The 121,684-nt window shown below is 44.4% G+C and overlaps 5 protein-coding genes and 1 pseudogene across 6 annotated transcripts in view; 4 read left to right on the top strand and 2 right to left on the bottom strand.

The window, feature by feature from the left end:
- dnah5l (dynein, axonemal, heavy chain 5 like) overlaps positions 1-4,163 on the bottom strand; it is a gene marked incomplete at its 5' end in the record, with an annotated part of 93,279 nt that extends 89,116 nt beyond the window's left edge. Inside the window, 7 exons of the mRNA XM_084474872.1 lie at positions 1-88; positions 284-355; positions 1,049-1,123; positions 2,022-2,096; positions 3,504-3,692; positions 3,798-3,901; positions 4,052-4,163. The exon at positions 1-88 is cut by the window's left edge and continues 14 nt beyond it. Of these exons, the coding sequence (XP_084330998.1) occupies positions 1-88; positions 284-355; positions 1,049-1,123; positions 2,022-2,096; positions 3,504-3,692; positions 3,798-3,901; positions 4,052-4,163 (715 nt within the window). The remainder of the gene's footprint in view (positions 89-283; positions 356-1,048; positions 1,124-2,021; positions 2,097-3,503; positions 3,693-3,797; positions 3,902-4,051) is intronic.
- A 7,223-nt stretch (positions 4,164-11,386) lies between these two features.
- LOC311355145 lies at positions 11,387-13,342 on the top strand (annotated as a pseudogene). The gene is made up of 2 exons: positions 11,387-11,923; positions 13,188-13,342. The product of its transcript is annotated as an uncharacterized misc_RNA (transcript).
- Positions 13,343-18,074: 4,732 nt separating this feature from the next.
- On the top strand, positions 18,075-49,547 carry reck (reversion-inducing-cysteine-rich protein with kazal motifs). Its single transcript, XM_084474933.1, has 21 exons — positions 18,075-18,207; positions 27,683-27,741; positions 29,817-29,891; positions 32,093-32,129; positions 32,354-32,439; positions 32,572-32,619; positions 32,866-32,899; positions 33,014-33,211; positions 33,492-33,756; positions 33,934-34,107; positions 36,123-36,335; positions 37,841-37,977; positions 38,479-38,622; positions 38,727-38,927; positions 39,816-39,938; positions 40,372-40,543; positions 41,939-42,131; positions 42,886-43,096; positions 43,676-43,749; positions 45,390-45,545; positions 49,246-49,547. Exons 1-21 carry the CDS (start codon positions 18,117-18,119, stop codon positions 49,453-49,455), a joined length of 2,901 nt encoding a protein of 966 aa, XP_084331059.1. The 5' UTR covers positions 18,075-18,116; the 3' UTR covers positions 49,456-49,547.
- A 5,449-nt stretch (positions 49,548-54,996) lies between these two features.
- tgfbr1b (transforming growth factor, beta receptor 1 b) lies at positions 54,997-87,084 on the top strand. The gene is made up of 9 exons (XM_084475553.1): positions 54,997-55,151; positions 69,225-69,473; positions 70,816-71,073; positions 71,517-71,747; positions 73,536-73,703; positions 74,757-74,913; positions 77,056-77,180; positions 77,344-77,474; positions 79,342-87,084. Exons 1-9 carry the CDS (start codon positions 55,082-55,084, stop codon positions 79,465-79,467), a joined length of 1,515 nt encoding a protein of 504 aa, XP_084331679.1. The 5' UTR covers positions 54,997-55,081; the 3' UTR covers positions 79,468-87,084.
- Positions 87,085-94,459: 7,375 nt separating this feature from the next.
- lancl2 (LanC lantibiotic synthetase component C-like 2 (bacterial)) lies at positions 94,460-105,242 on the top strand. Its single transcript, XM_084475388.1, has 9 exons — positions 94,460-94,633; positions 95,658-95,775; positions 95,916-96,123; positions 96,481-96,625; positions 96,836-96,982; positions 99,422-99,604; positions 99,825-100,001; positions 100,611-100,683; positions 103,668-105,242. Exons 1-9 carry the CDS (start codon positions 94,469-94,471, stop codon positions 103,742-103,744), a joined length of 1,293 nt encoding a protein of 430 aa, XP_084331514.1. The 5' UTR covers positions 94,460-94,468; the 3' UTR covers positions 103,745-105,242.
- A 1,546-nt stretch (positions 105,243-106,788) lies between these two features.
- Positions 106,789-117,528, bottom strand: vopp1b (VOPP1 WW domain binding protein b; the record flags this gene model as incomplete). The annotated part of the gene is made up of 5 exons (XM_084475714.1): positions 106,789-106,994; positions 111,152-111,285; positions 111,929-112,006; positions 113,614-113,672; positions 117,478-117,528. The coding sequence occupies 5 exons, from the start codon at positions 117,526-117,528 to the stop codon at positions 106,789-106,791; spliced, it is 528 nt and encodes a 175-aa protein (XP_084331840.1).
- Between the last annotated feature and the right edge of the window lie 4,156 nt (positions 117,529-121,684).

A 121,684-nucleotide genomic window follows, 5' to 3' on the forward strand; every position in this document is an offset into this window, starting at 1 on the left:
GAGCAGGTAGCATGACCTGGGACAGAAGCCTTTCTACACTCTGCAGCAAGCTGTCGTCACAGCAGTCCAGCTGGCCAAAGTTCACTTCCTGTACACACAGGAAGTACTCCATTAGCCTCAAACAAGGGAAACACGTAAAGAAGTAACACACAAATAGGGTGCACATGTATATGCCTGAAATTCAAGATGAAGGACTGGCTTACTGACTGGCTGACTGATTCACTGACTTACTGGCAATGTGACTGACTGACTGACTGAAAGGTTATGCTGGTTCTCTACTGACCTGTTGTACATTAGCAGTGGTGATTGCTTTGTCTGTCATCCTCAGAAAGAACAGACACTTTCCTAGCAAAGGCTGCAAGACAGACAGATAGACGGACAGAGAAGCAGACAGACAGACACGTGCAAATGATTGGAGGCATATGGTTTTATCCACATTGCAAATATCAGCAAATAACAAAGTGGTTGTGTTTGTGCCGTAACTTCAGCAACCCTGGACTCTCTCACACACCCACACACACACTTAGAAACAAACAAACATGCACACAATGACATCAATCATCAGCTTTTCTTCCATAGCAACGGAACAGCACACAGAGCCAGGGGTCTGATTGGTTGTCTTATGCAGACTTAGTGAAAGTAATAAAAGTCAGCATTGTTTCTGTTGTCACCCTGGGACTCTTCAGCAACGAATTCTTAACAATACCTGAACCTTTATTAGAAAAGTAATCCTTTATCAAACAAAGTTATTTCTAACCCGATGCATTCATTGTATGCATTAATTACATGACATGTCAGATATAAGCATGTTGTAGTTGACCCTCGATCTAACCATTGGGCGGACTTTTTGTCAGTTTCTTTAAAAACATAACTTTCAAAACATTCCCTCTGTGACCTTCTAATCCGTCAAGGGCTCTTCACTGGGAGTTAGCCAGTGTAACCATACTGGTGTAGTGATTACCTACACAGACAGATATCATTTGGGTTTCCCCACAGGACCCTGACCAACCCAAACGCAATATATATGGGTGGGTGCTGGTGACCTCACCTCAGAACTTCCTGTGGTCAGGAAGAGCTTTCTGAGTGCTGGACCACTGCTGTTAGCCTCCATATTGGATGAGGACTAGAGAGAGACAGAGACAGAAAAATCAGAGTGAGAGAGAGAGAGAATGAAAGGGAGAGAGGGAGAGAGGGAGAGAGAGAGAGAGAGAAACCTCCGGGTATAAGAGAAAGGAAGTTGGAAGTAGGAGAAAGAGATAACAAGATAAGGTTATTAGAGACATAAGTATGATACGGAAGTGATAAGGATAAGTTACATGTAGAGAGACATTTAACCAAATGTGAGAAAGAATTACAGAATAAAGCGAGAAAGCCAGGATAGACCAATTAATGCTCATTGACTGCATTTACATGGACATTAATACTCCGATATTAATCGTAATAAGGTCTTAATCAGAATATGACGCTGCCATGTAAACACCATTCTCCGATTGCCTTAATTAGATTAAGGTCATATTCGGAATAAGCATAATCTGAATAAGGTATGTGGAGTATTCCAATCATATTCTGATTATTGAGGCTCATTCTAGACATGTATACACCTTAATCGCATTATAACGTCCTTTCAGAATATTCGCAGCATTTTGCGACAAGCCGACAACTGAGTCACATTATGGCAACAAACTGACACACGCTTTTGCCTGTTTACACACGCACACACGCCACACATCCAAATTCTCACGGCAAAAAAAAAAAAGCCGAGAAGCGTTCGTTCCTTTCCAAACTCCCCGACGGTAGAGTGAGACAGCGGGAGAAACCTCAAGACCCCCCCGTCATCAGTCTATGCTGGGCTACATGTAAACGGGGAATATGAACAGAGTATTCTTTTAATAACTCATGTAAACACCTTAATCGCAATATTACCATAATCAGAATAATGTCCATAATCGGGTTAAGGTTGTCCATGTAAACGCAGTCAGTAAAGACGAGTAAGGCTAGAGAAGACACAAATATATTCAAACCTGTTTTGTGTCTTGATAGAAGAAAATAAGCCTTTTGGATCCATTGGCAGCAAAGAAGTCCTCTATCAGCCTGAACTAAGAGCCAGAGACAGAGTTTTAATGGCCGTAGAACCAACAACAGTTTTCATTAACATCCTATTTATGAATATTTGCTGGCTATTACCCACTATGTTTGGCTCATGCAACTATCTAACATGTTTCTACCTTTTCATCCAACTAACTAACTCATGTTTCTACCTCTTCATCCAACTAACTGACTCATGTTTCTACATTGTCATCCAATTAACTGACTCATGTTCTACCTCTTCATCCAACTAACTGACTCATGTTCTACCTCTTCATCCAACTAACTGACTCATGTTCTACCTCTTCATCCAACTAACTGACTCATGTTTCTACATTGTCATCCAACTAACTGACTCATGTTCTACCTCTTCATCCAACTAACTGACTCATGTTTCTACATTGTCATCAAACTAACTGACTCATGTTCTACCTCTTCATCCAACTAACTGACTCATGTTCTACCTCTTCATCCAACTAACTGACTCATGTTTCTACCTTTTCATCCAACTAACTGACTCATGTTCTACCTCTTCATCCAACTAACTGACTCATGTTCTACCTCTTCATCCAACTAACTGACTCATGTTTCTAGTACCTTTTCATCCCAACTAACTGACTTATGTTTTACCTTGTCATCCAACTAACTGACTCATGTTTCTACCTTTTCATCCAACTAACTGACTCATGTTTCTAGTACCTTTTCATCCAACTAACTGACTTATGTTTGACCTTGTCATCCAACTAACTGACTCATGTTTCTACCTTTTCATCCAACTAACTGACTCATGTTTTACCTCTTCATCCAACTAACTGACTCATGTTCTACCTCTTCATCCAACTAACTGACTCATGTTCTACCTCTTCATCCAACTAACTGACTCATGTTTCTACATTGTCATCCAATTAACTGACTCATGTTCTACCTCTTCATCCAACTAACTGACTCATGTTCTACCTCTTCATCCAACTAACTGACTCATGTTCTACCTCTTCATCCAACTAACTGACTCATGTTTCTACATTGTCATCCAACTAACTGACTCATGTTCTACCTCTTCATCCAACTAACTGACTCATGTTCTACCTCTTCATCCAACTAACTGACTCATGTTTCTACCTTTTCATCCAACTAACTGACTCATGTTCTACCTCTTCATCCAACTAACTGACTCATGTTCTACCTCTTCATCCAACTAACTGACTCATGTTTCTAGTACCTTTTCATCCCAACTAACTGACTTATGTTTTACCTTGTCATCCAACTAACTGACTCATGTTTCTACCTTTTCATCCAACTAACTGTCTCATGTTTCTAGTACCTTTTCATCCAACTAACTGACTTATGTTTGACCTTGTCATCCAACTAACTGACTCATGTTTCTACCTTTTCATCCAACTAACTGACTCATGTTTTACCTTATCATCTGAGATGAGAGCTTCCTCCACCTCGGGCTCTGCCAGGGGCCCGGAGTCAGCCAGCATGCTGATCAGGTACCTGTGACGACCGTCCAGTGCCGCCTTTCTCTCTTCCTTCAGGGCCCGGGCCTGTTTGGCCATCTCTCTCTTGGCCTCGTTGGACAGAACCATGGTTCGTTTACCGGACACCTGGGGTCAACCACCACCAAAACATCAGTCCACATCTGGACAGGGCATAAAAGAACTGTGCAAAACGTTGACACAAAAACCACAATGCAGTGCTCTGTCCCTTACCGAGGTGCCAGTGATGGAGGCGTTACCGGCAATTGGAGAGACCATGTGATTGGTGCTTGCTAGTTTTTGCCCTCCTACTCGCCGGTAGCTCTTAGCAATTGACTCTGTTTATGATGTATTTATGATACACAAAGACAGATTATAAAGATTATAAAAATATATTAATATACACAAATACAGACAGCTGCCAATCACAACCATAAACCGACCCCCGTGGGGTCTCTTCTCTGAAGGAACAGGGTCCTGGGTCTCACCTGCCTGGGGCTCTGTGGCAGGGGAAGAGCCAGGAGCCTCAGACCCAGCATCGGGGCCTTCTGCTGAGGGAGCGATGGGAACATGGTCCGCCTGAGATTGAGTGTCGTTCATCTTGAGGAGTGTGATACATATGAGAAGAGGGGAAGAGAGAGAGGGATTACGTATGTGTACGAATGAATGAATCTGCTTAATGATTGGTGTACTAAAGTGTAAAGTTAAATAACACTCTTACATCAAAACGATTGATACAAAAATTAACATCTAGAGCAGATCTAGACATTGTATGGCCCGCGATAAAAAAATATATAATAAAAAAGGAGAAATATCATTAATATAATATTAAAGAAAATAAAAAAATTTAACTTTTTTTTGGAACGCAAAGTTATTTCCTAATGATACATTTTATGTATTTATTTATAAAACATTTATTGTGAAAACTGTTTGTAATAAGTTAAATATCGGAAAAGGAGAATGGCTTTTATTGTGAAAACTGCTGCTGCGAGGGTGGTCGTGATGAGGAGCGTGTGCTTGTTTAGAAAGTGGCATTCAACTTTTTCAGTGACGAAATATAATAAGTCCATCCACTGTGGTGAACACCTTTCAGCTGTGCTGCGCATAGCCACATCAGGCATTACACCTGACTTCAGTGAGCTACTTGTTCAAGCCCATCAGAGACTTATGGGCTTGGACAAGTCCCACTGAGTATTGTTTTATATGTGTGGTTTGTAATGCCCAGTGTTGGGCAAGTTACTTAAAAAAAATTAGTTACTTCTCCCAAAAAGCTAAATGAGTTACTCAGTTACAAATTATCACCCCACCTCCTCCCCTCTTTGACGGAACTCCAAATACATGTGCATGGAAGCATGCAACGTTGAAAGATGTTTGAATTACTTGACACCGACGTGGAGAGGCACTTTGTCCAGGGCATAATGTGCATTTCACGATTAACACTCGTTATTTTTTAAAGAAGGCTATTTTTGGATTATTTGGGCTGGCATTTCCTGTTTCTCGTTGGCTCACTTGTGTGTCCGCGCTTTCGAATTTGTGTAAACACCCGCCCAACTCTGGTTTACCATGAAATTATAATCTACCTCAGCCAAAAAACTGCTTAAATTATAGTAACCTGCCGCATTTTTTGGAAGTAATGGTAACGGCGTTATAATGATGGAAAGAGTTATCAATTGGATTAGCCTACTCGTTAGGTCCTACTGAAAAAAGTAACCGTTGTTTATAAAGCCGTTATTCCCGCCTGACCTAGGCTACATTATCAAATGTGGATGCACTTCAATCACCTGTTCAAGCACTGCGCACTTAGTACAGATACAGACTTTAGGTTTAAATATATAAACACATCGTGAATGGAGTGAGTTCAAATTACAAATGCTTAATAAGAGTTACAGCAATATATTTTCTATAATCCAATCTAATGGTTAAGACAGAATCTCCTCGGCTCTCAAAGGCATGCGGTCTTATGCGGCCCCGATGAAAAATGACGTTGATCAACGGCCTCACGCTCGAGCACCAGCGTATTGAGACCAACTGAAATATAGGCCTACGAAGCGGGTATGAAATTACACTGTTATTCTGAACAAGTATGAATTACATCGAAAATCTGTTCAGATATATTTGAATATCAAAATGTGTTGATTTGTTTGTTACACGGTTAACGGTTAAAAATGGACCAAGTTACGAAGTCTGAAGTAGTCAGAGAATGGCGAACGGCTCCGCCGTCTTCCTATTGACTTCCATTTTAAAAGATAATATTTTAAAAGTAGGCTAATACATCTTTAAAAAATCTAATTTGAACATTTTAAAAGTCGAATGGAGTCTCCAGGTGAAAAATTTACAGTTGAGCTTAGTAATGACTAACCTGTGGTCCTGGGGTGTGTTGTGAGGAGCCCTGCAGTGAGTCTTCAGTCCAGTCCATAAACAGAACATCAATCTAACCTAGAGACGTTTATTACAACTCTCTGAATGTGCCGCACGCTCTCCTTCTCTCTCCTGCGCTCTCTGTGGACAAAGTTTGACCGTTGCCATGGTAGCACTTGTCGGCATTACGTGGTTGACCTGTGGTGAAGTAAGGACTTTGTTGTGTGTGTGTGTGTGTGTGTGTGTGTGTGTGTGTGTGTGTGTGTGTGTGTGTGTGTGTGTGTGTGTGTGTTTACACCGCAATTTCAGACAATAGTCTGTGAAGTTACCCCATTTAAATAAATATATAAATATAAATAAAGAGATGAATAGCAAGATGATCAAACCTATCATTATAGAACTGAACAACAACCCACTGTCGGGGCTGTGCTGTCAAGATTTGCTCTAACATAGCATTCCGTAACGGGGTAATCTGAATAATTACCTTTTCCCTTTTTTCACTGAGACAGTACAACATTCATTGTATCATACATTTCTCAACTTATGTATATAAAAACAGTAATATGAACAGTTACATTGCCAGCAGAATATCTCTCCCCCAATGGTCCTCTTCCTCCTGAATCATGTTTTCTGTCTATCTCTCCCTCTCTCCCCCCCATTCCCCTCTGTCTGCCTCTCTTTGTGACTCCCTCTTTGAACTGTCCCCTCTCACCTGTGGTCCCACCCACCCCCTATTTCCTTTCCTCCCTCTCTTCCTGTCTTCATCTTTCTCTTTCTCACTCGTTTCCCCACTACATTTCTCTCGTCCCTTCCATCTCTCCACCTCTCTTCCTCTCCATTTCTCTCTCCACTCTGTCTCTCCCAGCCTCAAATCTCGTTCTCTCTATCTCTCTTCCCATCTCCATGTCTCTTTCCATCTTGCTCTCTTCATCTCTCATATTCTATGTCTCTCCTCCCTTCTCCATCTGCCCCTCTATGTATTTCTCTCACTCCACGACTCCTCTCTCCATCTCTGTCTCATATGGGGTAGATCAGAGATTTTGGGATCCCAGGGGCCGGTCTAGGGGTGTTTCACCGTGGAGACAGTGACCTTCCCATTGGAACACACTTTGGACCCTATACGAAGGACACAGGACAGATGAAGAGGGAGCCCTGGAGTGTGGATACTCCTGGGAGGGTAGTGTGTTTGTGTATATTCATTTATTTTGATTAAGACTTATGTATGTCTAGTGTGTATTATATGTGCTTGTATGCACCTGGTCTGAGGTACAATAGTGGGATAACCAATCGGAACAGAAACAGGGTTTTGCGGTGAAATCAACTTATGACATTTATTTATAAAAGGTGCGGGATAAAGGGAGGGGGCAAAAGGCTCAAATCTCCACACACTCCTCCAGCCTCTCTTCTGTGGGTTTAAATGGCCTCTTGATTGCAGGGCTAACTCAGCACCCGTGCGTGGTAAGCTGAGACACCTGAGTGGGGTGGGGTCTCTAGACAGCTTCTAGGGTAGTACCTCCCATCCAACACCACACCCCTTGGCTGCCTTTGCCTGCCACCATGTGGCCATGTGGGGCACTGCTCACTGGCTGGGCCATCACAGTGCGTTAATTGAATGGCATAGAGTCTGAATAACTAATTTCTCCAGATCTACAAGAGCAGACTATTTATTTATTTATTTATCTGATTGTTTCTGATCCACAATATTTTCTGTGCTGCTATGACATGCATAAAATACACTATAAAGATGTGTTGACGTACCTGTGTGTTAGGTATGTCAATTGTGCTGCAATGAAGAAGAACAGAACCTAATAGCGTTTCAATACAAAGGCGGGTGTCACGACTCAGAACGAGAATCAAGCTCAGATCAGAATACCTTTGAGCATAGGCGTCAGTTACGCTGGGGACGAGTACCCACCAGTTTTCGTCAAGATTCATTTTGTACCCACCACTTAAAAAGACAAAAAACTTGAGTTTAATTATTATGGATTATTACACGGCTCTGCTCAATGCTGTGGAATGCGCTGTTGACTTGCATGGTCCTTGCCGACTTCCAGAGGTGAATTATTTTTCGATAATTGACCGTTGCATATAATGACCGCTGTCAAGGAAAGTGGCTCTGATTCACGTCTCTCGTATCACTCCGCAAGTAGTCCGGTAACTTATCAACCCCAGAGTATTTGGTTGCTAAGCAACGTCAATGTCTATGGCGGACTATTTCTCTGCTGATCAACACTACGAATGCTGGTAACAAATGAATTGTAAAAAGACATACCGTGTGAAGTTATTTTTTCGTTTTGGCAAGTAGCCGTGTAAAAATAACCCCGTAGCCTTCCCCCCCGTCAACAATTCTGCCCGCGGACCCTGTTATAATGTAATGTCCCCAATTAATGTAATGCAATTGGCCATGGGCGTCAGTTTGGTTTGAAATGTGCTGGGGACAGAGACACATTCGAAAGTGCATTTTCAGAAGTGCTGGGTACAATGAGGATGCAATCTTTTTTTTTCTCTTTAGTGCATGAAAATGAAATGAAAGGTTCTGAAAGACGGCATACCCATGTAGCTTACTAATGAATAGAAGGTATACAAAAAACTGATGTCTGACACGTTTTATGAAGAACGCGTTTCCAAAAAGCATTGGACAGGCTATGACCGGGAGCGTATCTATGTTCTCCGGTCGCGACTGTGTTTTTCGTAGGCAGAATCCGGAAAAAGTTCAGCCTCAAGTGCTAGGATTGGACAGGCAGCCTGTCAGGCAAACTCACACACTGACTCCTAACCCTAAACCTAACCCTAACCATAACCGTAACCATAACCGTAACCCTCACCCTAACCCTAACCTTCATGATTCTTCCGGATTCCACCTACGAAAAACACATTCGCTCCCGGGGAACATAGGGATGACCCACTATGTTGTGCTCCATGTACCCAATGTTGACAACGTGACATGACATGACTAAGCTGCCAACACAAACAAAGAGGAGCTAGGAAAGCAAATTAACTACGTGTTTAAATTGTGAAGGGGCAAACGTGTGGCTACACACAGCACTACAAATTTGCTTCGTGCGGACACCGCACAAAGCGAAGGTGTCTTGCCCTGAAGGGGCTTGTTCTAGATCAAGGGTGTCAAACTCAAACTGTACAGTGGGCCAAAATTGAAGTCTTGGACCAAGTCAACGTTAACGCACGTCTCGGCGCGGTAACTCTGGCGCGTCAACTCTGTAAGCCCATACCACCCCCATCCCCCCCCGGTCAACAACTCCGGCCCGCGACTTGGTCCAAGACTTCAATTTTGGCCCACTGTACAGTTTGAGTTTGACACCCCTGATCTAGAACAAGCCCCTTTAGGGCAAGACACCTTCGCTTCGTGCGGTGTCCGTTTCGCCCTGTCGGGGCTTATTTCCCCGATAATGACTGGTGTTCTATACATTATCCCTTACTTATTTTTGTATGAGTTGCCAGCCTGGCTTGGACAATGAATGAGGTATTAAAACCAATACTCTTTGGCTGGGATGTGTTTTTTTGCACACAAGTGGTCGGCTGTTTCAACTCTTGCAATTTATGTTAGCCATAGCCACCAAGTAGCCTAACTTATCCACGGTTTGCGTTCGTACAGTGTTGGGTATAGTGGAGATGACGATAGTGGAGTAATTAGTGGAATAATTGTGGTGGGGAGTGCATGAGTTTTGGTCAGAATGCCTGATGTAAAATGGATGGATGCGTGTTGTGAATTGAGAACAGCCAGCTCATGATGTGATACAGCTGTGCAACAAATATCTTTTGCTTTTTCGACATTTGTAGTGCTGTGTGTAGCCACACGTTTGCCCCTTCACAACTTAAACACGTAGTTAATTTGCTTTCCTAGCTCCTCTTTGTTTGTGTTGGCAGCTTAGTCATGTCATGTCACGTTGTCAACATTGGGTACATGGAGCACAACATAGTGGGTCATCCCTATGTTCCCCGGGTCCTATGTTCCCGGGGAGCGAATGTGTTTTTCGTAGGTGGAATCCGGAAGTTACGGTTATGGTTAGGGTTAGGTTTAGGGTTAGGAGTCAGTGTGTGAGTTTGCCTGACAGGCTGCCTGTCCAATCCTAGCGCTTGAGGCGGAACTTTTTCCGGATTCCGCCTACGAAAAACACAGTCGCGACTGGGGAACATAGATACGCTCCCGGTCACAGCCTGTCCAATGCTTTTTGGAAACGCGTTCTTCATAAAACATGTCAGACATCAGTTTTTTGTATACCTTTTATTCATTAGTAAGCTACATGGGTATGCCGTCTTTCAGAACCTTTCATTACTTGCACTAAAGAGAAAAAAAAAGATTGCATCCTCATTGTACCCAGCACTTCTGAAAATGCACTTTCGAATGCGTCTCTGTCCCCAGCACATTTCAAACCAAACTGACGCCCATGCCTTTGAGTGATTGAAATTTATTCACAGAACAGTCCAGCATGCAAAACAGAGTCCAGGTACAGGCAGGGTTCGTAGACACAGACAGACAGGCAGGCAGACAGGTACATGCAGATAATCCAAAGACGACAGGTTCAGAACCGGAACATAGTTTAGGCCTACTTCTAAATCTCTTAACTAACAGCTACAAGCTAGTCCCACTCACGTGGCAGTCAGGTAACGTATAGTACACGCTGTGCGTTCTGACAAAGTTTATTGAAAAAGGCAGGATTTAAATACTCAAACTAATTGACCCGAAATGAGAAACAGGTGAACAGAGAAAATGGCGGGAAAAAAACAAAAGTAGGCAGTAGCCCAAAAAAGGATATGGGCGTGACCCCGGGCACATGACTTAAACCATATGGCTAAAACAAATAAAGTCCAGAACTGTCAAACTCCAACAGGTAGGGGGAGACAAAAACAACAGTCCAAGCGGGAATCCTGACAGAGGGATTCTGTATCTCTCCTGCTTCATGACTTCAGGAGAAGAGCTCTTTGTCTGGTATGGGGACGAATACGCCAGACATCTGGGAATCGGATTCGATCAACTGTGGAACAACTAAAGGTCTACCTTTAAGTGTGTCTTTCTGTCATAAAACATACATGAATTAGAAATATGTTGTAGAGGGTTTGGTCTATATACTGCACTTCATTACCACATCTTTCTTCAATTCAAAGGATTTTGGACTTAAACATTTACATTGCCAAAGCAGTCAAGAAATTTGACAGGAAATAGTACAAACTTAAAGTGTTAACTTAAATGTAAATATAATATCCAAAAAATGACAACAGAAAAATATTCAGACTTAAAAAAAGTTCCAAATGTGAAATATAAAGTACCATGGAGGTTTAACAACAAACTATACAGATATACAAATACAGATATGCTTGATTAGGCTTATTAGGGTGTGTCCTAATCAAGCCCCAAAGTCAAAACAACCTGACTCTGGCCAGGTGAGAATGCTTAAACCAGCTATCAGCAACACACTCCAAAATAAAATATTTATGACTCTCTCTTTCTCCTAGGATGGAAATCCCAGCTGACACCAGCACAGGTATTACCCTGTCCTGAGTGTCCGTACTCCTACACGTCTCAGATCTTCCTCCACAAACACATGAAGATGAGTCATTTTGACCTGACTGCTGAGGAGCGGAGAAATCAAGGTGGAGCCTAGTCTCCTCCCATACGTTGCAGCCGCCTCTCAAGAACCAATCGGAGCCTCCCCGGGAACCGTCCAAAAGACAAGCCAGATCCAGCCAGACGCCACAGTTGTGTGCAGTGCAGAGCAACCTTTAGTCACTCTGATAGTCTGAAAATACACGAGCGCATCCACACAGGAGAGAAACCATACAACTGTCAACACTGTGGGAAAACATTTAGTAACTCTGGTAGTCTGAAGAAACACCAGCGCATCGAGAGAAACCATACAACTGTCAACACTGTGGGAAAACATTCAGTAACTCTGGTAGTCTGAAGAAACACCAGTGCATCCACACAGGAGGGAAACCATACAACTGTCAACACTGTGGGAAAACATTTAGTCGTCATCTGAAGAGTCACAAACAACTTCACAAAGAACAGTAAATCTCCACCCAAACATAAGGTCTAATCGAATCTGATCAAACATAGTTCTTCCTGTTATTTGTTAAAAGGGCATATTAACTGATTTTAACTATATTTATTTGTATTCATGACTGTAAGAGTGAACATTTTTACCCAAACAAATGTTGCTTGAAAAATAGTTTGAGAGAGAACATGCTGATGATATGTATTAACTGAATTAATTAGGACTGTTCATTGTTGTCAGTATTTGTAAGTATTGTAGATCTGACGTTATTGTTTTATTTATTATATTTGTATTTATTTATTTATTATGAAAATAAAAAGCCCAGTATTTGGATAATTATAAGATCTAAACATGAATTGATGGCCCAACACGGCCATAAATAATGACATGAGTGATTCCTGACTATATGTGTGCATAAAATGGCAAAGTCATTCTGCCCACTCCTTATGCCGCCTTCAAAACACTAATTTCCAGGAGTTTCAGAGGTTCAGACCTTAAAGGTCCCATGGCATGAAAATGTCACTTTATGAGGTTTTCTAACATTAATATGACTTCCCCTAGCCTGCCTATGGTCCCCCAGTGGCTAGAAATGATAATAATATCATAATATCCGGAGGCGCACACAGCTTTTGGCTGTGATAATATATATTATATTATATATGTATCTATATATAATGTGATATTATTTAGATAGCTCCAGGACTCCGCCGGAGCATCCGGAGTGTTCTAGAATATTTACAGAACACGGCAAAAAGCTGTGTGCGCCTCCAAATGATATTATGAATCCGGGCCATTGCGATACATCCACTGTAAACACTAGCGCATGGTACTGTGGCCGCAAGCTGCTCAGGGTCACACCCCCACCCTCCACCTTGACCCGCCTCTCTCCTCCTCATTAGCTTTTAAAGCTTCAGACACAGAAATGGCACGTTTGTGGAAAGCGTACATTTACATACACAGCTTAATCCGATTAAAGCCATAGTTTGACTATGCGCCTCAATTGGACAACTGCAATTGTCAGAGTATACATGACGGTGAGAAAATCGATTAATTGGCCGAAGCATATCATGCCCGGTACGATAGATGGCACTGTACCCATTTCAACTAGCAGTAATAGAGCCACCGGCTGACCTCTTTACGTCACCAGCAACACAAACTCAGGCATCATTCGAGAAAGATTTTCAGTAGACAGCTGTCAGTTCACTCCGGGTCCGGGTCATTTCTCCGACGCTCCATTGTTCCGACCTCTCAGTCATATGCCGACTCTGGCAGCAGAGCCAGCTCCTCCGGCTGGACTCCCGTTGCTCCGCTGGCGGAGCAGTGGGAGGAGTCCAGCCAGAGGAGTCCGCATGCGACCGAGAGGTCGGAACAATGGAGCGTCTGAGAAATGACCCGGACCCGGAGTGAACTGACAGCTGTCTCGCATTCGGCAACAATCCCTTTCTCCTCCATGTCGCGTTTTAATCTGGACTTCAGATATTCAAACAAAGTTACTTTCCCCCCAATTCCTTCTCCACCATGGGCGAGATAACCCTCACTACGAGTCTTTACTTGTTGTGGAAGTACCAGAGAGTCGGAGAACCCGACACAGTCTTTAAGATTCATAATATCATAGAATATCCCTGTCAGTCTGTGTGCTTCCACCTGCACTGAATGAATGCCATGCGCACTCCCGCGGCCGGGGATCCGCTTCTTATAGGTGGTCACTACATTGGCACGACACTGGCTTCCTCCATTTTCTGATCCACCTTTTTAAATATATCTCAGTTTCTCGTTTTCCGACGGCGACAACAACACGACTACTATCTCCTTCTACTTCCGGCTCACGGCCCTCGGAAAAGATCTCGAGCATGTGCAGAACGCAAACTCCGAAAAGATGCTGTGTACATGCAGGTAGAGACCAGACTATGAACAACTTATCTAGGAATGAGTCTTCAAGTACTGTATTAGGGGCCAACTACACCTATATATACGCATCCATAAAGTAGCATGCCATGGGACCTTTAAGCTCGGAGGAAAGTGCAATGAACACTCTGTTGGGTCAGAGATTTTGCTCTGAGTTTCATGCAGAAGTAAAGCTACCCGAGTCACAGTTCACGTCACAACACTGGCTGCCCATTTCGCTGTCATTACATTGATAGACTAAAGTGAAGCACTAAGAGGCAAACTATACATTATAGATTACAATTATAAACATCACCTGATAAATTCTCGCTCATGTTCAACCATTGCAAGCAGTTCTAATAACCACTAATAATAATGCCCCTGCGGGCATACATATTGTTGTTATGAACAGAGCTGCCAACTCTCACGGTGAGACGGTGTCAACATAGGGGGGGACCAAAGCTGCCAGGGGTTCTGGGGTCCCCCGTCCCCCCACCCCCAAGAAAAATGTAAAGATTTGAATACTCATTTCCTGCCATTTTAAAATATTAAACAATTCACTAACACATGGTATGAACTTTTTATTTTTTACAATAATGTCTAATAGTGTATTGTATTACATACATTGCATTTTTTCTAGTCATTAGTAAACTAATGACTAGAAAGAATGTTGATACACATGTGGAGGCCAATGGGAGACATTAGGATTAGACTGTTTGACTGTGATGTCATTGTATTTGGTCAAAATACTGCTAAGATCTTTTTTAGCACTTCAATTTGAACAGGAACTTGTGGGTAGGTGTGGTTATATGACCATGGTTCCACGTAATCATGTTAACAATATTCAAAACAAAACAACTGCACAGTACCCCAGACTAAGCTACGACGCCTTGCCGTGGCCACACCCAATCCCACCCTACTCTCCCTCCCTCACCCTGTGTGTGATGTAACAAATGAGACTTTCAGACTAAAATAGTGCTCCATGAACATATTCAAACTCATAACATTGATTTTAACTGGAAAAGTCAATATTCCTTTTCTCACTCACCTCCATGTCACCTGCTCTCCCTGCCCTGTTGGCATCATCATGCTCTCTCTCTTCACTCTGAACGCACCAGAGTGAACATGAAAGACATATAATCAGTAAACAAGTGGTGTTTCTTGCCATGATGTTCAGAAATGGCTTACTAACAATTTCTGATATGAATGGCAATGATTATTATATCAAGAAACATTGACTCATCTCTTCTACTACTGTATACTTCTATCATCTGACTGGTACTCATTTTCTCCCTGCTCTCAACTTTTTTTCTTTTCTGAGGCTGCCCAAAAAACTGACGAATGTCACTGCCACCCTTCCTCTTGCTCATGATGACACTCACTGTGAATGAAAGCTGACCCCTAACCCCAAAAAACAAAAACGTTTGTTTCCACGCCATGCAATTACTGACACGCTTTAGCAAAATATATTTATTTCCACAATTACAGTTCCAGCGCAAAATAACGTATTGACGTTAACGTTACATTTTCATGCAAGTCCTGGTTGAAGTGAAGCGTTATTACTGGTACGGTGTTACAATAATACGTGTCCCATCAACAACGGATCCTAACTTTACACAAAGCTAGCGAGTGCAATATGCTCAAAATCACAATCGACAGTGATATAGCCTACGTAACACTCATATTACATTCTAGTTTTCCACTTGTTAATACATTTGAAAGTAATGAAATACAGGGCTGCCAACTTTTTTTTTTGGGGGGGGGGGGGGGGCGATCTGGATTGTTGACGGGGGTGGGGGGGGGGGGGGAGAAAGTGGATGTGTGGCGTGTGAGCGTGTGTAAACTGGTAAAAACGTTCTGAGCATATTTGAATATTGGAGGGATGTGTCCCCCCAATATATATTATAATTACGGCCCTTACACACGCCACACATCCAATTTCTCACGGCAAAAAAAAAGCCCCCGTCCCGTCCCGTCAACAACCCCGATCGCCCGCAATCCAACACTCCACCCCCAACAATTACACCTGCGGACCCTGCTGTTGTAATGCATACCTTGCATTACAACATTCTACAGAATCTCACTCCAGCCAAAACCAAAAAGTTAGCAGCCCTGGTTATGAAGTCTAGTCTCATAAACAATCTGTTTTTCCGGTTTAGCCTATGAACTTCTGAGGGGCGTTTCTGAACACTCTTATTTCGGAAGAAGGGGGTTTACGTAAAGACACGTAAGAGCTTCCGAACCTCCGAGCGTTTTGAAGGCGGTATAATGTTTCCATGTCAAATGACGAGCCGAGACACCAGCAGAGGGCAGCTGAGACACACTACCACCGAGATCCAGCAGAGGGCAGCAGAGACACAGTACCACCGAGATCCAGCAGAGAGCAGCAGAGACCCAATACCACCGAAATCCAGCAGAGGGCAGCTGAGACACACTACCACCGAGATCCAGCAGAGGGCAGCAGAGACACAGTACCACCGAGATCCAGCAGAGAGCAGCAGAGACCCAATACCACCGAAATCCAGCAGAGGGCAGCAGAGACACACTACCACCGAGATCCAGCAGAGAGCAGCAGAGAAACAATACTATGCAATAGGAAGAACCGGGCCATTGTGACATGGGGACAATTGTAACACACTCAATTCCTTGAGGCAGAAGCAAAGCCAAGTCCACAGCGTCGACCAGCATCTCCTCAGCAGACCTTAGTGCAGACCACAGGCCGGAGCAGAGGTGTCTGGAAGAGAAGGTCCATGTCTACAACACAGAACTGAGTGCACTTCTCTCATCTTAAGATCTTATCATATTTTATAGGATTTATATTTAGTACATTGATACATGATGCATAATGATAGATAAAGTTAATTTCATTAATATTTGTCTTATAAACTTGAGCTGCAGGGTTGATGAAATCTGAATAAGTGAAGTCTACTAATTTTCTCACCCAATGCACGCAAACTGAAAAGATCCAGCCTAGTATTGTTATAACTATGTGATCTTTACATGTAGTGAGGGCCCAACATGGCCACAAACAAAAGCCTATAATTAGGAATTGTAAGTATAAAAGTATTTTTCCCAACTTCAAAGTCTGTGCGCATCCTCCTGTTATATTAAAGTGGTCTCATTAATCCTAATCACAATGTGTGGGGCCAGTGTTACACAAAAAAGATTGCTTTTGATTTAATGGAACAGCAATCTTTTCACTCCTACATGACTTTAAATTACCTGAATTTCAATACACAGTTAACTATCAGCTAACAGCACATTACCACTGCCTAGGGTTACATCACAATCGTGGTCCTTCATCTTTGTGATAAACCAGGAGTTCGGCCTTCATTTTAAATGTGCACCACCTTGAAGATGTTACATGAAGTTCTCTCACCGGGTTCCACAAAGAAAACAAGAACAAGAATGAGGTGCCCAGAACTGAATTTACTTTAAACAAAGATGTATTTATTTTTTAATTAATTTTTACTTTGATGAAGTTAAAGTGTTACAACCAACCCGTGTAACAATCATCAAGGGTCTGCCCTATGTTGATTGACAGTTGAGCTCCATATGGCGTTCATGTCCTCCCAGGCCCCGCTGCTCCTCTCTATTCATTCACGGTCAGAGCAGGATGGAGAACAGAGGACAACATCCTCTGTTCCTCAGAGCCTTTGTCTCCCCCTCACCCTAACACACATCTCCCCACTGTTTCACCGCCTGCTGCGGAACAACCAACCGGCTCAGACATCTCAGTGACAAGAGCACAACAGGCATAAGCATGGTATATATGTAAATATATATATATATATATATATATATATATTTACATATGTGTATGTGTATGTGTGTGTGTGTGTGTGTGTGTGTGTGTGTGTGTGTGTGTGTGTGTGTATGTATGTGTGTGTCAATATATATGTGTGTGTGTGTGGACTACACTGTCCTGGTAACATATACTATAATACAACAACATAATATAATAGAACAAGAAGAAAAATCAAGAAGAGAAGAATCAGAGTTCCCATAATTTCCAATTAGGACCGTCCTTGTTTTGCGCGCACACACACACACACACACACACACACACACACACACACACACACACGTGTGTGTGTGTGTGTGTGTGTGTGGGGTGTGTGTGTGTGTGTGTGTGTGTGTGTGTGTGTGTGTGTGTGTGTGTGTGTGTGTGTGTGTGTGTGTGTGTGTGTCCGGCCTCCTATAACGGAACAGGGAGTTGCCGTGCCGCTGCAGACGGAGTGAGGAGGTCGGTCCAGGGACCCATGGAACCAGTGATCCACACGTTTCCTCGTTCACGATGCGCTTTACGGATCCGTTAAGATGTTCGTGTTACCAGATCATCAGCTGTCTGTTCGCCTTCCACTTTTACGACTCCAGCTTCGCACAGGGTAAGTGTTGCTGGTGCGTTTTGTTGAAGCTCTCAATGAGAGCCTACTCGTGATATATGTTCCATTGAGCGAATCGTCAACCTTGACTTATTTTGTAAAAAACTATTCTTATTATAAAGGACTTGTAGCCCAGCGCCTCTCTATGACGCACCTCAGGACGCACGGAAACACTTCAAACCCTTTTCTATGACCGCATTTTATACAAGTCCACGTTTGGGTCATCACAGTCTACTTTTTCTTGGGTAAAGACTAAATGAACACCACTCGTAGCGGGGTTTGAACACTGTACACTCAGTAACTCATTCTCTAGTTTAGTTTTTAACCCTAACCCTGGTCTCTCTGTGGGTTGGCAGAAGGATGTTTTATACATGGAGGGTTCATATATATATATATATTTATTTATATATGAAGGGTATTCCTCACTGTCTCATTAGGCCTAACCTTTTGTTGCGCTCAACACTCAAATCAAACACGAGTGTCAACACAGCAGGCGAACACAAGGTTGGCTTTTTGTAGAACAACTGGCCTTGGCTTTGTTCTCCACTAGAGTTTTCCAGTCTTAACTCACGACTTGGACGTATTGAACAGAAGCGCGTCTGCTCCGCGTAACGCCGTGGAGAGGAGAGGCCATATGGAGCAGGACGTCCCGTTAACACGTTGAGGACTCATCTGTCTTAACTTATAAAGCCTGCTTAGAGGCCAGCTCTACTTTATTCTGTGTTACTGCTAAAATTCAAACAGCTCGGGTTGTTGTTCGGTAGAGGAAAAGTCATTCTCGTTTTGTAACATCTGGAGAAGACATCTGCCGAGGAGGCCCCTCCTCTTTATGGAGGATAACGGTCCGTCTATTTCTGACCAAACACAGGACCAAACGCAAAGGTCCAGCTTGTCTCGCCAGAGTTTGGCCAAAGCCTCCCCGTTCGGTGGTATTTCGTTTCCTTTAGTCGAGTGTGAGAACATCTGGAACCAATCTGAAGGTTCAAAGCGGTGGGGGAGGAGGAGACGTTTGGCCCCGTGGGTTCAGCTCTGCCCGGTCTGCCCATTCTGCCCAGTCTGCCCAGTCTTCCCAGTCCTTCCGTACTGCCATTGAGTTCCTCGTTTACGTTTTGCTTACCGTGGGAACGGATAGTTGTCGTGTTTCGGAGTCGTGTGACCATACATATAGGCCTACTGTATCGATACATCTGCCAAAGTAGGCTACTTTGGGTAAGCCACCCAAATGAATGTAATGTTAACACTAGGGTTATGATTAGGGGAAGTGGGTTAATCCTTACCCTAATAAATAAGAAGCCTTAGTTGACTTGATCACCATTAGTAAACGAATACTAGACCACATGTTAACTCTTACTTAACTGTTAATCAATGCTCATTCCTGCATTTACTTGTGTTACTGAATTACTTACCCCTTGTTATAAAATGTTAGTCCTACTAGTGGGGATTTAATTCCATTCAAATATAATATTGGACCTTATTGGACCTTATTTACTTTGAAACATGCTTTCCTGTCCTACCCTACACATAGGTTAGGTTGTGTGTCAGATGCTGGTGTTATCCCTTCCCATTTGAGCCTGGCCAAACGTTGTTTAACACCACATGAGCTAACCTGGACCACTCTTAAGCTGGAGGCCGAAGTGGCCCTCTCTTCGTCTTTTTCAAATCCATCCCTGGATATTCTGCTTATTTTCCTCACCTAGACCTATCATTTGGCTTCCGTTTCCCTAACAGTTGTCAAGTTATCATCGTGTGGAAACACAGGAAAGTCTTCTACTGGGACAAGTCCCACTAAGTAGGATCACAGTTTATAACGTTTACATTCAGGGCATTTAGCAGAAGTTTTTATCCAAAGCAACTTACAATAAGTACATTTATCATAAGAAAGTGAAACAATATATTGCTAGTAAGGAGGTTTATAGAACAAAGTGCATATATAACCGTTATAACTGTCCAAACTAAATAAATAGTAACTTGGTTATTCCAACAGCTAGTGAGCATAAGGGTCAGGGTTCAGGTCATCGCAGCGTCCGGTCTCCCTCTGCACGGGCTTCCACTGGAGACCAGGTTGCCGTGGCGACGGACCTCAACGCATACATGATGGCCTTGTATATGTTTCACAATACATTAGGTTACATTTAACACTGCAACAGTGAACAACGACAGCGTTACACATTTCACAACTCCTCTGATCCGCGTCCTCTTTTAACTGCTGCTGTGCTGACAATGGACCAGGACTAGAAGGAGGTTCTGTGGCGGCCCACCACAATGTGTCCAGTGTCTCGCTCCGTACTTACAGACGCTGCCTGTCTCCTCGCAGCCTTCAGCTGCACTTCAGCTGCACTTCAGCTGCTCTCCAGCCTCCCCCGCTGCCCCGGCCGCCATTTTGCATTGATTTTGAACACCTTTATTTATAAATTATACGTTTATAAATTTTGTAAAACATTACTAAACATCAACACCATTGGTAAATGATTACTAGACCGTTTGTTAATTTTGAATCAACGCTTATTACTGCATTAACCAATGGTAATTCATGGTTCATAGGGTTAGGGTTAGTGGGTTAGTGTTACCAGAATGTCTTCTTTAGAGTTATAGTGTTATTATTGAATTTGGTAACTTAACTCTCCTCAAAGAGAGCCTGGAGAGGATTAACATATTTATTTTGTTAGTGTGTTAGTGTTGTTAGCTAGTGTAATAGTGTAAGTCCTATTTTCGAAATCCTATTATTTATCTTTTTTTTTTTTCTTTTTCTTTTTTTTTTATGTTCTAAGGACATACAGACAATGATGTATGGAGCAGCCACTGATAAATGTATTCTTGTAGTCAATAATCAATATAAAACACTTATAAAGCACAATTTGCTTCATAGTCTTGAAAGCTTTTTTATGAGATTCTGTTTTATAGTATTGTAATATCAATTCTATAATTTGGCTGGCATATGGCTTATTGAATTACATTATTTCATTGTGTTCAAAGGGCCGCCCTGCTCTATGGCTTATGGCAGATCTGCACTGAATCAATGCACAGGATATGACCTTTGACCTCAGACATTAAACACTCTGAGTTAGCAGCAACACAGGAATGCAAGAAGAATCCTAGCATTCAAGAGAGCTCTTTACTATGAGTGTGTGTGTGTGTGTGTGTGTGTGTGTGTGTGTGTGTGTGTGTGTGTGTGTGTGTGTGTGTGTGTGTGTGTGTGTGTGTACGATTTTACAAACATGCAAAGTAATCCAGGGGTTGCCAATGGCTGTTGATATTTTACACACACACACACACACACACACACACACACACACACACACACACACACACACACACACACACACACACACACACACACACACACACACACGCCACTCTTAACTCATTCATCCACTTGCCTGCAAAAGAAGGCTAGCCACCTTCTCACTCACTGAATGAAAACAAATACTTTTCTTACCTGTGCTTTTGATGTGTGACCAGAAAATAAAGACATATTAGCTTAATGAATTTAATTTACTCACACTGATTTTATTAGGAATTAAAAGTGATTCAACTAAAACAAGGTCAGTTATAAGATGAACAGTACAGAATGTTATATTGCAATTCAGAGTTGGGGTCATTCAACGGTTAAATTTTAGTTTGCTTCCATTGTAGCTTTCAATTGCAGCACATAGAAGCAGGTTGGACTGTGGACTTGCTCACAGTTGTAAGTCTTGGGAGTCTTGCTTCCCCACAATCCCTGCCTGTCCTGGTGCCTCATTATCTGGTGTCTAGTAGATGTCTTCCACTTGATCTGCAGGCCTCAGTTCCTTCAGCCCATCAACAACCAGCAGCCTAGTGCAGTTTCTTGTAATAGATGTTTTGAAAAAGTCCAGCTATTGAAAGTTTCTTCAATGTGGCCGTGGTCTCATGCGGAGACATCAGGCCGACCCTCCAGAAAGCGGCGAGGCAGCAGAGCTTTCTGAGGGTCTCCCTGCAGGTCCACCGAGAGTCCAGAGTCGCAGGCTTGACGACTCGCTGACATGGAATTATGTCTCGCTCTGTTTGCACAAACGGTTTGTGGATCAGCCGAGTGGTTAATATTTCAACAGCTGCACAAAAATATTACATGCAAGCTTGACATTGAAATCTCATAATTGAAAAAAACAAAAAAACAAAAAACAACAATACAGTGACCTTTTAGGTTTTTGGGCATTCTCAAATGTGGTCCTATTAAAAGCCGACTGAATTTGGCTGTGCCATCATAAACACCACAGGGAGCTTTCCCTTTCAACTCTTTCTGCCGAGCTAGATTCCTCCCCTGTGTATCAACCCTCTTCCCCTGTTTAAAGGGGAAGCTACCTGTGGTGGACAGCTAATGCTAATGCAAAACAAAAGATGCTGGTTCAGTATCCTACTCTTTCCTTATTTTCAGAGTCTTATCACACACGCCTGCAGAGCACTTAACCCCACATCAGGGTTAGGGTTAAGATTAGGTGGACCACTAAACCCCACATCAGGGTTAGGGTTAGGCCTGTGGAGCACTCAACCTGCTGTACAGTACAGGAGCAGACTACATCAGGTATTTATCAAGAGCCTCCATTTCCACTGGTTTTCCCCAAGGGGACATCTAATAAACTAACTAACTTTCCCCGCTCCATGAAATCAAATGGATCCACTTCAGAGGTGTCTGGGTGGATGAACACGCAATTTAAGTGTGCATGGAACAACTGAGAACAACAGATGTGTTCTCCATCGTATCAGCAATAATGTGGACATGGCCTTCTGTCTTTTAAATGTAGAATCTTCATGTTGTTTTAAACATTGATAAGCATTCAAAGGTAGCTACTCCCCAACGTAAATACAGGTTCTGAAAGCTGATAATGTTGCTTTGATGATGTTGGTGGTGACATATTTATATCCACACACAGAGATGAGAAACATAACGATGGTCATCAAGTTCCAGACATGATTAACCAAAGTGGACGTTCCCTGGTTCAGAAAGTCAAATTCCAGCCATGCTTTTGATCCACAGTCACAGAGCCAAGCTGAGCTTTCAGGTTCTCCAAATCAGCAAAGCCAGATGGTTAAAGTGCTTTCACTTTGGGATGTCCTACCTCCGATGCATGTGAAGATGGTTGTGACCATCGTGTGGTTGTAAGGAGATGCCTGTGTGGGGGGAGGGTTTGTTCCCCCACTCCTTTTAGCATTAACACACACACACACACAAACATTAAAACAACAAACTCAGCAGCCTCATTGTGTTGTTGTAGCCCCCTGCAGTCGGGCCTGCGTTGCCTTGCTGTTATCTATCCTGTTAGAGAGAGAGAGAGAGAGAGAGAGAGAGAGAGAGAGAGAGAGAGAGAGAGAGAAATGGGTCTGGGTGAACCAAAAGACACACAGATATAACTCTGAAGGTACACAGCACATTCTATGTCAAATACATTAAGTTCAGTCAATAAACTGCATTAACCATTCACAACTTTATACAATCACAAAAAGGTACACAGACAAGACACATGTATCATACACTTTCTTTGAAAGTCTTATTATTGGGTTAGGTTTAGGGGGTCAATAGGTGACCTTTCTACACCATTGCACTAACTGATGGACTATCTCTTGGACTTGCTGGGATTGGAAGTGAGAAAAACAGTTGTATTTCCTCAAATATGAACAAATAAATGGACTGCTAACAATGCATGTTTGCATGTTGCTTAATTCATAACATTTACATTTACATTCAGGGCATTTAGCAGATACTTTTATCCAAAGTGACTTAATATAAAACCATTTGTCAGAAGAAATAGAGAAACAATATATTGATGTCTGTACAGTAAGGATGTTCATAGAACCAAGTGGCAAGTACTAACAATCGCTATATTAACCCATTCCCCATACATAACAAAGACAGCTAAGATAAGCAGTACACGATGCTAAGTACCATTTTTAAAGTTCATACATTAGGTGCCAGGACGTACAACATACAATAAGTGTGTGAGAGGGGTGTGGGGGGGATGTTCACTAATATAGTTAACACATTACATTACACTAGTATTATAACTTCATACAAGTAATAACGTAATACTAGTTATACTAGTAATAACTAGTAATAACGTTACAGAGTGTATTACATTACATTGGTCCAAGAAACACCCCATAATACGTGTTATTGATAGAATGACGTGTATTATCTCTCCATTGCTGCTTGCAGTGGCTTTTGCTTTTTATGGAGTGTACAGACAAGTACATAGAAGGTACAGAGAGCGCAATGTGTCTCTACCTGAGAGCAACAAACACTGCTCAGAGATGGAACCGTCATGGCAGAGGAATGAAGCTCTCAAATAAGTCACTTTAACGCTAACACACAAAGAGAAAGAATCTTTTGTAGGCTATTACAGATGGCTCATGTCATTATTCATCTCACCATGAACCGTGTGGTCCGCATTCCATTCCATGCTCACTCTCACCCTCAACCTGTACTGCCGAGTGTGTGTGTGTGTGTGTGTGTGTGTGTGTGTGTGTGTGTGTGTGTGTGTGTGTGTGTGTGTGTGTGGGCAGTAATGAGGCCAGTGCTTGTTAGTGGAGTACTAAGGGGGCCTTGCTCTGTACATGACTGAATGGCCCTCATCCTCCTCCCCCCTCAGATGCACACACACACACACACACACACACACAGCACACACACAGAGCACACACACACACACACACACACAGCACACACACGGAGCACACACACACACACACACACACACACACACACACACACACAGCACACACACACACACACACACACACACACACACACACACACACACACACACACACAGCACACACACACACACACACACACACACACACACACACACACACACACACACACACACACACACACACACAGCACACACACACACACACACACACCACACCCCTTCAATCCTGAGTCGTTAGCAGATAATGAGATGAACATTTATGTACCTTTTGACCCCTCTGGGATACGTTGTTATTTTACGTTTTCAGATCCTCCCTGTAACAGAGTTGTTGGAGGTTATGGTTAGGGTTATGGTTAGGGTTATGGTTAGGGTTAGGGTTATGGTTAGGGTTAGGGTTATGGTTATGGTTAGGGTTAGGGTTATGGTACCAAATGATAATCTGGAAAACAACTAGCTTGTGGGTCCTTCAGCTTCCCCTAAGTTGCTTATTGTGTCCTGAACAGGCTAGGGACCTTCAGTAGGCCTATCCCCCCAGTGCCCTACCATGGGTCACTAACCCTTACCCTAACCCTTACCCTAACCCTAACCCTAACCCTAACCCTAACTTTTTCATGGTATCGTGTTATACACTAATAGTAACTCAACGAACAGCAATGTCCTAATTTCTATCCCTGGAAAAAAAGTGATATGCTAAGGCTGCCTAGCTTATGACTACCAGCCACCTCCAACTTGTTAACATGTGTGAGTAGTGTGTTGCTTAATTAACCTGTCAACTCGTCAGCTCCCTATTGACTTATTCTTAGATATCAAGGATTTGTTTTTATCATAATTCTGGGATTCTACTTTAATATATAATGTTGTAGCGGTATCTCTCCATATCGTAATTCACTGTGTTTGGTGTATGGTGCGTGTGACCTTTATGGAAGGGGACGGGAGACCCACCTGTGGGTGCACGGCGGGGGTGCGACGCCTTGTTTAAGGAGCGCACCTCTGGCTGCGTGGGGACGTCTGTTTGAGGAAATAAATCCATTCCTATATATTTTCACCGGCAACAAAGTCTCCATCTTCGTTTATTGCACATACTCCTACAATCTACTCTTTATTCTATTCTGTTCTTTTTTTAAAAATATATATTTGTGCACACTGTTCCTCTAAGTCCCTCACACGTGCAGCAGATGTTCACATGAAACACACACAGAAATAGAAACACTAAATCAAGGCAATGTGCTGCACACATGCCAGCGGCCGGCCACTGCACAGAGAGTTAAAGACACATATTGTTATTGACTAAATCATCTGAAATTAAAGCTATTGATTATCAACTGTTCTACAACACTGTGGTATAACTTCACCTGAGCGGTGATTGATTCTGATTGGTAACGTGCCAAGAGTGGGCATTATTGAGTGGCTGCAGCATTATTATAGTATTATTATAAGCACAGCTGATATTATACGCATCGCTAAATCCATGAAAGGAAAAGGGGTTGGGTTTAGGAGAGGGTGGGGTTAGGGTGAGGAGAGGGTGGGAAGAGGGTGGGAAGAGGGTGGGAAGAGGGTGGGGTTAGGGTGGGGGCAGGGTGGGGTTAGGGTGGGGTTAGGGTGGGGTTGGGTTTAGGAGAGGATGGGGTTAGGGTGAGGAGAGGGTGGGGTTAGGGTGAGGAGAGGGTGGGGGCAGGGTGGGGTTAGGGTGAGGTTAGGGGGTTCCTAAGTGTGTGTGGGGATCTTCTTTGATGTGGCCTGAGGACGGCGTTATTCCCGTTCTCCTGGGGGGTGGGGGGGGGATTTTATGGCACGTTATTATTTCAGGGAATTGAGAGAGGAGGGAATGGGAAGCAGAGAGAGGGGAGCAGGACATGGGGGGGGGTCTACAGGAGAGACATATTAAGGAGGGTTCCACAAAGACCAATCAGATAGTAATACAAATACCCACAGCTGACGTCACAAAGTGCTGATAGAGAACACACATTTAAACACACCCCTCGCAAATGGACCAAAAATAAACTCAATGATTGTAAAAAAGAAAGTCTGAACAGATGTTTCTAGAGGTTCTTAAGTAAGAGGAAACAACACTGAACTCATGTATTGGCTTTCAGCATTAACTATGCACATCTAAACCTAGAAAACAAGTATTTATTATTGGCAATCCGTGAGGAAAACATCTACATGCTTTATCACAAGATTACACAACCAACAGTCTATTGAGCCACTGAGACGTGTTGTTCAATGTGCTCAAGATGGTCTGTGAAGCAGCTTACTGGAAGACTGGGCACCTCTGTTTGTTTGGCGCCACAATGTCAGCCACGATCTGTGTGTGAGTGTGTGTGTGTGTGTGTGTGTGTGTGTGTGTGTGTGTGTGTGTGTGTGTGTGTGTGTGTGTGTGTGTGTGTGTGTGTGTGCATGTGTGCGTGTGTGCGTGTATGTGTGTGTGTGTGTGTGTGTGTGTGTGTGTGTGTGTGTGTGTGTGTGTGTGTTGGTCTGACCTGCATCAAAGTTATTCACAAATAAATCATCTTCTCTATTGGATACATAGGGACGTTGATGTTTATCACATAGGTTCAATAATGGATCTAAAACTGACCATTTGTGCAGCCTTAGCATCAGAGTGAGGAGAACAGCTCTGCCAACAGAGACACAGTAGGCCATATGTGATGTTAAAGGGCCATTGCTAGGGTTAGCTAGGCTAATCCATATACCATAATAACTATACCATATGAGTATACCATAATAACTATATAGTGAATATAACATAATAACTATACCATAGTGAATATAACATAACCATACCATAATACTCTTGTCTGTCAATACAGATCCTTCGTGTTGCCAACACGCCCCTGAGCACTCTGTGTGTAGAGAAGCATGTGACCAGGTAAGAACACACACACACACACACACACACACACACACACACACACACACACACACACACACACACACACACACACACACAGTTGCAGTTGTTTAGAGATGTGTGTAACGTTTCTTTGGTAGTTTTTATTGATGGGCCAGAAACAGGTTCACTCTCCTCCGTCTGCCTCTTCCTCTGCTCACAGCCTCTCTCCTCCTCCTCTTCCTCTACTCACAGCCTCTCTCCTCCTCCTCTTCCTCTGCTCACAGCCTCCCTCCTCTTCCTCTGCTCACAGCCTCTCTCCTCCTCCTCTTCCTCTGCTCACAGCCTCTCTCCTCCTCCTCTTCCTCTGCTCACAGCCTCTCTCCTCCTCCTCTTCCTCTGCTCACAGCCTCTCTCCTCCTCCTCTTCCTCTGCTCACAGCCTCCCTCCTCCTCTTCCTTTCCTCCACTCTCATTAGTCACATTTCCATCAAAGAAAATGTGAATTTATGGGCGATTACATACACTAATGTTATGCAAATATTGAGAGTTTGTTCGTCAAGCTGAGCAGTAGGAGGCGCTAATCCTGAGGTGCCCTCCATCACACCATTGCAGAAGACCAGGGCTTAACTAGATGAATCAATTAATCACTAATTAACAAAAAGCTAGTCAAACCTAAATGATGAAACAAAATGGGTAACCCTTCCTTTTACAGTCCCCTAATTACTAGGTATTAACCCGGTAAACATATGGTAAATCATAGTATATTATTGGGTAATTACCACTTCCACACCATCATATAAAAACCGATTCAAACATCATGCCAGTCTATGCCATTAGTCTGTGGGTGTCATTTGTAGACGGAGTTGATGTAGCTCTTGTTCTCTTGTTAGCTCTTGTTTGTCTGATTTTTTCAGTGTTCAGTGCCTGTTTGTGAGAAATGCATTGTTTGAAAGTTAAGCCTTTGTTTTTGTTTCATTTTAATATGCCTTTCATCAACAGTGGTTTGGGGTTTTATAACTAAAATTAAAGTGCTTAACTACTGGTGAACAAATGATTAAAAAAGCATAACTACTGGTGAACGAAGGGAATAGTCTATTACAAATTATATGGTAAGAGCCTGGTAATACCATGGAAACAAACAAGGCTTCCTTTTGCAGTAGTTTCAGCTTTCTTACTGGGTAAATTGTCATGTTTTATTTAGTAACGTTGTAGAACATACATGGTACAAGTTCCAGTTAACTGCATGGACAATGGAATAATCTAATACAAAGGATATGGTAAGAACATGGTAATACCATGGAAACAAACAGCTTCGTACCCAGTATTTAAGAAGATGTACCATGACACTAGAGGAAAACTGTTCCTGTGGAGGTTGTAAGTATTGCTGTAATTTTTCAACTTAAATAAAAATAATTCCATAGTTTCTAAGGTAAATTGAATAAACCCTTTATAAATGGGTGTAGCTATGAACAATAACTATAGAAGAAAAAGTTATTTATTGGAAAGTACAATGTTCATTTCTAGATAGTACATAATTAAACTTGGGCTGTTAGCAACATAAACCTTGGATAACTACACTTGAATTGATGGGTAATAAACAAGGTGTTTCTAAGAACTGGTTGCCTATTTCCTAGGAAGTACGCAATTATATCTGAGTTATTACCAACCTAAAACAGTCACAACTGCACGGTACTTAGTTGAGTTGATGGGTAATAGTGGAGGTTTTTCTAAGTACTTCAGCTGTAGTTACTCTGTATTTACCTTCTTAATACAGTGGTAATTACCCAATAATATACTATGATTTACCATATACTTTTACTGGGTAAAAGGAAGGGTTACCACAAAATGCCCACTGGACACATACTACAGCTGTGTGCTCTGGGAAGATGTGTGGTCACAGATCTGTTTGCATACCAGCGGAAGTTGAAGTGACATTGAAGTCACTCTGTAAGTCTTCATTTATTCACATTTATTCTATGAATCTCTTTCCATGCACTTTGTAATAAGTTGTTATTCCCTTTAATCCATACACCAATGTTTCCTCCTCCCCAGGGTAGATATTTGATCCATCCCTTAATATTGTCTAACACCGAACCTTTCCCCGTCCCGCAGCTGGGGACCATAAAGAGCGAGTCCCGTCTGAAACACCTGCTCCTGAGGCTGCCCGGCTACTGCCCGGTGTCCATGGTGAGTTCTGAGACCCAAACCTCACCGCTTAAAGCAGCAACACATTGTGGACCACTGAGGGCCGAGTTACAAATGAAAAAATGGAGAGAGAAAGAAAGATATGGCGCTATATATGGGCTACATCCCCCATCGCTGCCCTGTGAGAGGACCCCCGTCTGTTGGCTCCTCCTACGCTACGCCCAACATCAGGTGGAGCCGGAGGCCTGGCTCCACCAGCCTCAGAGACATGAGGCTGGAGGCCTGGCTCCACCAGCCTCAGAGACATGAGGCTGGAGGCCTCCACCAGCCTCAGAGACATGAGGCTGGAGGCCTGGCTCCACCAGCCTCAGAGACATGAGGCTGGAGGCCTGGCTCCAGCAGCCTCAGAGACATGAGGCTGGAGGCCTGGCTCCACCAGCCTCAGAGACATGAGGCAGGAGGCCTGGCTCCACCAGCCTCAGAGACATGAGGCTGGAGGCCTGGCTCCACCAGCCTCAGAGACATGAGGCTGGAGGCCTGGCTCCACCAGCCTCAGAGACATGAGGCTGGAGGCCTCCACCAGCCTCAGAGACATGAGGCCTGGCTCCAGCAGCCTCAGAGACATGAGGCTGGAGGCCTGGCTCCACCAGCCTCAGAGACATGAGGCAGGAGGCCTGGCTCCACCAGCCTCAGAGACATGAGGCTGGAGGCCTGGCTCCACCAGCCTCAGAGACATGAGGCAGGAGGCCTCCAGCAGCCTCAGAGACATGAGGCTGGAGGCCTCCAGCAGCCTCAGAGACATGAGGCCTGGCTCCAGCTCCTCTCTCTGGGGTTGAAGAGGAGTGAACTGAGTGAACTTAGAGTCAATGGGCTGAGATTGTGACCCAGGCTGGACTAGCGTATTCATTTTTGTTTCAGAGCTGGAATTGTCATAGGTAACTTTTGCGGTACTATAGAGAGGACACAGTAAGCTAAGCTGGTGATTTGCTTTTTTCGCAACGGGGGAAGGGGGGTCAGAGGGCCAAGGTTTAAGAGTCACGGTTCGCTACTGGTAAACACACACACACACACACACACACACACACACACACACACACACACACACACACACACACACACACACACACAAACACACACACACACACACACACACACACACACACAAACACACACACACACACACACACACACACACACACACAGGTGGAGATGTGCTCTCTTCGACGGCCGAGGGTTTGCACTGTGGCTGTGGAACAGACTAGAACATATGTTTGGAAGTTGGCATGGGTTGAAAGTCTCGGCTAATCTAAAACATTATCCTCCCTGTTGTGTCCGGGCCTCTGTGCCTTCATCACAGACAACGTTAGGAACTTTGTGTAAAACTTTACTTTTCTTTGGTCGGCTCTGGATTTATTTTCTTCTCTTGCCAAGCCGTACAAACCTGCCTCCCGTACCCTGTGATGTATTAGACGTGGCTCTTGGGAGTTGATTTGTTCTTCTGAGTTGTTTCTCTGTGTGCGTCTGCATCTGCCTGTGTCTATCGCTCTGTCTGTATAAACCATGGGCTGTAGAACATATTGCTTCAAAGGATTTGGTTCTTTATGTTGGTTATTATTTCCCATCTATCCTCATTCACACAACAACATTTATTTTTTCCATGTATAAACCCAGATGATCAGGGCAAGTGGCTGTGGATGTTCATGTGACAACAACACGTTAACTTGCAAGTTCTTCAGATATCTGCTATATATCATGTAAGCAGTGTTCGCCGCCACACCCGACCTACGTGGCTCCTCCCACCCCTGGGACACGGTGGATGTTGACTAAACTCCTTTATTGCAGTGTGTAGAATGGTTAGAGTCAGAGCAGGTGTTCGTTGAGTGTGTGTGGTGATGGCTGGTTTAACCTGTGTGCATTGATTGGTCGATGGACCAAGGGTGTGCAGCCCCACCCAGCCCAGAGTCCAATCAGTCTGACTTGGGCCAGGTGAGGCTGCTTCAACAAACCAGCCCATACCTTATTACATCCATGAAGTAACATTGTTGCTTTTGAATCACTTTCATACGGTGATGAAGTACGCAAACAACACAAAGTGAACGCAACAATACAAATTAAATGGTGCTAAATCACAGCAAGCAGTTAGGAAGAATGGTTCAATTAGGGATGTTCATAGTGCATTCAATTGTCTTACCTCACTAAATATACTATTCACACTATTCTGTGTCTTCTGTGTTGTTTTATAGAATGAATTGTGGATCTGCGTCAACTCCACTCTTCCCGGTAAGCAGTCAGCAACAAAAAACAACAAAGCCGAAACAACAAAATGATGGCTTCAAAAACACAGCATCTTTTCTTATCAGTGGGAACAAAAGAGGGGTGATATATATGATCATAGATGGGTATCTTTGTTACGGGTCAACATGCTAGTGTTCCTCACATCCCCAGAACCCAGCGATGAGCTCTGACATCAGATGGTGACCGATGCTGTGTTTGTTTTGATCCAGGCGTGTCCAGGAGGTCTGATGGCTGGGTGGGCCTGGGCTGCTGTGAGCTGGCCATGTCAGTGGAGTGTCGCAGGGAATGCAAGCAGGTGACTCTTCAAGCCGTCCAGTTGTTCTTGTTGTTGAGAGGTCATGCTGTCATGCACAACCAACATAGATACTGTGTAGCTTCAGCTGTCCTCACCTGTAACGCCGTGTAACCTCTTTTTAAAATCCTGTAGGCCGCATCCAAAAATGACATAACAAAAATATGCAAGAAAGATGCAGAGGTAAGTCATATCTTTGTGTGAGACTCTCTCATACACACACACACACACACACACACACACACACACACACACACACACACACACATTTGTCTGTCTGTCTGTCTGTCTCCATATCCATTTGTCTCACCTTTATTTATTATTTTGTATTCCCTCTTTCTTCTCAGGCCTAAATACATATATTTGACTTTAGTGAGCGGAAATCTTAATTAATCATTCATCTTTTTTCCATGAATTGTGTTTCACCAGAAACCTCTTTACAGCTGCATCACAAAAAATGAAAGTAAGTTTTGACGTTTTGAGCTTTTCTTCAAGGATGGCGGAAGGATTGTGTGTGTGTGTGTCCAGGTTCCATTGGTCTAACTGGTGTGTGTGTGTGTGTGTGTGTGTCTCCCAGTGGGCTCCACGTGCTGCAGCTACGCGGGCCGCCACACCACCTGCAGGGAGTACTGCCAGGCCATCTTCCGGACGGACTCCTCGCCCACCGTGTCACAGATAAATGCCGTCAAAGACTACTGCCAGAGCCACAGTGCCCAGCTCATCGGCTGTGTGGGCAACTACACCAAGTCCTACCCCATCCGCAACCCCATCGACAGTAAGAACACGTCTCTACACTCCTGTTCCCACCAAGGCTGTTTCTCAGGCCGCAAACAGCCTTGTGGTCTGGCATAATTTATCCTGATTGTCCGGACCGATTTATCCTGCTTTTGTGTCCTGGTTCAGCCTGCTTGTGTGGCCTGGTTCAGCCTGCTTGTGCGGCCTGGTTCAGCCTGCTTGTGCGGCCTGGTTCAGCCTGCTTGTGTGGCCTGGTTCAGCCTACGTGCGGCCCGGTCCACCCTGCTTGCGGCCTGGTTCAGCAGCCTGTGTGTGTGCAGGCCTGTACTGCTGCGACCGGGCGGAGGACGCCCACTGCCAGGTGGCGTGCCGGCGGATCCTGCGGACCCTGAGCACGGAGCAGGAGATCATGGAGGGGCTGATCGAGCAGTGCCGCTCCCAGCCGCTGCCCCAGGACCCCATGTGGCAGTGCTTCCTGGGCAGCGCGCAGCCCCCTGCCAAGCCGGACGAGGAGCCCCTGCCCCCCGCCAAGATGGACCGGGCCAAGCTGCACTGCTGCTCCAAGGCCAACACCTCGCTCTGCAGGTACAGCTGGCCTCGCCTCAGCGACCGTTAGAGATGCCACTCCGTACGGCCGGTCACCTGGCACGGCGTCGAGGACACAGGAAGTCAGGGGAGCGCCTCTAATTGGCCCGGTCGGAGCTTTGTTTTAAATATTAACCTCCCCGCTGTCACTGGTATTTATTCTCGCTCTTCCTCCAGAGACATGTGCCAGAAGGTGAGCACCAACTGGGGCAGCCAGACGTGGCAGGAGTTCGACCAGCTCTGTGAGTACAACGTGGTGGAGACGCAGCTGATCGCCTGCCTGGCCGACGTCCGGGAGCCCTGCCAGCTGGGCTGCACCGGCCTCAGCTACTGCTCCAACTTCAACAACAGGTCAGGAGACACTAGTGCTAGAGAGAGAGAGAGAGAGAGAGAGAGAGAGAGAGAGAGAGAGAGAGAGAGAGAGAGAGAGAGAGAGAGAGAGAGAGAGAGAGAGAGAGAGAGAGAGAGAGAGAGAGAGAGAGAGAGAGAGAGAGAGATAGATAGATAGATAGATAGATAGATAGATAGATAGATAGATAGCTTATTTATCCCCGGGGGGAAATGAGTTCATCGTAGCAGCGGTACAATACAATCAGAAATACAAAAATACAATCACGAGGTAAGGGCAGATATTGATATTAAAAACAGTACAATACACAATATGCACACACTATACACACAATAAGATGCTTAGCAGTTCCAGGATAATATTAAATAATATTAAATACTGAGCAAAATGGAACTTAGTGGATTTATAAGGTGCAAGTTAAGGAGAGATAAGGTGCAGTTTTATTTACAGTGATAAGATTTTAATTTAAATGATTTGTGTGTATTGCGTGGGCGTTGCTGAGAAGCCTTGTACAGTCTAATGGCACCAGATAGGAATGATTTCCTGTGCCGTTCTTTAAGGCGGGTGTGCTGCTGAAGCTGCTCTTAGGCTTGTCCAGAGTTTCGTGGAGGGGGTGAGAGACATTGGTCATGATCACCAGCAGTTTTCCCAGCATCCTGTCCTCCGCCACCTCCTCCAGGGTGACAAGCTTAGAGCCAACAACAGACCCTGCCTTTTTAATAACTTTATTTAGTCTGTTTGCGTCCTTCGCTTTGATGCCCGCACCCCAGGACACCACAGCGAAGAAGATGGTGCTCGCAACAGCAGACTGGTAAAACATCTGGAGCATCCGGTTGCAGACATTAAAGGACCCAGGTCCCTGTACTCATCCTCCCTCCCGCTCTCTAAAGTGGTCACCACACAACGCTACGGTCAGCTGCTTTAGTTGGGGTTAGGGTTAGAGTGAGAGGGTAAGGGTTAGAGGGTTAGGGTTAGAGGGTTAGGGTTAGAGGGTTAGGGTTAGAGGGCGAGAGGGTTGGTCCATACAAACCAAAGTCATGGCTACAAAGGATAGCTAACCAGACGTACTATCATGTTCAATATAGAAACATGTTGGCTTAAGCTAATAACATCCACACAAACACACACATATATATATATGTGTGTGTGTATATACATGGCATATATATATATATATATATATATATATACATGGCATATATGGCATATATATACAGTATATACACAAACTGATACTTTGGCACTGTAAACAAAGCCGCCACTCATTCCCATATGCCAGTGAGCAGTGGAACAGTCTTTGCCGAACCTCCCGCCCCCTCGATTCAAACCTACCAATTAGGTGAGTCACTTGAGACAAACCCACCAATCAGACATCAAAGGCACATCCTTGTAGACTTGGAGGAATAACACACTTGGTGCTCAGCAGTTCTGCTACTCGCTTCTCTCTTCAGCCGAGGTGTTTTTATACTTTTCTAAGTTATGGAGAACAAACAAATGAATCAGATCAATCGGACTGGTGGTCCGGGAGTCTCCTGGTTCCACCTCAATATCTAACTAATATCATTCAAGTGGAAAAAGGTTTTAGTTTTGTTGTAGTAATTACTAAACTAAATAATCTCCTTGCTTCGAGACATGATTGCTACTTGTTTCCATAGATTTCTGTTTCTCTCTTCATGTCCTCATGTCACCGCTGAGCCACAAAGCCTCTGGTGCTGCTGCAAACTCATGCCAGAGGGGGCACCAGTGAGCTCAGGGACATTGAACCTCTTTAACCCATTGACCTACACTCATTATTATCATCTGAAATGTTTATATGGAATATAGCTTTGTGACTTCCCATCCAGATCCACGGAGCGATCCTGCTTTCCTTTGCTGCATTTTGTTATTGTGTGAATACAATCGATTATTACTATTTAAGATATTTGCTGATTATTTATGATTTTGATATTATATCTTTGTTGGTCTATTTATTTGAAACTTTGGTCCATCTTCTAATCAATTGCATCCATTTTTGTAGGCCAACTGAGCTGTTCCGCAGCTGCAGTGTCCAATCAGACCAGGGCGCTATGAGCGACATCAAGCTGTGGTCGAATGGGACGATCAAGATGCCCTTCATGAATATCCCGGTCCTGGACATCAGGAAGTGCCAGCCGGAGATGTGGACAGCGGTGGCGTGCGCTCTGCAGATCAAACCCTGCCATAGCAAGTCCCGGGGGAGTGTCATCTGCAAGTACGTCCTTATGTCCTCATGACGGCCTCATGTACGGTGTCACATGGCTTTGAATTAGAGCTGTTCTGATACCGGTATTGGAAATTCCTCCAATACTGCCTAAAATGCAGTATGGGGTATTGGCGAGGACGCAAGTCTATGCCACAATCAGATACCATCACATGACTAGCTCATTTCCTACACAGGCAAAGAACATCACAAACACGTGCAGTGTTATGCTACGTTCCTTAACGGTCGGAGGTGGAAAGTCGGAATGGGAAATGTGTCATCGCCGACCAATGTGCGTTCGAGCTACCGAGTCGGAAAAACATGGATGCTCCCGCTTAACTACAAGAATACAAATGTATTATTATATTTATAGATTATAAATGGAAATTATCTAGTTCTGAAAAAAAATCTTTTGTCGACAGTAAGTGAACCGACTATACATCGCTGTCACCCTTCAATAAGAACAAGTGCTATTAATAGTTACAATGCTAGATGCTGTATTGGTATATACTTTGAATGCTCTGATTGCTCAATCGTGACATTCTCAGTCCTCAGTCTGCCCAGTGCCTTGATTAGACTCTCAGCCTTTGAAACCTTGTTGCTAATATCTACACCCACCAAGGTCACTTTGCCTTCAACCACCCTAAACCTTTACAGCTCCCTAATAGTCAGCCCACACACAAACACACACACACACACACACACACACACACACACACACACACACACACACACACACACACACACACACACACACACAAACACACACATATACACACATACATACATACATACATACATACATACATACATACATATTTATATACACACATGTTTCTTGAATGAATATATATGAGAGACATTCCAGAGCACATCTCAGCGACGTCTATGATCTTTGTTTTGGGCCCCAGCCTGTGGACAAACATGCTCACATGTTTCACAGAGAGTACACAGTCTAGCGGCCGGCCATTGTGTTGGAGTGAAAGAGGGGATTACTGCTCCACACGCTAACTTCATAGCCCCCCCTCTCCCTCTCTCTCTTCCAGCACTACTTCTGTAAATAATGAGGTCATATGTTATCAGAGCCCACTATCAGTTTAAGGACAGAAACACATTGCCCCGAACACAATCAATTACACTGAGCTTGTTGTGTCATTACAATATCTGGCAAAACATTAAAAAAATGGAAAAAAATGATATCTAGAACAGATTTTAGCAACAGCATAACACCAGGTTCAATAAGTGTCGGGCCCTTCAAGCTGTTAATAGTGTGGAGTACATCTCAATATAGTGACGAGCAGCTCACATCATCATGCCCATCCTACATCTCCTCCTCCTGCATCTCCTCCTCCTGCATCTCATCCTCCTGCATCTCATCACCAGTACTCTGATGATGAAGGTCAGGGTTGGTCTCCCTATCTCACAACAGATGGTAATGGTGTAGACTACCACAGTGTGAGCTCCTTACTCTGTGTTTTGGTCCCAGAGCTGCAGAAGGTCCCGTCTTGTGTCCTCAGGTCGGACTGCGTGGACATCCTGACGCAGTGTGGAGACCTGAAGCGCTTCCACGAGGGCCAGACCCCCGAGAGGATCTGTGAGCTGCTGTCGCCCGTCGATGACCCGGAGCGCTGCATCCCTCTACACAGATACCTCAGTGAGTGAGTGAGTGAGTGAGTGAGTGAGTGAGTGGGTGAGTGAGTGAGTGAGTGAGTGAGTGAGTGAGTGAGTGAGTGAGTGAGTGAGTGAGTGAGTGAGTGAGTGAGTGGGTGGGTGGGTGGGTGAGTGAGTGAGTGAGTGAGTGAGTGAGTGGGTGGGTGAGTGAGTGAGTGAGTGAGTGAGTGAGTGAGTGAGTGAGTGAGTGAGTGAGTGAGTGAGTGAGTGAGTGAGTGAGTGAGTGAGTGAGTGAGTGAGTGGGTGGGTGAGTGAGTGAGTGAGTGAGTGAGTGAGTGAGTGAGTGAGTGAGTGAGTGAGTGAGTGAGTGAGTGAGTGAGTGAGTAATGCAGATTCACCTTTTCTCTTCTTAGTCTAGCCTATTCGTGATCCCTACTTTTACAAAACAAGCCCTGCATCAAGCACATGATTTCACAAAGTTATTGAAAGGTCAGATTGTATAGTTCATTAATCTGTGTGTCTCTCTCTCACTCACACACCCCAGACCCCAGCTCCTTAGCCAACAGCGCCAGTGCTGAGGTCATCCACCCGTGTAACCCCAACCCGTGCCCCAGCAACCACCTGTGTCAGGTCAACCGGAAGGGTTGCCATGATGACTTCAACTGCCAACCCTTCTTCTGCGTCCCAGGTATACCGCCCCCCCCCTCCCCCCCCCCCCAGTTAGAAGGGTCCTCCTCCGCACTAGGGCATCACGCCGTCCATTCCACTAAAGCTCTCTCTGTCCTCCCTCAGGCTGTAAACTGGGTGACGCCTCAGACTTCCTGGTCCCGATGGACACACGGCTGCAGGTGCCGGTCCTGAGCGGGGCGGCGGGCGGCCAAGCAGACTGCTTTGAGGTGTGCGTGTGCGGGGCCAGCGGCCGCCTGGAGGACTGCAGAGAGATGCCATGTGTGGACACCAGCAAGGCCTGCGTGGTGGGGGGGCAGAGGAAAAGTAGGCATGGCTTTTATATTTATATATTTTTAGGGTGAATAGATATAGAGGTTAGGTTAGGTTATTATTTTAGGAGATAAAGTAATTTCCTCAACCACTTCTTTGTAATTAACCCGTTTTATAGTAGTTGCCTTCCAGATTACTGACCCTAAACAACAGAATCCGCTGAAGTGTTCATCTCAGAGCTCTCTCCACCTCCTGGTGGACATTGACTGTAATAGCAGTCGCCGAATATCTTCCAGGATCAGAAAACATTGTTTTCCTCTCCACCTTTGCCCTCCCCTATCTATTACTTAGAATCTGGAAAGGTTTGCTTTGGGATTTCTTTTCTTTTGGACTTTTAAAATAAATCCCAGGGGTTAGGCAGAAAGGGAGGGTTGGGATTAATGCCATTAATTAGAGGCAGATGGGTGGTGTGTGTCACACACACACACACACACACACACACACACACACACACACACACACACACACACACACACACACACACCCATTGCTTTTCCTAGATGTTGAGTAATGAAGGAATGTAATGTGGGGGCATTTATGATTAGATTGGCTTCCTCCCCACTTAACTTCTTAAACATTGAGATTGAGTTCCGCTTCACCGTATGCTCACCATGCAACACATGGTGGGCGGGTCAGAATGACAAGATGGAGGGATTGAGTTATCTAAACATTAGTCTTGGTGCTTATGTTTGGTTATAGAACCAACACACAGAGCAGAACAACCACGTCTTTATGAGACATCTACAGATCTATTTGCAAGCAGATGTAAATATTAATTCTAATTTTATCAACTGGATAAAGTAAGCTTACTAATACGTTAGGATACAAACACCTTCAGCTCTACAGGGGGGCTCCTCTTACTGTGTTGTTGTGGTCCTCCAGGCCACGGGACCCCCTTCAGGGTGGACTGCCACCCCTGCTCCTGCTTTGCGGGGGAAACCATCTGCTCCACCCGACAGTGCTACAGCCCGGACAGCTCGGACCAGGAACGCCAGCGCTTCACTGGTGCGTGCGTGTGTGTGTGTGTGTGTGTGTGTGTGTGTGTGTGTGTGTGTGTGTGTGTGTGTGTGTGTTTGAAGTGGCATCCTCCAAATACAGGCACAATTTACTTATATTAAATCACATATACTGTCACTGTTAAATTATGTAAAATGCCACCTTATAGAGGAACTAGATGCTAGTCTCTACAGTGAACCACCTAGAGGCTGTTAGAGGAACTACAGGCTAGTCTCTAGTGAACTCCCTAGTGGCCGCTAGAGGAACTACATGCTAGTCTCTAAAGTAAACCACCTAGAGGCCCTCAGAGGAACCTCATGTTAGTCTCTAGTGAACCCCCTATAGACCATTAGAGGAACTACATGCTAGTCTCTAGTGAACCCCCTAGTCTGGCCGCCGCGTTGTGTAGATATTTGTTGTGATATGTAGCTGCTCGCTCCAGGTCTGCCATGCGGCTGTCCTGACCACTTTGTTCCGGTGTGCGCTACAAATGGCCGGACCTACCCCAGTGCCTGTGTGGCGCGCTGCATGGGCTTCAAGGACCACCAGTTTGTCTACGGCCACTGCCGTCTCACCGAGCCCTGCTCCTCCAAGCCCTGCCAGAGGAACCAGAGGTCAGTGGGACCCGTGTGAAGCTTATCAGAACACAAGAGGCACCTTTCGACCAGGGTAGAAGGGTGGGGCCCTGACCCTTCTACCAGGGTAGTAGAAGGGTCAGGGCCCCACATTTCTACCAGGGTTAAGGGCAAGCATGGCATTGCTAGCCCTTGAAAGGACCGTTTACAAACTAGAATTCAAGTAAATCTTTTATTCACTTAATTGAATGCAGACTATGAGGATATAACGTTGATGCTAATAATGCGTTTCTATGATGCATTTAATACTTCTCACACCAGTAGCTCCGCTGCACAAACACATTTAAACACACACAGATGCACATCATATGAGTATTAATCCTGAGAATGGGACTGAAATGTAGATATGGCTGTGTCTCCTATGACCGGTATTAGAGCTGTGTCATACAACTCGCGTGGCCTGCGCCTCGGACATGGGGCAGGGGACAAAGCGCAGCAAATTGTAATTGACAAGCTCTTGGAAAACACAGACATCTTGTGCATACAAGAAACATTTTTAGCAAAACAAGACCTAGATCAACTGAACACTGTTAATAATGACTTATATGGGGCAGGGGAGTCTACAACAAACAGACATGTACATAATGACAAAGCTTTTGTTATTTTAAATGTTTATACTCCATATGAATGTAACAAAAATGAGGATGAATATATTAACAGGCTTGGTTTTATAAGCTTGTTTATTTTGGATTTTGGATTTATTGTAGGTGACATAAATGCTGATATCTCCAACAAGAAATCCCTGTTTGGCCAACACACACAGTTTTGTGAAGACAGCAAGCTGGTTCTCTCCAGCAAAGCACTTTTGCCTGTAGATAGCTACACATATACAAGTGAAGCATGGCATACAACATTCTGGCTGGATCACTGTGTATGTACAGTTGATGCTCATGACTGTTTAGAGAAAATTTAGATAATATATGGGATGGCTACAACTGATCACATACCTGTCTCATTGATGTTAAATGTTGAGAGTCTACCTGAGTTGTCTGGCTATGATAATCATGAACCAATTGGGAAACTAGATTGGGAAAGGACGACAGAAAATGACACTCAGAATTCTGAGAAAAAAGTCTGAATACTGAGATTAAAGTCAGAATTCTGAGAATAAAGTCAGAATTCTGACTTTAATCTCAGTATTCAGACTTTTTTCTCAGAATTATGAGATTAAAGTCAGAATTCTAAATTAAAAGTCAGAATTTTGAGAATAAACTTTGTCTTATGTGTGGCCCTAATCCTCTTCCGTACACACACTTGTCAAGGCTTGCTGAAACTAAATCTTTAAAGACATCTTTAAAGAATGATAAATGAATAATGCTCTCATTGTCCTGCTTGTGACCAGCTGTCCCTAACCCTTGGTGTCCGTGTGTCAAGGTGTGTTCCAAAGCGTCGTGTCTGCCTGAGCGATGCCTCAGACTTCCCCTGTCGCCAGTACGAGTGTGTGATCCGCCCCGCGGGCTGTGACAGCCAGCTGGACCCCGTGTGCGACACGGATGGCATCGTCCACACAAACCTCTGCAAGCTCCACCAATCAGGGAAGGCCCTGGCATACATGGGCCAATGCCAGGTACTGAACAGAGCAGCCGGCTGTCTCTTTGTCACGTCATCAGTGTTTTAAAGGCATCAGGGTGAGGTAGTTCCTTGTTCCTTATGAACAAGGTACTAAAGTAAAAGGTGTGGTGACTGGAGCAGGAGAAATATACCCTGAGGTCTATAAGATGAGCTCTGGAAAACAAACACACTTGAAGATGGACGTTTTTAGATTGAAATGTGCAGTTAGTATATAAAGTGCAGAGATCAGGGCTGATTGTTAGAGACCTGGTTGTCTTCCATGTGTGGAGCCAGAGTCAGAGCTATGACTCTGTGTAGGCTTCCATTTTCTATGTTTTGCTGTGGTAATAAACAAGTAAACAGTCTTTCTCTGGAACAAATTAGGAGGATGTTGAAAAATTGACGCAATGTTGCAGACTCGGCAGACGGCTCCTTCCCCAAATGTCGGCTGAATTATTGCTTCACTTGTTGACGATCCGATTTGGTAGACTTGCAGAACAGGAGGAGCATTTACAACTACCAGCTCCTTGTTTAGTGACGCTATTGTCTCTCATTTAGAATCCGTGGCCAAAGTAAAACGGAGGATTTCTGATGGGCTTTTCACCCTGAAAAATCTGTTCATGGAGCCCAGGATTGTGCTTCTGGCAAAGTGGATGAATATAAGATTTCCTGTTTTGAGAGTAAATACTAGATTGTAAATCTGATGTGAGTGTGATTTGAGGTTGATTTGAAATATGTGTGTGTGTGTGCGTGTGTGTGTCTCTCTGCAGGAGGCCTGCAGGAAGCCGCAGCCTGTCTGTGGGCAGAACAGTGAGACCTACGCCACGGTGTGTGAGGCCTTCTCAGACCGTGTGGCTGTGGACTACGAGGGGCCCTGCCACGCTGTGGGGGCGGGGGCAGACTACGCCGTCGGCTCCGGCTGTGACCTGGTCGTATGTCCACCGCCGTCCAACCCGCTCTGCATCCCGGTCACACCGCCTGGTGGGTGCAAAGGTCACCTAGGATGCACAGCATGTACCACGTGGTGCATGCACTGTGTTCGTCTGGACACAGAGCATGCACCACGTGGTGCATGCACTGTGTTCGTCTCCACACAGAGCATGCACCACGTGGTGCATGCTCTGTGTTCGTCTGGACACAGAGCATGTACCATGTTGTGCATTCTCTGTGTGCAGCATTTTCCTCAGTGACACTGGGAACAGCGGGCAACTGAAACCTAATGTATAGTCTCCTTGCGTGACCTGCTCACGTGCTGCTGAGCTCCAATGCAGGGGGCCTTGCAGCGTTTTAACAGAGGCTTTAGAGTTTTATCGGCTGTAACGACCCCCTGGTCTCAAGGTTTAAGTTAAGATAAGATAAAACTTTATTTGGGTGTTGCAGCTAAATGAAACAAAGAATGAAATGAAGAATGAAACAACAAAGAAATACAGAAAATATAGTCAGAGTAGTAGAGTCAACATTATTGATGGTTTAGTTTGACATTAGTGATGGTATGTGCTTCATTATTGACCTGCTGGCCCCTGCTGGCCCCTCTTTGACCTGTCTGGACTGTGATTCCAGGAGCCTGCTGTCCTGTGTGCGCCAGCGTCCTGCAGGTCCTCTGGAACCAAGAGCAGATGAACGTTTTCGCCAAGGTACGGAGATCACATCCCCTCAGAACTCTGACTAATCATGTATTTATATTTACTTTTGTTTGCTAGTGTCTACATTGTTTATGTCTACCTGTACGAGAGTGTGAACACCTACCGAGTCAAATTCCATGTATGTGAACATACTTGGCCATTAAAGCTGATTCTGATTCTGATTCTGATTCTGATCACATCCCCCCAGAACTAGTGCATTCATGAGGCACATGAGGTACTTTACTTGAGGTACTTTATCTTTATTTGATTTTAGGACCTATTTAGATATTTGATACATATTGCACTCACACATCTCACACAACTAATTTTATTTTGGAGCTGATAAGTAAATTATATTTTAAAGCTTACCTGTGTAGTAAAGTTGTTCAAATATGTAAGTCTTTGCCACTAGGGGGGGGCGTAGACCCAAATGTGCAGACCCATCAAAACAAGAAGAGGGTAAACTAAATTACACTCTTATATCCAATACAAACACTCTTTGATTATTCACTGAACTGATAACTTATTCACACCAAACCAAACTAGATGTATTCAAGCTGTTAACATGCTTAACAGCCTCAGAGCCCAAACTAGCCCCTGCTTTACTACTAAAGAGCCCAAACTAAACCCTGCATTACAGCCTCAGAGCCCAAACTAGACCCTGAGATTCCCAAAGACTGGGGCACCAAATCAGAGATTCAAAATGCTTAAGTAAACCTCTGTCTCTCTGTCTCTGCCCTTCTTTCTCTCTCGCTCTGTCTGTTTCTCTGTCTGTCTCTCTTTGTCTGTCTGTCTATCTGTCTGTCTGTCTGTCTGTCTGTCTGTCTGTCTGTCTGTCTGTCTCTCTCTGTCTGTCTCTCTGTCTGTCTCTCTCTCTGTCTCTCTGAATGTCTCTCTGTCTGTCTCTCTCTCTCTGTCTGTCTATCTTTCTCTCTGTCTCCCTGTCTCTCTCTCTCTCTCTGTCTCCCTGTCTCTCTCTCTCTCTGTCTGTCTGTCTGTCTGTCTGTCTGTCTCTCTGTCTCTCTCTTTCTGTCTGTCTCTATTTCTGTCTGTCTGTCTGTCTGTCTGTCTGTCTCTCTCTCTGTCTCTCTGTCTGTCTCTGTCTGTCTCTGTCTCTCTCTGTCTCTCTCTCTGTCTCTCTGTCTCTCTCTCTGTCTCTCTCTGTCTCTCTGTCTCTCTCTGTCTCTCTCTGTCTCTCTGTCTCTCTCTGTCTCTCTCTGTCTCTCTGTCTCTGTCTCTCTGTCTCTCTCTGTCTCTCTGTCTCTCTCTGTCTCTCTCTGTCTCTCTGTGTCTCTCTGTCTCTCTCTGTCTCTCTGTCTCTGTCTCTCTGTCTCTCTCTGTCTCTCTGTCTCTCTCTGTCTCTCTCTGTCTCTCTGTCTCTCTCTGTCTCTCTGTCTCTGTCTCTCTCTGTCTCTCTCTGTCTCTCTGTCTCTGTCTCTCTGTCTCTCTCTGTCTCTCTGTCTCTCTCTGTCTCTCTCTGTCTCTCTCTGTCTCTCTCTCTGTCCGTCTGTCTGTCTCTCTGTCTCTCTGTCTCTCTGTGTCTGTATGTCTCTCTGTCCGTCTCTCTGTCTCTCTCTCTGTCTGTCTCTCTGTCTCTCTCTCTCTGTCTGTCTCTCTGTCTCTCTGTCTCTCTGTCTCTCTGTCCCCCCCAGTTGGACCGGGACCGGCCTGTGACGGTCCAGGACGTGCTGCAGATCCTGCGTCTGCACGTGTCCGTGCCGCAGTGCGACGTGTTCGGCTACCTGAGCATCGACCATGAGCTGGTGGTGGTCATCGCTCCTCTGGACCACCGGCCCACCCGGCTGCAGGTCAGGGAGACCCCCACACACACGCACATGCGCACATGCACACACCCACACACGCACACACACACAGGCACTTCAGGCCTGGTTCTACGGGTGCATGAGCATACATTGCACCCCCAATTCAATTGTGTGCACCCTCTATTGAAAAGGAGAGGAGGGAATGAAATAAATGATAAATATGATAACAATAATAAAATACTTATATTTTCCATTAAATAACATTGTTTGCTGCATTTATTTTGTTAAATTAAACCGATAAGAACGTTATTATTATTATGCCAGGTGCGTGTGACCTGCGCCGCGGCCGACGTTGTGTGCAAAATGTGCGCACCCATGTATATATATCTATGACACCTCACACATATCAACAATCTTTCTCATATCCAAAGCTTGGATATCAATAAGCTAATGCTGCAGCTGAAATGTTCTCCAAATCACAAAGACCTGATGTGATACCAGCTTTTAAGCACAGTAAATGTTATTGTCCCAACATGTCAGTAGAACTCAGTGTTGAGACTAACGCCGTTAGAATAAACGCGATTACGTAACGCCGTTACATTCCTCTGTAATTTGTAATCTAATTAATTACTTTATCCAGCGTTACTAACGCCGTTTCCGTTACTAACATGACTTGTGTTGCCGTTAGTCTGTTACTAAAATCGGGGCCCCAGCGCGATCATGGAAAAAAAAAAAAAAAGCCTGCAGCCAGCATGAGTTCTAGGCTATTGTTTTTTCTTTTCTTCCTTTCCTCCTCCTCACTTCATAAGCGGGCTGCAGAGTAGAGAGCACACTAGTACAACACGGTTTCGATAAATACCAAGGATAAGACAGGTCATGTTTTGCGGATATGGAACAAGGAAGTAACTGACTTGACGATGTATAGCTGCGTGACATCATTGACGAATCCTTGTAGGAGTTTATTTTACACACAAACCGACGTAGCTTCTGTGCGGCGCACACACACAACTTTCGACCGGTAAAACCAAAGTGATAGACAGAGAAGAAATGGCGAGTACAGAAGAGGAGGATAAAGTGGGAAAGTCGGCGTTTAGCAAGTGGAAATATAAACACTACTTCACCATCGTTGAGAGAAAGGGGAAGAACTTGTATTTGAAGTGCACGTTATGCTCGGGAGGAAAGCGTTTGTCCACATCGGCCGCGAGCAACTCAAATCTAATGAAGCATCTGACCACAAGTGATGTGTCAGTTTCAATAAATATTATGTTGATGAGCAATAAATTGAATTATTGAAGTTCATATCCCCCCCCCATGGCAAAGGATATTTGTTTAAGGTTAATTATCTCTCTATGCTGTTCTACTCTATGAAACTGGCGTGTGAAACATGCTTCTAAAAAGCCGAATTCTTTGACATATTACTTTGTTTTAGTAACGCAAAAATTACTTTTCCTAGTAATTAGTTACTTTTATAATAGAGTAATTGAGTTACTAACTCAATTACTTTTTTAAGAAGTAATTTGTAATTGTAATTAGTTACTTTTTCAAAGTAATTTGCCCATCACTGGTAGAACTACCCAGAAGTGCTTGTCTATCTACTGGTAGAAAGGCCTGTGTAAAAAGCAAAGTCTGAACTGAAGCTAACTCTCACCCTAACCCTGTACTGTATGTTTGGTCCTAACTCTCACCCTAACCCTGTACTGTATGTTTGGTCCTAACTCTAACCCTAACCCTGTACTGTATGTTTGGTCCTCTCACCCTAACCCTGTACTGTATGTTTGGTCCTAACTCTAACCCTAACTCTTACTCTGAACCTAACCAAGCACTGTCAGTGTGTGGTCCTGTGTCTTGGGCCTCGGATCAGATTAAAGAGTGGATACACATGTGTTCATTGACCTTCACTTCCTATTTTGTATCCGTTCCACTTTAATTCCTAACTTGGATTTGATCAACGTAAAGTTTTCATCGAGCCATCAGAACTTTACAGAATAAACATGAAGTCCTCCTCACCTATCAAGGTTGGAGCTGCTCCTGCAGCAGTGTCTATTATGCCTGCTGTATTCCATCCTGCTTGACGTTGTTGTGATTCAAAGACAGCCTAACATAATGTTAGGCTGCTTTTATAGATAAAGCAATCTTATGAAAAGAAAATGTTTTTGTAAGGAACAATAGTCTACACCTCACAATTTTCAAGGCTTGATATTTCCCACAGTCTTTCACCATAAACGACAATGAGTTGCATTAGTACAGTTGGCTGATGGCTAACTACACTCTACCTCTACTGTATATATAGGTTGATCTATACCTCTATAGGTAGATATCTATACCTCTATATGTAAGTAGACATCTATACCTCCACCATGTAACCAGACATCAAGACGTTAGATAACAGCCGCTTTTATTTTGACACGTTTGATGTTGTTGCAGACCAAGATGTGAATGTGAAGGTCTTTTTTTGGTATCACACTTTAGATTGTCAAGATGAATATGCACGCATTCTTAAGCCCTTGAGAAATGAACATTTACAGTATATAAATGTAAGTATTCATTCAACTGCGTTTAGGGTTACATTAATCTCAAATTCTTACCGGCAGCCATAAGAATGAATTTGTACATAAAATCTCAAAATTAATAATATTACAAAATAATAAAAAATAAAAGTTTTGTTAAGGTTAAACACACATCACATACTTTACAAAAATGTGTTTTACTGCTTCTCAATACATTCATTTGAAGGAAAATGTTACATATACAGGTAAAATCTATTAATTACAATTATTTAAATACTAAATGACTGGACTATGTTCACTCTGTTGAAAAGGCTTTTCATGAAGCCAAGTAGTGTCCCAACCCATTCCAGGGTCATATTCAACAGATTGAATATCACAACATGGCTCTAGGCAAAGATGTTTGTGATCGAGATTATGATGAGCTGGCAGCTTTTACATTCCCGGGTATAGGTAGGGTTAGGGTTAGGGTAATTTGGCTGTAAATGCCAAGTGTACTTTAGAGAACCAGTGGGTCCCACACAGAACTACCTGTCAACGTGATGGATGCTAAAGGACAGATGGTTCATCCAATCACCTGCCAAGTATCTGGTAAAGTGCCTGCCCTTTTATACAACTATATAACACTTTCCAAGGACAACTTCCAAAAGTTCTGTGAAACAAACTATCAGGGGCCCTCCGTCTCCTCCCTAACAGGTGTGTTAGGTGAGTTAGGTGGGTTAGGTGGGTCAGGTGGGTTAGGTGGGTTAGGTTTAGGCTCCACCATCCTGCATCCTATTCCACTTGGACATGATAAATCACCGGGGGACACTTTACCCCCAGCATGGTGATCTCCTCATATGCCCGTGGGCACAGGATTATCCTCCCTGTCTTCTGCCACAAATGTCAAGCTACTTTCTCCCTCTCTCTCTCTGTCATGTCCTCTGTCCTGTCCTCTCTCCTCTGTCCTCTGTCCTGTCCTGTCCTCTGTCAGACTGACATAACCTCAGCTGTGCCCCTCCAAGTGTGTTCCTGAGTAATATTGTTGTTGTTGCTGTTGGAAGTAACAATATCAATTTGGACAAATCCTGTCAAATCTGTTCTATTTTTTTTACTTTGTTTATCAGTGTATTTAAAACAGTTTTTATTGTGTGGAACTTTTGAGTCTCTTGAATCAACAGCAAGACGAAAGTACCCAAACAGAAAGAGAATACATAGAGTCTATCGTAACATGTCGTAACACTACTCTGTAACCCCAACAGGTGGAGGCCTGCAGCAAGGAGGCAGAGAAGATGGACTCGCTCATCAACTACGGCAGCCCCACACTGGTCTCCCACGTGCCACTCTCCTCCTTCCTGTCCTCTGAGACCAGGGTGCCTGTCCTTCCCCCGTCTGGAGCCACCTCCTGCTCCCCACCCTCACTGCTCAGCGTGTTGCTCCTCCTGGGACTCCTCCTGTCCAGCACCATGTGACCGTCCTCCTCCTCCTCCTCCTGTAGGCCATGTGACCCTCCTCCTCCTCCTCCTCCCGGGACATGTGACCGTCTCCCTCCTCCTCCTGGTCCTCCTCCTGTAGGCCATGTGACCCTCCTCCTCCTCCTCCTCCTCCTCCTCCTGGTCTTCCTGGAGGAGGAGGAGGAGGAGGAGGAGGAGGGTCACATGGCCTCCTCCTGGAGGCCATGTGACCCTTCTCCTGGTCCTCCTGGTCCTCCTGGTTCTCCTCCTGTAGGCCATGTGACCCTCCTCCTCCTCCTGGTCGTCCTGGTCCTCTTCCTGTAGGCCATGTGATCCTCCTCCTCCTCCTCTTCCTCCTCCTCCTCCTCCTCCTGGTCCTCTTCCTGTAGGCCATGTGATCCTCCTCCTCCGCCTCCTCTTCCTCCTCCTCCTCCTCCTCCTCCTGGTCCTCCTCCTGTAGGCTGTGTGATGGTCCTCCCCCCTCAGGGGTCTCGGCTCTGCTGGACCACTCAGCCTCCAGTGACGGAAACAGACTGAGAAGATCCAGGAGACTCGGTTTCCATGGCAACACGCTTCAGACAGACTACAACGTTGAACATTGAAGGAATAGCAACAGGATGAAGTATCACTATAAGGACATCCTCCAGAACGTCTGCAGTGCAACCTCAAGTTCCTTCTTATTTTGCTTTTATGGAGCAAGAAAAAATACCAAAACAACACCACAACCATCAGCTAGGCAGAGCTTCAACTCTCCCACTGATGTGGACTCGCTGGCATATTACACAGTCAAGTTTTATGATTAATAATATAGCTGTTATTGCTGTTATGAAGAAGGGAATGCAGGACAGTTTAATTTAGAAATAAAATGGTGTGTGTGTGTTTGGTTGTGTGTGTGTGTGTGTGTGTGTGTGTGTGTGTGTGTGTGTGTGTGTGTATGTGTATGTGTGTGTGTGTTACATGTTGGTTCTTGTCCTCCATTTACTATCATAACCATCCTTAATTCTCCTTGCATATGTGGTTGTTTTGCAAGAAACTTCCAAAATGCTGAATACAATCTTCCCAGGGAATTTGCACATACAGAGATAGAGCTCCCTGCGAACAGGGAGATGCTAGGAACAAATTGTTTATTTACGGTGTAGCAAAACAAATGTAACTACTTTTCATAAATGATATATTTGATTGTTTGAACTATATTGTCTAATGTACATATGTGTAACGGCCGGATGTCCTAACCTCTAACCTCATCAGTGTTATTGTCCCTGGTCCAGAGCCTCCAGAGTGAAGATGCCAGATAGCTCAAAGGAAACTCATGCTGGAGTCAACATTTGCAAGTTAAAAGCAGCCTTTAAAATCTGCGTAGAAGAGGCATTCTTTAAATTGCTAGTTTGCATTATTCCTTGCTTCAAGAGAGTTGTATTGTTGGCACGTCTGCACATTTGAAGTATAAGAAACAGCCGTTTAAACTTTGTATAAAAAGAGGATCCACAGCCATTCAATGACCAATGACAATCACTTAACCCCTCCCCATAGTGCAGAGGGGTCTCCAAAACAAATATATGAGTCATGAAAATGCAATACATTTCTACCTTTGTACTGGGTTTTTACAAATGTTTCTAATCGGTGTGTCTCTGAAATGGACAGCAAAAACAATCACCTAGTGGCCACGTTACTTTTTTGTTTATAATTAGTTCTTATTGATGATTATTCTGTATGCATGGCGACAGTTATGAAGTAATTTTATCCCAGAATGTATAATTGTTAATCATATCTGTATGTTCATGCCCGTCTTACCAACAGTATTACAGAGCTGCACAGTTCCCTAGCAGTCCAGCTATTATTGCTTTTTTTTATTTTTGTTGTTGACCTATGACCTATGACCTATGGTTTGTCCAGTATTGAAGCTGAGCTGGATTAATCCAGTTGTACTCCATACAGTGCCTGAGTGCTTTTCATAAAAAGTGAACTCTACTGAGAACCATCTTGCTTTAGTCAGTGAACCACCCAGGATGGGTTTGCTCTCGTTTTGGATTTCTAGCTATAAATCAGTCATGCGACCCAATGCAAATGTAGCACCAATATCGGCATTCAAGTCCATTCAGAAAAGAACAATGTTAGCAATATTGTACTTTACAGTGAAAGGTACAATCTGTAACCCAAATAAAAGAAAAAACAAATGTACTCAAGCGATGGAAATTTTCAATTGCAATGAAAAGAGGAAATTACATAAAGTATTCTTTATCGAGTCTTGTAAACAAAGAGAGAAGTTCCCCAGCATTTCATATTTTCGGAATATATCAGGTGTACAATATGATTTTATTGATAACATCATTATAAAAATCCTTCCCGATTAGCATTGACAGAGATAAAATGCCTTGTTTCCTGTCACAGAGATATTCTAATGGTTAAATCCTTCAGAAGTGGATTAAAAAGTGTATTTGACTGACTCGGGGTCGGATCTTTGAGAATACGCTTCACTTTATCATAGAGATCAATAAAATTAAACACGATGACCCACCCTGACAAACGAGGGATACAAGCCTCCGAGTGAGAGAAACACAGAAAGATAGTGGTGATATTTCCTATTGTGGATAGCAACGACCCATAACAAAGTATCTAGGTCTCCTTTGTCTCTCCAGAGTGACCCTGAGCTGGACGTTAGCATTGGTTAACCACACAACAAGAGACATTCCCAAAGTTAGAGCACAGAGCCGTTATATCATGTGGCCGGCCTTGGCACCGGTCATAATGATGAGCTTGGGCACATACGCTGATATGCATATAGGGTTAGTGTGTGTGTGTGTGTGTGTGTGTGTGTGTGTGTGTGAGAGAGTGTGTTTGCTAATTTCTGGAGGACATCTGTGTATATTCTGCTGCACACAATCAATAAACAGCAGAGCTCCATGCCCTGTGAACACATGAAGACTTTGATGATTATGGAGTGCAGGCATCGGCTGTGAGCTCCTTCCTCCAGGAGGTTCAGTCAAAGGCCTCCACTCAGAATGTTGATTGGAGTAGCTTCAGCAAGAGCCAACCAAGCTACAGCAGAGCTCAGCCAGACCACATCCCCTTTCTTTACCTTAGTCACCGTCTTTCTCACGCTGGAAATGCATGCCTCATTCGGAAAGAAAAAGAGAAAGAAAGAAAAAGGGGAAGTTTCCGTAAGCAGACATCTTCAGCCACAGGTCCAAGATCATGTTGAGAAGTGCTGGTGACGGACAGGTCTCACCTGTCCACCCTTATTTCCTTTCATTCCAACATGGCTCAATGAAATATGCCAAGATGTCAATCCACACAATTTTAGTAATGAGTAAAACAAATGTATGTAAAGAGAAACCATTAACAACCCCTATTTACTAAGAAACTGGTCACAGTTTGGTCAAAGCTAGGAAACTTAAAGAACATTACAGACAGCTTATTCTTCATCAATTCTACCAGTTTTTATCAACAGTTTGTCTGAATAATATAAATTACTGTATCAGCATAGCTTTTAAAAGTATGAAAAGATCCCTCTCTGTAGGAGGTCTGAGTCTGTATGAAGACATGAGGACTGGGTCCAGGGGGTTCAGGCCATGGAGGATATCTGGAGATCCAAAGAGGCGTTATGTTTGATGATTGTCCCTAAGACCTCTTTAATGATGTGACCGGCATTATATCTGTAACATATGTGCTTTGTCAAGTTACTAATGTGATGTGATGTGTGTGTGTGTGTGTGTGTGTGTGTGTGTGTGTGTGTGTGTGTGTGTGTGTGTGTGTGTGTGTGTGTGTGTGTGTGTGTGTGCCCGCATGATAAGGTCAGTATCTTGGACAAAGGACAGACAAAGGAAAACCGGAGACACAATCTGCAATATGTTTTTATTTGTGTATATATTGTTGTACATAAATCATTATCAGTTGTATTGACACATTATCGGTCAAATACAATTTAATACTTAGAGTAGGAGTGAAATAGACACTGTGTGTGTGTGTGTGTGTGTGTGTGTGTGTGTGTACATATGTGCTTTGTCAAGTTACTAATGTGATGTTCCATACAGGACAACTGTCTTTCTATCTTTCTTTACAAGCTTAGCAACAACCGTCCCTCCCTATCTGGAAACACCCCACAGAAACCACCAAGTTCCACAGCTGTTTCTCTGTACCAATGGAGCTCACACTGAAGGCCTGACACTACATGTGTGTGTGTGTGTGTGTGTGTGTGTGTGTGTGTGTGTGTGTGTGTGTGTGTGTGTGTGTGTGTGTGTGTGTGTGTGTGTGTGTGTGTGTGTGTGTGTGTGATATACAATAGTTGGGTAACCAATTGGAACAGTAACAGGCAGAAACAGGGTTTGCGGTGAAATCAACGAATTACATTTATTTATAAATGGTGCAGGGAAAAAGGGAGGGGGGTAAAAGGCGACTCAAATCACTGGGTCGACAGTTGACCCCAGGGTGCTCTGTCTGGCTCTCCTGGCTTGGGTGTGAGGAGAGACCGCCAGACCGGCCATTGTGCTGTGGTGGTTCCACCCAGTGGAACCAGGCTGTGGATCCCGCCAATTATCTTTTTGTTCTTTTAAGTAAGATACTTTATGTTTGATTAAAAGTGCCTTGTGGCTTAAGAACTAAGAGAATGGTGTGCTGATTGGAAGAAGGCGGTTCACTCCCCGGAGGCTGAACATGATGTTGAAGATCTGTATAATTATTTTATAACATGCTTGATGGGTGATTCATGATTAGACAGCACCATGCTAGCGGTGGACCTCTATATAATATAAATAAATATATATATATATAGAATTTATAATATATAATCTATCTGGAGGAGAGGGGGGGCAGAGGCCTGCAGCTCACTGAGTCTGCGCATGCGCATCAAATAACCTGAGGAAAAGATAGAGACAAAAATAATAGGCCATCATCAATCTCTGTCACACTCCCCAGGGGTTTGGAGGTCGGTGGGCTCACAGAGCTAGTGTGTGTGTGTGTGTGTGTGTGTGTGTGTGTGTGTGTGTGTGTGTGTGTGTGTGTGTGTGTGTGTGTGTGTGTGTGCCCGCATGATAAGGTCAGTATTTTGGAGAGACAAAGGAAAACCGGAGACACAATCTGCAATATGTGTTTATTTGTGTATATATTGTTGTACATAAATCATTATCAGTTGTATTGACACATGATCGGTCAAATACAATTTAATACTTAGAGTAGTAGTGAAATAGACACCGTGTGTGTGTGTGTGTGTGTGTGTGTGTGTGTGTGTGTGTGTGTGTGTGTGTGCGTGCGTGCGTGTGTGTGTGTCCCACCGTCCCACCGTATTCAACAGCCTGCATCGAACAGCAACACTTTGTTGACAGCAGTGCTGCGTCGTGCTGGGCGGGGCGTGGCGGCACTCTCAGCCAATCAGACGCCTCTCTCCCTCAGCTAGGCGGGGCGTGGCGGAGCTCTAAGCCAATCAGCCGCCTCTCCCCCTCAGACCCACACACGCGCACGCACACACAAACACACACGCGCGCACACACACACACACACACACACACACACACACACACACACACACACACACACACACACACACACACACACACACACACACACACACACACACACACACACACACACACAAGTTAAGAGCAGAGAAAGAGAAAGAAGCGGAGCTGCCAGGCGGTCTGGAGTCTCTACAATGGATGCCGTACCGTTTAATATCGCGTTCGTCGTCCTCCTCCTCGGGGCTTGGATCCAGGGAACCAACGGTGAGTGATCGGGACCACCACCCCGCCTCCCGGACCCGGGGCCGGGTCGGGCTAGGAGAGCCGCTCGCTCTTTGTTCGTCTGAAGGAGAGCCTAAGATGGCGCAGGTCGGAGAAAGGGCTTGCTGTGGGGAGGAACCATCGGGGTCCGAGTCCAGGGTCCAGGCTCCTCGGGGTACTTTGGGCTCCGGGTCCAGGGTCCGGGTCCAGGCTCCTGGCTCCTCGGGGTACTTTGGGCTCCGGGTCCTGGCTCCGGGTCCAGGCTCCTGGCTCCTCGGGTTACTTTGGGCTCCGGGTCGATTTACCTCCAATCGGCTCGGAGAAAACCCCCTCGAATGAGTCCGAGTCCCACCCTGTTGTGGAGTCTCTACAAAGTTGAGAGGATCCCTGGGCTGTTGTGGCTCTAGTCCGGGTCTGGTTGGTCTGTTTATGTGGCTCTAGTCCGGGTCTGTTTATGTGGCCCAAGTCCAGGTCTGGTGGGTCTCTTTATGTGGCTCTAGTCCGGGTCTGGTCTGTGGTTCAGGGGTCTGCTGAGTCGAGTCCTAACCCAACATAGTTTAGCTGCCCCGGGGTTAAGGTATTTCTTCCTGGATCTTCCGGCTTGGTGACCGTTATCTTTCTGCTCCACTTATTCACTCTTTCCACGACGCTCCAGAATACACAGTAACATCACTAAATAACTAGTAGTAGTATTAATGCTGTAAGGTGGAGGTCATCTCAGTTCACCTTTTCTTTATGGCAACAACAGGAAGCGGTGTTTCTGTTGAATACAATGCCAACTATTAAACCACCATGGTGGATATGACTAAATAGAATAAAGCCGGAGACGTGTCCTTATGGTTAGCCTCCTGGCTACCAGCTAGCTGAACAAACGTTGTGTTGACACACTGAAGCTTAGGGTTAGTGAGGTTAGGTTAGTAGGGGTAGTAGGGTGATGGTTAGCAGGGTCAGGGTAAGTGGGGTTAGGCTAAGCAGGAATAGTAGGGTTAGCAAGGGTAGGGTTAAAAGGGTCAGGATTAGTGGGGGTAGGGTTAGGGTTAGTAGGGGTACGGTTGTTAGGGTTAGCTGTAGAGTCACGGTTCTGCACACTGGAACGCTCAAGAAGCCTTTCATTAGCCTAGTGATGGTTAAAAAAACCATCAAAAGTTTCCAATTCTAAACGTGTTCAAGATAGCTCCTTCTTGGTGTGTGAGGACCAGTATATTCTGGTGGTATATCAGGACCACTTTTTTTTTTGCTGGTATACGAGGACCAGTATATTCTGCTGGTATATGCAGACCAGTTTACTCTGCTCTTATATGTGCAGGGTTCTGACTCAGAAGGATGATGGTTATGTTTCCACTTTGCTTGTGATTCAAGACACAATGTACTGTCATACACTGCTTTAAAATGTCGTTTTTGAAATGCATGTAGTTAGTTTTTATTACTCTTCAATATTTTAAATATCTTTTTTCTTCTGAGTCGCCATCAACTCCATAGTTCCCACTCAGCACTGCTGGTGGAGGTGTGCTGTGATGCTAATATCCAGTCTGGAGGTGTTGGGGAAGTCAGCCTTTAATGACTACAGCTAAACGTTGTTGTACTGCTGTAGGTTTCCATATTCTGTGTTCTGCACCCTTCCGTGACTCCTTCGTAGAGGCTGTGTTCACACACCACCAGGCCTCCGAGGCGACCACCTTCTGACCGTTGTACCTGAGCATTAAGTGCCATTTAAGTTCCACTCATCGTATTACCATATCCATAAAGGCTTCATTATTTCATAATAAATAATGAATAGCATTACGGCCAGCCATGTATTTAATGGCTTTGAGATGTGGTCGTACGGCCCTGGCTGTCAGTACTATACCGGAGACCTGGGAACCAGCAGCCAAGGAATGCAACAGGATCCTAAACGCTTGTCCCAGCCTAGGGAACCACAACTAATTGGACAGTTTGTAGCCATGGTGCAGGCTGTTGGATCTGGGATGCACATCAAAGAGGATGCATCACCATGTAGTGGTTAGTGTGGCCATGGTAAAATGGCTAACAATATACAAATTATTTGTAATGATTTTTTTGATTGGTTCTGTTTCAGACCTCACCCTTTAAATGACTATTACCTGATTCGCACAACTGTGTTTTTGGTTAGTTTGAAAGTGAGTGGATTCAACTATTGCAGTATGATTTAATTTTAATGTTATATATGTTTAAAGATACCTACTGTGACATGCATGTGGTAAACCATACTTCACCACTTTATTGCAAACTTGTACACCTATGCATGTTGAGGTATCGCATGATCAGCAGGTAGTGTGTAAACTGGAACTTAACTCAAACTTTATATTAAATGATTATTTATCAAGATTTGAACTTGGCATAAGATACTGAAATCGATCTCCTTGGTAGTCAAGTGGCCATACTAGGCTATGTATTTAATCCTGCACTATCCAGCTGTGAATAACAAGCCCAGGGTTGGTTGATGGTGTCACCATGTTTGGATGGGTACTGCTCTTAAGACTCATCATCTGGATTAATTTTGAACTAAAGTGATCCGGTGAAAACTTTAAAGGTTGTGATTATGTTTGAATAAAACGTACAGTGCATTTCTGTAGTGAGTACAAAGATTTTCCACATATGAGGACCATGTATCCAGATTGAGCCTCCTATGGTATTCACAATTGACATCAGAAGGCAGAAGCATTGACCCGCAGTGAGTAGTTTTAGTCCTATTTGTGCACTATGATGCATCAACGCAAAACCACACCCTGTCTAGTTGCGCTAACTTAAGCTAGGTTGTCAATCCTAAATGTCTTCAAAAAGACATTTAGGATTCCTATTACCCTCTACATCTCAATCAGCTCCTCCAACAGACCTGTCCGGACCCTTATAGCGTGATAATCGTCCTCCTGGAGCAGAGTGCCCCTCGTGGGTTGTACTCTGTACTACTGGTCTGAGAATGTTTCTGTATTATTAAAGGCTTTTTGTCTTTCCGGCCAGACCTGACTGTAAAGTGAAAACATATTATCTTCTGTCTGCCCTCAGCTCTAGATTTCCTTTTACCTGAAACCTTTTCATGGCCGGGGTGGAGGTAGCTCTGCGTGTTTTCCAGGCTTCTGCGTTTGCCTCTACATGGAACAAGATGTTTGTTTGCTTAATGGCTGAGACACTGCCGTCTGCTCAGGCCTTGAGACCCGCGTCACTTCTTCATTTCATGTTGCTATGTTAGACGAATGGCATCAATAAGGAGATGTTTCTTCCCCATCAATCTGTTCTGCTTCCTGATGTCATTCACACAGAAGCAGGAAGGCACAGCCCCATTCCACTGGTTTAAGTCAGTGCGTTTACATGACACTCAAGAAAGTCGAATAATTGGGTTAGTCCAACTATGATTGGATTACTAAGATGCATGTATACACCTTAGTCGAGCTAAAAATCAAATCGAATTGGGTTTCTCATAGTCAAATTAAGACCCTTAGATAATGCAATTCATAATCGAGTCGTTAAGCGTGCATGTACGGAGTCGAATTGGATTATGCCTTGAATTGCGTTCTGCGCATGCTCGAGATCTTTTCCTGGGGCCGTGAGCCGGAAGTAGAAGGAGACGATAGTCGCGTTGTTGTTGTCCTCGTCTGAAAACATTCATTCATTCATTCAAACATATTCATTCATTGCGCCGTGGCCGAACTGACGGGGGTATTCTCTGATATTATGAATCTTACAGACTGCGTCGGGTTCTCCGACTCTCTGGTACTTCCACAACAAGTAAAGACTCTGAGTGGGGTTTATCTCGCCCATGGTGAGAAGGAATTAGGGGAAAGGAACTTTGGCTTTGACTCTCTGAAGTCCAGATTGAAACGCGACATGGAGGAGAAAGCGATGTTTTCAGTAGACAGCTGTCAGTTCACTTCGGGACCATATAATTTCTCAGACGCTCCATTGTTCCGACCTTGTATGCGGACTCCTCCGCCGGCAGAGCCAGCTCCTTCGGCTGGAGTCGGCATACGATTGAGAGGTCCGAACAATGGAGTGTCGGAGAAATGATATGAACCCGAAGTGAACTGACAGCTGTCTACTGAAAACATCTTTCTCGAATGCGGCCTGAGTTTGTTGTTGCTGGTGACGTAAAGAGGTCAACCGGTGGCTCTATTACCACTAATTGAAATGGGTACAGCGCCACCTATCATACTGGGGAATGACACGCTTCGGCCAATGAATCGATTTACTCACCGCCATGTATACTCGGACAATTGCAGTTGTCCAATTGCGGAGCATAGTCGAACTATGGCTTTAATCAGATTAAGCTGTGCATGTAAACGTACTGATTGAGTTGATCAGACTCATATTGTTTAATGGAAAAGCCCCATCCTGAGCAGAACAACGCTGGCTTCAGAGGTAGCCTACCAGCTAGGTAACCTACCAGCTAGGTAACATACCACCTACCAGCTAGCTAGCCTACCAGCTAGGTAGCCTACCAGCTAGGTAACCTACCAGCTAGGTAACCTACCACCTACCAGCTAGGTAGCCTATCAGCTAGGTAACTGACCACCTAGGTAACTAACTAGCTAGGTAGTCTACCCACTAGGTTACCTACCAGCTATGTAGCCTACCACTAATCACTGCTGGGACCTCAAGTGATGCCAAATGGAGGAGCACACAATTATTTTTATTATTTTTGTGTGTTTCCATATCTCATCCAATGGAAGAAGGGGGTGGGGCCACCACTGGTCAGGCCCCCTGGGACGACCAGGGGCCCCTGTAGCCAACAAACACAGACGGGGACTAACATCTGGTGTGGACAAAGAGGAAGCCATGGTGGGGGGGAGGGGGCCATCCATCCATCCACCCACCAAGGGTTTCGGGTCAACTCAGTCCGGGTAGAACGAGTCTGAATGAGCCTTGTGAACAGAATCTCATTCTGAACCTGCACCGATATCCAGTAACTAGTTAGTGTGGACCTGCTTCTCTCTAGAACATGTTGGGTTCCTCTGTTAACACTCGAGGTTCAAGGCTGTGTTCTCAAACAGTATGATATAACAACGCTGAGTGGAGAGGCTCGGTCTCAGCTTGCTTCTCAGTGTTCACCGTGGATGCTACTTGTTATGATGCAGTTGTTTATATTATTGGGCCCTACTCTGTAGAAATGTGTGATTGATTTCACATTCATCAATATTTCGCCCAAACACGCATGCATCAATGTCAGCATCCTGGAGATCCTGGGCATCCTGGAGATCACGAAGGGTGACACGATGGACCATGTGGGTGGAGAAGCACTTGGTTTGGATGAGTTCTCCCCTTCAGCTGTGCAGCAATTCATCAAGGAGACTGTCACCAAGGCCATGCCCAGGTGGTGATGAGTTTGTGGTTGCCTAGGATACTGAAGCAATTAATTCAGCACACGTTCTTATGCGAGAGAAACGTCTGGTCTGGTGTGTCATCAGTCGCCTGCCATTCAGGGTCTGCGGTTGGTTGCTTGAGTTACTCGGCCCGGCAGGAAGTTTCATCCAGCCAATCGGCATCTTGTAGGCAGGACTTGAAAAAGAATGCTGATGGAATCCAGGTGGCCATAGCAACCAGAAAAATAGGGAACACAGAAACAGCCACGTCCCATGTGGAATTGTTATCCGGTGAGCGGTTGGTTAGGGGGTAACCAATAGGAGACTCGATCTCTGAGAACAGAAGAGCTGTTAAACTAAGTCTATATTCAGGAGATTAGAAGGCATTTCCAACAGGTTATGAAGTTAAATATTCCTTCAACACACAGCCGTGTTCTTGGCTATAGTTCCCTGGAGCCCCCTGTGCTTTCCATGCTGTGTCAATGGCTATATTTAGTAATATTAAGCAAATATAGATTTGTTAGTATTTGGAAAATAAGGTGTGTTGGGGGGGTGGTGTTTATATATCATTCTTATATATAAACATAGACAGGACGTGCAAGGCAGAACTTGGTAATTTGAGAGATGGCCTTTCATTGTACAAGACATCCTGGAGGAAAACAACAATTACGAGCTACAGATTATTAATTGAATCAATAAAGCACAATGGATGGATAAGCACAATAACAATATCAGGCAAACAAAAGGGCAATTATCCTTTGTGCTATTGTCTTGCAGCCCTATTATCAATGGTCTATAGTGATCATTAATGATCTATCATATTGTTGTGTTGGAGTATAAGATGCTGTTCAGCTTCACTGTCTGGATAAAGCACCTTCAAGCCATCTCAAGGTCAGGGTGCTTTTCTTATAAACAAATGGGATGGTGGGACTTATCTTTCTTTGCGTGACTGTGCTGTTGTTCATCTGCAAATCCATGCAAGTGTGTGTGTGTGTGTGTGTGTGTGTGTGTGTGTGTGTGTGTGTGTGTGTGTGTGTGTGTGTGTGTGTGTGTGTGTGTGTGTGTGTGTGTGTGTGTGTGTGTGTGTGTGTGTGTGTGTGTGTGTGTGTGTGTGTGTGTCACAATCTAAATGGCATTGATTTTGAAACGTGAAGCCAGATCCCTCCTGCCTCTCTTTGCAGTGTGTCAGTGGATTAGATTTTCATTAGCAGTGTCCCTGGGTGGTGGGCTGGGGGTCCGCTCTGAACCTCTCTATCCATTGGAAGCTCTCTTAGTATAAGACTTTAACAAAAGAGACCAGCACTATTTTAAAATCCAGAATCATTCAAATATGTGAATAGGATGTTTGAAGATGTTTATTTAATTTGTGTTCTTCGTGAACAATGACTCTTCAAACAATTGAATATAGTCAGATTGATATGAAATCAAAGGGTTGAGTACTGAGCTTCAGTTTTCTGAGATGATGAGTTTCCTCAGGTCCTCTCTGCCTTGATGACCATATGGGAACCCAAGGCAATACGTTGGTGGGGTTTGGTTGACGGCTCTATGGGAACCCAGGCCCATACGTTGGTGGGGTTTGGTTCTACACTACGCCTACTGCCATACTACTGAACACATGTTGCTGCTGCTCTAGGTCCTGTACATATGGAGATTGTTGATGCAGTAGATGAATAATTCCACATTGCAAAAAGAATGAGCAATGACGATAATAAACGATAATAAAATGACTAAACCGTAAATAAAGTTCCCAACAGTACATAAAGTAACTGAATTAATGTGGCTATCATTGTAAGTGCAAACAGAGGATCATGGGCATCAGGCCCATATATGTAGTCAGAAACAACTGGTTTAACGTTATGGTAGCCTACCAACTATGTTGGTTGATCTGCTGCTTTCAAAACATAATCTCAACGGCACTGCAGAGCGATGTTTCCTATTGGTGCTAGGGGCGACACTAGGGGGGACACACGTAAAATGTTCACCGCGGCGCTATGGCGCCGGTGTTTTCGGCTTAAGGGTTAGGGGAGAGTTTGTGGCTAAGGCTTAGGGTCGAGTGTGTGGCTAAGGGTCAGGGTAGAGATCAAAGTCAACATTTCTACCATACTTACAACTATTTCCAACAGCATATGTACTAAATGGGTAGGGTGACTAGACGTCCCGTTGTCCAGGGACAGTCCCCATTATGGTGGCCTGTCCCCAGCCGGACCCAGCTGGACCTGTCCCCAGCTGGACCTGTCCCCAGCTGGACCCAGCTGGACCTGTCCCCAGCTGGACCTGTCCCCAGCCGGACCCAGCTGGACCTGTCCCCCAACTGGACCTGTCCCCAGTGGCGTTAATGATTGTTACCGAATATCAGGATGGCAACGGAGACACCAGCATGGGTTAATATTCTGTCTGAGTTTTAGCTGTTGCTGTGTGCTTTTTTTTGTTTTGTTACTGGCATTTCAACATTTCTCCCCCAACATTAAATAAACCGTTACCCTCACATTAAATAAACCCTCGACCTCAGTCATGGCTGAAATATATATATCAACCTGTCAATCAGAGCATGATACACTGAGCAGTAAAGGAAGAAAAGTTATTGAACATCTTATTCTGCGGTGGTTCTGGGTGGTGGGCAGGAGATAGAAACGCTGAAAAGTAATCATATGAATAAATGGAAACAGGCTAGGATAAGTCCTATACAGCATACTGCTTATGGTATATAGCACCAGCTCTGTGGCACACGCAGCAAGAGGAGAGGGAACAATATTCAATGAGTCATGCAGAGTAAGGCTGGCTGGTGAGCACCAGTCAGGACACAGACTCACTCTGACTACTGAAGGACTCGGGCTCAGTCAGCTCTTCAGCTGACTTATTGCATTCTGCTTTATACATTTAGTCACTGCCAAAAGTAGTACAGCAAGCGGGCCGCAGAGGTGCAGCTAGTCGACCGTCTAGCGATGTAGTGTTGCACGGTGCACCGATACTTCAAAAGTACCGCGATTCGTGGAAATTAAAAATGTCACGATTCCTAAATTTATAAGTATCGATACTTTTAAGAATGACCGCGTTCCAGATTTGTTAGAGACGTATTTCATGTTGGTGTGTCCAAAGCATGATTCCAGCTCCTCCCTATGGATGTCTGTTTTTTTTTTCTCCTCACGCACGAACGCAACAAGCTGCTCTGAAATCTGGAAGTACTTTGCCTACCTTGCTGACAGTGAGGGCAAAGCTTCCAATACGGCAAGACCTGTTTGTCGGAAGTGCTTCAAACAATTGCAAACTAAAGGAGCCAACACGTCAAACCTGGCGAAACACTTGTCCAAGGTTGTACAAGGAGTTTTAAGACCGACAGGTTAGTATGTGAAAGATAACATTATTATGTTAACGTTCATGCCCTTAAATAAGTCAAACGAGTAGGCTTAGGCTTTGCTTTATTTTGTGACAAGTCACTATTTTGCACCACCGTATAGTTTGACGAGGCTATCTAGAGAAATGGAAGGCTAGCTTGGCATTGTCCTCATGGCTAGCTAACCAATATCAGAGACACTAGCTGCTATAGATAATTCAACATATCTGAAAACGCAATTTTTGTCAGATAACGTTAATAATTTGCAAGTTGCTAAAATGAAGCATACAGAACATCAGCTAAAATTATCTATAGGCTATATGATTATAATCAGAGCATGCATGTTTGTCAGTGATTTATTTACATTAGGCTAGCTCTTTAAAGAGCACCTAGACCTGTGCAAAGGAGATGTAGCACTAAACTCCGCCTTTTAAGAAGTGATGGGTTCTGGTTGCAAATATAAAGTTAACTATCAAAGAAATCAGACATTGAAGTACAGGAAACATTAGCCTATATTAATCCATATATCACAGCTTAAATAACATAACTATTTCCTATTATTAATTGTGGTTTTGGTTAAGTGAATGTTTTCACTTTAACCACTGCATTAGCAGGAAAAGTATCAAAATTGTAATTCTCAACTTGGTATCGAAGCGATAATTTTGGTAACGTGACAACACTATAGCGATGTGACTGAGCTTATAGTTCATAGAGTATCAAACATGCTATTTTGGGGTCGCTTTTGCAGCTGGAGTCAAGGGTGGGTGGAGCCAAGGGAGGATGGGGTAAAGGGGGGGTGACGGACCACACAACGTGGGGGGGAGGGTTAGAGTGAGGCGTGATGAATGAGGAGGTGGTGTTCTGCACTAACTGCTGACTGCTGAGCTCCACTCTATTGTCTCTGGTTAGCGCTGCAGTATGTGAACCACTCTGACGGATTAAGTACGATGCTGCTCTACAGGAATCACATCGGGTGGGGAGCAGCGTTCTGCAGAGCCTGTCAGCGAGTAGAGTTAGAGTCTGCTGTCATAGCGCTACGGTCATAGTGCTACGGTCATAGTGCTACAGTCATAGTGCTACAGTCATAGTGCTACAGTCATAGTGCTACGGTCATAGTGCTACGGTCATAGTGCTACGGTCATAGTGCTACAGCCATACTGCTACAGTCATAGTGCTACGGCCATACTGCTACGGTCATAGTGCTACGGTCATAGTGCTACAGCCATACTGCTATGGTCATAGTGCTACGGCCATACTGCTACGGTCATAGAGCTACGGTCATAGTGCTACGGTCATAGTGCTACGGTCATAGTGCTACGGTCATACTGCTACAGTCATAGTGCTACGGTCATAGTGCTACAGCCATACTGCTACAGCCATACTGCTACAGCCATAGTGCTACGGTCATAGTGCTACAGCCATACTGCTACGGTCATAGTGCTACAGTCATAGTGCTAGGGTCATAGCGCTACAGTCATAGTGATATCATGTGTCATAGCATGTGTGGGATGATATTTTGTTTATTGACCAACACATCCACACAGCTGCCTTCTTGACATGTCTCTCCTGCTCTTCTCCTGGCTGAAGGTCTAACCTAGCTGTTCCAGGGAGTTTAAATGAGTTAAAATGTATCAAAACAAAATGTCTTCTGTTCGAAGACACACACACACACACATACGCACTCGCATAGAAACCAGGTTGCTGCCCTGAATGGGACATGTCATGAATGTTAGGAATGTTATGGTGTTAATCTTTTTGGAATAAAGAAACTTGTGCTGGTTATAGGGCTGATCGGTTAATCAAATTCAAACGAAATGGTGATGTAATAGAACGCAATATATGTATTTTTTTGGTGATTTATTGCTGTTACTGACTGGAGATCAGTAAGATTCATATTTATTTTTCTTTTAAATTCAATGGTTAAATAATAATATATATATATCTATATATATCTATATATATATATCAATTCATGCATCAATTCATCTCAACACAGGCCTGGCCTGAATGAGAGAGCAGTTTATTTGTTGACTGCTTCCAATGTTGTGTTGGTCATACTATAGAATGTTTTATTGCTTGCTTGTTTAGTGAAGAATACAGAACATAAGGAACTTTAAAATAAAAATCACATACTAAATCGCAATCGCAATATTGGTAGAAGTAATCGCAATTTGATTATTTCCCAAAATCGTTCAGCCCTAGCCGGTTATCAGTGAAATGCTGTGTACTGTAAAGAGTGTGTTTACTCCCTACAACATGGACGGTACAGACAGGTGTTGGATATCTGAAGGAGGTACTCAGTTTGGTGTACAGATACTAGGAACGTTGGTGTCTGCCCACTGACTGAAGGAAGTATTCACTCAACAGAGCTGACCGACTAGTGTGTGTTTGCATGGTTTAGTTCTCAGGTCTTGGCTTTCAATAATGGAGAGACAAAATTAAAATCTTCTGGGGGCGGTCTAGCTGCCTACTGGACATGATGAAGAGACACACACAGTACGTTTACATGCACAGCTTAAGCCAAAGTTTGACTATTTAGACAACTGCAAGTCCGCATACGACCGAGAGGTCAGAACAATGAAGCATCGGAGAAATTATATTATGGACCCAAAGTGAACTGACAGCTGTCTACTGAAAACATCGCTTTCTCCTCCATGTTGCGTTTCAATCTGGACTTCAGAGAGTCAAAGCCAAAATTCCCTCGGGCCTAATCCAGTGAACAGAAGCTCATGCTGAAATCACCATGCCAGTAGGAGTGCTTTGTGTGGGATTAATATGTTGATTTATTTTGAATCTTGTGCTCCAGTATTTGCTGTCCATTCGGTGTGTGTCTGGGTCTCCTCCCTTCGTCCGAGGCCCAAAAGACCGTTCTGCATTGGATCTGTAAACATCCATGTCATTCACTAATGAAATGAATGCATCTGGCAAAAACAAACCACTATATTTTCAGTTGTAATAAATCACTTTTTCAACATCTTTTCAACAAGGCAGACTGTATCATGAGGTCCCTGGCGTTTCCAGTACCTAGTGCATTCATGTGTGTTCGGGGACAGAAACACTATACTCCACCTCGTGTTCATGTAAACTTGACGTGGAAGTATGAACACACAAAGCTACACCAAGTCTACTGTAAAGAGAACTGTGAATCCAAACTAAGGGAAATTGTTGTTTCAGGATCCCTGAGTGACAGGAGAGGACAGATTACAGACATGTGACTTCAGTCTAGACTCCACTGTAGTCATGCCAGCTCCATTTCCTTCTGCCTACGTTCTCTTCAAGGGACTGAAGCACTTACGCTATGAACACACCCCGAGTTACAGTTACTGTGTGTGTGTGTGTGTGTGTGTGTGTGTGTGTGTGCCCTACCCTGTTCTGCCTTCTTGCTTTGAGCCTGTGGTATGTCAACATCATGTAAACACAAACACTATTTTGTTCCAGGTACACAAAGATATCGCTAGACCGCTGTGTAGCTGTGTAGTGCCAGGCTCTGTTGTTGTGTTGATAGATACTCTCTCTGAATCGTGTGTTGTGCGTTCCTGAGTCTTTTCCTCTATGGCCTCTCGGCAGTCTCTTCTCTGCAGTGACTGTCTTGTGTTTTCGTGTTTTTTCTGTTTGTGCACTCCTGGTGTTGCTTTCCTTCTCTTCTGGAGATGGCAGCTATTTACAGACGCACTAAATCGTGCAGCCTTGTCCAGCTATTTATGAAACTCTTTTAAGGCCCTGACACACCAACCAGATCATCGGTCGTCGGACAGTCTGGTAAGCTCGGTGACCTGAGTCTGTTCGGTGTGTGCTGTGCGATCGGCCGTCATCAAATCCGTCGGTGATCTTTTCAAGCTGTCGGTGTTCTTTTCAGCCGGTTGAACATGTTGAATCGGACCAGACTGTCTGACGACCGATAATCTGGTTGGTGTGTCAGGGCCTTAAAGATGAATCCATAGGACAAAAGGTTCCTTTCATCAGTATGTGTTATGAGAAATTAAATAAATCAAATAAAAAGCCTCTCAAGCCTGTAATGAAGCTTGTGCACTCCTCCACTTCAGCTATCTGATCTTTATTTACAGCCTAGTGTGTAATGGAACACTTTTTAGTTTGAATGAGCTGCACACCTTCACGGGCGTCCTTTCCATCTGTACGGCATTAACGCTCTAGAGAACTGCTGCCTGTTGTCTGAGGAAACATGAATCAACAGCTCTGACCCCCAAGCGAGTGCAGGACAATAGTCATTATACTGTCAACAATGTTAAAGTATCACGTGCTATAGTGAAAACTAGTTCTTCAATCCAGATGTCTTCTGTTAAAAAGCCCAACAATAGGAGTAATATTATAGTGTGACGCATTTCATTTAGGTGCATTCTTTTCCAGTGTGTTGGTGTGTCACAGAGATCTCTTGCATTCTCTGTGCACAACTAGACCACTTCAGACAATTTTTACTTATTTTTGCATCTTTCTATTTTAACTTATCTTTATTTACTTTATCTTTTATTGTTTCTGCTATGTGGCTGTTGAGGAACCAAGCCTAATAATGTTACTCGTGTAATGTTACTTGTGTACTTGTACAATAAGATGTAATAAAAGTAATTCAGATTCTGATTCATGCTGTGTAGTCCATCTGTAGGGTTAGGAACACACATACATACATATGCTCCGGGATGAAGTGCTGAACGTATGAGGCTGAGGCTCTATCAATGGAAACATGTTGACTCATTGCTATTCCTCTCTGCATGTCAACGGACGGTTCACTGTCATTGAACCCTGAGTACATCACCACGGGGGTCAGACCTTACCTCCAACTAGCCAGGGGGCAATGTCTAAAGATTTGATGTTGATTGTCGATGGCTTAACAAATGTTTTATGTACACGCGTATGTTCTAAAGGGGATCACTGGGGTGCCCCGGTGGCTCACCAGGTAGAGTGTGTACCATGAAGGCACGGTCATTTGCTGCATGTCCTCCCCTCTAACTCCCATACCTTCCTGTCTTTCTCACTCTATCATAAAGCATAAAAACTCTAAAATAAATCTTAAAATAAATAAATAAAGGGGATTGTTGAAGCTCTCCCCAGGTTGTGAATGTGCTCTCTGAGTCAGCGTCTATACCTGGGCACCGGTGAATGAATCATCAGCAAACATGAATCAACAGCTCTGACCCCCCCAAGCGAGTGCAAGACAATCATTCCTGTCATTACACTGTCAACAATGTTGTATTGTTGTAAGAATGACGTACTATATTGAAAACTAGTTCTCAAATCCACGTCTTATGGTAAAAAGCCCCACAATACGACGATGATATTATAGTGACGCATTTCATGTGTATATTCTAAAGGGGATCACTGGAGTTCTGCCTGTGTTGTGAACCTGCCCTCTGAGTCGGTGTTGGTATACCTGGGCACCGTTGGACTAAAGCGTGGTTCCATGCCTCTGTCTCCCCTCAGCCCTGCAGTGCCACTGCGACCGCTGCACCGGCAACTCCAGCTGCACCACGGACGGTGTGTGCTTCGTGGCCGCCCGCAAGTCGGGCCGCAAGATGGTGATTGAGCGCAGCATGTGCGTCCCGCTGTACGAGCTGATCCCCCGCGACCGGCCCTTCATCTGCGCGGTTGCAGCCCGCGACGAGACTGGCATCTACCCCAAGTGCTGCAACAGCGACTACTGCAACACGGCCGACGCCAGCATCTTCCCTGGTAGGGTCTGTCTGTCTGTCTGTCTGTCTGTCTGTCTGTCTGTCTGTCTGTCTGTCTGTCTGTCTGTCTGTCTGTCTGTCTGTGATTGGCATAATCGCATCTAATGGAACAGACTCAGATATGGAATATAACATTCATATTTTAATTAGTATATAATCCCACAAAGACAGAGTTTTTGAGTTTTGTTTATTATGGAGGGCGGAGTGTTATCCCCATGAGTACGAGCCAGTTGTGATTATTCTTTAGTACTGTAGTTGTGTAGGATTGTTCTAGTGAGTGATGTTGTTTATGAAATGCGTCACACACCGAGTGTGACACAATGAGTGTCCTGGAAGCCTAACCCCCTTGGACACGGCTGAAGGGTTAGGGTAGGGGCAGGGCAGGGCAGCCATGACAATGGCGTGGGTGTCTTTAATACATCATGTATTGGAAAAGTTAGTTTATGAGGTAGTTTCCCTGAGAACTAAAAAGGCCCTCACACTCTTTGGGATAAAGTATCCAAAAGGAAACAACTGTACAACGTCATGTTATCAAAAGCAACCTATATTCACGGGTTAGTATATTATATTCACATACCGCAGAGCAAGTCTACATCGGCTTGTAGCGCCGACTGGGATCGAGATGAATGGTCAATATCTAACAGATAGTTCTAGTTCTATGAAGTTTACCAACAGCATGCGACTGTGAGGAACGTAGAAGGCTGTGAACCGTTACCTCCGCCGTGTCCTCGCATATTAGGATATTAGTGGTGTTCTGTATGCCGTCCGTTGGACTCCAGCCAGGTGTTGCTCTATGCTGTGACTCCAGCCAGGTGTTGCTCTATGCTGTGACTCCAGCCAGGTGTTGCTCTATGCTGTGACTCCAGCCAGGTGTTGCTCTGTGCTGTGACTCCAGCCAGGTGTTGCTCTGTGCTGTGTGGTGCTGTGACTCCAGCCAGGTGTTGCTCTATGCTGTGACTCCAGCTAGGTGTTGCTCTATGCTGTGACTCCAGCCAGGTGTTGCTCTGTGCTGTGACTCCAGCCAGGTGTTGCTCTGTGCTGTGTGGTGCTGTGACTCCAGCCAGGTGTTGCTCTGTGCTGTGACTCCAGCCAGGTGTTGCTCTGTGCTGTGTGGTGCTGTGACTCCAGCCAGGTGTTGCTCTATGCTGTGACTCCAGCCAGGTGTTGCTCTGTGCTGTGTGGTGCTGTGACTCCAGCCAGGTGTTGCTCTGTGCTGTGACTCCAGCCAGGTGTTGCTCTGTGCTGTGTGGTGCTGTGACTCCAGCCAGGTGTTGCTCTGTGCTGTGTGGTGCTGTGACTCCAGCCAGGTGTTGCTCCTCAGTTCTCCTCTGTTGTGTCCTCAGTGCCCGTGGAGAAGGCCCCCACCCTGGGGCCCGTGGCCCTGGCAGCAGTGATCGCGGGGCCTGTGTGTGTGCTGTGTCTGCTGCTGGTGGTGGCCTTCTACGTGTGCCACAGCCACCGCATGGGGGCCGGGGGGGTCGGGGCCCACCACCACCGCGTGCCCAACGAAGAAGACCCCAACATGGACCACCCCTACATCACGGGCGGGGCCACCCTCAAGGACCTCATCTACGACATGACCACCTCCGGCTCCGGATCAGGTGGGCCGCCCGTCTATTATACTGTTAGCCTAGTGCTGTTAGCCTAGTCCTGTTAGCCTAGTGCTGTTAGCCTAGTGCTGTTAGCCTAGTCCTGTTAGCCTAGTCCTGTTAGCCTAGTGCTGTTAGCCTAGTGCTGTTAGCCTAGTGCTGTTAGCCTAGTCCTGTTAGCCTAGTGCTGTTAGCCTAGTCCTGTTAGCCTAGTGCTGTTAGCCTAGTGCTGTTAGCCTAGTGCTGTTAGCCTAGTCCTGTTAGCCTAGTGCTGTTAGCCTAGTGCTGTTAGCCTAGTGCTGTGATGTCACATGTGACGCTACATGTGGTAGCCTCTCTACCACCGCTGATATTTAAGTGTGTGTTATCCGTTGGTTTGACTGGATTTTGGACCGGTGTTCTGACCCTCCACTGGTTGTTCTGACCCTCCACTGGTTCTGCATCCCTCCCCCCAGGGCTGCCTCTGCTGGTCCAGCGGACCATCGCCAGGACCATCATCCTGCAGGAGAGCATCGGGAAGGGGCGCTTCGGCGAGGTGTGGCGGGGGAAGTGGCGCGGTGAGGAGGTTGCGGTCAAGATCTTCTCGTCCCGGGAGGAGCGCTCCTGGTTCAGGGAGGCCGAGATCTACCAGACCGTCATGCTGCGGCATGAGAACATCCTGGGCTTCATCGCCGCCGACAACAAAGGTCGGTTCACTACTTGTTAAGGACAACTAGGGTCTGTTCACTAGGGATTAAACTAGTTAAGACAACAACGGTCTGTTCACTAGGGATTAAACCAGTTAAGACAACTAGGGTCTGTTCACTAGGGATTAAACTAGTTAAGACAACTAGGGTCTGTTCACTAGGGATTAAAATAGTTAAGACAACTAGGGTCTGTTCACTAGGGATTAAACTAGTTAAGACAACTAGGGTCTGTTCACTAGGGATTAAACTAGTTAAGGACAACTAGGGTCTGTTCACTAGGGATTAAACTAGTTAAGACAACAACGGTCTGTTCACTAGGGCTTAAACTAGTTAAGGACAACAAAGGTCAGGCCTCCTTAGTTAAGGACAACTAAGTTCTGTTCCCTCAGGCTTCCTCTAGATAACAACCGTTCAACTGTCAGCTGTTGAACGGTTACATAAACTGTCATATAAACTGAAATGAATCCTCACATTCTGTCATCGCTTTCGCTGCCCTGCACATCAAAAAAAGAATCAAATGAAAGGGCTTTCAGTAAGTGAAATATGCTTCCATAGTTTCTATATTCTAACATAATAACATTAACCTTAAATTGTTGTTTGCAGTTTCAGTTAACGTTACGTTGTCTTTAATGTTTTCAGTGATTGGTGGTTATTATATCTTTTAGCCACGCACCATGTACCATCGTACATCGTTGCACTTTGAGAAGCGGGACAGACGGAGCAGTCAAGATTAGTTTTCACTGTGAGCACTTAAACCTACCACCTGTAAGCTGCTATAGGCTAATCATAACCCAGTTCTTTAGAGCTGATATCATCAGTTAGTTATGATGATAACTTTAGTAATAATCAGTTCTGTTTGATCACGCTGGGTGCACATGCTTCACACCGGCCCAGACAGCACTGGATTTACCAGGATTAGGTGTTTAACTATTGTGTTTAACTTTAACTATTTAAATACACCTTTTGAAATACATAACAATCATTGTTGGCAGCATGACATTTTTAAGTCTGCATTTGGGCCAACCCTCCCTTCAAAGAAAAGAACAAACTTGGAACGATTGTTGTCACCGCCAGCTTAACAAACTACATTTAAGTGTCCAAGTTTATTTGCTTTTTGGAAAGATATGAAGACTATTTAACTCGTCAAACCCTGAGAGGAAGTCAGCGGTTGATCAGTCTTCCCTAGCACACAGTACATATAAAGGCCTCATTGCCTTCCAGACACTTGGTTCTAGCTGAGCTCTTTGCAGGTTATCAGCTCGGTTTAAATGGAGCTTGTGTGTAGGTGAGACTCAAATAGACAGTTTGTAGACAGTGCGTGGGCGCTGTTGGCTGGAGTAGAATAACAAGCGGCCCGGTTTCCACCAACTCTAACCATCTGGCAGCCTGTCTGGGCGCTGGGTCACCGCAGCCAGGCTGTGTGGATCAAGTAGGGATGCAGCATTATCAACTGTTTCAGACGCCCAGAACCATCACTAAAATAGGGCTTCAATAACTGGGATCTACAAGGCGAAAATACCAAACGTGATATAACATTTAAAGGTCATGATAGACTAATGAAAGACCTCGATTTACTGTGACCATTTTTGAAGTTGTATCAGAGGAATATGTGTTAAGCTTCCTTTCTCTCTGTCTCTCTCTTTCTCACTCTCTTTCTTTCTCTCCCTCTCACTCTCTCTAATGTATTAAGAAATATAAAAATTGGACACACCCTTTAGCTATTTTTAGCTATATTTTGTGTGTTTATTTATTTGATCTCTGTAAACTTTCCTCTGTTCTGCGCTGTAGATAACGGAACCTGGACCCAGCTGTGGCTGGTGTCGGACTACCACGAGCATGGCTCCCTGTTCGACTACCTGAACCGCTACACCGTCACCGTGGAGGGCATGATCAAGCTGTCCCTCTCCACCGCCAGCGGCCTGGCCCACCTGCACATGGAGATAGTGGGCACACAAGGTAAGACACAAAGCGATTTTACACTGCCGAGCCAGTTCAGTCGCGGCTTGGCACGCCCGGCGATTTCACCGTTGCCTGTGTAAAACCGAGGGGGTAAAATCCCCCGTCCTCACGGAGTGGGCTTTCTTGGTTCACCGGAGAAGACGGGGCTGCGCACGGAGAGTAGACCTCTTTAGAATAATTTGCATACTACAAAAGTTTTTATTTTTTTATGATTCAAGAGACTCGCATGCAAGAATGAGTATACATCTGAGTGTAGGCTACAAATGAGATTAACTATTTACAAGTGGAAAAACGGCAACATATTCTTTATTTTGCTGACCACTTGTTTTTTATCCCGACAAAGGCCTCATAAGGAAAGTTCCTCTGCGTCTTTCTTGTAGATCGCACCATCTTTCCCCGTCTTCGTTTAATGCAACTGCATCGTCTTCTCTCCCATGACCAGCAGCTTGCGGATTTCACTTTCTATCCAGTTAGAATGTCTCATGTTGATATCGCTGCGTTGTCTCTGTCTAGACAACGCAGCAACAGCTCTACCCAAGCCCCCCACTCCCCCCCCGGAACCCCAGAGCCGTCACATTTACATCAGAATGAAACCCAAACCGCCAAAGTGTGTAGGGTCCGGGAGGGTAAATTGGGGTGCTAGCTCAAGCAGGCAATTTACCTCAAGCAGTGTAAACGTGCGGATCATGCCGCGAAAAAGGCAGCATATTTGGCAGTGTAAAAACGTCTATACACACACACACACACACACACACACACACACACACACACACACACACACACACACACACACACACACACACAAATACAGATATACTGTATATACACGCACAATATAAGTTAATACTTAATTCCCTTGATAAGACCATAATGCATCATACTTATTGACTGTAATGATGGCCAAGCCAGGAAATAACAACTCCAAATGTTTTGTAATATCTCGTATCTAATTATACTTGAAGGGCTTTTTTTGTGCTTCTTTTGGTCTATGTCCATCTCATCATAGATGGAACAGCGTGCCTGATTCTTCCTTCTGTCTCTGGTCTCTAGGAAAGCCGGCCATCGCCCACAGGGACCTGAAGTCCAAGAACATCCTGGTCAAGAAGAACGGGACGTGCTGCATCGCCGACCTGGGCCTGGCGGTCCGCCACGACTCGGCCACGGACACCATCGACATCGCCCCCAACCACCGCGTGGGCACCAAGAGGTACGCACACCACGGCCCACCGCAGGGGGCTAGGGTTACAGCCCGCCTTACCACGGCCCACCTTACCACGGCCCACCGCAGGGGGCTAGGGTTACAGCCCGCCTTACCACGGCCCACCTTACCACGGCCCACCGCAGGGGGCTAGGGTTACAGCCCGCCTTACCACGGCCCACCTTACCACGGCCCACCGCAGGGGGCTAGGGTTACAGCCCGCCTTACCACGGCCCACCTTACCACGGCCCACCGCAGGGGGCTAGGGTTACAGCCCGCCTTACCACGGCCCACCTTACCACGGCCCACCGCAGGGGGCTAGGGTTACAGCACGCCTTACCACGGCCCACCTTACCACGGCCCACCGCAGGGGGCTAGGGTTACAGCCCGCCTTACCACGGCCCACCTTACCACGGCCCACCGCAGGGGGCTAGGGTTACAGCACGCCTTACCACGGCCCACCGCAGGGGGCTAGGGTTACAGCACGCCTTACCACAGCCCACCGCAGGGGGCTAGGGTTACAGCCCGCCTTACCACAGCCCACCGCAGGGGGACATACTGATGATGTCCTGTTGTATTGTAGTATAATGTATAATTTATTGCACTGTTGTAGTATAATGTATAATGTGGTGTACTGTCAGCTGTGGATCAGTCATACTCAGGCAATGACATGCAACCTGTGGAGCAAAATGTTACTTCCTGGCCCACAGCATTTAAAATGTTTTAATTGCATGAATAAGGCTTGAATGAATCAAACCTGACCAAAACCATCCTTAAGATGCTACATGCTGTGATTGCGTGTGCTAAGTTCAGTAAACACACTGCTGGCCACCTCAGTCCCTACTGCCCAACACACCACTATTAACCCAAGGCTCTTCTCACCACATCGACTGAGTAGTCTCCATCCTGACTCCATCCATGCCTCTCTAGACCGCTACAGGAAGAGGCCGCCCTCACTGAATCAATCTGTGAAAATTCCCCTGGGTCCACCGTGTTGGAGCTACCCTAGTAAGAGAATGAATGTGTTGATGCAACCTCCATGTTATAACCCAGCAGACTTAGAAAGGTTCTGTTCACTCTGTTGTTCCCTGCTCTCCTCTCTTCTCTCTCCTCTCTCCTCTCTTCTCTTCTCTCTCTCTCTTGCCTCTCGCCTCTCTCCTCTCTCTCTCCTCTCTCTCCATTGCTTTGGGCTGCTGGTTGGATGCTGAGCCACTAAATCATTCAGCAGGCTTCAGGTGTTAAGGAGACCAGTGGGCCTCAATTAAAGTTTATTATTTTATTATTATATATTAATAGTTTGATCCTCTCCATTCTCAACCTCCAATCCTTATTGCTCATCAGTGTCTGAAAAGAACATGAAGCTGGCTGGAGTGGGGGTCATTATTTGGGTATTTTGAGTGCTGCTCTGATACTTTGATAGAGATCTAGCGTGTGCATGGTCGTCATCCGCTCGTAGATCCGCTGATGTAGAGTAACAGTGGGTGTTGAAGCAAGGCTGTATGTCCGGTAAGGTTGGTATATTATTATTAACGCTGTTGGAATACTGCATCAGATGCAGGTATACTGCAGGGTTATCTCAGTCAACACTCGACTCTGTAGTTCTGTAAATGGCTTGGGAAGTGGCAGGTGGACTGTGTGTAAAGGCCCCGATACACTTGGAATAAAATCAAAACTGGCGTGTTTGCATAGACTGACCCAACAGCTGTGGAATGTGGCGATTTGGACTGTAAATACAAATGTGCCTATCCCCTCACAATCTCAGCCAGTCTTGCATCGACTGGTTCACCTTGAAATAAACAGATTAGGAGGCAAACGTCCATATTTCCCCTGGTCATAAACCGGGAGTTTGTCCTCATGAACAAACAGTTTTAGATGAGGATTTGAATACATTTCGGCCTAATGGGTGCTGTAGGTAAGATCAAAGGCTTAGTCTAGTGTAGTATAGCAGAGACATCCGTATGCGATTGGTGGGTAGAATGTGCTGTTTGGAGTGGACTGCTCCTGCGGGCTTGTTGATTTGCAAAGCTCTTTTATTGGTCTCCAGTAGTTCTGAAGACCATTGTCTGCAATAAGACACACATGCCCTAACCCTCAGCCAACAGTGTGCTGCTCTAGGCCACCAACTGTTATAATCCTTTTGTCTCTCTTCAGGTACATGGCCCCAGAGGTGCTGGATGACTCCATAAACATGAAGCACTTTGAGTCCTTCAAGCGGGCGGACATCTACGCCATGGGCCTGGTCTTCTGGGAGATCGCCAGCCGATGCTCCATGGGAGGTATGCTGGGAGGAGGTGGAGCGGGGGCTACAACGCATTCGACTGACCCATTGAAGTGGCAGTAGTGGGGCATTGGTGCTCTCATGACCCATCCTTGCTTCAGGCGTAGGCAACGAACAGAGGCCTATGCTTTACAGTGATACAAGCGGTTGTTTTTCGACAGGCATTCACGAAGACTACCAGCTGCCGTACCACGACCTGGTGCAGTCAGACCCGTCGGTGGAGGAGATGAGGAAGGTGGTGTGTGAACAGAAGCTGCGGCCAAACATTCCCAACCGCTGGCAGAGTTGTGAGGTATGAATCCGTCTCGAAATGATGTCTTTCATATATATAATATAGTTACTGTATAGTACGTATACAGTATAGTATAAATTATGCTCTACTGTTTGGTGGGCTTAAGGACTTTGTCCTCAGTGCTTCTTTCAAGCTGATGTTTAGTCTGTTTCAAACCTGTTCAACCTGTAGTGTGTGTGTGTGTGTGTGTGTGTGTGTGTGTGTGTGTGTGTGTGTGTGTGTGTGTGTGTGTGTGTGTGTGTGTGTGTGTGTGTGTGTGTGTGTGTGTGTGTGTGTGTGTGTGTGTGTGTGTGTGTGTGCGTGCATTGGACAACAAATCTCTTTATTTCATGAATCAAAAGAAGAGATTGATTTTTGTCTGCTGTGAGGAACGGCCAGGAAATGTGATGAAGTGACTCACACACACACACACACACACACACACACACACACACACACACACACACACACACACACACACACACACACACACACACACACACACACACACACACACACACACACACACACAGCTAGCTTAGAATGCAGTTCTTTTGTTGATTCTGCTGACTTCCTCAAACACGATCCCGGCCTGTTGAATAAAACCGTCTCTTGCTCTGCAGCTTTCCCCTGAACTGCAGAGAGTCTAGTTTGTTGCCAAGACCGAATTATGCGAACATTGCTTTAACCACATTCAGCGTTCATGTAAATAGTAGTAATATTCGTGTGCAGTGGACAGGAGGCAAATGGCTGGTTGTAACAACAGTCTGTCAATGTCTGGCATTCTATTGGCTAGAATCACTAACACAGACTCAATGTTTTAAAACCATCTCCAGATCTGAGGAGGCTTGTTCTTTTAGATTCAACCTCACCGACCAAATGCTGTTTGATAAGTAATAAAAGTGTCCCGCCTGAGAGAGGGATTGACATGGGATGAGCTTAGAGTCAGGGTTAACTCTAACTAGTTAACCCTGAGTGTAAGCTCTAACTAGCCCTAACTAGTTAGGGTGTTAACCCTAACTAGTCAGTGTTAACTGTTCAGACCTTCGTCATACTGTAGAAGCTGTGTGTGATAATTAGTAACGTGATGGGTGGTCTTTCATGGTGATATTACTAACGGTGTTGGGTGGTCTTTCATGGTGATATTAGTAACGTGTTGGGTGGTCTTTCATGGTGATATTAGTAACGTGTTGGGTGGTCTTTCATGGTGATATTAGTAACGTGTTGGGTGGTCTTTCATGGTGATATTAGTAACGTGTTGGGTGGTCTTTCATGGTGATATTAGTAACGTGTTGAGTGGTCTTTCATGGTGATATTAATAATGTGTTGGGTGGTCTTTCATGGTGATATTAGTAACGTGATGGGTGGTCTTTCATGGTGATATTAGTAACGTGTTGGGTGGTCTTTCATGGTGATATTAGTAACGTGTTGGGTGGTCTTTCATGGTGATATTAGTAATGTGATGGGTGGTCTTTCATGGTGATATTAGTAACGTGTTGGGTGGTCTTTCATGGTGATATTAGTAACGTGTTGGGTGGTCTTTCATGGTGATATTAGTAACGTGTTGGGTGGTCTTTCATGGTGATATTAGTAACGTGATGGGTGGTCTTTCATGGTGATATTAGTAACGTGTTGGGTGGTCTTTCATGGTGATATTAGTAACGTGTTGGGTGGTCTTTCATGGTGATATTAGTAACGTGTTGGGTGGTCTTTCATGGTGATATTAGTAACGTGTTGGGTGGTCTTTCATGGTGATATTAGTAACGTGTTGGGTGGTCTTTCATGGTGATATTAGTAACGTGTTGGGTGGTCTTTCATGGTGATATTAGTAACGTGTTGGGTGGTCTTTCATGGTGATAATAATCGGTGGACTCTCTCCACTCCACAGGCCCTGAGGGTGATGGCCAAGATCATGCGTGAGTGCTGGTACGCCAACGGGGCGGCCCGCCTCACAGCGCTGCGCATCAAGAAGACGCTGTCCCAGCTCAGCCAGCAGGAGGGCATCAAGATGTAGAGCCACACACACATACCCCACTGTTGTTTTTATTATTCAAAGCAATGTCTTATACTATCATTATCAACCTGTCCCTGTGTTTTCCCAGGAGATTACCTTTTTCTTTCTTTACTGGGCAGATGTATATGTATATTTCCTTCATTTTTGGTATTTGTCGTCATTTTTGAGTAGCCACACAGCACCCATCAACACACACACACACACACACACACACACACACACACACACACACACACACACTGGTGTGGGCCCTCCTAGCCACGCGGACCACTGGGGCGTGGGCATAATGGATGGACTGGGAGACTAATCCTAAGATCTTGTGAGAGAGTGTCTCTGGAGACGTCCCGGTACACTAGGTCTGGGATGGTCTAGGTCCTGTGACCCCCCCAATAGAAATCCGACCAATGGTGCTCCAGCCTGAGAGCCAGTCCACCACAGAGACACGAGGGAGGCCTGTTCTCTCCTCGTGCTGCTGACGTCACTCAGCAGCCCTTCATCAGCATGGGCAGCAGAGCCCCTCCCACTGGTGTCCCCTCTGCCACTGGTGTCCCCTCTCCCACTGGTGTCCCCTCTCCCACTGGTGTCCCCTCTCCCACTGGTGTCCCCTCTGCCACTGGTGTCCCCTCTCCCACTGGTCTCCCCTCTGCCACTGGTGTCCCCTCTCCCACTGGTCTCCCCTCTGCCACTGGTGTCCCCTCTGCCAGTGGTGTCCCCTCTGCCAGTGGTGTCCCCTCTGCCACTGGTGTCCCCTCTGCCACTGGTGTCCCCTCTGCCACTGGTGTCCCCTCTGCCAGTGGTGCCCATCCTGGGAGGCTGGTGTTCTGTGTGACGACGCCCTCTTGCTGTCCATTTTGTTTTCTGAACCGCCATCAGTATTACCGGCGAGACGGGTCAGCTTATATAATTTCTTTCTATGACAGATTATCCTATTCCTCAGCATTTTATTTTGTTATTATTTGTGTTTTTCAATTTCTTAGCTACATTTGGACATTTATTTTGGACAGCATCTCATTCATTCTCAGCTAACATGCTGCAACATATGCAAAATAATGATTTATGCTCTACAACACAAGCTGACAACAATAGAACTAGAAACCGAGATAATTACAACATAGAACTACAACACGAGAGGACAATATAACTACAACACTAGATGACAATAGAACTACAACACTAGATGACAATAGAACTACAGCATTAGATGACAATAGAACTACAACACGAGAGGACAACAGAACTACAACACGAGAGGACAATAGAACTACAACACAGGTGACCGCTGCCGCCATGCCTTCCAGGCTACCTTTCGAGTGCCACAGCTTTAACTGACAGCTCGCCCACCTCCAGCTTGCGGTAGGAGTGTGTGTGTGTGTGTGTGTGTGTGTGTGTGTGTGTGTGTGTGTGTGTGTGTGTGTGTGTGTGTGTGTGTGTGTGTGTGTGTGTGTGTGTGTGTGTGTGTGTGTGTGTGTGTGTGTGTGCACACGTGTTCATGTATATTTTACCTCTTTTCCTGTGTTTCTGCTGTGGTGTGTGTGTGTCCACACCGTGGTGTGTGTGTTTGCATGTGCTCTGAGCAGTGACGGCCTCCAGGAGCATTGAGGAGCTCCCATCAATCTGCTGGCCTCACACTATGCACACCAGCCCCAGACTAGAGGGGCTGGCGGAGGAGTGACGCACACAGACACACACACGTACACGCCAAACTCGACCTGAGCCCTCTCACTGGTGCCATCAGCCAGCCTGCACCTCACCCAGCCTGCACTTCAGCAGCCGCTCACCCTGAGGGCCTGAGGACTGAGCTCAGGCTCTCCATCAGAACAGAGGAAACAACTGCTCTGGTCTTGATCTCATTGGTGCCGTTGTTTACAAATGAGGGGCAGGCATGTTGTTTTCAAGCATTAACTTTTATCAAATGATAATCAAAACTTAAAAAAAACTTGGAGTGATGTACATTCGTTTTAAATATAGCAAGTGGATATTTACTAAGCCATAGGTTTTCCATTGATTTGGAGTAACGGGGTTTAGTTAAATTATGTTTTGTCCTTTTAACGGCAAGATCTTTTTCTACTAGAATGTACATTTCTGAAGATGCCACCGCAAAAACAAAAAGAGAAAACTGCAACTTTGTCATTTCAGCTTTGCAAGCCTTAAGGGACCAACAAAATATGCTTTTGTTTCTTCTGTAAAACATATATATGAATGATTACTTTGTTTAAAACTGATCATATATTATCTTAAGGACAAAAAATGATATGTAGCACAGTCTTATTTATTGTCTCGGGGCCATACTGCCACACAGCTAAACCAGTTCAAACCTGTCAAATACCATCAAATAACATTTAAATAAAAACTACTAGGAATACTGATACACGGCCGGGGAGTTTGGTCTCTCTTCAAATGTCACTCGAAAGAATATCTGGTTATTCAGCAAGTGCACTTCACGATTTAGATGTGTGGCCCTATGGACCTAGTCGACTAGTTAACTAGTTAAGTTTGTCCAGAGAATGTCTAATAGGATGAGAACTGGCACTCTCTGGTACCTTCCGGTCTCTGAACTGGTTGTGGTAACACATCTCTGTCCATGCCAGGGCGCTCGCCGGTGAGTGCAGAATGAATGGGAGTCGACGGGTTTCACCCTCAAATCCACTTTTCTCAGGGTGTAATTTTTTGTAATTTGAAAGTGACATTCAAAAGGGGGGGTTAAGATAATACACTCAGCTGAATATTGATTTTTTTTAAGTTCACTTATCTGTTCTAAAAATCTGTTAAAAATGTTGATGACGTCACATTTTCATACTGCCAGAGGTCCTGCTTTACGGCAAGTTCTAAGTCACTTTGGCACTTCCGCATATATATATATAATAGCTTCAGATGCCATCAAGCTGGGTCTCTGGTCGTAATCAGTCGCAAGTCCGTCCCTGACCAATCAGCATTCATTAGCAGAATGCTAGCGTGTACGGCCAACAACGGCCCAAACTGTAAGAAATCGGAAGGACATAAGTACTCATTCATTCGACTTTTGACCTATAATCTATATTGAACTTGCGGAATCTACAATAAAATCTGCAATATTTTAACAACAAGCAGGTGAAAGAGATACATTTAGCCGTCTAGCTCCATAGACCCCCATTCAATCTGCACTCGCCCGCGATCACCCCCAGTGGAATTCTAATGGAACTGCAACAAGGTTAGATACAATGGGGCTCAACAGAGAGTGCCAAGGCTCTCCGTAGATAGGCTCTGGTTTGTCTTTGATTTCTTCTTCTTTGGTTTTAGACGATGTATTGATGTGCTGCTATGGAGTCTGGCCCTCCTGCTGAGGAGGAGGCCAGCTCCGGTTGGATGTACATATCCTCATTGCCTGACTTCAATCTGTGCCATGTCGCTATTCTGTGGCTCCTCAAGTTCACTTTTGTATCGACTGGAGCCCATAATAGTCCTCCATTTTGAAAGCCTGTTTTGTATGACAGTTATCAAAATAATGTGTGATTGAATAATCAACCACAACAAACTCTCAACAAGTGCATCAAAACAAAAAATAGACTTTCTGTGCCATACACACCTGTATAGAAATTGAACTTTCACAAATGTTGTTTTCCCATGGAATGAATTTCAACGTGTGTTTGGTGGGGAGGGAGGGGGGGGGGGTCTACGGATTGAATTTGCTGCTATCAAAGCAAGGGTTCATTCATTGCCTCTACTGAACCCTGACCCAAACCCCTACTCCAACCCTGACCCTAATCCCAGCTGAGGGGTCAGGGTTCACCCTAACTCCAACCCAGGGGTCAGGGTTCACCCTAACCCTAACCAAGCCTTCAGGGTCCCAAGAGGGGGGGGCAATAGAGAATCAACATTCATTCAGCTACAGTTCTTGTTGGGACTGTTACATGTTCTGCTAGTCAAGTCATACTCTGGGACATTAGCAACAACAAAAGCTCAACTCAACAGCACCTCCTCTGGTATGCCTCCGCCAGGACACCTGTTCATTCTGTCTTAATGATCACCAGCAGCCTTCCTCTTTACTTTCTTCACTTGTAAAAAGACTTCTGATTCTCTTGTTTTATACACCGCAATTGATTTCCTTTTTTCTAGTTATCATGGAATAATCGGCCCTCCTTCAGCCCTCTCTGAGCTCCAGGTCACGGCCGCTCTAGACCGTTACCTGGACCCAGAGCGCTCTATTTGAGCCCTTCAGAACCAAACTCGGCTCCAGCCTTGTGACTAACCAACCAACAAATGAAGTAGTGTTATTTCAGTCTTCGGTTACTCTTTAAAGGACCAAACATAACAACCTTTTAAGTAAATAAATGCATATAGAAATGTGTGAACAAAATTAAGAAATATCTGAATACTGAATGTCAGAAGTGAAAAGTTGTTCCCATAATCTGATGTTTTTTTGTATTGTTTTTATTCACAATTATTGCAATTAATCAAGTATTTTTTGCTCAGTATTCTGTGTGTTTACCAACCCTATTTCTTTGTTTCCACACTGTGTATTTGCATTTATTCATTTCCATAGTTCTTTGTGACGTGAAGAAAGAGAAACCAGTGATGAGTTCCATTGGAGTCTGTATGTTTAAAGGTTCTTCAGAAGTACCTTCTCTCTGAGTGGAGAAACCTTCGGTATGAATCCAACAGAGCGAGGAGAGGGCGTTCAGCCAATGGGTCAAGTGAAGAGCAGAAGTACATACATGGAGTGAGAATGGGAATTGATGAATAGATTAATTCATTATCATAGAAATACCACTGCAAATGAGTAAAAACACATTTATTTAACATAATTAAATTGGGCAACACAAAAAAATACAAAAAATAAAGAACATTTAGGAAAAAAACATTTGCATTCACATGTTTTACTTATTTCTTAATTTCAAAAGCACATGTATTTATTAATTAGATATTGTTTTAATTTGGTCCCTTCATATGAACATGCTTAGATGTGGTCCGGATTCAGGTGTTTAGGGGGAGTTTCTTTATACGTGGTCAATGCCTTTGTCATTGAACTTGATTCTCAAGCGAGATGACATTTTAATAGAATATAAAATAGTATTTTTTTTTTGTTGAATTTTCTACTTTCTACTTAAAAGGGCCAATACTCTGGTCAGTTCCCCAAAGCAAATCCACTTGAATTGAAAGGTAGAAGTAAGCTATGTCCACTACTGGAAGTAGTGGAGTAGTGGAGTAGTACCACCCAAATTCTCATCTGGTTCTTTGTCTGCTCTAACAGTTAAATATCTGTGCCCTTCTGTGACTCAAACCCGGTTAGTAAATGCTAGCATCTTGTTATCGGTTTGGTGACCAAGACTGTCTGTAGTCTTTCATTACTTCTCAACGCAAGCAGATACAGACTATGTGGCCAAAGTGTACCACTAGTGCTCCCCTCGCTATTAACGACAAAAACGGGTCCTTGAGCAGCTGTGGATGTATTAGAACACGTCTCAGTGTCTCCTCCAGCTGAGCCAGGGTTCAACCCAAAAGGTGAGGGTTAGAAAACAGCACAGCTACAGCACTTGTTGGACATGCAATAATGATGTACATACGCAGCCCCCACGGTGTCTTATGCAAATCCTCAGCCGGTCCTAAAGGGTCCTGCCGGTCAGGTGATCTACCTATGCTAACACGATCCACTCACTGTGACCACATCGTCATTGGGGAAGCATGAGTCAGAACCACAGGGGAGCAGCTAGGAGACTGGTTAGGAGACTGGTGCCCAGTGACAGCAGACATGCCCCAGTTAGGACACTGGTCCCCAGTGACAGCAAACACGCCCCAGCTCGGTTGGTGGCTCTCCAGGGGTATTGAGGAAAACAGGAAGAGCACAAGCTGTAGCCTTGCAATTCCTGTTTCTGATTGGTTATGAATTAATTAATTATGTGATACAATGATTACCAAAGTTTGTATGACAAGTTTAATATCCAAGAAACAAAAAGTGAATGAGAAATTGTAATTGTTAAAATGTTAGGTTTAATGTTGAGGGTTTTAGAGTTGGCTAACTACTAAGCAGGCTTAGTCCAGGTTGTGTTGATTGGTTTGGGTCACTGAAGGGCTCTGAAGAGCAACCAATATAAACATCTGCTTCCTTGAGAGGCCAGTTAGCAACCAGACAAACTCCTTTCATTTGGCAGAACTCCCCTTTTCTTTTCTTATTCCACCCTGAAGGAAAAAAACACATGTGATCGTGTTTCTGTATTGAAGTCTGCATCACTTGCTTTATGGATTAGTCATTCAAAGGCTGAAAATGAACAAACTAAAAGGTCATCAAAATGAAAAGAAGATACCTCCTTTAAGACCAATGTGTTTTACCTCACTGTAAATATTTTCTCAATTTGTTTACTCCAACTTTGCAATTTATACTTTTTTGGTTTGATTTTTGTTTCTATGAAATGCTTAAAAAATGTAAGAGAATAAAACTTTTGTCATGGTACTTAAATGTCAGAAGGCATTGTATGGTGTTTGTGTTTGCGCCGTTTGATGCTTCTGTTCTTACTCAGCTCTGTCTGTACTGATGGTCTGTATTCAGTCTGTACTCAGTCTGTACTGATGGTCTGTACTGATGGTCTGTATTCAGTCTGTACTCAGTCTGTACTGATGGTCTATACTGACGGTCTGTACTCAGTCTGTACTGATGGTCTGTATTCAGTCTGTACTCAGTCTGTACTGATGGTCTATACTGACGGTCTGTACTCAGTCTGTACTGATGATCTATACTGACGGTCTGTACTCAGTCTGTACTGATGGTCTGTATTCAGTCTGTACTCAGTCTGTACTGATGGTCTATACTGACGGTCTGTACTCAGTCTGTACTGATGGTCTATACTGACGGTCTGTACTCAGTCTGTACTGATGGTCTATACTAACGGTCTGTACTCAGTCTGTACTGATGGTCTGTACTGACGGTCTGTACTCAGTCTGTACTGATGGTCTATACTCACGGTCTGTACTCGGTCTGTACTGACGGTCTGTACTCAGTCTGTACTGATGGTCTATACTGACGGTCTGTACTCAGTCTGTACTGACGGTCTGTACTCTACTGATGGTCTGGACTGACAGTCTGTACTCTGTCTGTACTGACGGTTTGTACTCAGTCTGTACTGACGGTAAGTACAGACGGTCTACTCAGTCTGTACTCAGTCTGTACAGTTGGTCTGTACTCAGTCTGCACTGACGGTCTGTACTGATGGTCTGTATTCAGTCTGTAAAGTCAGTTCTTGCTGAGTCTCTGCCCCACTGAGTCCCGGTATAAATGCCTTGTTTTAAATGTTCCTTTGTTTAAAATAATAAATACAAATGAGGCAGGAGGGAAAGTAGATGTATTATCAGCTACTGTGCCCAACCCTTTACTACTTCTATCATATTATAACCTGAACTATACCATATATAGTGTGTTCAGACGGAGGGAAGACATAGGACATAGAGGGCCGATACCTTGTTCACTTCTGATCAAGCTGGTGTAGCAAATGGTGTGAATAAAGAAGCTAAGAATTTCATAAAGAATTGTGTCGCTTACTTGTCTCGTCGGCATGGACACTTGTTCAGCAAACAGCAATAAGAAAAAATGATGGAAATATAACTTTTGATGATACGTGCAACATTGAGTCACATCTGTCATAGTTCCAATAGAGATTGTACCCAGTCATTTACAGGCCAACTGACACTCACACTCCAATATCCAGTAGCGTAATTGGAGACCGGGGACAGTTGCAACATGTTATTTTTCTCCAATCAGAAACAAGCTAGAGTGATGTTACTCACACTGCACATGCTCAGTTGGATCCGCCCCCTTGCAGAAAGAAAATCGAACAGATTCCTGAGCTGCTCCAGAATTTAAAAACTGTTTTTGAGGTATGAAAGTATTTTTTTTCTTGAGCTTTTTTTTTGTTATAGTGTTGTCACCGTTTTTGTGATTCAGCTCAAAGTTGTATGATTTAAATGAGTAATATATTAACTTTAAGTGAGTATGGTTAGCATGTGTCAAGGTCACCTTGTTTAGCTAGCACGTGAGGTTTTATCATGGCTGACAGGTACATTGCTTAAATATAAAAACTGACCACATAACAGTATTTTTTTATTTATTTAGAATTTAATAATAATTTACTTAAAAATATACATTTCATATTTACATATATTTGTCTTTCTTTTCAGTATGCCGAGAGTAAGAAAAAGGGCCACAAACAGAGGGGTCCCACTCCATATTTTGGAGAGAGCCTCTAACATTGTCAGGGAAGGCAGATCAGTCAGGGCAGTGGCGAGAGAGTTTGCCATCTGTCACACCACCTCTTCAGATTCCACAAAAAGAGGCAAGCACAGGGACATGATGATACGTTACCAGGTGTTGGCTACAGGAGCAGCAGGAGAGTTTTCACTGATGAACAGGAGAAGAGCCTCAGGCTCTATCTAAAAGAGGCAGCTGACCTATACTTTGGGCTATGTCCCAAAGAGGTAAGAGAAAGACTGTTTTATTAAGGGGCATGTTAATATGAGAGAAGTCTGAAAACAGGGAGGGAGAGGATAGAATTAGCCTGGCTCCGCCCGCCCACCTACTTCCGCCCAAATTTCATTTTCCCTTCAGTAGTCAGTCTGGGGCTGGGGCTTGTTAGTGGGATTTTGCCCGAACAAATTTCTGTGTGACCAATCAGCGAACAGAGGAAGTGGCTGAGAACGATGACGTCGAAGTAGCGACGTATTGTCAATGACAAGACCCAGCCTCGACAGTTGACTGCAAACATTATCTCTGTCCTTACTATAGAATATTAATGTAGAATTTGTAATTGTTCCTTGAACTCTAAAATTAGATGAACAAAACCTGCAGCTATCGTTGACAGACATCTTCACGCTTCATCTTGTTTTGTTTGTGTACACAGCCTGCGCATGCGCGCAACGTAGTTTTCGGCCGGTCCCGGCGTATGACATACGTCACGACCAAACGCTATTGCGATTGGTTATGGCAGATCCAGAGTGGCACTGGGCAGATCCAATAGTTTTAAACTTCAACAGACACCCGCCTCCAAGTGAGTGAACGTTTGCCAATTACAGCAGTTCCAGACCTTCTGTACAAATGAAATGAAGTACGATGGTCTGGTAGCACCAGGCTAGGATAGAATTAGGCCTAAAGATAATATGATGGATGGTATTTTTAACACTTTTATTTCAGGTAAGGAGGTTTGCATATCAGCTGGCCATACACTATGGCTGCAAATTTCCTGAGCAGTGGAGAGAGACAGTTATGGCTGGGGAAGATTGGTTTTCAGGATTTATGAAGAGGAACACCAGTCTCTCTATTAGACGGCCACAAGCCTGTCAAGAGCAACCAGCTTCAACCAGGTGAATGTAGAAAAATTCTTCGATAATCTCAGCAAAGTTCTTGATAAGCACAAGTTCCCTCCACAGAACATTTGGAACGTCGATGAGACGGGCATTACAACAGTCCTGACACCCAACAGGATTCTAGCCAGACGTGGGGCAAAGCAGGTAGGGGCTCTTACCTCAGCTGAGCGGGGCACGCTGGTCACAATGGCAGGAGCAGGGAACGCAATTGGAAATACCATCCCCCCCATGTTCATTTTTCCACGCGTCCATTTCAAGCCCCACTTTGTCCGAGATGGACCGACTGGCTGTATAGGCACAGCCAATCGCACTGGATGGATGCAGGAGGCTGACTTCATTGTGTATTTGAAACATTTCCAACAGCACACTCATAGCTCCCCAGAGTCTCAAGTGTTGCTTATTCTGGACAATCACCCCTCACATCTTTCATTTGAGGGTGTGAACTTCTGCAGCAGCAATGGCATTGTGCTGCTGTCGTTGCCTCCCCATTGTTCGCATGAAATGCAACCTCTAGACAGGACTGTCTACGGGCCTTTAAAAAAGGCAGTCAATTCGGCCTGCGACTCCTGGATGAAAAAGTCATCCTGGTATGACAATGACCATATATGACATTCCGGGTATTGTCAAGGAGTCTCTCCCTCTTTCCGCAACACCATCAAATGTGCAGGAGGGGTTACGCTGCACAGGGATCTGGCCTTTCAAAAGAGACATATTCAAAGACCATGAATTTTCCCCTTCTCTAGTCATTGATCGGCCTCTACCCCCTACCTCTGAGTCTGCTTCAGCTGCCCCTTCGGCCTCCATGTCTCCACCAGTAGCCTCACCTGTTGCCACAGCCTCTTTGCCTCCACCTGCTCATGTGCCTCCTTCAGCAGCTCCTCCTGCGGCCTCCTCCTGTCCTGCAATAGCCTCACCTGCTTCTGTGGCCTCCATTTTTCATCCGCCAGCCTCACCTGGAGCCTCAACGTCTCTTCCACCAGCCTTCCCTGCTTATTTTTCTCCAGAGGCTATCTGGCCACATCCTAAAGCAGGGCCCAGAAAATTGCAACCAAAGGTAGAAAATGGCGCTCCACTGCCATTCTGACTGACACGCCAGAAAAAATAGCACTGGAGATCGAGAAGAACAACGTTCTTCTCAAGAAGGCAAAAAAAATAATTGGAGAGAAAGAAGCTACAAAAAAAGTTGCAAAAAAAGGGGGAAAGACGATCAAAAAGCTGAAGAACATAATGCCTGAATCAGAATCAGGCGAATTCTGTATAGTTTGTTTGGAGAGTTATTCAAGGTCGAGGGAAGTCTGGTTACAGTGTTTGAGCTGTAAATCCTGGGCACACAAGGATTGCACCCCTGGAGGTGATGTGTACACATGTCACAACTGTGACTCTGACTGAGACCAGGGCCCCGTTTCCCGATAACGATGGATATGCTCGTACGATCCATCGTACGATGGATCTCACGATGCATCGTTAATTTTAGGGGAGCGTTTTCCGAAACTCATCTTAACATGAACGCGCGTGCTCTGCTCTTACGACGTCGTAGGATTGTAGCTGTCTACTGAGACGGTGCTGAAATGGGCTCCGTATGAGGGGGAGACGCAGGAATGTTGTTGGATTAAACTATATTTTGTGGCAGCAAAAAATAAAAAATATCTCCCCATCATGGCCAACAGCAGAGTAGCCTACGAAAAGAATAGACTAAGATGAATGCTACAAATATTAAAACACAATTTATTAGGTAGGCCGACATATGCTATATCAGTCCTAATCCTGAACGCACCGTGTGTAGGCCTACATTGTTTCACGGCATTTTCTCCCCTGAAATAATTCCATATTACAAAAATAAAAAAATAGCTTGTGTCTGTGTGACAACTATTTAAATGTGCTGATTTCTGAAACATGTTTTGCGCCGCAAAGAGGGCAGACTTTCTCTGATTCCGCAGAGGGTTTATTCATTCATTCAGTGATTGGCGCGCCGCGCACTCTCTAGAAACTTTGGTGTCAACGTTAAAAATGCAACGTTCCATTCATTCATTATCATTCAAACGCAGAGGCATTGACACGGCTATTGCTGTTGCTGGTCTAGATCGATTCCTGCCCATATTGTTGGGTAGGAGTATGATGATGTGGGCAATGTAAGCGGGAATGGCACGCATCGATTCGCAGCAGTTTCCCGCAGCAGTCTACGTTCACTGCAGAAACCACGCTCTCAACTTGGCGATTGTGCACTCCACTAAGGTCAGGGATGTTCGTAACTGTCTAGACACGGTCCAATAAATAGTGAACTTCATCACAGCCTCACCGACGCGCCTACAGTGCTTTATGGCAAACAATCGCAACAAAAAACGCCTGCAGAAATTATCCGACATCCGCTGGTCTCAGGATGATTCATGTACAGTATGTTTTCTGTCATTGATCAATATGAGGACATTTTAACCACGATGGTTGAATTAAAATCAGAGGGAGACAGCAAGTGCCGCTCGCAAGCGACCTCCCACACGAGCAACGAAATCATTAGATTTTATTATATGCCTTGTGATAGGGTTGCCTTAAGTGACGTGGCGTTTCATCGGTAGGCCTACATTTATTTTTGGAATTTTAAATTGCTGCAATAAATTATATTTGTGTTGATTTCTAACATGTCTCTGTCTTTGCTGTTTAAATCTAACAGTAGTCTACGAGTAATATATATGCGCGAACCACTGTTTTTGGGGTATTGCGAAATAGCGCCAGCTGGACATTCAGTGGTATTGGATGACGTGTTTTAATAAAACACATCCAATACACGGAATGTCCAGCTGGTGACTCCACTGAGGCTATAGTAACGATGCATCCTAGTGCTTAACGAGTAGGTCTACCCCTGTAGGCGTCGTTAGCTACGAGGGTTTTAACGACGTCGTTACGTAACGATGCTTTCGGGAAACGGTCCGAAAACTCTGCGATGATCGTACGGTTTTAACGACGTCGTTAGGCTAACGATGCTTTCGGGGGCCCAGATTATTTTATTATTGTTGATATTACAGTTTTAACAGTTGCTAAAATTTGATTGATTGCCGTAAAGTTACTGCCATTAAAGTAGATGCAAGAAGCAGTTATATTGTTGACATTAAATTTTTTACCTATGTATTGCTGAAATGAAATATGTTATAAAATATAGATTTTTTTTAAATGTTTAAGTTGTTGCCGTAAAGTGAATCTGAAATCAGATTATTTTATTATTGTTGATATTACAGTTTTAACAGTTGCTAAAATGTTTAAGTTGTTGCCGTGAAGTTATGCATTTTTTTACCTTTTACATTGGCTAAATAAATGAATTAATTGCCTCACAAATTGTTCCATCTACTGTATTTTATATCAATTTGAATATTTGACATCTGATTCTGCACATAAGGCCTAGCCTACATCTAGACAAATCTATAATTGTCATCTGATCAAAGCTGATGAATACTAAACATTGTAATATTATAACTTGCATTTTTGATAATAATCCTTTTGTTAAAACTGAAATAAATTGTATTTGTGACATGTTGCAACCATCTCCAAACAAACTGTCCCCGGGCCGGGGTCAGTTGCAACGTCTGACTCCTGACATTCAAATGCAAATTGTGAAGAAAATAGATTCTGTAATCATCCTTAAATGGTTTTGATTATTAACAGACAGATGTACGTTTTATTGTATGAAAATTTGGTTTGTCTAATCCAAACCGTCTCTGAGTAACAGAGTCAAATGCAAAAAGTGTTGCAACTGTCCCCGGTCTATTAGTATTATACCTTCCTTATTTGTCCACCAAAAGTCAAGCAAGAAGGACTTTAAAAAAAGAAGGAGTTTAAAAGCAAAACAAATAAAATATTTATTCAAACAATATTTATTTAATCAAACTCCGTAAATCAGAATCATTCCAAGTAGCTACGTCTTTCAACCAGTAGGGGGCAACATTGATAGCACTTTATTAACAACACAGGATAGTAATCAAGCTTTATTGCAAAGACGATGAAATCTGACATTAGAAAAAGTGATGGAAAATAAACAACATCACAGTGATCATCATCATCACGTAATCCTCTCACATCACCGCAAATAAGCAGTGCTGTTAACGAAGTTCTCCAGCACTTAAAGAGCTCTTGGGTCAGGGTGAGGCAAGTATTGTTTTAAAGTTCTACTACATTATATCCTTAATGATGCAGTCTGACTGGTTCTGTCGGACAATACGAGACTGAAACGGAAACTCGAAGAAGTGATGACGGCTTTCACAAACCTGGTCCCCCATGTGGTCCACCCAGACCAGTGCTGGACCAGGGTGGTCCACCGTCCACCCAGACCAGTGTGGCCCACCCAGACCAGTGCTTGACCAGTGTGGCCCACCCAGACCAGTGCTGGACCAGGGGGGTCCATTCAGACCAGGACATCAGTGTTGTGTGTCGACCTGCAGCTCCACCACCCCGTGATACCGCTTGCCACACCAGGAGTCTCCAATGCGTTGGCTCGACTCCCGGCAGAAGGTCCAATGATCAAGGCATCGGAGAAACCTGGTCTTTCTGTAAAAAAACTAAAAAAACGAGCGTGTGCTACTTAATCCGGGACTGTTGAAAATGATGAGTATTAAACAGATAAACACATAAAACACACACACACACACACACACACACACACACACACACACACACACAGGCTGCTCTGCATCCCCACCAGCTGACTCGATTTTTAGAAATGCGAATTATAGTCGGAACAGATGGCGTGTGTGTGAGTGAGTGTGAGTGTGAGAGAGAGAGAGAGAGAGAGAGAGAGAGAGAGAGAGAGAGAGAGAGAGAGAGAGAGAGAGAGAGAGAGAGAGAGAGAGAGAGAGAGAGAGAGAGAGAGAGAGAGAGAGAGATACGGCGGCGGGGGAGGAGGATATTTCGGTGTATTGGTTGTGCGTAAAGAAGCCGGCAAAGCCCAGAGAGGCGATGACAGCGCAGAGGAAAACGACCCAGAATTCCGGGACCTATCGATAGAACCGGACCTCCATACAGGACCTCTCTGTATATAGGACCTCTCTATAGGACCGGACCTCCATACAGGACCTCTCTGTATACAGGACCTCTCTATTGGTCCTCTCTATAGGACCGGACCTCCATACAGGACCTCTCTATAGGACCTCTTGGAGCGGACGACGGACGAGGGTCTGCAGGGTTTCGTTGTGAGAGAACAGCGAGCGGAGATGAGTGATGGAGGAGCGGCTCGGCTGACGCTGCGGAGCTGAGAGATCCTCCACCCCTCCGGTGAGCTCCGATGGACCAACGGTCTTCATGCCGTTGTTCATGTCGTTGTCGTACTAATTGGCAATACAATAGCTTATCTGCAGCTCATTGTGTGATGTGTTTATTATGATCCGTGCTGTCCGGTCGGTCCACATTGATCTGGATCTGTTGAAGGCTTCCGCTAGTTCTGCAGTAAACCGCCTGGTTTCATCTCTCTCATGGTCTCACCTCATGGTTTCATCTCTCTCATGGCTTCTCCTCACTTCATGGGTTCATCTCATTGTTCACCTCATGGTTTCATCTCTCTCATGGTTTTTCCTCCTGGTCGCACTTCATGGTTTCATCTCTCTCATGCTTACACTTCATGGTTTAATCTCATGGATTCCCATCATGGGAATTCGTTCAGCGCGGCGGGTTTTCTTGTCCCGGGCGGGCCGCCGTCGTCATGGGCGATCACGTGTCCAAGTTGAAGCTGCTGTCGGCGACTGATGGCGACATGGAGGAACGTTACTTCCTGAACCGCTGTCCCGACTGGGCCCCCCCGGGGGTCGCGACCTCCGACCCTGAGGCCGACGGGGGGTCCAGAGAGCCGCTGGACGCCGACGGAGAGGTAAGAATGATCATTAAAACAATTAATAATAATAATTATTAATTATTATTATTTTAACATGCTGCTGCTAAAGCTGCCAAACAGAGCTAACATGCTATAGCTAACCGATAGAGCTAACATGCTATAGCTAACCAACAGAGCTAACATGCTGTAGCCAACCAACAGAGCTAACATGCTGCTGTTATATCTAAACGTCAGAGCTAACATGTTATATCTACCCAACAGAGCTAACATACTATAGCTAAACCACAGAGCTAACATGCTATAGCTACCCAACAGAGCTAACATGCTATAGATAACCAACAGATCTAACATGCTATAGCTAACCCACAGAGCTAACATGCTTTAGCTTACCAACAGATCTAACATGCTATAGCTAACCCACAGAGCTAACATGCTATAGCTACCCAACAGAGCTAACATGCTATAGATAACCAACAGAGCTAACATACTGCTGTTATGTCTAACCATCAGAGCTAACATGCTATAGCTACCCAACAGAGCTAACATGCTGTAGCCAACCAACAGAGCTAACATGCTGTTGTTATATCTAAACGTCAGAGCTAACATGCTATATCTACCCAACAGAGCTAACATGCTATAGCTAACCCACAGAGCTAACATGCTGCTGTTATGTCTAACCATCAGAGCTAACATGCTATAGCTACCCAACAGAGCTAACATGCTATAGCTAACCAACAGAGCTAACATGCTGCTGTTGTATTTAACCAACAGAGCTAACATGCTATGGCTAACCAACAGTGCTAACATGCTATAGCCAACCAACAGAGCTAACCTGCTGCTGCTATATCTAACCAACAGAGCTAACATGCTATAGCTAAGCAACAGAGCTAGCATGCTGCTGATACAACTAACCAACGGAGCTAACATGCTGCTTCTATATCTCACCAACAGAGCTAACATGCTATAGCTAACCGATAGAGCTAACATACTATAGCTAGGGTTAGGGTTAAGCTACGGCCTGATCAGAATAAAAGTTGAATGGTTTAAACCCGATGTGCAGGTCAGCGCTGCGTTCCAGAAAAAGGTGCACAACAAGATGACGGATCTGCTGGAGCAGATGGAGGAGGGCCTGAAGACCGCAGACCCCCATGACTGCTCCACCTACACTGGATGGACAGGTGAGGCTCACCGCCTGCTCATCAACACCTATTTGAAGCAATGTCACAGCTACACACCACCTAGGGACTTTTACTGGCCTCCTCCCCTGCAGTAGGATCCTTCAAATGGCTCTTCTTATCTGTATCTATTCTCACCACAGGTATTGCCCTGCTCTATCTGCAGTTGCATCAGGTGTCTGGTGAGGCCCCCCACCTGCAGAGGGCGCTAGACTATGTGAAAAGGAGCCTGAGAAACCTCAATGGCCGCAAGGTGACCTTCCTGTGTGGTGACGCCGGACCCCTGGCGGTGGGGGCGGTGGTCTACCACCGGCTGAGCCACACAGAGGACAGCAAGCAGTGCATCACCAAGTAGGTGGCAGAGCACTGTACTGGACATAGCTCCTAAATCAGTACCGGAGCATCGCTCCTAAATCAGTACCGGAGCATCGCTCCTAATCAGTAGTTGGTGCTCAGGAAGCCTGGGGCATCGCCAGCATTAGAGTTGTTGGTTAAAATCCTCAACAGAATTATGTCGATGTTGTCCATAAAGGTCTACACTTTTAGAGAAGGGCTTCCTGTGTGGATTGAAAGCTGCACCATTGTGAAATCATTGGTGTGTGTGTGTGTGTGTGTGTGTGTGTGTGTGTGTGTGTGTGTGTGTGTGTGTGTGTGTGTGTGTGTGTGTGTGTGTGTGTGTGTGTGTGTGTGTGTGTGTGTGTGTGTCAGACTGCTCCTCCTGCAGCCAGCGGTGGTGGGTGACTCGGAGCTCCCTGACGAGCTGCTGTACGGCCGCGTGGGGTACCTCTACGCCCTGCTCTACATCAACAAGGAGCTGGGGGCCGGCACGGTGGACGAGGGCTCCATCAGCGAGGTGACGTCTGCACACACACACACGGGGATCTAGTGGTCGCCCACGGTGATCTGGTGGTCACCACGGTGACCAAGTGGTCACCACAGCAGAGTGTGTCCGCTGGTTTGGTCTGGTGGCAGCAAGCGGTGACTAAAGCGCCACATAGAGCCATCATAGACCATACGTGTTAAACCCGGTTCTTAACCCTCCCCCCACCCGGTCCTCCATCAGGTGGTGTCGGCCATCTTGAACTCGGGGCAGAAGCTGTCAGTGCAGCAGAAGAAGGCGGAGCGATGCCCCCTGCTGTACGAGTGGCACGGCAAACAGTATGTGGGCGCGGCCCACGGGCTGGCCGGCATCTTCTACATGCTCCTTCAGGTCAGAACCTTTCACAGCTCTGAGTGTCTCCTCCTGGTATCACCACCTTCGGTCGTGCACCATGTGATGTGTTTACATGTGTATCTCTGTAATGCATCACAAGGGGGGGGGGTGGGGGGGTGGGGGTGTTAATGGAGATGATGTAGCTACCGTGCTGATGTAGTTACTAGTTACCGTGCTCGCTAGATACCAAGCTTGCTAGTTAACTTGCTCGCTAGGTATCGTGCCATGCTAGGTACACACTCGCTAGGTACAACGCTCGCCAGGAAACATGCCGTGCTAAGTACACGCTCGCTAGGTACCACATTCACTAGTTACCACATTCACTAGTTACCATGCTGGCTAGGTACCACACTAGCTAGGTACCATGCCACGCTGAGTCCTCGCTCACTAGGTATTGCGTTGCGGAACATTCTGAACATTCTGTAGACCGGGCTGAGTAGAACAAGGACAGAAATAATTAATGCTGCAAGCAGCATTTTACGGGTGCCAAGCCTAAATCTGACCAATAAGACCCTGACAGACCATTAAGACCCTGACGCAGACCATGAAAACCCTGATGAAGACCATTAAGACCTTTTTTGTTTGGATATGCTTGACAACGCTGGAATAGCTTTAGCTTGGATCTGGTGATGGGCGAACAAACTTTCATGACCGTACGTCAAAAGGCTGAGGAGTTATGAGTGTTTCAAATTTTCAATTGATTGCTTTAGCGCCCCCTATCGTCCTATTTTGATGAACTTTAGCCTGGTTTACCTTGACCAATGCTTCTTTAAGTACACCAAGTTTGGTGAAGATTGACTCAAGTTAACCACGCCTTTAGTCACCTAACATTTATTGGGCTAATTTGGAAGTCCAGCCGCCATTTTGTTACAGGTTCTGGGTTTGCTTGGAACATTTGCTCAACATGAGGAGATACAAATGTCTACAGGATTTCATCACTGTAGATGAAAGCGGTCAGAAAATATGTCTGTCCAAAGTCTGCATTTTCAGTTATTTGATATAGCTCGCCCTATCGCCCGATCTGGGAACAATTTGGAGAGGTTGCATTTTCAGTTAATTGTTATACCACTCCCTATAGCCCGTTACAATTTAGAGAGGTTCATCTTGACCAATTTTGACTATACCAAGTTTGATAATGATTGGGTTAATTTAACCCCGCCCTTTGGCATAAAGTTAAATTTGGACGAATTTGAGCCTCTGGCGATCATGTTGTTTTGTCAATCAACTTCATCTTACTTGAGCAGTTGGAACTTTGGTCACCAATAAGTTGGTCCCGCTCAAATCAAACATTCCGTCTATGAACTGTGGTGATTTTAGTCAGTGGCCACGCCCATCTCAATGCCACGCCCTAATTGATTTTTTTTTTTACTTTATCTTGTTTAGAATTTGATTCTGAACAACATTTGTATTGGACTCAAGATCATAGGAGTCCATTTTGATGTTGATATAAGCATTTAAGTCTTTACGCGTTTTAAACCACACCCTTTTTAGAAGTCAATGGCTCCTGGGTGCTTTAATCTCTAATGTACAGACTTCGCTATATGTCAGATTGAAGACATTGGTCCATAGATTATATGTGCTAAAGGATTTTTGTCAAAAAACCTGGGATGGCTGTAAATCTTTTCAAATAAAGTCATAGGTTCTTGAGGCAGATTTGTTCACCATGAGGATATGCATGTATGAACAAAGTTTCATTACTGTAAGTCAAAAGGGTCATGAGATATGCTTGTTCAAAGTTAGCATTTTTGCTATAGCGCCACCTTTGGGCTAATCAGTGTAATATTTGCTCTCTGTTAATATTTAGTCAGCCTCTACAGCTGTAGTAAGTTACATAAAAAGCGTGCAAGCGGTTTAGGCTGTGTAAGTCAAACGTGGCGGAATAATAATAATAAAACTAACGATTACAATAGGTTGCCTTCGCACTTTGTGCTTGGCACCCTAATAATAAAACTAACAATTACAATAGGTTGCCTTCGCATTTTGTGCTTGGCACCCTAATGATTTGGTCTTACTGTTTCCAAGGAAACAAGCTGCAGATTTGTTAGATGTCTGGACTCCCAAGAACACCCAATGTCCCTGTGTTTAGTCACACTTCTATTGGCATCCACAGCAGATAGTTCACTGGTAAATAACTCTGGAGCTTTAACAAACTCTACATGTAACGCCAGACGCATCAATAAGACTCTCCGGCCAGAGAGGTTTCTTCACAACACTGTCCTTTTCAAGCTTTGTATTTTGTAGACAGAATTCATATGTATATATTAACATACTGTATATATAGATATATCTATATCTTAGACAACAATCCCTTCATATACCACCAGCAGCCACATTGAGGCAAGGAGTGACCGAAAAAAAATGGATGAGATAAAAATGTATTTGGATTAAATCGGTATATACGTATTTCATGGAACATTTGGAAAACCTGTGTCACAGCCAGGGGCACGGGTCCCGGCGGACGTCCTGTCGGGCTTGATCCGGCCCAGCGTCGACTACCTCCGCCACAAGAGGTTCCGCTCGGGCAACTACCCGTCGTCGCTTAGCAACGAGAGCGACCGCCTGGTCCACTGGTGCCACGGAGCGCCTGGCGTCGTGCCAATGCTGCTCATGGCCTACCAGGTGGGAGACGATGGTATTTACACCAGTGGATGCAGTCCAAGCTCCTCAAAGGTCTAAGTGACCTTGGGTACCTTGAAAGTTGCTATATAAATTACATTTAAAAATATATATAAAGTTATTATTATTATTGGACCTTTGAGGAGTGAGGGCTTCTTGCTCCAGGATGTTGGAGGTCTGCTGCCTCGTGACAAACCCCTCCCCGTGTCCGTCTCTTCTTCAGGTGTTTAAGGAGGACAAGTACCTGAAGGAGGCGGTGGACTGCGGCGAGGTGATCTGGCAGCGCGGGCTGCTGAGGAAGGGCTACGGGATCTGCCACGGCACGGCAGGGAACGGCTACGCCTTCCTGTCTCTGTACCGCACCACCCGGGAGAAGAAGTACCTCTACAGGGCCTGCAAGGTGACCTCCCAGCCTCTAGTTCCTCTGCCACTCTTTCTCTTGTGTTGTGGGGTCCAGCCTCTAGTTCCTCTGCCTCTCTTTCTCTTGTGTTGTGGGGTCCAGCCTCTAGTTCCTCTGCCTCTCTTTCTCTTGTGTTGTGGGGTCCAGCCTCTAGTTCCTCTGCCTCTCTTTCTCTTGTGTTGTGGGGTCCAGCCTCTAGTTCCTCTGCCTCTCTTTCTCTTGTGTTGTGGGGTCCAGCCTCTAGTTCCTCTGCCTCTCTTTCTCTTGTGTTGTGGGGTCCAGCCTCTAGTTCCTCTGCCTCTCTTTCTCTTGTGTTGTGGGGTCCAGCCTCTAGTTCCTCTGCCTCTCTTTCTCTTGTGTTGTGGGGTCCAGCCTCTAGTTCCTCTGCCTCTCTTTCTCTTGTGTTGTGGGGTCCAGCCTCTAGTTCCTCTGCCTCTCTTTCGCTTGTGTTGGTTTCAATTAATTAGGGGATTTTAATATTGCTTCTGCATATAATCATGCGTCCAAGTCCAATGAGTCCAATGCATAGGACCACTTATAACACGATACTAGTTTAACTTATCTTGACCACATACCCTTCTATCGTACTGTTTGTCATTCTCCCTCCAGTTTGCTGAGTGGTGTTTAGACTACGGAACCCACGGCTGTCGCATCCCTGACCGGCCCTACTCTCTGTTTGAAGGTACCTCCACCAAGTCAATCAATACCTACACCAACACAGACCCTACGCTCTGTTTGAAGGTACCTCCACCAAGCCAATCAATACCTACACCCACACAGACCCTACTCTCTGTTTGAAGGTACCTCCACCAAGCCAATCAATACCTACACCCACACAGACCCTACTCTCTGTTTGAAGGTACCTCCACCAAGCCAATCAATACCTACACCCACACAGACCCTACTCTCTGTTTGAAGGTACCTCCACCCAGACAATGAATAACTACACCAGAGGTGGAAAAATAACTGAAAAAATCTACTCAAGTAAAAGTACAGTTACACCACTGCAGTGGCGGCTGGTGATAAAAATTGTTGGTGGGGCGCAGTAATAGAAAAAAAATAATTTGGTAACCCCGCATAAAGTCAAAATGTGACTTAAATGGCCAAAGGCCGGACAATCATAAGTCTCACGCAGGAGACAAACAAAAAAGACGAGAGGTGGCAAGGCTCCAGCCCAACCACCGATCCTTGTGTGAGAGAGAGAGAGAGCTTCCACCTGGATCTCGTCTGCCTAAATAGCCTACACCACCAGGTGTAGGCCATGATTGCCAATCAGCAGCTGGAAGCAGGTGAAAGTTAGAAAATAATCCATAACACATAATAATACTAGCAGGGAAGTGCTAAAGTGCATATACAAACTAAATAAAATAAAGAGGGTCCGTAACAGCGATCTATCTCTTCTTTGCTGTAGTTGTGTTGCGCGAATGTTGCTGAGGGAGGTAGTTTATTTGATTGATTCGCTGAATTGTCCAATCGTGTGGTGATAAAAAAAACAGAAAAGCCATACCATTGGCCTGGGACGCACACTGCTGCGACCCGAGGGCGATTTTTTTTGCGCCAATGAAAAGCCGTCTCTGCTTGATAGACAGCAAAAATTTTGCGAGCTTACGTTGACTTCAACTTGGCCGGCGCCCCTGCCCTGAAGGAGGGCTTTATTAAGAATGACCAATAATTAGCCTAGCCCAAATCATTGACGTTCAGACGTGTTTAAATGGTTGCTGGCAGTTGCAAGTACAGTCTATCACACAATTAAACGAGGATAAACGCTATGTATTTTTGTTGATTTATTTTGTATGTATAATAGTTAATTCAAAGTTGGCAGATATATTCGAGTGAATATTTCACGGAGGGGCGGCGCCCTAGCGCCCTCTATTGACCAGCCGCCACTGAAATCTTACCCAATTCCAAGTTCAAGTATTGTAGTTCAAATTTACTAGTACAAAGTACTCTTTTCAAAACCTACTCAGAGTACTAAATACTAGTTACTTTTTTACTGGTCATATTTAATGCCTCACCAATCATAACTGCAATGGGGGATCCGAAATCTCTAATCAGGGTTAACTTTGAACAATGATTTTGAGCAATTTTACATCCTGTCATAATATAACTGAATATATTGGTTATCAAGACTTAATTAGCTTTTTTCATACCCAACAAAACATACATTAAGGCCAAAACTTACTTCAGTAAAAGTAAAAGTACAGTTTTTAAAAACTACTTAAAAAATACAAAATACCAATAATATCTACTCAATACATTTACTTGAGTAAATGTAATTAGGTACTTTGCACCTCTGAACTACACACACAGACACTAGGGGTGTAACGATAAACCTATATGTATCGATACATCGATTCTAGAGGCCACGGTGCGGGTTGCATCGATTCAAATCACATATCGATTATTAAACCGTTTCGTTTTATTCTAATTGTAAAAAAAAAAGTATGATTTGATTTCTGAATACAACGTCAACCCCCGCGCGTCGGCAGCGCCGTGGCTCCGCCTCCTCCACACGGTAGACGAAATCAAACACACAGCAGACGAAATTAAACGCACACGGCAGACGAAATTAAACGCACACGGCAGACGAAATCAAACACACACGGCAGACGAAATCAAACGCACAGGGCAGAACATAGCCTTTCCGCAGCTCCACGAAGCGGGGAGCGCAGACATCCACTCGCCATTAGGACTTAAATCTTTCGGTGCCTCTATTTTGGTTTCTGGAAGAAAGAGGGGAACTTGGACAAAACACATGCTATATGTAAACGGTGTGTAGTCGAACTGAAATAGGCCCACACCGGTAACACAACCAACCTCGCCAATCACTTGCAACGAAAACACAGCAGAGCTGCCAACTCAGCTGTTTCACCGTGACTAAAAAGACGCGTCCGATCGCCCCCCTTCCTCCCCCGTCTACAATCCCGATCCCCCCCACAGCCAAGTTTGCACTGTCCATTTTCATTTCATGTTACAGCTTGTAACTTGAGTGGTTGCACTTTCAAGTGTTTCAAAAGCACATTCAGTTTTTATTTAAAAATAAGGTTATTTGTAATTAAGCAGAGCTTAATAAAATAATTACACTGTGAACCTCTATTTGGTTGTATGCATTTGTGACTTGATAAAAATGGCATCTTTTACTATTAGTGAAAAATATTGTTTCATATCGTTCATGTTACTGAATCGAATCGTACTGAAGCAACATTTTTGATATCGGCAAATATCGAATCGTTGCCTTAAGAATCGTAATCGTATCGAACCGTGGTGAAGCCAGAGGTTTACACCCCTAACAGACACTACTGTTTGAAGGTGTCTCCACCCAGAAAATGAATAACTAAACCCACACAGACACTACTGTTTGAAGGTGTCTCCACCCAGAAAATGAATAACTAAACCCACACAGACACTACTGTTTGAAGGTGTCTCCACCCAGAAAATGAATAACTAAACCCACACAGACACTACTGTTTGAAGGTGTCTCCACCCAGAAAATGAATAACTAAACCCACACAGACACTACTGTTTGGAGGTACCTCCACCCAGACAATGAATAACTACACCCACACAAACCCTACTCTCTGTTTGAAGGGAGTGAATGGCAGTAGAAAGGTGACAGAGTGCAGGTTTGAGTAAGTTGGAGTAACAAGCTCTCATCTAATGGTCTAGGTATGGCTGGAGCCATCCACTACCTGTCAGAAATGGCCATGCCGGGAGACTCCCGCTTCCCAGCCTTTGAACTTTGACCTGCCTTGACCCTGGGCCATCGGGGTGAGGTACTCTGAGTGACATCTTCCTGGGAGGACATTGGATGAAGGAGGCCACTGAATACTGGACTCTGTGTGGCCTCTCCTAGCGAGGATGTTGGAGGAAGAGCGGAGGTCCTGAGGAGCAGAACCGATGACTTTCATTTTCCGGTTGGGACGCGTCGTCTTTGTGATCAAAGAAATGTGTTCTAGTATTTTGTTTTGGTCCGTCTGTGTTTGGAAGATGGAAACCCTTTACTTTTGGACGGGAGTTCAGCACAGCTGTTTTAGGTCTCACAACAATACATATAAGAAACAGCTGTACATGAAAGGGGCAGAATATTTTTTAAAAAGCGCTTTGTTGCTCTTTCATGGCACATGTTGAAACCATATTGTGCTTAATAGCCCTGTAGTCTTCCCAAAAGTTCATTTTTTACTAATAGTAGTAGAATTATCGTTTAGTCTGGTGGTTCCGCCTGTGTTGAACGTGTTTTGCCAGACAGTGCTGCCCTGGCTGTCTGTTTGGTTGCCTTTATTAGCAGTCCAGTGTGTTTCTGATAGTTTGTCTCTAAAGCTTGCATGCTTCTTGCTCATCCATTTAGTGCTGTTAGCTCATAGTGTTGTTCTGCAATTCACAACACATTTTTCGTCATGTAAGGTAAAGAAGGGTTTTTCTGTTTGTACTTCAACAGTCTCTAACCCTAACCCTAGTAACTAACCCTAGTAAACCACATATTGGGGCTTGCTGTCATCTAGTCATGTTGTAATGCTGTCATGTTGCAGGTGTCTATGTAAAAACATTTAGCATTTAACTAAGTTGCCCAAAATGCATGATGGGTAATATTATGGATCAGCTTGAGAACAGACACTTCATAGCTGGGACATCAAGAGACAATAAGAAGAAAATAACAGAAGAAATTCATCTTTGAATCTTCGTGGTTGGAATCAAACTCCCAAACGGGTTTGAGGCCATTGCGACGGTAAGAACTACGGCTGTTGGCTCGTCTGTTACCAAGCGGTGCCTTGCCCCGCAATGCGTCCTCCTGCTGGCCCCAGGTCAGCTCCACCTGCTGGCCCCAGGTCAGCTCCACCTGCTGGCCCCAGGTCAGCTCCACCTGGACCAGAGGAGATTCCCTCACTGGGTTGAGTTTAAAATCCCTTTACGTGTTAAAAACAAACCTGGGATGTTTCTGACACCAAATACTGGTGGTCTTGTTGTGGTTTTCACAAGTTCTAGTAGCCGTGTGTCTGTGAGGCTCAGTGTCGCTGTCTGTCTGTCTGTGCATCTGTCTGTCTGTCACTATGTCTGTGTCTGTGTTTCTACAGGTTTCAGTCAAGCCAAAAATAAGCTGATAAAATTTTTCATTCCTGGAGTTTACTTTAATATCATGTTAAGTTTTTTTAATTTTAGATTGTGACGTTCGTCCATCTTATACAAAAGAGAATGGTTAGGCTTTAAGTTAATGAAAAAAACTATATTAAAACATGTTAAGAAATATCACTCCTCACAGCTGTGTATTGTGTATTTACATGCATCAATGATGGCAATCATGGCGTCAATATTAGAATATTAAATCCAAGAAAGGAAGGAAGTAAGTGTTCTGTGCTTCAGTCGAAGATACCACTAAAGTCACATGTTACAATCAACGTTAATCATATCAAACTGTCTCTGATTGGAGGACGGAGCTCTTCCCCTCAGTTTGTTTACAGATTCTGGATGTCACATCAACACTGGTAACCACGGTAATAACCCTGTCAAACAGGAACATCGTCCCAGGATCCGGTCTAAACTGGTCAACAGGCAACGGCTCATTCTGTTCGTCAGTCGGACAGACGAGCACGTCTGCTCACAAAGTTATCGTCCAATAGGAAAGAAGAGTTCATCAGAGAAGTGACTTTTATTTACATATTTCACAGATTGATAATGACGGTTCAGACTATTCTACCACCGGATCCCCCTGTTCCCCTTCTGGGTTAGGGTCAGAACTACAGTTCAGCAGAATCACTGCCTCCCCACGTTGAGTGTGAACTAACGTGCTCTGAAGAGTAGAAGTACTAATCTAGACAACATGAGGAAGACTATGTTACCAAAACAGCCTCCTACTGATTTATAAATTATCTTTTGCATAGTTACAGGATGAAACGTGTCCACAGTTGACAAAACTAACTCCAAATCCCAATCTTGGTGTAAGAGGGGATGTTTTAATTTCAACAGAAGGCCAATTAGAAAAGGATGACTTGATTATATGGACTCTCTAGTTGCCAGCGTTGGTGTTGTGTAAGTTAATGTTCACAAAGAGCCTGTGTTTTAAAGCAGAAGACGTAGGAAAGAAGGAGACATCAAAATGACGAAGCTACATCATGGAGCGACACAAACTACGGACTGGCTCATCTACGTTTAGCAGCACAAATGTTCAAAACACAACCTAAAGAATTATACATAAAGATCACCTGTCGATGTGGGCGACAGGCGACGAGTCTGGTACAAAGGTCCCGTTCATAGATTTACATTTCCAGGCCTGCCATCTAAAACGGGACAAATCTGTTATTTTCAAGCAGAAGGTCGAAGCACAGGCAAGCAAGGGAGTGCATATGTGTGAGACTGTGTAAAGCATGTCTAATCTGCCATTTCTCTTTGACCGGCCCTTTGTCTTACTGTGGCCAGAGGATTCAGATGTGTTCACTAATCTGACTCACTGTTTCTCCGGTGCTCTCTCTTGTTTTGGGTGCCCTTGTGCATGTGCTACATGCTGTGCTGCAGGAGAAGGACAGCCCCACATTGTTCACAAAACATCACAAACACAGATGCATGCCTGCGTCGCAAAGCCAGACCCCCCCCTCCCAGGTCAGAGGTCAACATGTCTAATGCCACTTGTTGAATTGTCGATGAGTCAGGCATCCTGGTGTATGTCAGCGCGTTCAGAGTCCAGGGCCATCGCTCCGTACGTCCTGCAGCCAGACACACACAGACGTTGTGTTGAAGCTCCACTCTGAGGTGGGGTGAGGGTGGTGGTCTCTTGTCCTCCAAACCCCACAGCGTCCCACTACTTCTTATCGGCGGCGTCGTGGAACAGCTGGTCGTACGATGGAGGGGGGTGGTTGCAGTAGGACGGTGGGGGAGGGTAGGAGCTCATCATGGGATGGGCAGAGCCTGGTTGTGCTGGATACACCGGAGTTGCCGTGGAAATGCCCGGGTCCCCCATCCTGCCGTTGACACCGAAACCTTGCAAGGTTCCTGGTTGCTGCAACACTGGAGCGGACAGAGAGACGAGTTAGGATATAAATAAGCTTTTAAAATTTATTTATTTTTCTCGTGTGTCTCTCTATCAAAGAGACTGGATGACAAGAGTTTTCACTCCGGAGCATCGGCCTCCACAGACCCCTCTGGCTTCCTTGGCGTAATGAGGAGTTAACCCTCGAGTCGTGTCACTGGTCAGCCGCATGGTCTCTGTGTGGGGAGGCGGAGCCCTGGCGTTACACAGAGTCAGAGCCCGTCTATACGCCCGTCTTCCACGCGTCTTCCTAGACATTCTCTGCCTGAGTGCAGCATGAGAGCCCCGTGAGGAGTAATAAGCCAGAGAAACCGCTAGTTAAGATTTGGAGGAATGATAAACAAAGATGGAATTGGTTTCAAAGCCGAACGCGACAGCTGCCGTGTGGGAGCACTTCGGGTTCAAACCCAATGACCGTGGTGAACCACTTAACCTGTGCAAGCCGGTATGTCTCATTTGTTGTAAAATGGTAGAAACTAAACGCGCCAATACAACAAACATGCATCTGCACCTAAAGCATAATCATCAGATGCAGTTTTCTCAGCTGCGAAAAAAAACAGATCATGGGACGTCTCCGTCTTCAGTCCACAATCACTGGGGCGCTTAGTCGACAAAGTACAAACAGGACAGTTCAAATGGTGCGCACTCACTGACAGTTGTAGTTCACTTCATGTAGTTTTATTTCAATTTTATTTATTGTTTTTGGTTGTTTTGTTTATTTATTTTGGATATTTAAAATGTCTGCCAGTTCCAGTGTTAAATATTCTTTAGAAATAACAGTTTATTGATCTTTGAAAGGTTGTACTTGCATTATTATGCCATTATCATTATATTAGTTGAAAATGGTCTCAAAACTGCAATATTATCGCTTATCGCAATAATTTCTGGGACAATTTATCGCCCAGCAAAATTTGTTATCGTGACAGGCCTAGTCGTGACCCTGCATGATTAGGGTTAGGGTCGTGACCCTGCATGGTTAGGGTAGTAACCCTGACGCTAAGGGCTAGGTTTATCATAACCATAGATATATATAGAACACTTGATGTCTCGTCCACGGTGCTGGCCAATGGAGTCGAACGGCCGCACTGGCGGCCATCTTGCCACAGTTAGCTCGCTCACCCATAACATTCAGTACGTTTACATGCACAGCTTAATCTGATTAAAGCCATAGCTCGACTATGCTCCTCAATTTGACAACTGAAATTGTCCGGTTATACATGGCGGTGAGTAAATCGATTCATTGGCCGAAGCGTGTCATTCCCCGGTATGATAGGTGGCGCTGTACCCATTTCAAGTAGCGGTAATAGAACCACCGGCTGACCTCTTTACGTCACCAGCAACAACAAACTCAGGCCGAATTCGAGAAAGATGTTTTCAGTAGACAGCTGTCAGTTCACTTTGGGTCCATATCATTTCTCCGACACTCCATTGTTCCGACCTCTCGGTCGTATGCCGACTCCTCCGGCTGCTCTGCCGGCGGAGGAGTGACCTCTCAGCCGCATACGACCGAGAGGAACAATGGAGCGTCGGAGAAATGATATGGACCCGAAGTGAACTGACAGCTGTCTGCTGAAAACATCGCTTTCTCCTCCATGTCGCGTTTCAATCTGGACTTCAGAGAGTCAAAGCCAAAGTTAATTTCCCCCAATTAGGAAAAATAGTCGCTAGACCACAGGGCTAGTAACTTTCGAAATTTACTAGCCCTGGTGTAAAGTTACTAGACCAAGCAAATCAATGTGTGCCGTAGGCACGCGCATCACGTTTTCACATCACACATTACAATTTTCAGAATAAAAATTTAAAAAGAAGCCATTTGGTGGACTTTCAGCTCAGAAAAGATAGAATTTCATCATGGACATTATTATTGTTATTTTTTGTGTGTGTTTTCAGATATTTTTGGCATGATTGTTTTATCAGTATAAACCACTATAAACCACACCACTGACGGAGCATGATGATGTAAACCTCTCTTGGACAGCATCTATAAGATTGATTGCAAACATTTATTCATTCATTCTTTATACAGTACATTTCAATGCTAGTGCTGATAATATTACTATTACTCACAGACGTGCGGTCAGGGGTGGCAGAGGAGGCAGAGCTAAGGGTGGTATAGGGCCAAGCCCTTGGATTTTCAAGGCCCTTCCCTACTAGAGCATGGAAACCTGACCAGAGCTGTCACATCAGCGCAATGAATAGAATAGAATAGAAACTTTAATTTCCACACAACAATGTTGGTATTTTTTGGCATTGAAAATTGAAAATTTAAAACAGCTCATTATGTAGAGTAGCCAATGGGGTCGGTCGTTTCACTTGATATAAAGGTTCGTTTTTGTGATTAAAATAAATTTAAAATAGGACGTGAGTGTGTGATAATTTGTTTATGTATGACAACGCAAATCGTGCATAAATTAGCCTAGTCTAGCCTAGTCTACCCTATGTGCGCAGCGCAGATGATGGGAGACATAGGTGGCATCAGGAGTTTATTAACCACGGAAAACAAAGGGCCGTCTACTTTGGAAGTATTTCTACTTAGTAGTCAAGGCGGATATGAACCTGAAACTTATTAACGTCGGTGCTACATGGATCAGTGGCAGGCAGCGCAGGACGTAGCCTAGCTGACTAAAACTTTGATGGATGGATTATGTAGGCTAAAGAGTTATTTCAAGGAAAAGGGCCTTTCGTCAATGGTAAGAGTTGATTTTCATATCAATAAACTGCTTTCGTGTTAACGTTTATTTTACTTCACTGTGGTCACTCGTGTTCATTTGTTTTGTCATTTAGAGACCTAGGTAGGCTACCAACAGAGCCTCGTGTGTTAATTTTTGGGATTTTTTCCTGTTAGCTTGGGCCTTTTGTGAGGGCCTTTGAATTCATTTCAGTTGGCTATATGATTGGGCTATGCATGCCTGTGTTTAAAGCGGCCAGCGATGGGACATAGGACTCGATCGACTACTCACGTTCAAAGACAAATTTCTTTGAAAATGTTTAGAACCTCAAGAATGGATTTGATGATTTAAGCTACTCTATTGGGTTTATATATTTGTGAATCTGACTGAAAATGTCAGTGCCTCACCAGCCACAAACCTCACCGCACTGCTGTTACAACATTTAACAGTGTAGACTACACGATTAGCATTCAGGCAAACTCATTAAAATATAGGCTACTCCTGTTTGACCTTCACTTCTAAAACTAAGATTATACAGTAAAAATTACGTGGCTTACCCATGAGATAGATCGCAAACTTTATTAAATGGTATCCTAGCAACACATGCATGAACCCTACGGGTTATCAGAAGGGACAAAAAACATTTGAATAAACAAATTATGAAAACACGTCTGCAGCGTGTGCTCAATAGGACCGATCTTATGCTGTGCAAGAGAGGTTTACAATAGCAAAAATAGGTTTGCGATGACAGCCGCAATGCTTGTAAAAGACGCTCAGTGCAAAGGGGTTGTAAAGTTGCCAGACACATGGGCTGGCAAGTGCATAGAGTTACTAGCCCGATAGTAAAGTTACTAGACCCGGGTGTGCGGGCATGTCGCCATTTCGAACCCTGTGAGTAACCCAATTTGATTTGAGTATAGCTCAACTAAGGTGTATACATGCATCTTAGTAATCCAATCATAGTTGGACTAAGCCAATAAATCGACTTTCTTGAGTGTCATGTAAACGCACTGAGTGTGTTGGTAGTGGTACATGTACTTTTTAAATAACCATAACTTGCTCAATTTTCAACCGATTTTCAAACGGTTTGGTTTGTTATATACTGCATACTTATGAATAATTATGTTATATTCTAAAAAAATTGAATAATCTAAAATAGGTACAAGATTTCCCTTTACAAATAGTAGCAGTTTGTAAGAAACCAAACCGTTTGAAAATCGGTTGAAAATTGAGCAAGTTATGGTTATTTAAAAAGTACATGTACCACTACCAACACAATGTTATAGGTGAGTGAGCTGACTGTGGTAAGATGGCCGCCAGTGCGGACGTTCTAGACTCCGCCGTAAGACGTCTAGTGTTCTATATATATCTATGGTCATAACCCTGACCCTAAGGGCTAGAGTTAGGGTCGTGACCCTGACCCTTAGTGAGTGTAACTGGTTGGTATCAGAGAAGCTCGTGGTTACCTGGCGTGGCAACGGCCTGCCTGGTAAAGGACACGTTGAAGGCGGGCTCGTCACTCAGCACTGACGGGTACATCCTCCGGCGGATGAAGAAGCCGGCGCCGCAGCAGAACAGGACCCCCATCATCAGCAGCAGCCTGGACCCAGAGAGACAGTTACCTCAGGGTGCCTGGAGCCCAGAGCGTTAGAGCTCTAATGGTCTTTATGCCTCATGGTTAACATGGGACAAAATCATAGACTATTAGAGCTCTGATAGTCTTTATGTCTCAGGGTTAATGTGGGACCCCGCCAGATAGTATTAGAGCTCTAATAGTCTTTATGTATAACATGGGACATCTTCACAGAGTATTAGAGCTCTAATAGTCTATGTATCATTGTTAATATGGGACATCACCATAGACTATTAGAGCTATAATGCTCTGTATGCCCCATGGTTAACATGAGACATCATCTCAGAGTATTAGAGCTCTAATAGTCTATGTATCATTGTTAATATGGGACATCACCATAGACTATTAGAGCTATAATGCTCTGTATGCCCCATGGTTAACAATGAGACATCATCTCAGAGTATTAGAGCTCTAATAGTCTATGTATCATTGTTAACATGAGACATCTCAGAGTATTAGAGCTCTAATAGTCTTCATGTCTCATGGTTAAAATGGGACATCGTCACAGAGTATTAGAGCGCTAATAGTCTTCATGTCTCATGGTTAACATGTCGCACAGAGTTATTGTGATTTAGTTGATAAATCCCCAGAAGGTGTTACCAGGACTCACCAGAAGTACCATAGTCTCTGGATGGAGAGAGCTCTCACACAGCAGCGGGTCCCACAGCAGTCCTCATAGGAACGACATCTGACACACACACACACACACACACACACACACACACACACTCTGGTGTTACAAAGGAAACTGGTCTTGTTGGTCAGAATATCTCGTCCATGGTAGTCATTATGGAGGCTCCTTATTATGGAGGCTCCTCATTGTGGAGGCTCCTCATACTTCTCCTCTACAGAGAATACTTCTCCACTACAGAGAGTATACTTCTCCTCTACAGAGACTACTTCTTCTCTACAGAGAGTACTTTACAGAGAGTACTTCTCCTCTACACAGAGTACTTCTCCTCTACAGAGAATACTTTACAGAGAGAGTACTTCTCCTCTACAGTGAGTACTTTAAAGAGAGAGTACTTCTCCTCTACAGAGAGTACTTCTCCTCTACAGAGAGTACTTCTCCACTACAGAGAGTACTTATCAACTACAGAGAGTTCTTCCTCAAGTGGTCAGAGAGATGGGAGGAGAGGTTTGTGTTGCTTTTGTTCTATATAACCATTATCCATAGCTCATGGTATTTCTTTCTAATGTCGCTCGGTGCTCATGTTGAGATCATGATGTTACATCAATGAGCTGCTGACCCAAGGGCTCCTTATGATTGGATTATAACAGAACAATCAGAGATTGTTTTACGGAGCCAAAATAGTAATTTTCTGCAGCTTATAGGCAATAATGTGGGTTGCAGTAACGGGAAAGTATTGGCCTTCCCAAATCCTTACATTGCTTTTATGGAGCAGTCAGCATTATCGGCAGTAAAGCCTGTATCAGCATTTCTGCAATATGTTGGTTCAACCGCTTCACTCTTCAGCCTCATCATTGGGCCTGTTGTGTTGATGCCCCACAACCGTATTAGTATTTAAATGTGTTTAAATAAAGGTACAGACATAAACATGAATATACATACAAGTCATTCAGTATAAAATTTGAAATGGTAAATGATCAATTCCAGTGAGGTTAATGTCCCTTACACAATAGGTAACTAACCAAGTGATTCAAGTCATAATAACTCATATTTTAAGTGATGTGTGTCGATCAAAGTATATTTATATGATTTTAACCGTAATGAGGGCCATACTGGTGTAATGGGGGCCATACTGGTGTAATGAGGGCCATACTGGTGTAATGAGGGCCATACTGGTGTAATGAGGGCCATACTGGTGTAATGAGGGCCATACTGGTGTAATGAGGTCCATAATGGTGTAATGAGGGCCATACTGGTGTAATAAGGACCGTACTGGTGTAATGAGGGCCATACTGGTGTAATAAGGACCGTACTGGTGTAATGAGGGCCGTACTGTAATGAAGACCATACTGGTGTAATGAAGTCCATACTGGTCTCATGGGGACCATACTAGTGTAATGAGGGCCATACTGGTGTAATGAGGGCCATACTGGTGTAATGAAGGACCGTACTGGTGTAATGAAGGACCATAGTGTTGTAATGCTGGAAATATAAACACAGAAGTGAATAATATGATCTGCAGGAATGTCCAGACCGCAAGTTGTTGTAATGAGTTCATGCAGGCATAAGAGGATGATATGTTGCTCAGTAAACTTCAATCCATTATAAAGATCAAAGCTAGACCTAGAAAGACTGGAAGACTGTAGGAAAGACTCGGTACATACATGAAGTAGATGGGGTATCCACCTTCAAAATACCAGCAGTACTTCTTTCCCTCCACACACTGGACACAAAGAGAAGAAGAAGAAGGAGAGGGTTCACTGACAGAACACAGGAGGACCTGGGATCAGTAGCAGATCTATGGTTAAATCAGAACACAGAGAGGACCTGAGACCAGGAGCAGATCTACTTTACATCAGAAGACAGGAGGACCTGAGACCAGTAGCAGTTCTACGTTGACATCAGAACATAGGAGGACCTGAGACCAGTAGCAGATCCATGGTTACGTTGGGATGTGACGGGATCCTAATCAAGCAGTAGGCCTACAACCCCTCAACCAAGCATCAGCATACAGGTAACGATTCTATGTGAAAGACACTCATGCTCTTCAGCTGAACTCTGTTAGTAAACATGAACTTTGCAGCAGTTGTCTTTATGTGCCAACACCACATATATATATATTATATATATAATGTGTATAATAACCCTGTGTTGGGACGTGCCAAAGCCCTTCTCTCTACTCTACACAAGGGCTCAGCAGTTCTTCAGTCTCAACACCAACCATAGGGAAGAAATACACAGCAGAAAACGGACACAGTCAGCAGCCAATCAGCATGTCTCGCCAGGGAAGCCATTCTAGATATGAAGTGTGAAGAACAGAACAGCACAGCCTTTATGCCATCTACCTATATATATATATATATATATATATATATATATATATATATATAGATTTGTGGTTAATGTCACACTGATAAAATAATGGGACTTAAATACATTGTGTGGTACTCTGGAAAATATGTGTGAAACATTATCCGTGATTAGGAGGCAGAAAGGGGGAATATTGAACATCAAACTTGTGTGTGTCGCCGTCCCTCTGAAACAAACCAAATGTATGAAATGTGCCTAAAACTATCAATCTGATTGTATGGTAGGCATAATATAAAACTAATCGTCAATAAAAGTGTGAGTGTTGTTGTGTCATCGACTCAAGGCAAGCGTGTCATCGTTTAAAGACACACATTCAAGAGGGAAAGCCGGTTATAATGGAGATGAAAATCCTGGGATACAGCATTTGTATTAGCTTAGTATTTGTAATAGCTTAGTATTTGTATTAGCTTAGTATTTGTAATAGCTTAGTATTTGTATTAGCTTAGTATTTGTATTATCTTAGTATTCATAGTGGTGTGCAGGTCATGTCACAAGATTAACGTTTGAATTGAACATTTAACTCAAATATTAATAATGTGATATCTTATCTCAGCTTATTGTGAACTCTTTTCTCCATACAAAAACTGCAACACAACAACAAAGCTTGTATTACATATATTATGTGTTACATTATATACTCTATTATATATGCTATACTAGAATGTAGTTTTCCTGTCTATGAGTGTTTTGACATAACGTGGTTCCACAGAGCATCACATACAGCAGGGCTACTTGTTAAAGCCCCTTGTTTCATACAAGAAGCTGTTTAGCTCAGCAGAAAGAGAGGAGAGGGCCTCTGAAGGCAGTGAGTCACATCTCAGAGACTGCGCTTGCGTGGGTGTGTCCCATAAGGGGTATGTATGGCCAGCAGATCACCTTCAACACCCTGCAGCACCAGACACAACCTGATCAACTGGAACTGGTTCCCTTCCCCATGCAGAGATATAGCAGAATAATTTTGTTGATAATGCAAAACGATGACACCCTTTGTGTGAATAATGCGTGTCCCTGCATCAGCTAAGCTGTATGTAAGGTTCTACTGCATGGGATGAAGAAGTGAACTAATGTATACATATACATATATTATATACATGACGGATCATTTTAATCATTTGTCAGGTTTGTTAGGTTCTGTGGTTCACTTGGTAATTAAACACACAATGTTTTCCTAAAAGTATGTTATGTTCTCTTAAAAGTTAAAAACATACAATAACACACTACATTTACAATGCCCTATGACAAATAGTTGTCTAGCTTAAGTAAAGGATATCTACTGCAATATACACCGACCAACAACAAAAACATAATAAATAATAAAATATATTAGGTTTTTTTATGTTATATATATAAAATGTCTTACAAGAAACTAAGACTATTGGATATTGAGCAGGGGGAAATTTTACTACATAGTTCAATAACCTGAATAACTTATTCAATAACTTCCGTCAAATGAAAGGAAATCGGTAATCTATTTGGTAAAATCTTTTGAACCCAGAATTCCTAACTAACAACCAGACCCTGACATAAGGAAGATTAAACCTCTGGACCCACCCAGCACTTTAACTCTCTGAATTAAAGCAGCATTCACATGCAGCGTGAGACCAATGTCCATATAAGGCTGTGGAAGAACACCACGCTCTCACCAGCAGGCTGCTGGTCCTGGTACAACTCCCGATCAGCTTCAAGTAGGTCTACTCCAGAGCAGCTTCAAGAAGGTCTACTCCAGAGCAGCTTCATGAAGGTCTACTCCAGAGCAGCCCTGATGATGAGCAGCTTCATGAAGGTTTACTCCAGAGCAGCCCTGCATGTAGCTGGTCCACAGTGAAGTGACACTTTTATGATCAAAGCTAAATTTAAGCTACAGAGCAATGTTCTGTCTCTATCAATAGGAACAGGTTATTTATCAGTGACTTATTCTTTAGCTTAATTGTGTGAATTAGTTTCTCTATACCAGTAGTAAAAATAATACAACTATGTTTAAGTTCTAAATAAAAGTAGTTCTAGCATTGATCATGTCGTTACTTGAATAAGTTGGTAAGGTCTTGTTTAGTACTAGTATTGACCATTGTTTGCTAGTATCAGTTAGTTAATGTTTAGTACCTGTATCGGTTGGTTAGTTCATGTTTAAAACTTGTATCAGTTGGTAAGTTCATGTTTAGTACTAGCATTGGTCATTGTTTACTAGTATCAGTTAGTTAGTTCATGTTTAGTACATGTATCAGTTGGTCAGTTCATGTTTAGTACACGTATCGGTTGGGTAGTTCAGGTTTAATACATGTATCAGTTAGTTTATGTTTAGTACATGTATCAGATGGGTGGTTCAGGTTTAGTACATGTATGAGTTGGGTAGTTCATGTTTAGTACATGTATCGGTTGGGTAGTTCATGTTTAGTACATATGAGTTGGGTAGTTCATGTTTAGTACATATGAGTTGGGTAGTTCATGTTTAGTACATGTATCAGATGGGTAGTTCAGGTTTAGTACATAAATGAATTGGGTAGTTCATGTTTAGTACATGTATCGGTTGGGTAGTACATGTTTAGTACATGTATCAGTTGGTTAGTTTATGTTTAGTGCTTGCATGGGTTAGTTAGTTTATGTTTAGTGCTTGTTGGGTAGTTAGTGTGAACATAGATCATTTGTTTAATTTCCAGTAAATAAAGGTTATAATAAAGGTTTACGGACACATATAGATTACTAGGCATGCTAACAGAGACGCTGGTGTGTTGATGGTCTCCTGGTCAGTGATGTAGGCACTGGTTCAAGTCAACAGAGGATGATTAAGGTTAGGCTGTATGGAACCAAGGTAGCATCATACACAGAACAAAGTAAGAACATCTGGCATAGAGATCCAGAGATGTACAGTGTTGATTCAGAAGGAAGGTTGTCTAGGCCTATAGCTTCCCATGAAACTCAACTATGCAGTGCTATTGGTATAGAGCTCATCACCATGTGACTCAGGTGAGCATCCAGTCCCCTGTTGGGGGTTTACAGACAAAGGATCGCAGATTCTCAGAAAACAACATTACCAGAAGGTTACCGAATGGTCACCAGAGGAGCTCCCATCAGAAGAGCTCCCATCAGAAGAACTCCCATCAGCAGGTGAACCATGGTGTTACTAGGAGGTGAACCCTCCATTATATTAAACCCATGCTCACCTCCAGGAGCAGCGAGCACGTCAGTGCCATGCCGGGCAGGAGAGACCTCATGTCTCTGTTGTGGATGGAGTCTGTCCTCCACTCCAAAGACCTGAGGCTAGGGGGACAGCAGAGTCCTGGTCCTGTCCCTGGAGCAGGGCAGCAGAGTCCTTGTCCTGGTCCTGGGGGGACAGCAGAGTCCTGGTCCTGAAGCTGGGAGGACAGCAGAGTACTGGTCCTGAAGCTGAGGGGACGGCAGAGTCCTGGTCCTGGTCCTGGGGGGACAGCAGAGTTCTGGTCCTGGGGGACAGCAGAGTTCTGGTCCTGGGGGACAGCAGAGTCCTGGTCCTGAAGCTGGGGAGCAGAGTCCTGGTCCTGAGGGAACAGAGTCCTGGTCCTGGTCCTAGAGCTGGGGGAACAGCAGAGTCCTGGTCCTGGTCCTGGGGGAACAGAATCCTGGTCCTAGGTCGACGACATCACAGCACGAGACAGGCGGCTCGAGGCCAGATCAAAGACCCAGGCGGCGCGCACCGCACGAGCGTTCCTCCGCGCGGTCCTTTTCAACGGTCCGCTCCGCGCGCTGACGACCATGAGCCGGATCATTCAGGTTAATATATAACATAATACATCATATATATATATATACATATTATATAATTATACAATTATATAATGATGTAATAATATAATGTCTTCTAGAAACGACCTGCTCCGCCGTATTAAATAAGGCTCGTGGTGGGTGTTTTCCCGCCCCTCCCCCAGCCGCTCGCCCTCTCGCGCGACCGAGGAGATGTGCGCGCGCATTCAGGACCTAAAGGGAGGATGGAGATGAGATGAGATGACCTCAATAAATATCCACGTTATGCAGCTCACTAGATGAACGAATATCTAATTACATTATAAATATGTCAGTATAGATGTTCGTACTCTTTGTTTTAAGTTGAAACAATCATATGTGACTAAATTAATTTATTGTATTTTAAACTATTCATCACTTCCGTCCATTGTTTGAAATAATTAAAGAATGTGCACACGCGTCATCTTAGACCAAAATCTAAAGTGGTTTGGGGGATGTACTATTGGCTATGCGATAAACACACTAAATCAACCCGATGAATAGGACACAGAAGCATGTTAAGTGAGTGTTTATTATATAAGTGTCAGATGTATGAAAAACAATATACTATTACTACAATCTATATATACATCTATAGATATACATACTCAGGAGGAACTTCAAACAAACATTTTATATTTAAAAAAAAATACAAATTTTGGTCAAATAGATGCTGGTCATCAAAACATACCAAAACAAACAATATACTTTTACTACTATATATATATATATATATACATCCATAGATATTCATCTGTCCATCTGTCTGTATGTCTGTATATCTATATATATATATATATATATATATATATATATATATAGATATACAGCGTACGAGCGGCGAGCCAGGACACATCACCTAGACCCGTCTGGACCCGTCTGGACCTGTCCAGGACCTGTCTGGACCCGTCTGGACCCGTCTGGACCTGTCCAGGACCCGTCTGGACCTGTCTGGACCCGTCTGGACCTGTCTGGATGCCGTGGGCCTCAGCCAGTGAGGGACCAACGGGCCTCCCTGCAGGTCGCTGTTGGCTGGCTGGGCAGAGGAGAGTGGTACTCCCCCGGTTACCCCGACCCTGACCGACCTGACCTCATTCCCCTACCTGACGGACAGCGTGGCAATAATGAGCATACATGGTGAGACTAAGAAATACCCCACTACCCTCCTTCACCTAGACCATACACTCTCTATATAGAAATAGATGTAACTCTATATAGATATATACACTCTCTATATAGAGATAGATATATTTCTATCTCTATATAGCGATAGCTATATCTCTATATAGAGATATACACTCTATATAGAGATAGATGTATCTCTATATAGAGACAGACATATCTATATATATATATATATATATATATATATATATATTTCAAGTATGACTGACCAGAGCGCTGCAGGCTCTTACCCTGCGTTAGATTGGTTTGGGTTCCAGTGGTGGTGAGGGGCGTCTCCTTGGAGACCAAACGTACTGATGAGATTTTGGAAGAATAAGTAGGTCAGGTGAATTGTATTGTCCAGTATAACCTCTGCACAGACCAAGGTAGCTAGTTTATAGTATTGTATAATAGTAGCTGCCACGCTCTCTTCTGCCACAGGGTGGAAGCAATGGTCTACATTCCCCATTCTTAGTAACCATGAAATAGACTTAGGGCTTTGTATTTCACTCCTCTTGGCCTTCAATGCCGATCCAAAACCTCAAAGATGTTTCTTTCATCAAATCTTATATTCCATTCCTTTGTCGGAGTTCAAGGTTGGAAGGATTTTGTTTTGATTTTTATACTAGATCTATCTATAAAATACAGTTATATATAAATTACCTAGAAATTGTTTGAGTAGAGCAACTGATGCGTGCTACTCTGTGTGTTAGGATGGTCCACCATGTGTGTTAGGATGGTCCATGTGTGTTAGGATGGTCCAGCATGTGTGTTAGGGTGGTCCGTGTGTTAGGACGGTCCATATATGTTAGGATGGTCCATGTGTGTTAGGATGGTCCAGCATGTGTGTTAGGGTGGTCCGTGTGTTAGGACGGTCCATATATGTTAGGATGGTCCATGTGTGTTAGGGTGGTCCATGTGTGTTAGGGTGGTCCATGTGTGTTAGGGTGGTCCAGCATGTGTGTTAGGATGGTCCATGTGTGTTAGGGTGGTCCATGTGTGTTAGGGTGGTCCACCATGTGTGTTAGGGTGGTCCATGTGTGTTAGGGTGGTCCATGTGTGTTAGGGTGGTCCATGTGTCCTGACCTTGAGGTCCAGGGGAACCAGGAGCACTCCTTCCAGGATCTCCTCAGCCTCGTCCTCACTGAAGACCTTCTCTGGCCCCCACACACTGGGTGAAGACGGCACTGGCCCCCACACACTGGGTGAAGAACGCCTCTGGCCCCCACACACAGGGTGAAGAACGCCTCTGGCCCCCACACACAGGGTGAAGAACGCCTCTGGCCCCCACACACTGGGTGAAGAACGCCTCTGGCCCCCACACACTGAGTGTGTGGGGGGTGGAGCTAAGGTGGAGCGTTGGGTGGAGCGTGGGGTGGAGCATGGGGGTCAGGAGCTTGTCAGGTGGTGCAGGAGGCTGCTCTGAGGTCAGAAGGTGCACCCATATCAACCCATATCAATTCAGTAACTAAAAACTGTTGATAAATAAAGAATGTATACAGATAACAATAAGTACAGTAATACCATAGCTTACAAGAAGTCTTACCTCTTATCAAAACAAGTGACAATTATTTTGTGGCCAGATGCATCCCATCTCTGGAGGACTCTCATGGGATCCAGGGGAATTTTTCTACGCCCATTCATTAGAGCAAGGCCAGAAAGCCCCTAACCCCATACTGGATCTTAACCAGGTTTTGAGGCGGCATACAGCCGATAAAGAGGATGCATTTAATATTAGGATAAAATTGCATATCCATTTCCTGCAATGTTTCCTTTGCTGTACCTGGGGGGTGCCCAGGGTAATGAGTGAAACGATGCTTCCATATACAGTATGTATCTCCTGCTCTGCAGCCTCATGTTGAGGCAGGTCCTCTCTGTAGCCTAACATGTTCAGCAATAGAGTCTGCAATAGAGTCTGCCCTGCTTTCAGCACATAAAGTAACTGTTGAACTGTTGTCGTCAAGGAAAGATTTACCAACATAATTTAATAAAAAAGGATCTTTAATGGATATTCAGTAACATGTGTAAGGTTAGACCACAAGCATCATGAGTATTCATCACATTAAGTCACGTTCTCAGAAACATCTCAAACTTTGTCTTTTGAAAACAGCAGGATTCATTGTCGATAATCTTTAAACAAAAAATGTTTATCGTCTAAAACAAATATTTTCCCTTTTTTGATCAAATTTTATATCATATTTAAAATAGGTTTTATGCCTACAATAAATATTACTTAAATAAAATAAAAATAAAATGGGAAAGACGTTTGTATGTCTGGTAAAGATTCATCTAAAGCTTTCTCTTTTCCACTGTTAAAGCTCAGTATAGTATGTATATAGTGGTATATATACTATATATATATAATCGGTTAAAGTGGCCTCCTGGCCATTCGTTTGAATGAATTATATGCTATTGTAGAACAAACATTTGTAGCAAACATGTGCGCTC

This window comes from Micromesistius poutassou (genome assembly GCF_964030765.1).
Source record: "Micromesistius poutassou genome assembly, chromosome: 11".
NCBI lineage: Eukaryota > Metazoa > Chordata > Actinopteri > Gadiformes > Gadidae > Micromesistius > Micromesistius poutassou.

Excerpts from the sequence above, each read along its gene's own strand:
- lancl2 (XM_084475388.1), top strand. The coding sequence starts at position 94,469 with ATGGGCGATCACGTGTCCAAGTTGAAGCTGCTGTCGGCGACTGATGGC. Across the intron at positions 95,776-95,915 it reads CACCTACACTGGATGGACAG|GTATTGCCCTGCTCTATCTG; the intron begins GTGAGGCTCACC and ends TTCTCACCACAG. Across the intron at positions 96,983-99,421 it reads TCTTCTACATGCTCCTTCAG|CCAGGGGCACGGGTCCCGGC; the intron begins GTCAGAACCTTT and ends CCTGTGTCACAG.
- tgfbr1b (XM_084475553.1), top strand. The coding sequence starts at position 55,082 with ATGGATGCCGTACCGTTTAATATCGCGTTCGTCGTCCTCCTCCTCGGG. Across the intron at positions 77,181-77,343 it reads CAGCCGATGCTCCATGGGAG|GCATTCACGAAGACTACCAG; the intron begins GTATGCTGGGAG and ends GTTTTTCGACAG. Across the intron at positions 77,475-79,341 it reads ACCGCTGGCAGAGTTGTGAG|GCCCTGAGGGTGATGGCCAA; the intron begins GTATGAATCCGT and ends TCCACTCCACAG.
- reck (XM_084474933.1), top strand. The coding sequence starts at position 18,117 with ATGCGCTTTACGGATCCGTTAAGATGTTCGTGTTACCAGATCATCAGC. Across the intron at positions 32,620-32,865 it reads TATGCAAGAAAGATGCAGAG|AAACCTCTTTACAGCTGCAT; the intron begins GTAAGTCATATC and ends GTGTTTCACCAG. Across the intron at positions 40,544-41,938 it reads CCCTGCCAGAGGAACCAGAG|GTGTGTTCCAAAGCGTCGTG; the intron begins GTCAGTGGGACC and ends CCGTGTGTCAAG.